General features: G+C 33.1%; 12 protein-coding genes across 18 annotated transcripts; 7 read left to right on the forward strand and 5 right to left on the reverse strand.

Moving 5' to 3' along the window:
• The first annotated feature begins 7647 nt into the window (after positions 1-7647).
• LOC108225320 (sm-like protein LSM5) lies at positions 7648-14837 on the forward strand. Its single transcript, XM_017400159.2, has 4 exons — positions 7648-7804; positions 7928-8051; positions 10993-11065; positions 14569-14837. The coding sequence occupies exons 1-4, from the start codon at positions 7771-7773 to the stop codon at positions 14599-14601; spliced, it is 264 nt and encodes an 87-aa protein (XP_017255648.1). The 5' UTR covers positions 7648-7770; the 3' UTR covers positions 14602-14837.
• A 2055-nt stretch (positions 14838-16892) lies between these two features.
• Positions 16893-21345, forward strand: LOC108225021 (uncharacterized). Its single transcript, XM_017399813.2, has 4 exons — positions 16893-17202; positions 17347-17434; positions 20535-20687; positions 21064-21345. The coding sequence occupies exons 1-4, from the start codon at positions 17070-17072 to the stop codon at positions 21095-21097; spliced, it is 408 nt and encodes a 135-aa protein (XP_017255302.1). The 5' UTR covers positions 16893-17069; the 3' UTR covers positions 21098-21345.
• A 1859-nt stretch (positions 21346-23204) lies between these two features.
• LOC108226751 (mitogen-activated protein kinase kinase kinase 1-like) lies at positions 23205-26972 on the forward strand. Of its 6 annotated transcripts, none has more exons than XM_064079005.1 (8): positions 23205-23707; positions 23783-23855; positions 23976-24038; positions 24177-24333; positions 25033-25105; positions 25206-25262; positions 26095-26199; positions 26431-26970. In XM_064079005.1, the coding sequence occupies exons 1-4, from the start codon at positions 23562-23564 to the stop codon at positions 24276-24278; spliced, it is 384 nt and encodes a 127-aa protein (XP_063935075.1). In that variant the 5' UTR covers positions 23205-23561; the 3' UTR covers positions 24279-24333; positions 25033-25105; positions 25206-25262; positions 26095-26199; positions 26431-26970. The 6 variants fall into 6 exon arrangements, with proteins under 6 accessions (XP_063935075.1, XP_063935073.1, XP_063935077.1 ...); XM_064079003.1 differs by having other exon boundaries at positions 26309-26968; XM_064079007.1 differs by having other exon boundaries at positions 24177-24209; positions 25203-25262; positions 26095-26972.
• Positions 26973-28517: 1545 nt separating this feature from the next.
• On the forward strand, positions 28518-32296 carry LOC108225711 (uncharacterized). Its single transcript, XM_017400640.2, has 2 exons — positions 28518-28665; positions 30965-32296. The coding sequence occupies exon 2, from the start codon at positions 30975-30977 to the stop codon at positions 31968-31970; it is 996 nt and encodes a 331-aa protein (XP_017256129.1). The 5' UTR covers positions 28518-28665; positions 30965-30974; the 3' UTR covers positions 31971-32296.
• Positions 32297-54290: 21994 nt separating this feature from the next.
• Positions 54291-56136, reverse strand: LOC108225648 (protein FAR1-RELATED SEQUENCE 5-like). The gene is made up of 2 exons (XM_064079555.1): positions 56126-56136; positions 54291-56037 (listed from the first exon to the last, which is right to left on the reverse strand). The coding sequence occupies exons 1-2, from the start codon at positions 56134-56136 to the stop codon at positions 54291-54293; spliced, it is 1758 nt and encodes a 585-aa protein (XP_063935625.1).
• A 2178-nt stretch (positions 56137-58314) lies between these two features.
• On the reverse strand, positions 58315-63535 carry LOC108228134 (beta-1,3-galactosyltransferase 7). The gene is made up of 11 exons (XM_017403623.2): positions 63226-63535; positions 62837-62933; positions 62538-62596; positions 62245-62447; positions 62073-62136; positions 60697-60769; positions 60484-60604; positions 60306-60393; positions 60074-60199; positions 59647-59756; positions 58315-58729 (listed from the first exon to the last, which is right to left on the reverse strand). Exons 1-11 carry the CDS (start codon positions 63312-63314, stop codon positions 58581-58583), a joined length of 1179 nt encoding a protein of 392 aa, XP_017259112.1. The 5' UTR covers positions 63315-63535; the 3' UTR covers positions 58315-58580.
• Positions 63536-70279: 6744 nt separating this feature from the next.
• On the forward strand, positions 70280-80703 carry LOC108228139 (vacuolar protein sorting-associated protein 45 homolog). Its single transcript, XM_017403629.2, has 13 exons — positions 70280-70592; positions 72031-72232; positions 72403-72482; positions 72768-72995; positions 73173-73298; positions 73408-73488; positions 73587-73728; positions 73833-74011; positions 74167-74322; positions 74895-75002; positions 75101-75222; positions 79856-79987; positions 80116-80703. Exons 1-13 carry the CDS (start codon positions 70503-70505, stop codon positions 80174-80176), a joined length of 1707 nt encoding a protein of 568 aa, XP_017259118.1. The 5' UTR covers positions 70280-70502; the 3' UTR covers positions 80177-80703.
• Positions 80704-81790: 1087 nt separating this feature from the next.
• On the forward strand, positions 81791-84796 carry LOC108227861 (eukaryotic translation initiation factor 5). Its single transcript, XM_017403226.2, has 2 exons — positions 81791-81973; positions 82958-84796. The coding sequence occupies exon 2, from the start codon at positions 83264-83266 to the stop codon at positions 84602-84604; it is 1341 nt and encodes a 446-aa protein (XP_017258715.1). The 5' UTR covers positions 81791-81973; positions 82958-83263; the 3' UTR covers positions 84605-84796.
• A 752-nt stretch (positions 84797-85548) lies between these two features.
• LOC108224703 (stemmadenine O-acetyltransferase) lies at positions 85549-87471 on the reverse strand. The gene has a single exon (XM_017399399.2). It carries the CDS (start codon positions 87262-87264, stop codon positions 86002-86004), a length of 1263 nt encoding a protein of 420 aa, XP_017254888.1. The 5' UTR covers positions 87265-87471; the 3' UTR covers positions 85549-86001.
• Positions 86903-90469, reverse strand: LOC108224702 (pentatricopeptide repeat-containing protein At1g19720). Of its 2 annotated transcripts, none has more exons than XM_017399398.2 (2): positions 88184-90469; positions 86903-87035 (listed from the first exon to the last, which is right to left on the reverse strand). In XM_017399398.2, the coding sequence occupies exon 1, from the start codon at positions 90286-90288 to the stop codon at positions 88195-88197; it is 2094 nt and encodes a 697-aa protein (XP_017254887.1). In that variant the 5' UTR covers positions 90289-90469; the 3' UTR covers positions 86903-87035; positions 88184-88194. The 2 variants fall into 2 exon arrangements, with proteins under 2 accessions (XP_017254887.1, XP_017254886.1); XM_017399397.2 differs by lacking the exon at positions 86903-87035 and adding an exon at positions 87605-87947.
• Positions 90470-100549: 10080 nt separating this feature from the next.
• Positions 100550-103943, reverse strand: LOC108225649 (sodium/calcium exchanger NCL2). Its single transcript, XM_017400576.2, has 8 exons — positions 103364-103943; positions 102536-102748; positions 102233-102423; positions 101997-102145; positions 101635-101914; positions 101405-101548; positions 101086-101331; positions 100550-100945 (listed from the first exon to the last, which is right to left on the reverse strand). Exons 1-8 carry the CDS (start codon positions 103773-103775, stop codon positions 100697-100699), a joined length of 1884 nt encoding a protein of 627 aa, XP_017256065.1. The 5' UTR covers positions 103776-103943; the 3' UTR covers positions 100550-100696.
• Positions 103944-115773: 11830 nt separating this feature from the next.
• LOC108226779 (glutamate receptor 2.8) lies at positions 115774-120102 on the forward strand. The gene is made up of 5 exons (XM_017401770.2): positions 115774-116377; positions 117265-118448; positions 118528-118843; positions 118949-119346; positions 119470-120102. The coding sequence occupies exons 1-5, from the start codon at positions 116086-116088 to the stop codon at positions 119926-119928; spliced, it is 2649 nt and encodes an 882-aa protein (XP_017257259.1). The 5' UTR covers positions 115774-116085; the 3' UTR covers positions 119929-120102.
• The last annotated feature ends 1794 nt before the right edge of the window (positions 120103-121896 follow it).

Raw genomic sequence — 121896 nt, forward strand, 5'->3', positions numbered from 1 at the left:
ACGGAAATGACATGAACTTGAACAAAGATGATATTATTTTGGCCGGACAGACTAAGGAACGCTTTGATCCATCCACACTTCACATCACCACTCATTCTGATCCAGAGAAGAGGCCGATGATCCATCAGCATGATGAAGACAAAAATATGATGATGCGGCGTCCATTTAGACAATACATAGCTAGACAAAAACTTAAAAAGAAAGTAGAAGAAGAAATCCAAAAGAGGAAGGAAATGGATGCAAGAAAGCAAGGTGGATTCATGAAAAGTTTCCGCAAATTTCTGAACCAATTTTAAATCTTCATATTCATCTACACCTGAGTATGTATATTATGTTCTTACTATATTTTTGGCTTGTGTAAATAATTTGCATCCAGCATCTACATGAGATGTTGAAGCGCACACAGTTTGTTCCATACAAATAACATATCAGAATATGTAATACCAGTATATGCTTGTATACAGAAAATGCCATTTGAATCTTCAACTTCACATGATATCTTATTATTTCATCTTTCCTGATATTTCCCTCACAAAGATCTAATTCATATTAAGCTCAAGCTTTTTTTAGTTCTAGGATGGCTTAAGAATATAGGTTTTACAACTACCATACTTTTATCTTTTCCGTCACAACCCGAGGTAAAAGTGAATCATCACACAAAACCTCTGATACAACAAAGTTCTCTTGTACAAATGTAGACAACTTAGCAATTTTTATTCCCTTCCTTACATTTTCCATATAAACACTGGATACAGTAATATTTTTTATGACCCTCCTCTTCCAAATTTCGTCTTAAAGTGTATGCGAACTCCCATGTTGAAGAGGCTTATGTGCTCAACTAACACATTTTCTACACCACCAGATGTTTCACTTCCAACTGTTATTCCCGCAAATGGGGAAGATCTTGTTAACCTCCTAATTGTGATGAACTTGCTATAGGGCGATCATAAGCAATTCCATACTCATCCCACCCACTTTTTATAGCTACAAGGTCATCGCCTGTAGAGATGTACGAGTCCTCAATGCAGACATGAGAACTAGAATCTGCATTGTAAGGGGAAAAAATCAATAATGAAAAAAAAAGAACTTGATATTTAATAAAACAAAAATCATCTTATTCGTGCATAAAAAGATGAGCATATACCGTGCATATGCCCTTCTGATTTTAAAATAAGAACTTAAAAATATTACGCATTTATTATGATATAATACTCTCAACTTTAAACCAAGAAATTGTCTGGACAAACAAATGTGTAGTACTCCAGGACCAAAATTCTAGAAAAGCCAAGACTTTGCAATTGTAAGTTCCTTCAACTTCAGTGAACTAAGAGAAACATCCACACCGACAAATGTTTGATGGAATGCAGCTTTACGTAAAGCTAGAGTTCATAGTTAAAAGTTGTTGTGCTGTGGAACTTCTATATACAAGAGTTAGAGTTTTCCTATGTTGTTGCATCTATGATCTATGTGACGAGATATCTACAAATAATATGCATTTCCTACCAACAGCACATGAACACATACTACATTTTAATAATATTGTGCATATCTATCATACTGCATTTTAATAATATTTGACAAAAGACTTTGTAAAATAATGATTTACAAAGTATTGTGCATCATACAGTTTAGGGTCGGTTGATGACCACATGCTTGTACTAATATCCTTTTATTATAATTTAACCTTAATTATTGTGTTTTATTCACATTTTTTCTGTATACAAAATCAATTTATGTATAGTGTATTATGATTACACAGTCATAAAAAATATAGCGTTCAATATCATCCATCATGGTCATGAAGTTACGTTTGTTTACTTGCGAGAATAATAGTAAATTCATCCTCAACGCATTAATACGTCATTTGATGATTCGAAAGATCACTAGTGTTACATATTGGTGAAATAATGGAGCATAATGAAACAATTCGATCTGAATAACTATATGAAAGTTATGTTACCTATACGTGATGAACCATAACGTAATCAAACGGTTATGAATACACATAGTTACTTTTGAATTTTTTTACTAGAGTTTGTCAATTTATTAAACGGATTATAGAGCCAGTTAACTATAATAACTTATTACAAATGTAATATTTGGTCCAAGCATAATTTTCGCAGATTCAGCATTGCAAGTTCTAAGTAGGCTTCAAGATAAAGTAAGAATATATTTGATTTCGACAAAACGACATAAAAAAAACTGAAACATCTTTGCTAGAAGAATTTATAACAAAGAATTTTTTTGTTGAGTCATTCAGATCGTATAACCCAAGGAAGGAAATGGCATAAAAAGGAAGAGTTAAAGGAGAAAAAAAATTATTTCAATGAAATATAACGGGTCAAAGACTTAGAGCAAGTCCAATAGACTAGCTATTTAGATTTTGAAGTTCAAATTTAAGTAATAAGAGTAAAAATATTGCTCCAAGTCTTAGTGACTCCATAAATAACTAATAATATTATTACATTCCTTATTTATAAAAGACGTCTTGCTCTTTTAAGGATTCCTTAACTAATATTTCACAATGTAATTATGAAAATTACTACCTTCCTCTCTATTGTATACGGTACTTAAGGGTGAAAACGAGTCGTATAGATGCAAATTGTAGTATAATCAGATTCGGGTTGAATTTATAAGAAGTCGTTCGAATTTGATCCAGATTTGAATTAAAAATTTTATACTTTGCTTAAGTTCGACTTGAATTCGTATTTAACTCGATTCGTCTCGATTAAGTATCGAATTACTCATTTTATATATCTGGATTCGAATGCGTCTAGAATAAGAATAAAAAATTAAAAAGATTCAAATAAATATTTATAAAACAAAATTGTGATCATTTTGATATATATATATATATATATATATATATATATATATATATATATATAGGGGTAGGATCCTGAGAGAACCCAAATAATTGAGAGAACCAGAGAACTCCTCCATCCACCGTTGATTACAAATCTTAATTTAATACTATTCAAAAATAATATCTTTATAATATCAATCAAATCTAGTGAGACTGAGGGTATTTCTGTACCATCAAAAAACAAGAAATAAATCACAATTTATTACCATATTTATTGAGATTGTTATTTAATGCTTTCATATCTTCCATATCTTTGATTTAATACTTCTATATCTTCTTCTTCTTTTTTTTTCAATTGAAATATGGAAGTTATATATAATGCTCTATATTTTTCATATTCTTCTCTTAAATGAAATATGGAAAAATACTTATTGATATTCATTGGTAAAATATTTCCATTACTTACTATTTCTAGATTCCATAAAAGCTTTAAAATATTAGGAGACTTTGTAAAAAATATTCGGAGATATTTTGTAATATATTTTCATTATTTATTATTTTACTAAGATTCTTTAAGTTTTTTATTCGTATTTATTGAGATTTTTTATTTAATGCTTTCATATCTTTCGTATCTTTGATTTAATGCTTCTATATCTTCTGTATTTTTTCTCAATTGAAATATGAAAGTTATATATAATGCTCCATATTTTTCATATTCTTCTTTTAATTAAAATATGAAAAAACACTTAACGGAATCTTAGTAAAATATCTTCATTACTATTTCCAAATTTCGTACAAGATTAAAAATATTAGAAGATTTTGTAAAAAAATATTCGGAGATGTTTTGTAAAATCTTTACATTATTTATTCTTTTACTAAGATTCTTATAAGCATTTTATCCATAATAAAATATATTTCATTAGGTGTTTCATTTAGCTGGTTATATATAATATATTATGTATATCTATATATAATATGATTTTCCTATGTGTTTTTTAAAGTAAATTTTAATTTAATAAAATTTAATTTAGTGATACATTACTTACGATTCAACTAATTGATGTATTAAATTTTCTATATACGATTCTGCTAATTGATACATTAAAAATACTTATTCTTTATTATAGAATACTTAATTAAGGTATATTCTACTAATTTTCTTATTCTTTACTAATTTTCTATATACGATTCTACTAATTGATGCATTATATACTTATTCTTTAATAACAATATTAAAATTATAATAAGGATTCCAATAACAATACAGAAATCATTATCATTTTTTAAATTATGTGATTAAATGTATTTTAAAAGGTACATTAAGATTCTACTAAAAAATTTATTAGATGAGTCGTTATTTGATCATATATATTATATAATTTTGTTATGTGATCTATTCAAAATTTTATTTAAATTAAAATCATTTAGAGATACATTAATGAATTTGGATTCCAGATTCTGTAATAATCTATAAATGGTAATATTTGATTGGCAGATAAAAAGATGCAAGATGCCATATTTAAAAGATTTCGAAATAATAACATTTTTGTTGTGTTCCAAAATGCCCTTGATCAATAGATTTTTTAAGATATTCTGATTGAAATAATAAAAGGCAGTATACAAATGTTATCCAAAAATCAATGGCTCTAAGGAGAGTTCTCTCGGTTCTCTTGATAGTGAGGTTCTCTCTCGAACCTTACTATATATATATATATATATATATATATATATATATATATATATATATATATATATATATGCAATTACTCAAATACAAACCACCGAAATAAAAACTAAAATACAAACCAAGAGAAGCCATACCTAAATGACATCATCCCCCCTATATGTCATCACCCACCGCTATATGTCATCACCCACCTAGGGTCCACCCTCGCCTTCAGTCATTCCACTCGGGGCCCGCTAGGGGCTTGCCAAGGCTCCTCACAAGCCCTGGACAGGCTCTAAACAACCTTAAGAGCCAAAACTTGGCCCTACCATGGTCCCGCTAGGCCCCGCCCCGACCCTGTGAGGTCCCACTTAGACCCCGTCTAAGCCCATCTCGGGGTCCATCCCCGACCCCAAAATCCTTACCATTCTAGTTAATCGCCTTGGTTTGTATTTAGTTTGTAGTTTAGTAGTTTGTATTGGAGTAGGACCCTACACACACACGCGCACACACGCGCGCGCGCACAGATACACACACATAGATATATTACATGTAATATATTTATCATGAACATAATTTAGAGTTTGAATCGAATATTTTTAATAAATACATTATTAAGTAATCCTAAATCTAGAAATATGATCAAACATCAGAGTAGTGAGTTTCGACTCAATATTCATCCAAATATGAAATAATATTTGAAATTGCTCATTTTTTATATACAAATTATATTTATTATTAGCGAGTCGAATCTGAATTGCTTGGATTCGTTTTCAGGCCTATTGGTACTTTAATCGAAGGAATGAAATTTCAGTAATAAAATATTGAATTAAGAGAGATTATAAATAATATTGTTGACGATAAAATTACTTATCAATATTTTAAATAATTAGAAACTAAATTTTTATTTTTTATTTATGGATATTTTTTGGAGAGTGTGTTAAGACAATATTGAATTTACTCTCAAACAAAAATTATCGAACAAATTATAAATTTTTTATTGAACTTCATTGAATTTACTATAATTCTTAAACAAGTATCGAACTAAAATTACTTATTTAATCCATAATTTCATAATTCACCATGTAACGGCCCCCTTTTAGTGTATTAAAAAAAATAAACCAAACCAAACAGACCCAGTATAAACCGCTTAGAGCGGTGTCTGGGGAGGGTAAGATATACGCAGTCCTGCCCCTATCCTAAAAACGAATAAGAAGACTCTTTCCGTAAAAACCCCTGACTTAGTGTATAACATATAAGATAGTGTGTGATATATTTGAGACGGTACCTTAACCCATGGTATTATTCACACGGGACTTACCCGAAAGACGTGACCTTGGCCGGAAGACAACGATTACCAATCTCGTAGGAAATCAAAAGTGATTGTCGGAAGTCACTTTTACCCGAAATAAAATTACCCCAGTATCAACGTGAGATCGCTGTATCAATGCTTAAACCACAAAAACCAACCAGTGCAAATGGCGCCAAAATAGTAACGCGCAAGAGAAATCAATTTCTGCCGCGCGATCCTCACGGAGCCATGGTTAAAAAGTACAAAATATTTGCAACAATTGCATACTAAATTGCGATGGACGAAATTTTGACAATTGTAAAAATTCTACTATTTTGAATATTGAAAATTGTGCACCAACTATATGTATGAAATAGCAACCCCGAGAAAGCCGAATAATCTTTTTGTATTTGATCAAATTATCTTGCCAGAGAAGACGATAGCGATTAGAAATCATTGGGATTGTACTGTGTGCATGTGTGTAATGTCTATATATATATATACACACACACACACGTGGAAAGAGGATAGAGAAACGAAGAAATGAGAGAGGGGACAAAAGTGATGTACTAATAAAGACAAAGTATATGTTGTTAAATTGTTAAACAAGAATATGCGATTGACAATTTGTACAGAAAACGACTGCATTTGCAGGTTTTCTACTGTTGTAAAACAGAGGAATTGAATTTACTCTATCTTCCACTAATTAAAAAAATATATTAGTCAATAATGGAGTTACATTTTTTATTTTGTTATTAAGATGTAAGATAATTAAGAGAGATTATAATTTAGCAAAAAGAAAAATAAAAAATTTAAGAGAGATTAGGGCCCTGTTTGGGAATTAGCGGTTAGCGGTTAGTTGTTCGCGGATCGAATTAGCTGTTTTGACTAACTGATTGAATTAGATGTTTTGACTAGCGGATTGAATTAGCTGTTTATCGTAAAACTGTTTGGTAAATAGCTGATTGATTAGCTTTTTCTGACACAAACCAAAACCGCTAATCCAAAAAGCTCCTCAAAGTAGCTTTTTTAAAATTAGTTTTTTTGGATATAAACTTCTATTTCAATCCGCTAACTACCAAACACTAATATCAGCTTATTTCAGTGGTCAAATCTCTAAAACACCTCAAACCTCTAATTTTGCCCCAAACCTCTAACTTCCAAATAGGGCCTAGGTGTAATTTAGTTAAAGGAAAACTAAATTAAAATTTTAAAGACACTCATATTGTGTTTGGTTGGGGAGAATAGAATGGAATGGAATGAGTAAAAATTCTTCAAACTAATAAATATATGAAGAAAGTTTTGAAATTTTTTTTGAGGAAGTGCAAAATTGTTATGATGAGATTTGAGAAGAAATTGAGGATGCGAGAGAATGGAGCATTCTATCTCAAATTGTAGGTGTGATATCTACCACATGATGTAAGGAATGAAATGGAGGAAAGAATGACATTTCTTAAAAATTGTCCATAAGATAGTTCATTTTTCATTCCATTCTTTCCGGAATCATTCATCCCAACCAAACACAACATCAAGACTTCGGAAGTGACTCATTTAGGGTTTGTTTGGGATTGCTGTTACAAATTGTTGTGCTGTCAGAAAAAGTGCTGGTAAAAAAAATGTTGTTGTAGAAATCAGATAATTGTTTGATAATTTTTTTGATATGTGCTTATTTTGAGTCATACTATAAAAAAATTAATGTTTTTGGTGAGATTTGATATTGAAATCTATAACAGCTTTCTACAAAAGCTGAAAAGCAGCTTTTTTTCAAAAGTATGGGAAGACCTACTTTTTCTAAAAGCAGTTTTTCAGTCAAAAGCTGCTATTCAGAAAAGTTACTTTTAGATTTACCAAACAGGTTTCCACCTGCTTTTCAGCAAAAAGCTGCTGTTAATGTCTACAACAGCAACGCCAAACAATACCTTAAAACTTTACGCATAGCCAACAAAAAAACAGCAGAAAGATCGATTTTTTACATACAATATACACACAAAACTAATTGTCAGAGCTATGGCTAACAACCCTTCACAGCTTCTCCCTTCAGGTTACTTGTATACACGCCTCTTATTATTTACATATATGTTTTGTATCTCTAAATTTATTTTCAAGAAAGTTGTATTTTAATTTGTGTTTTCTTCAATTGGGGTTTGTAATCAATGGAGAACAGAGCTAATAGATCGATGTATTGGGTCAAAGATTTGGGTGATAATGAAAGGAGACAAGGAACTTGTTGGAACTCTCAGAGGTTTTGATGTTTATGTCAACATGGTTCTTGAAGATGTTACTGAATAGTAAGTACTATAAGCCCTTTTTTGTATTTTTATGAAAGGGTTTCAAGAATTTTGTTTTTGTTGATTATGTCTTGCTTTGATTGTAAAGTTTGGGACTTTAAGGTAAGTAAGAATTTGGGCTTGTTTCGGTTTTTCTATTAGTTGGATGAAAGTGTTTAGTACTGATAAGTGTTGAAATTGGTTTGCTAGAGGAGCATTGAATATGTTATTGCGATTTTGATTAGTTAATTAAGAGGCTGATAAATGAACTATCCGTTAGTTACTTCATTGGTTTTATGCTTGTTCTGATATATTGTGGATGAGGGAAATTCTTAATCTAGTGTCCCTGTTTTTTAGTTCTAGAAACTGTGTTATTAATATAATAAATAATCTATAGTGGATTAAGCACTCAGAGTCTCTTACAATTTGGCAATTGGATGTTGCATATGAGGGTGTTTACTTGGATAGTTGATTTTGCGAACTAGCAGTAATTGAGCCCTTCATATTCCTCGCTATATTTTCAAGACCTTAAATTGAAAGACTTAGTTTGAGAAGTAGTGCGGGCAAGTTCTAGTTACTCTTGTGCCATTTTGATAAAGTTGGTTTCTTCTAATTTGTGTAATCATCTGGTAGTTTACTTGTTATTTTATTAGTTTTCTCGGGAGTTGTGAAATTGTGGTATGTTTTCTATAATGGTAAATGAGTATGCTACCCTGAAATTTTTGTTACGAACCAACTGAAATCATAAAATACACACTTAAAGAGATATGCTTTGTGACTTAAAAGTCTATGACCCTACAACACATAACCATCCCTCCCCAGTTCACACTCTAGTAGAAACAGAATCTGCTAGAGCAGCAGGTAGCAAAAACCCAACACAAAGCACAAAATGTTACAACACACTGCATAAACTTCTAGCAGCTGTATCTCTTTAGCTTATTGAGCTGTGTAGCTGCTCATTAAAAGATGTCCTTTTGATTGTACAACTAATTTTATCACATATATAAATTAGTTTTTCCAGATATGTAACAGTTGTGAGGAACATAACTGGCTAATCTTCATCCTCTTCGACCTATATATTGTTAGAGGTGACAGGCTAATCTTCACATATTGGTTTTATATTGCATCTTGATCTGGGAAAAGTCACTATTGATCTCTGTATGTTGATTTCTATAGAATATAGATTAACTGAAAGTCTGAGATACCGGTGTCGAACAGTAAGCATGTTCAACTTTAGCTTTAGGCGTTCCCACATTTGGTTAACTCTATATCTGAACAGAATTATAACTAATCTGATCTTCAGTTAATAAAATTATGACCGGATCCAATTCCTATAGTAAAGCTCTCTTGACTTCTAGGTGAAAGTGGCTGTTGACAATCTGAATTTCACTTGTAGATAGAGACAAAGGACCAAAGTGGTTAAAACATGTGTATTTACATTCTATTTAGCTGGTGTGCAACAGAAACTGCTTGCTAAGTGGCTCAGAAGTACTAAGCCTAATCCACATACAGATTCACTCCTACAATTATTATAGGCAAAACATTAGGCGGTCACAATCTGTGTCGCTTGGTGTTCAAACAAGAACAAAAACTGCTGCCCAAGTGGCTATAAGCACAAAAACTGTAGCATTTAACCTCATATAAAGAGATAGGGCAGAGCAAACGGTCGGTTCGGTCGAAAACCGAACCGAACCGAAAAAACCGAAAACCGAACTTTTATATTTTTGAAAACTGAACCGAAAACCGAACTTTTATATTTTTGAAAACCGAACTTTTATATTTTTGAAAACTTAGACTATGATCTTAAGCTCCCATGGTCAAGATGTACAGATCCATCTCATTAACAGAAACACTACAAGCATGACCACATACCTTACTCATGTATATATAACAACAATGATGTGGTTTAAAATTGGGTCGTTTTAAAAAAATAGCAAATGTTTAAACCAGTCCATACCTCGTGGTCTCTTGAGTAGTCAAGCAATTTGATAAGCGTTCTTAGTTTTTCTCTAGGTACCTGGGGTTCTACTAAGCTTGTCTTGGTTGTCGGTTACATTATTTCATTCTATATTAATTTAAGGATGTGCATTTGAAGTTTTGAACTAAACATTATTTAATCCAACTTTTTTCCAACCAAATACTCTTGTTCTCTCAGTTTGCTCTCAAGAGCACCTTTTAAAGATGTTTTATTTATTATCAAAAGAAATAAAGTTTTTAGATAAGAAATTTGCAAGGAATTCAAGTGAGCCATCAACATTGTTGACTTTTTAACGGAAGGGCAAAACTGGAAATAAGGGTTAGAAGTATGTGGGGGGGGGGGGGGGTATTTAAGAGAAAAGGAGAGGGTTAGAAGGGTATCAAACAGTTTAGTAAGTAATATTCTCTTTTATTTTGGAGGCCACCTCTCCGGCCCACTTGAATTCCTTGCAAATATCATATTACATCATGGGAGTAACATATAGAGCAGTTGGCTTTTGATGTTACTTGCGATGTATATGCCCCTAATCGAGGCCTCAAGCTTTTAAAACATAAAAACATCTGGACTGATACGTTAAATTTGGACGAACATACTTTTTTTGATACATGACTGGTTGTTACAGTTCTATGGATAGTTCTTAGAGGAATAAATTTCAGTTTCAGTACTTATTGGCCTTTTGCTGTTTTAGTGGAGTAAGTGGGAAAGCGATTTTTCTAGAAACCCTACCTTACTAGCTCTGTTTTCTTTGCTGTTGTCGAGAGTAAAAGGGGATGACTTTCATATGCAATTACTATACATTTATTTCAATCTTTATGATTCGTTTTGTGATTGTTTCAAAAGCAGTTATGTTCTGTATAGTTTTCTCCTATTGTTTTACCTTTTTGATTGATTCACTGAAAATGTGATTTAGTACATTTGTTTCGCTGTACTGCTTTGTATTGTTTGTGGTCTTTCCATTTCCTTACTACTATTTCCTGGATACAGTGAATTCACTGCTGAAGGGCGTAGAGTGACAAAGCTCGACCAGATCTTGCTTAATGGAAACAACATTGCGATTGTAAGTGTTTGAATAACTGATTGTTCATTTTCACGAGCGTGAGCAATTATCTTTGAGACTAGCATTTAGTTTTTTAAATATAAAAATAATTTGTTAACATATATATTCAAGTATAAATTATTTATACATCATTTATATAATTTTATAACAAATATATAGGTATAATTTTAAGAAAATAATATTGTTTCTTAAGTTTTCTAGATATAATAAACTATAAATGAACCACTTATTATGATAAATAAAATATATAATAAATCATATTTTTTTCAATCAAATCAAATGTCAAGAGTATACATGTTATTGGATCAGAAATCATATCCTCAATCTTAATTTCGGAATCCAAAATTTTTATAATATGTATTCAGTATCCTCGACTTTCGTTCGAACAGAATTAAAGTTCCTTGCACAGATTTGCAGAAAAATCTAAATATATTCAATTAATCAATTATACAATATAATAAATTTTAATATTATGCATCTCCTGATATTACTTCTTATTATTCTATTATATTCAGACAATTTTATTAACATTTATACATAATATTATGAACATTTTTTAAAATACCTATATTAAATAATCATATTACTTTTCAATGAAATCACATGCTAAGATTATATATATATATGTGTGTATATATATTATATTTAGGGATCAGGTTATTCGATTAGGATTGAGATCTCGGTTCGCAATTTCAAGTAGTCAAAATTTTTGCACTATATATTCAGTATTCTTTGATTTTCGAATCTGTCCCAATATTAATTAAGTATAAATTTTCTTCTCCATCTCCGTTCGAACAGAATTAAAATCCCCGAAGAGATTTGAGAAATTTTTAAATATTTTACAATTAATCATTATATGGTTGAATACATTTTTAAATTAATTAATTAATTAATCAAATATAAATTAACATTTAATTATTCTATGACTAAGAAATAAACATAAAATTATCATTAATAAATCATATTACAATATGAAATAATAAAAATTAAAAAAATAATATTAATAATTGATATAAAATTATATTGATTTTAATTATTTATATGATATTTGTATATAATTTTTTTATAATATAAATAATGATTGGGAAGGGAGACAAAGAATGAATAAAGCATCATGAAATTATAGAATGCACCCCCAAATATCAGTATTCATTATTTTATTATAATTTTAGTTATAATTACGCATAATTTTATGTGTATATACATGATTAGCCTTTGTAGCCATATTTTAGATAATTTGTACGCAGTTAACTTATATATAAAATAATATAAATTATTAGATTTAACAGAGCACAACCGTAAAAGTATAAATTTTTAAAAGTTCATTTATGAATATAATGAAAATTTTATCTTAGTAGATTAAAAAAAAAATCATTGTGAGATTTTCGAAAATAGTCATTATAAATATTACCTTATGCTGATTTTATATTATTCATCTCATAAAATTATAGGTTTACACTTATAAAAATGTTGATTAAATTAGATGAAATACAAATATTTTAGTTTTTAAATTTATATATTTTACAACTATACGTAACATTTCAGATTTGATATTCAATTTTGCTTTTAAATCGTATCATATACAGTACTAAGTTTTAGGTAGCTTAAAATACACACTAATTTCTACATACTCCTTTCATTCATGTGGTTGGGTTTCGGAAGAAAATATCAAAATTGTGAATTTATTTGAATATTAACTTTAAATATGAATTTATATTATATATAGATTAGTGTATTAATAATAATTAGGTAGTTATTAAGTCACATTTAACTTAATTCTATTTAAAATATAAAAAAGAGAAGAATATAATAAAATTAAATAATAATGATATATGATAAAATTGTATTCATAATTAATCCAAATTCATATTTAATAAAGTATATATTAATTTTTGTCCAACTCATCATTCACTCATAATCTTATGTATTCGAAAATATTTAATTTCTATATGGCTAACACTTGAGAATTAACTTAGGAAATTGATTATGATTGGTATAAAATTTAGGTTCAAGGTAATAAATAAAATTAGATTTAAAATTTAGTTATAATTTGCGATTAGCTAAAAATAAATAAAAATTGATTAAAAATAAATCAAAACTGAATAAAAACAAATCAAAAATTATTGATTGGTTAAATAAATATTAAATATTGTTGACATTTAATTTGCATAATGTTAAGATTTTATGTGTTGGTTAAAATTTATATAAAATGATAGACGAAGAATACATTGATGGTTGAAAATAAAATTTTGACAGAATAAATATAATTGGTCTAAAATTCAGTTGTTACCTCTAAATATGATTTTTATAAAATTTAGTTTCGAAAAAACTAATATAACTCGTGTAAAATTTAGATGTCAAGGAATTGATAGGGTTGGTTTAAAATTCAGGTGCTAAAACAAAAATTCAGAGAATGAATATGATTGGTATAAAATTTTGTTGTACTATCTAAATTTTTGTGTGATTTTGTTGCGTGATTGATTTATAGTGTTAGTTTTTATTGATTGGTGTTTTGGTGAATCTTGATTTTAGATTTTTATATTCAGGGCTTTTTCGTAGGATGAAGATAGAACTTTAGTTGAGCAGTGGTTGGAAAGCCTAAAGAAAAGAAAAATTGTCGATCGATGCTTCAAAAATTGGATTGATTAATTTATAATTAACTTATATATGGTTAATATTTTGATTAAAATTTAATTAATAAAGTTAAAGAAATAATATTATTGGTATAAAATTTAGGAGCAGTTTTTGATTGGTCCTAAAATATTTTTCTTTGATTGATTAACTAAGACCTTGGTTAAAATTTAATAGAAAGATAGTTGGAGAAGGAATATAATGTTCTAAAATTTAGGAGTGACTTTTTTTTGATTGGTTAACGGGAGACCCTGGTTATGAAAGGAAAGTCGGAGGAGAAATATTATTGGTTATGAAAGGAAAGTCGGAGGAGAAATATTATTGGTCTAAAATTTAGGAGTGATTTCTGATTGGTGCTAAAATAATTCCTTTTTTCTGATTGGTCAACTGGGTGCCTGGTTAAAATTTAATAGAAGGAAAGTTGGAGGAGGAATATCATTGGTCTAAAATTTAGAAATGGCTTCTTATTGGTTCTAAAATAATTCCTCTTTTCTGATTGGTTAACTGAAGACTGTGGTAGACTCAGGTATTATAATATAGGATATTCATATATTCTTCCATATTGTCAAGTACATTCTATTCATGCATATAGCTTTATAAATTCTCATTAAGCCAGCGATCAGAATTTATAGACCATAATACTTTATTGAACTATTGGATTAATAGAACAATGGATCTAGGTTTCTAGCTCCATAATGCCCTTGACCTTAGGCAAATTGAATTTTCCTTTTCCCAGCAGTCAGTTATGTAAATTAATTTTAAATGGTAACAACTGCTTTGTTATTGATTGGTAATGCAATATATAGTTCACAACAAAATACATTACAATTTAGACACCTCAAGTTGCTACTAATATGTTCCTTATCATACAGCTGGTCCCTGGTGGTTCCCCTGATCCAGAATGAGTGGTGGCTCGTGCGCACATTTATCTTCCAGAATAGCCCGTGTTATTTTCAGGGCAGCAATTTTAGGGAATGTGGTTTACCTTAACTTGGTATGCTTGCTTGCTTGTAGAAGATGGATGAATTAGTAAACACATTTTTTAAGCTTATTTTATTCTACACATCTTAAATCAAACACTTAGAATCCTCCCCTGTAATATGAGTTCTTTCTTGAATTTAGACACTTGTTATTTTCCCTCGCTTTCTATTTTAATTTTGCTTATATAAGAAATTGTACGACTTGTTGCTCTTCTTCTGGAGATCAGTAAGAAGAGTTACTTAGCACCTTTAGCCAATGGAAGCTCCCCCAACGAGATTGGTGAAAGGTTAGGGGGGTTGTCAATCACATTAAGGAACTACTTTGATTGGATCAAGTAGGATCTCATCCCATGAAGTCTCTATATGAGATTGGTGAAAGGTTAGGGTTGAGGATCTCACTAAGTCGACTGTTCGACGCCCGGGGAAGGCCCCCGAAAGAACCATTCCCAGTCTGTTCTCCAGCCGGCACGCGACAACTTGCTTTCGCCGCGGGAGCAGCTAAAGCCATCCATCGGCAGTCGACGGGTTTGGGACTGGGACCCCTGTGCTCAGCCCTGAGAGCCAATCCTTTTCCCAAAATTTACAGATCTATTTTGCCGACTTCCCTTGCCTACGTGTAACCAGGACCCAGAAACAATCGACCATATGACTTAAACTGCTTATTTTCCAAAGATTGTTAGAGTTGCTGGGAGGGAAGTAATGTCAATTTGGATTCCTTCATAGACTGGCTCTCATCCACGGACGACAGTTGGGACATGAACTTGAGACAGGGAGCAGTCATGCTTTGTTGGGCTATATGGAAGTGCGGGAATGATTTAGCCTAGTACAGGAGTTGTAGAAGTGGTGGCATTATCGAAAGTGGTCCTCAATTAATGGAAATATGCTCAAGACAAAACCTTTGATCCTTTCCTAGGTCATTTGACCAATGAGGATGGCGACGAGAAATGAACTGTACCAGGTAATAATATGATTAAGGTGAATTGTAATGCCGTAATTTTTGGAGCAACTAACTGCTACAGCTATGCTTTTGCGCAAGAAACCATAAAAGGGAGGTAGTGGAAGCCAGATCAAGATTTTGTTAGGTAACATAGCTCCGGAGAATGCAGAAGCTATAGTAGTAAAGGAATCTCTTAGCTGAATCAAAGAACAACGCGTCAACAATATGCTGGTGGAAACAGATTGCCTTGTAGTAGTGCAAGCAATCAGGAGCTCTGTTGTTCCTCTTTTATACTTCGGCAGACTCTTAAATGAATGTAAATCTCTATTGGCCGAGTTGAATAAAGAAATGTTCTTGTTAAGTTTGTTAAACGGTTTGGGAATATGGTAGCACACTTCTTGGCTAAGGTTACCAATTCTGTAACTAATCATATTTGGCGTGTGAATGATAATCTCTCAGAGTTCATTGATGTATTGCTGAATAATTTGACTTATGCATAAAATCATCATTCGTTTGACAAAAAAAATTAAAAATGTATTATTAAAATTTTCATAATAAATATAAAAATACTTCTCACAAAATATGTTGATACTAAAAAAATGAAATTATTTAATCCCAAAAATTATTTGAAACTCTTAATAATTTAAAGTAAAGTTAAATCAAAAAATATATATGTGGAGTTCATTCAACAATTTTTGTTCACATATTAAATTTTATAGCTAAACGTTCGGGAAACATTACATTAGGATTTTATTATAAATTTTATTGCATAAAGGTCTCGTATTATTCTCTCTGTCACGATTTCTTCTTTGGTTTACCATCCAATTCTTTATTTTTTAAATCTTATCAAAAATAGTCAATAAATTCACCATGCATCTAATTTTCTTCTCTTTTCACACTACTTTTACTTTACATCTTATTATTATATACTTAAAAGTCAATAAATCCCACTATTTCATCCATTTTTTTTCTATTTTTCATTATTTTATATTACGTCCATCCCAAATTAGATGAGCTAGTTGATTTTGGGCACGTAATTTAATATGCATTAACCGACTAGTTCCGAAATTTATTTTTAAAATTTTTCTTTTGTAAACGAAAATTTTATATTTAAATTTTTATTTGCAAAAATAAAATTCTAAAAATAAATAATGTAGCTATGCGGTCAATAGACCTTAAAGTGCGTGTCCGAAATCAACGAGTTCATCCAATTTGAGATGGAGGGAGTATAATTTTTTTAATCTACGTGCCATTTCATTCGAGAAGAAATGAGATGGAGGGGGGATAAATATTGTGCGAGTAAATCCGGTAAAAGAGAAAACAAAGTAAAGTTAGCTGGTTCTCACTTCTCAGACAAAACATAAACCAAATCCTCAAACAATCTTCTTCATCTAATTGATTGAAAATTTACACACGCACACACACTAATTTCGTCGTTTTTTTATCAATCTGAGCCATGGACGTAGGTGAATTGTGGGCCATCTTCGGCCCCGGCCTCGCCGGAGCCGTCTTCGGCGCCGGCTGGTGGTTCTGGGTGGACGCCGTCGTCTGCAGCGCCGTCGCCGTCTCTTTCCTCCACTACCTTCCCGGTACACACCCTCTCCTCCCTCTTTATCCCCATCACTTTTTGTACTCTAAACTCAATAAATAAATAATTGAATAATATTTCCCGGTCTTGGGGTATTATAATTTATAATAGAGGTTTGACTATGCATTTTTCCTGTTATGCGCAGGTATTTTTGCATCATTGGCAGCTTTGATGTTTAATTGTGTTAGGAGAGAGGATATCGATTACTCTCCGTATGATGATGGTGAATGGAGGTACATTATTTGTCGAGTTTTGGCGTTTCTTGGTCTTGTTTTTGTATGTTTAGAGTGCATCTGGTTTTAATCGGGGTATGATCTTGTTAAGTATTTGTGCTTCGTGTGATGTAGAGTAGATTATTTCTTTGTGAAATTTAGTACCTTTTGAAAATACAAGATTACAGTTTGTTAATATGAACTTAGTCTGGTCTACTGGAGTTGATGTTCAGTTAGACAAATAGTGACAAAGTATTTATAGTGAATTTTGGGGATTTGTGTAAGAAGGGTATGATCCAGTTTAAGTTCTTGCGAGTTTTAAGTGGTATGATCTTGTTAAGTACTTGTGGTTTCTGCGCAGATGTAGAGTAGATTATTACTGTGTGAAATTTAATGGTTACTAAAATACAAGATTATGAGTTGTTTGCTAATGTGAACTTAGTCTGGTCCAGTGGGGTTGAGGTTCACAAATAGTACCAATGTATTTATAGTGAATTTTGGGAATTCGTGTAAGAAGGGTATGATCTTGTTTTAGTTTTCGCCAGTTATTTTTACAGTAACCATTTCGATGTAAAAGTTGGTACCTCTTGGGAAGTAAAAGTTACATGCTTTTCGATCTGGTCTAGAGTTAACAGTCTGTTACACGTATGTTATTTTCTATGTCAAATTTAGTACCTTCAGAAAATACAAGATTACAATTTGTTAATGTGAACTTAGTCTGGTCTACTGGAGCTAATGTTCTGTTAGACAAATAGTAGCAATGTATTTATAGCAATTTTTTTGGGGATTTGGGTAAGAAGGGTATCATCATATTTAGCTTTTTGCGAGATTATTTGTTTATTGGTATAGAAGGGGGTATGATCTTGTTCAGTACTTCTAGTTTGTGCAGAGAGGTAGAATATTTTATTTCTATGTGAAGCTTAGTACCTTCTTAGATATAAGAGTACGAGTTATCTGCTAATGTGAACTTAGTGTGGTCTACTGGAGTTGATGTTCTATCACACAATTTATACCAATCTAATTATAGTGAATTATGGGAATTTGCTAACGAGAAGTGTATGATCTTGTTTAAGTTATATAAAAGTTGGTACCTCTTAGGAAATAGAAGTTACATACTTTTTTAAGATTAGTCTGGTCTAGACTTGACAATCTGTTACACGTATGTTAATTATGTATGTGTATATAACTATATATACTAGGAAAGTTGTATCTTTGATGTTAGTTCAGCATGTTATGAGATTCATTTTCTGCAACTTCATCTTCATACTTAATGGAAAACGTGCTTTCTGTTCATTTGAATCACGCGGCTGGCGGCTCTGCATTTGATAATTATCAATTCGTAATTCTTTTAAGTTGGGATTTGAGTAGGGAAAGACATATATCTTACTTATGGTTGCCTCTCACTTCCTGAGTTAAAAGAACTTCAGGGACTCCTGTTTACTGAGTTTTAGCCTGCACAGTCCTCTTTTAGACCCGTTAGTCTTGTTAATAAAAAATTTTATAGTTCAGCGTTGTATCGGGGGAATAGTAAATGCACACAGCAAATGAAGTAGAGGAACTAGAGAAGCTGCTACCTGAAATTTGTTTTCATTGTTATAGCTTCAAAATTTTGTACTGTATGGTATAATTATATAATTATAATTATTTTTATATTGGGTGTATTTATTTTGAAATACGTAAAGGACTCTGATACTTCTGGGCAGTTTACAACTCAAATTTTTCATATTGGTGTTGCTAATATGACTCTGTTGGTTACATTTATTTAATTTTGACCTGCTTATGGTGTTAAAAATGCTAATCAAACTGAACCCAATCATTCTTCTCTGTGTTTGAGGCTGACATTCCAGTGAGGTTTGAGTCCAGTTCAGGTTGAATTTAATGAGCCTGTATTTTCCTCAAATTAGATGTTTAGGGCACTAGTTGAAAATATATGCTATATCTATAGACATGTATCCACCTCATTACCATCTAAGAGAAAATCCAAGAACGTTTGATCATTAACACTATGCTAAGAGAAGCTTCTCATTTAAAATGTTGATCATTATTGCCCTTGGCTTCTGTCACTCTACCTTCCTCTATTAGTGCAATGTTTTTGTCAGACCTATCTAGGTATTAAACCCGTATCTGCCACTCAGAAATGCGGCCCAGGGGGTTGTTTTCATAAGACCGATTAAAATTTTTGAATGAATTCCAAGAGGATAAAATTCCTGATCTTTTAGTTTTTTTTAAAATATATTTGAGCAGCTACAGAAAGACATTAAAAAAATGCTTGTGCGAATGGTAGGATAGTATTAATCTGTTTGGGAAAGAAGGGCATGCAATCACATAGGAGGAAACAATATAAAATGACATTACAATTATGTGTAAGTATGCAAAGTACTAATGATAGCCGGTAGGATAGTATTAATCTGTTTGGGAAGGAAGGGCATGCAGTCACATAGGAGGAAACAATATAAAATGACATTACAATTATGTGCAAGTATGCAAAGTACTAATAATCGCCCACAAAGCACAATTATACTACCAGGACATAATACCGGTACCCCTACTCTGTCAATAAACACCAGTATCCTAAACGCTCAATCTTCATTACCTGTTCTTGATGTTGCCTTGCTTTAGTGTCTCGGATTACCCATGAATTCCTATTAGGGATCAAGTCTCAGAGAGTTCCAATTGTTCAGCCTAGGCTGTTGCTGTTCTTTGAATGTCCGTCACGACCTGTCTTTTCTCCTACACATCCCCTCAAACGATTTGCTCTTCACCCTTTCCAGCGCTTGTACTCATGAAGATACATATTAATGTTGGCTACTTATTCTGACTCTTTAGGTGCATTAGTTCCCCTGCGTGCTCTTGCTCGTGTACACACATAGTTCTTTATGACAAATCTAAACCTTCGAAAAAGTCGTAAAAATATATTAGCCCTTTGCATGTGTTGTATTTTGCAATTATTCATTGTCTTTGATTATTACTTTATGATCTTAGATGATAAAGTCTGCAGGCCTAGGTGTGTTTACATGCTTTCTGACATGAAGTCAGTTTCGTTAATATGCAGTAGATTTTTTAGCTTGTTCTTCACTGAAGAAGACCACTGCTCTCACTAGTGCAAATTCTTGGAATGCAGATTAAAGCTTTGGCTTTTCATTGCATACGTTGTTGCATTTGTTTCTTTGGCGGCTTCAGTGGGACTATTGATACAAGATGCACTTGAGGAATCAGGCCCGTCATCGTGGACAGGGACTGCTGGTGTATTCCAATGTGTGTTCGTTCTGATTAGGTAAGTTATTGTGTTTTTACAGATTGATTGGGTACCACGGGTAATGTGATACTTATAAAGTACTAGTTTCGAAACTATTAAGCTAACCTTTAGCCATTTCACCCAATGAATGTACATCAACTAAAAAAAATCTTTTAGACTGGTGTTGTGAAGAGAATTTTGTGTTCATTTCAGAAAACTGGACATCTGCATCTAAGATTATACTTGAACAAAGTAAAGCAAAGCATATATGAAACCAAAGATCATTCATATGGACGATTCTGATCATGTCTCCCATATCCTTAAACCCCCTTGAATTATTTATTTCAATTACGAATGTATAGCCACTCTACATTTGTTTATGTTGCTGTATTAACGAAATTTCACTCTGCTGCAGCGGGCTGATTTATTGGACTTCTCACTCAGAGTGATACGAAGCTGACAAATTGTTTTAGAAGTCTACTATATTATGTACAATTCTCCCTGTTTAAATTGTGAGATGTCAAAATGTCATGCTTTGTAAATGTCTTTGTTAAATATAACACTAAAAGTACTCCTGAGTAATGCAATCGTTATATATTGAATTTTCATGCTTTGTAAATGTCTTGTTAAGTATAACACTAAAAGTACTCCTGTATAGTGCAACCATTATATATTAAATTTTGGTCTTTGATTGAAAGGGGCAGGTTTGTTATAGTGCAGACCTATCGATATGTGTTTGTAGCCATTTTTGGTGGATAAATCAGTTCATTTCGATGCTTGACTAATTTTTACCATTAACATCCTTCCACGATCTTGTCTAATTGAAAATGGATTTGGCTCATTTAAACTGACTTCTGCAAAGAGCATGGAGTAGACTAATACAGCATTCCAAGCATCACCAGCTGATGCTTTTAAGAGACTTGCAGTAGTTTCCAAGTAAATTTGACTCCATTGTTCCTAGTCCAGACATATATACGGTGGATGTCTGCATGACCCTTGTTTATTGAAAGTTTTAGGAGCCTCACGATCTGGTTAGGTTACCTTCTTCTTTATATATATGCAAATTAGTATTTATTTTATTAAATTTCGGACGATCCGGTTAAAAAGGTACCTTCTTTATATATAAGCAAATCAGTATATGTTTTTATAGTAGTGCTAGGTACACAATTACACATAATTATGCACACCAATCATTTTTCATGTTTTAAATAAACTAGTTGAGAAGCCGCGCGTTGCGGCGGCCTATAAAAATTATATTAACGATCTAATATTAATATTTGTAGAATGCAATAATTTTGTGGCTGTATATAAAAAATATATTAATATATTTTGTGGCCTATAATTCATGTTGAAAATATGAAAATAAATTTCTACACGTAATTAACAATTTAAAGCACGACAAATCTTAATTTTATTTGTGTTTTTTTTTTAAAAGTAATCATGTTCTTACATTATCACCTTCCTCCAATTTTTTTGGATTGATTGTGCACAAAAACATCTAACTTAAATCCGTGCGATAGCGGTCTATAACTACCCTTACTTGCAACAACCTTTAGTTTTTAATACTGTATGAACAGTCTTCACTTAAAAGTTGTTTGAACTGAGCAAACAGATAATGCATGAATAATATTTTCTTGTATGCAAAGTAAATCATATAAAAAATTAACAACAACAAACATGTCCGATAAACAAAACAAATTTTATAAAAGAATAACAAACAAACATACATCACTAATAGTTAATTTATTGATATCATCCATCAATATCATGTCAAGACTATATTCTTCTCCCGTGTTTGGATTTGTCGACTCCCACGTAGCGGTCTATAACTACCTTTGCTTACAACAACCTTTAAGAAGAACGGCAACACCGAGTTAGAAATCGAGCAATAGAACTATCACCAGAGAGAGTTAGGGTTGTGATACCGAGAGAGAAGGTTGTGTTAAGATGATCCAAAGCCCTACAACCTACAGAGGTATTTATAGGTGCAGAGAGAGACTTGTGTGCTACTCTTTCCCATAATTAAATAATCTGAAACAAAATCAGATTAAAACTTTCAAGCAGCTATATTCCATAAATAATTTGAAACAAAATCAGATTCTGAAACTTGCTTCTAATATATCCGAAACTAAAAAAAGCAGTTCTAATTTTTGATATTTTTCATCTGAAAATTTCAGAAAATTAGAAAAATAAAACGGAGCGATGTGAGAGGCGACACCTACACACCCCTCGCTCCTCCTTTATATAGAAACAAAATCAAATTAAAACTTTCAAGCTACTATATTCCATAAATAATCTGAAACAAAATCAGATTATATAGAAATAAAATCAAATTAAAACTTTCAAACAACTATATTCCATAAATAATCTGAAAATCTGAAACAAAATCAGATTCTGAAACTTGCTTCTAATAAATCCGAAACTAAAAAAGGTAGTTCTAATTTTTGGTATTTTTCATCTAAAAATTGCAGAAAATTAGAAAAATAGAACGGAACGATATGAGATGCGCCACCTACACGCGCCTCGCTTCTCCTTTATATAAGTATATTGATTTCATGATGAGAATCATTCTGGTCAGTTTTCGGGTCTTGAACTGACGACATGTGATAAAGCCTTAGGGTACTGAGTCGTACGAAAGCCTGTGATAGTATACTCTTAAATAAATACCAAAATTTTGAGTTTATATTCCTGAAAATCACCAAAAAGAATTTAAAAAATTAAATAAAACATGAAATAATAATATGACAATAGCAACCGAACTTTGAACGCCAAGAACCAGAAGTCTGAAAATGCCGTATAATTCAAGCAAGTCACCTTGTGCACCGTTTACCCCAAGTCTTCCCTCTCTGCTTACTATATAATCATCTGTACATGCTTTCTCTACACACACTCACACAAGAACTCAAAGACTAGATGGATCCACATGATGGTGATTCGTCGAGGGTTACTACTGACAATGTATCTCCAGTCGGAACTAACAGACGTATTGCCTCGAACTGGACAAAGAGAAGGCTGCTGGGACGTAAATCATGTGGATCAGTTTACGAAGGATGCACAGAGTAAGTGATTCCATGCACTTTGATGTGAATGTTTACCATATAATTTTTTTAACAAAAACAGCTGATGTTTTGCAGTGTTGGATTCTTTTTCACGGTGAAGGAACTTTCTTTTCTTGATCACGAAGTTCAGGGAAGTCGACTTGAAGAGGTGAGTGACCAAGTCCGAAAGATGACTTTCAGTTTTGCACTTGTTGTGTTGCTGTTAAAGGAATCTTTATTATGTCCTGTGCTGGAAATACCACTTTCTGATCACTTCTTTTTCTTGCAGGCGATTTCTCTTCTCAGTACGTTTGAGCATGAGAACATAGTACAATATATCGGTACATCTAAGGTATATTTCTTATTTAATCCTGCTTTTCTTATATGCTTTTTTTCTTTCTTCTTGCAGCAACACTTACATTTTGATGTATTATGTTAGCATTATTGTTCATTTGTATCACTTGGACTGACTTTTTTATGATCTTTGCAGAATGACTCGACTCTCCATATCTTTCTTGAATTGGTAAGCAAAGGATCACTTTTGAACCTTTATCAGCAGTATCAACTTAACAATGCTCAAGCCTCAGCATAAACATGAGATATTTTGCTTGGTTTGAAGTATCTGTATGACCGACATGTTAACACAGGTTGGCACATTCAAACGCAAACAATGTGCTTGTTACAGATCTACCTGTAGATTAAAGATTGCTTTCGTAATCTTGTTTCTATTGTTTGATATTTAACCCTTTCCAGTAATCATGATATTACTTCTTTCTGCAATTGAATTTTGTGTGGAACACACGCTGTATGTTGAGACTGTGTTCTCCTGTGTGCATTTTGTGTTAATTGATGCATTCTCCTGTGTGCATTTTGCGTTAATTGAAATTCTTATAAGTGAATTTAGTGTTGGCTTAAAAGATGAAATTACTTTTTAAGACACATTTAATTTCAAAAAGATGTCGAGAGTGTCAGGATCTTGTTGACACACAACTTAAAAAACACAGAAATTAGCGCCACTACACTGTTAGCAGATTAACATATCATTATGATTCTGGAACCTCAGTGATTTAAATTACAATGATTTGGTCAGTGGATTTGCTTTGTAGCAAATGTTGATAATATTCATTCTGGAACCTCTGGGAACTCAGAGTTGAACTTTTCTAAGACATATATATTACGCTCCTTTTCTTATAATTATATCTTTGCTTTGATCAAGGTGTCTAGTTCTTACTAATTATTCCTATGCAAGGATGAAACATGTTCTTATCACTAGTGCAGTTATTATCTATTTTTAACACATCACCTGTTGTTATATATCAAATGATGTTTCCTTGCTTGGGTTGCAGGGATATCAAATGTGCCAATATCTTGATTGATACAAATGGAACTGCAAAACTTGCAGATTTTGGATTCATTGAGGTTTTAAATCTGATATTACATATCTTATCCTAATTACGTCTACGTATAGTATGACTTATACATTCATATCCCCAAGATCAATATCTAACTTCATCAGCAGGCAACTGAGTTGTACGAAGTATTTCGGAAGGGTATTGCTTAGTGGATTGCTCCTGAGGTTTTCCTTAAACTTGTCTTCTGTATCTGGCACGAACACAGTTTTCTTTTTCTGAAATAACTTAATTATCTGAAAATAAAAACATATAGTATAGAGCGTAATAGGTCCAGAGTAGGCTACTGTCAATTCACAACAATTGAGAAAACATCCTCTAAACTTGACAATCACAAGAAACTACAATTTCAGTAGTAAATGCAAAACAAAATAAAAATAAAAATAAAGAAACGGATGAACAATGATATTTTCTTGAGGAGGCAAAGTCAATAAACTTCAACAGGTCATTATTTGTTCAAATTTCTAGGTATACTAAGTGTGCACTCTAAGATTCGCTTCCATAATTTTCTCAACACTGATCTTGTTTTAGACAACAAAATGATTCTCAGAAATATCTCTTAGTCGCATGTATTTACGTTTCTACACTTTACCGTGTTGCCTTCAATTTTATTAGTTGGTTTCAGTAAATCCTTTCATAATGAAAAGCAGGTCTTTATTAGTCAATATCCCTCCTCCCCCTACACAAAAAATGACAACCTTTACATTGGTGCTGTCTCGCGTTGTACACTTCTGGTCCTTTTGGATGGCGGTGGTTAGAAATTGAAATTTCTATTTTGTAATAATGACGCTAATACTTTAGTTATAATGATCAACTGATTCTCTGATTCCTCTGTCTTTTACTTGAGATGGGGGTAGCAGGGAGGGCCATATAACTTGGAACTGATACATTATGTAAATTTGTCTGTTCTGTAGATGAATAAGTCTATGTTGCTAAGAAAATTATCTGTTCTGTAAACGAATGAGACTTGGTTGCTAAATATAGAGCTTTTTTGTTCAGGTTGTTACGGGAAGTGGCTATGGGCTTGCAGCAGATATCTGGAGCCTCGGTTGCACAAGTCTAGAGATGATGACCGGTCAAATCCTATATTATTGATTTGAAATTGTATGTAGAATTATTAACCCCTTCTCCATTGTTTTCCTTCTACTTTTCAGATGAAGTATGCAGTTTAAGAAATCTATTTTAATGTGTGAAGTAATTATGATGTCGTTAGGAGGCACCTAAATTGCTACAGACCAACCTAAATTGTTAATCCCTCGATTGTCATGCATAGAATATATCAGCAGTCTGCAAATAGCTAGGATTTGGACAATCTCATCCTTAAATCACTTGCAGATGCAGGAACTTTTTTAGATCGGGAAATCTGATCCCCCACATATCCAAGGATGCACGAGATTTCATTCTTCAGTGTCTACAAGGATGCACGAGATCAACATCAGAGAACCCTCTCTGACATGTGTTGCTTCAAAAAGTCTTCAAATTTCCGTACATCACCATTTATCACCTTAAGGCCGAAACTTGTTCGAAACCTTGTAGTGTTCATCAGGTTCAAAATTTTCTTTACAGCTATCATACATTTGCAAGTGTTATTGTATTATTGTGTTCATTAGTTCACTCAATTTGCAATTAGAAATCATGTTTTTGCCAGAGCCCGAAGTTTGGATCTGCTGAACATTTAACCTGTTAGGCTGACTATAACACAAGTTATCATACTTGGATGCAGAAGCCAGTTCACTGTTAATTAATTGTCTAGATTCTAGAGTCTTCACCATAACTGAAATGAGTTATACTAGTTCCTTTCTGCAATGCTTGTAATAAGAAGTAGCAAGAGGTTGTTTAGCAAATTTGATATTGTTATAAAATATAAGTGTTGTCAGTTTTTTCATCATGATTGTAAGTTGAGTGCCATGTTATTTAGATTCAGATTCAGGTGGTATGGTAAAATTGGTCAACTGACATTGCACATATCATGTGCAATCAGAAATAGGCGGTCTTCTCGGAATCGGTTAATTCATCCGAATACTCGTTTTTAACCCTTGTCCTAATTTTACAACCTTGGAAATAGCACAAGTATTGAGCACGGAATAACTAAGTGATCAAGGTTTATCATCTATTGCGTCGGGTCATGGTTCAACTTTTTTTTACAATTCTTTCTTAGTTTAAAAAAAACTCTTAATGTGATTTTTGAGAAAAAAAATTAATTTATTTCGTTCAGTGTGTAGATCACTATCATTTTCAAAAAAATTAAATAATAATTTGAATATCTAACATTATAGTTTTATAATTGATATATTAGTTTTGCCTATAAGTTCATCCTAATAAAAAAGATCATGAAAAACATATGTGAATATATATTATATTATGAGTGAAATTTGTTAAAAAATAAAATATAGCTTTTGAGTTACTTTCTCCGCTTCTCATTTATAATTATACACGTGGGGTCTTGATATAAATAGTAGAAAAGTTATATCTCCCGGATTTATTACTAAATGTAAAAATTTAAAAATTACGAAAGACAATAAATATTATCTTTTTAAGAAAAAAACAAAAATTTGCCCTAATTTCATTGATGTACGTTTGGTGTGGTATAATTTATGATTTTATTAAATTAAATTTAATAAAGTCTGTTTTTCTCAAATTAAATTATATATCATTTTGTATGTAATAGAATTCGGATTCCAACACTCTTAATTATTAAAAAAAAGATAAACACATCATGACTTTTATCATTTTGCAAGAATTTCACCTTTCAAATTAATGATGAAATATATTATTTTATTATCTTTTTAGAAAATTGATGGCCCAATTTATCTATAATTGTTATCCGTAATTTTTTCATAGAATAATTGATGATGAGATGACGACAATTATGATATATGTTGTTAAATAAACAATAAAATAAAATATATATAGATGCAGTTATGATTTTGTATGTAACAAATATTTCAAGATAATGAAAAATAGGTTATTCATTGAGAGAATGCCTATTAGCTACATATCTAAAAAGTTAGGAAAAAACTGATTTACATGTGATATATATATATATTTCAAATACTTGTTTTAAAATTGCATGTTGAAATACACTTTTGTCACACTAATGTTGTCAAAAATGATTTTTTTTAAATCTTTTATTCACTTTAAAAATTATATTACCACAATTTTTATTTAATTTATCAGATTTATTTAAAATATTCTACATGAAAAATTATTCTAATCCGAAAAATATAAAAACTTGGTAATTTTGTCATGTACGGCTGTACATGACCACTCACATAATTTACTTACAAAATTTATTTTGACTCAATATTTCCATAAATTAAATTTCAATTAATCAGAATTACCATTATTTCCATAAATGTGTAATAATTTTTTTTCAAAATAAACCTATACATACAAAAGAGCTCCTAGACACTCACGATACATACAATATAATTTGGTACCCAGACACGAAAACATCTCCGAATTTTTTGCCACTCCCTCCTTGAACCCCTTCACAAATTTAAGTTTTATTTTTATCAACCCATTTTTCTTCTCTTTCTCCCACCTATTCAACAATTCAATACTTGCCAGGTACATTTTTTGGTTGGGTCTGATTTTTTTATATTTTTTGACATGGGTTCTTGAAAATTTTTCACTTTCATGATTTTTTTGATATAAAAGTTGAAATTTGGATGATTTGTCACATGGGTTTGGTGTTTCTTGATTAATGTTTGAATCTTTTTGCATAATTCTTGGTTTTTTACTTTTTTGTATGTGGGTAGTTTTTGTATTTGATGGTTTGAATGAATCTTGTTGATTTGAATTGTGTTGTATGAAATTTTGAATCACTTATTATTTTAGTTGTGGTTATGTATAATTTGTACAGGAAAAAAGAAATAAAATGTCGGAGTAGTGTTTGAGTTCGGAGAATTAAATTGACCATTTAGGATTTGGTTACTTGAATTTGCATCATGTATTGTCTTTTGGATGTCTTGCATTTGTGTTTGCATGGTTTTTTAAGGTGTTTAATCTTATCTTCATTGAAAATTTTATTCGGTTATATGAATTTTCTTGCATTGTTTGTTTGATTAGATTAACTGAAAATTTAGAGTAATTGAATTTGAATGTAATTACACTGATTCACAGGAATGTTTTATTTTTCCTATTATGGTCAATAATGTTGATGATTGCATAATTGAAGTAAGATGTCGTTCTTCGGAAAAGTCACCTTGAATGAGTGAAGTTAAGGACTTAAGGTATGCCAGGAGCATGTAAATATATACTCCCTCCGTCCCTTTGAATTCTATACACTTTCCTTTTCGGGATGTCCCATTCAATTCTATACATTTCAAAACTTTCCCAAAATAGTAAACTTTTATAATATAAAAATCCCACCCACCCACTACTTCCATCTACTTTTTCAAATCTATCAATTAAATATTTATGGGTCCCACCACTTTACCTACTTTTCTTTCTCTTTCTTATTACTTTACACTACTTTATACACTTTTCTTAATCTCCGTGTCCATTCCAAACGTATACTTCTCAGAGGGACGGAGGGAACGGAGGGAGTAATAGACTCTCAATGTGCTTGCTTTTAGAAAGAGCATAACTTCATTGCTTATGTGTTTAGTGAGTTAATAATGGTGGAATTATATAGTTGCGTGAATTGATCCAGTTCTTATTTGTTTAACTTACTTCTGCGACAAGTAGTTTTTTATGATCCTGAATAACTTATAAAACAAGATTGGTTCTCTTAGTTATATTAAAAAGTTTGAATCCCAATTGATTTGTGGATATTGATTGGACTTTGCTAATCACCTCTGTTCTAAAATTAAATGGCAATAGCATCTAACTTTTATTGTAAAACCGTTTTTTCTTTCTTTTGGCAACATTTTGTGATTTAGGCCTGCATCAATGATCTTTTGGGCCGTGTTGCATATGCTTGGAGTTATCTACTCTAATTTTCTGACCTATGCTGTTTATTTTCAATGTGAAGTACTGAAGTGCATCAAATGTTTAATAATGTTACAGTTATTTGATGCACTGAGGTGAATAGTAGGTTTTTACCAGAAAATAGAAACAGAGGAATGTGGAAATGCAGTGAGATTTAGTGTTGGTGTGATCTGGAGACAGAAAAAACTCGATAAAATAAACTGAACACATATTTATACGATCTGACATATGTGATAACCTATACAATTTCTTGTAGAGAGCACACATTGTTCTTTGTAAATGGTTGCCATAAAGTGTTGATATTCAGGTATACCCATGCCAGAGCATGTGAAAGACTCTTAAGATTGCTGTTAAAGGAGACTTACCTGGTTACCTATGTTTGTGCTTTTTTAAAGGAGTGGATTACACTATAGAATATTAAGTTGGGTGAATGGGTGCACATTTTTTCGCTCATATTTCCTAGTTAAGCAATGTATTACTACAATATGTTTATCTAATAATTGTGTGCTAATTTCCTCACTTCTGTAGTTGGTGAACTCCTTGGTTATTTTTCATCTATCTTATTGTAACATCATAAGAAATTGGCTTCTGACGGATACATTATGATTCTTTTACGTATTGTTGCAGGCTACCAATGGTTGTATGTTATCTGTAATCAGTTTAGAGTTCTTTTATAGGCTTCTGGTTCTTTCATGTAGTGTTATGTTGTCTTGTAAGACTTTAGAAAGGAAATCTGTCATGCATCTTGAACTATGAACGTAACGTAATGATACTATGTTACGTTGCGTTGTGACTACATCCAGTAACCCTAATGCTATTTACTTAATTTTGGGGACACAATTTGTTTAATATGTATGGAATTTTCTTATATCTAGTTTAAAGTATAAACACTTCCCTAATTGTGCTTGCTTTATTTGTATAATATGCGTGCCAGGTGTTATATAATGGCAAAAGTTAACAGTGTTGGCAGAAATTCTGGCTCCCGGCGTAATAGAAGCACCTCGAGTCCATTAGGGTCATGCTGTCCGAATGGTTTGAAAGACATCAACAAGAAGGAGCAAATTACTGCATCAGAGAAGATAGAATGGGGCGATGCTGTTTGTTCAGTTTGTCTGGAATATCCTCACAATGCAGTTCTTCTCCTTTGTTCCTCCTACCACAAAGGTTGTCGCCCTTATATGTGCTCAACTAGCTGCAGATATTCCAACTGTCTTGACCAATACAAGAAGGCGTATACTAAAGTGAACCTCACTGAGCGTTCATTTTCAATGCACGGGTCAATAGATGAATCAAACTTAACCGTAGGGCTGGATTGGTCTGATGAGAAGAGGGAAATATCTGAACTTTTATGCCCGCTTTGTCGGGGGCAGGTAAAAGGTTGGACTGTTGTTGAACCAGCTCGCAAGTATCTGAACAAGAAGAAAAGGGCCTGCATGGAAGATAAGTGCTCATTTGTTGGAAGTTACAAGGAACTGAGGAAGCACGTAAAGGCAGAGCATCCGTCGGCACGGCCCCGAGAAGTGGACCCTTCACTTGCAGAAAATTGGAAAAAGCTAGAGAACGAGAGAGATCAAAATGATGTGATGAGCACAATCAGGTCATCCATGCCTGGTGCAATTATAAGGGGTGACTATGTAATTGAAGGTAACCATCATGGCTATATTGATCCAAGCGATGTTTACTTTAGCTTGGGATCATTTAGTAATGACGAGGATGATGATTCTGATCTTGAAGAAAATCTTGTGCGTGAGGGTTATTATTCTTCATTTGACGATGAGAGATTTTATACCCGTTCCGTGGCTTCATCTGGACGCATCAACAATTCTAGCAGGCGCGTTGGTCGCCGCCCCAGCAGAATGTTGTTGGGGGTTTCAAGGAGGCAACGAAGGCGTGGACCAAGTGATGAAAGAGTTACCTACAGAGAGCGAGAAATTGACTAGTAGGTACGCAACAAACCAGTAGTTGTGCATTGGTTTTCTTTGATGGCACATTATCAAAAACCATCTGTTTTCTTTGTAGTCTAGTTCCACGATTGCATAACAGGGTCGTTATAGTTGTAATTTGTCAAAATGCAGCTTTGCCACTTAGCCAGCAAATTTATAGGTTAAGCTAAGCAATATTGAAAGTTTTTCCCTTGTGCCTTACCATTAGCTATATGAAAGAAGATAATTTAGTGTCGGTACACTCATTGCTTCTTTTCCTTCAAGAGATCATTGTTGAAACAGTAGATGCATATTTGTATATTAACTCTTGAATCTTGGATCTATCCTTTGCTCTGTCTAAAATAAAACTATTTCTATATACAAGTCTTATGTAGATATTTTCATGTACAGAATCACGGTCATATTAATCACAATTAATCATTGATTATGTGTGTTGTGTAGTTCACCGAACTGATAAAATATTTAGTTATTCAATTAATCATCCGATTAATCTCCGATTAATTCAATTAAACTCTGATTAATTCTTATTCCGTGATTTCACCAATTAATCCTTATTCCGTGATTTCAACGATTAAGTTTGATTATCGCTTTTTATAACACTGTGACAAGGTCCTGGTTGGCCATAGCTTATTTATAATAAGTAAGTCAATTATTTTTGTAAATAAGAAATGTTAAATGTGTTTTATATATTTTATCTGAAAAAATAATATATAAATATGAAATTTTTTGTTGAAAATAATCTTTGAGTCCGGACAAACATACACGCACGTGGTTAACCATTATGCGGTCTAGGGGTGAGAAAAAAACGAATAAATCCGAAACCGAAACTGTTAAAAACCGGTAAAAACCGAACCGTATAAAATCGAAACCAAAAATTTGAAAACCGAATTCGAAACCGATAATTAGCCAGGAACCGATCTGAAAAAACCGAACCGATCCGGTTTTTAAATAAATATTATATAATATAAATAAGACGACCTTTTCGATGGTCATTATCTTATTATGTCATAGTCAGGCTGCTCAATCTTACATCCATATAAACTGCTGCTGGGCATTTTTTTTTTTTTTTAGGGATTTTGCTTGTCCAGAAATGTATTTGCAGATTGTCTTTGCATATTAGTATCAGAACTTTGCAACGAGAATTGAAAATTTGGCAAGTACTTCAATAAAAAATGGGTGTTGCATGCATTTGAAATTTGACCCAATAAATAGCACCTGAATCAGAGTCAGAAACAGAAACTATTACTCCCACCGTCCGAGCCAATTCTTTACGTTTGGTTTGGGCATGGAGATTAAGAAATATATACTCCTTATGTTTGCTGATAATTGTCGTTTTAGAATTTGAATGTTGTTATTATATAGTTGACATTCTCACATCACAAGGTGTAATAAATGATTGTGTTTACTTAAAATACTCTCTCATTTTTTTTTCACTTTCTTCGTTTTACACCATTCAACCAAGGAGAGAAATGGAATTAAGTATAAATCATAAATGCATCCGAGGATAACTTGATTTCTTAATAGCCGTGCATTAACCTTAAACGTCAGCAGAGGAAGTAAAAAGTAGTGAAAAAGAAAAAAAAAAGTGTGTGAAGTGGTAGGAGACCCAATGATTTTTAATGTTTAAAAGGAAGCTAGTGGAGTAAAAATAGTGTGAAAAGAAAGTAAAAGTAGTGTGAAAATAGAGGAAAAGTTGGGAGGTGGTGGGACCCATTAACTATTTTTGGTAAGTTTTGAAACGTAAAGAATTGGAGGGGGCATCAAAAAGAAACCGTAAAGAATCTGGTGGGACGGAGAGAGTATACTACCTGCTAATTTGTAATACAACTACTTATTTAGACTTAATATTTATGCATAGTTGAGACTTTTATTTTCCGGATTATTTAAACTTTTGAAGGATTTACAATCTTTAATCATCCAATCAATTTTCAATCAATCCAATCAATTTCCGATCAATTCAATTAAACTTCAATCAGTAGTTGTGCAAGGATGACTACTGGTAATCGTTTTATACAGTTGTGACTATTTAGTAAACTCATCAATTGGCCCATCGGGCTTACAAACATCCAACCCAACTTTCCATTGCAATCACTAGCATCAAACCCAACAAAACAGCTGGCAAATTTAACCAACTTCTATCAAAAACCGATCCATTAAACCCAGTTCATCACCATCGTATATTCCTATCAGAGTAGCAGTTGGGTTTAGTCCATCACCATCCTATTAGAGTTAGAGCAAGTCCAGCCATAATTACAAGGAAAGAGGTACGCTGCTGCGTACCTCGATCTAAATCGTTCGTACCCGATACAGGAGCAAACGTGAACAGAAACGTTTGGGGTCGCGATCCAAATCGCCGGAAGTGACAACCCGCAAGAACACACTTCTTCTTGTTGTGAACAATAAATCCATGTCTATGTCATATGATAAGTAGTTTATTTTATCAATAAATTTGTGCTTTTATTTGTTATTCAATATCTTTTTTTTTGAAAAAAATTATAAATGCATAAATTATCAACTAAAATTGTATATTATAATGTGTTGATGGAGGAATTTAGTAATCAACAAAGATGAGGTTCATGGCCGGAATCAAGATCTACGACGGTGGTTTTGGCTGCCGGAGTGCGGTGGTTGTGTGTTTTAGGGGTGGCTGAGATTAGGGTTTTGAGTTGGTCTCACGTGCTCGCAACTCATGATCCCCTAATGTGCCTACGTACCCCTATATTTACAGGGGATCAAGCCGTATGTAGTTCTATTGAACCAAGACTCCTAGTTTGATCAGGACTAGAACTCTTGGGGATAAGACCAACCCTGAGGTGTTAATTTATCTCTTAGACGTCCAACGCCTTCAGAGTCCTACTCCAGTTAGAATTAAGCCTTGAGGCCAACTACCTCAGACTCCTAGTCCAAGTACATCACGGATATGGCATCATCCCCACTACGAGAGATGACACTAACCGCTACTTTTCGTAGCATGGAGGAGACGTCTGGTAGAGCCGTCTGGTAGAGCCGTGACCAATTCCTTGAGGTGTAGGGACGCGCCCTTCCCCCTTAGTGGAGGTTCTCACTAAGAGGTAAGACAAGTAAGGAGCCAAATTACACGATCGTCTCAATCCCCCAATGAGGGCTAACTCACCAGAATACAGGATCCAAACATATGATCGGCCTTCGTGTCACCCCTGAGGGCCTTCAACAATCATGATCACCTCAAGCCCCCGCACAAGGGTAACCCGGAAGATAGCAGGATTGAGGATTATAGATCACGCTCGGATGAGCCCGAGAACTATCAGATGAGCCTGATAACTACCAAATGAGCTTAGTAACTAGTCTTCATATCCCTCGGAAGGGTTGTCATATCCCCCGGAGAGGTAGGTCTTCATATCCCTCGGAAGGGTGGTCTTCGTCTCCCTCGGAAGGGTAAGTCTTCATATCCCTCGGAAGGATCGTCATCGAGACTCACTCATCGTTACACACAATGATTTTACTTGTGGGCGCGACCACTGAGGGCGCGCCCTTGCCTTCGCCATCTTGTCCCATCGATCATTCCAGCAACACATCAGACAGGTCTTTCTTCAACATGAGGTCGCGCCCTCGGGGACACCCCGTTAAAGGCACGCCCTTGGTCTTCATCTCATGGTCAACTTCTTACAAGGGTCGCGCCCCTCGGTCACCTCCGAAGAGGGCGCGCCCTCCTCCAACACCATGGCCAATCTTGGTCATAACAGGGTGGACGGAGGGTCGGTCGCGTCCTTCCATCAACATTCTCAAGTAAGGCGTCCCTTCTTGTGACTCGGAGGACGCGTCATCTTCATAGGACACGCAACATTGGCGGATCAGTCACGCCATGGAGGGCCGCGCCCTTCCGTTCAGATTGGAGCCTTCAAGGGTTGGTCGCGTCCTTCCTTTGTAAGCAGGAGGGCGCGTCCCGATACCTCATATAGGACTCTTAGCCCAATTCATGTCTTACTTAGTTAAAGTAAGTACATACCCGGCCCAATCAAGGACCTAGCCAAATTTGGCTATAACATAATGAAATTTATATATATGATTATATAATTCTTTTTAAAAGGAACAATCGTATACATATGTTCCATCGTACTGAAGATTCATTAAAACTAATGTTCCGCGTATCTAATTTCGTTCCCCATTTTGAATCGAACCCCATCTTATGAATTATGAGTTCAGCAATGTCCTAACAAGTGTCTCAGATTAATAATTTATTTTTTCTTAAATTGAATTGAATTAAATTAAATTACTTAAAGTATATCTCAAATTCTATTATTATCTAATTAGATAATTTTTAATTAGATAATGAAAAGGAGTCTAATTAGTTAAGTTATAATCAGATAATGCAAAGGAGTTAATTAATTATATTGTATAATAAAAAATTATATCGATTGACTTGTATGTATTTAATATTTTGGATAGAATTTAATGGAAGAAAAGTTGGATAATGAATATTATTAGTGCTAAAATAATTTTTTTCTGATTGGTTAACTAAAAAAAGGTGGTTGAAGGCAAATTGAAGAATAAATATAATTGGTCTAAAATTTAGAAATGGCTTCTCATTGCTCCTAAAATAATTCCTATTTTCTGAATGGTTAACTGCATACAATGGTGGAAGGAAAGCTGGAGAATGAATATAATTGATCTAAAATTTAGAAATGACTTTTGATTGGTCCTAAGATAATTCTTATTTTTTAATTGATTAACTGCATAGTCTTTTCGTTATAATTCCTGCTAGGTTTTACTATTTGCTTTAATCATCAACACCAGCCTAAACCCATTCCATCAACAAAAACAAAAAGACCCCCGATAAAGCCTAGAACGTGGCTATATAAGAGAATAAATTGTGAGATAATTAATCACATAATCACTTGCCTTCACTCCCGTTACATAGATTTTGATTCGTAAAATTGCGAAATTTCGAACAAATTTAAAAAAAGGATTTTAGGATGATCATATTATGTTTTACCACTTCATGTCAGGAGAAGGGTACTTTTCTAATAGGATCTAATCATATTTTAACATTCTTTTTCACACGAATATCTATTTGAAAATTTATTTTTCGAACGGAGATGGAACACAAACGCCTATCTACCCACATAATTTTGTCTTTCATATTTATAATATGTAAAAGTGAATTTTTTTCCTCAATTTTAAGAATGTTAGAATGAGGGTTTATCGGAATCATGTTATATTCCACAATTAGCATGTTTGACCATAGTTTTTAATAATAATAAAGATTTATTTTTGGGCAAAAACCCATATTTTCATAATATTTTAAAAAATTATATATTCAATAGATAGAAAAATGACCTATTTCAGAAAAACAAACATGATTAAATTACATTCTCACTCTTTGGCATGTTTTAAAATCATAAATATAAAAATGAATTTTTTAGTGTGTGCTCATGCAATCACTTTTCATTGAGATGGTGAGTTTTTATTGATTCCGGCCTCATTAATAATCGTAATAATAATTTTTTATATATACAAAAGATAATCATTAATTTTTGTTAATTTATGGATATGCCCTAGAAAAACCTAGGGAATAGTGTAAACTTCAGCATGAAACTGTCGTTGCTCAAACAGCTTTATTACTGTCTAGTGTTTTCTGAATCGAATGAAGCTGTCCCGGCCGCAATTAAGAGAGACAACCCTGTGGTAACCGTACACAACTCCAGTAATATTTTTTTAAAAAAATTTGTTACATTTTCTCGAGATCCATAATCTCATTTACTTCAAAATGACGACACGTGCAAATGTTCCTTGCGACAGAACGGAGCAGCTCATGAGGTACAAAGTCGAAACAACTTTTAACCGACACTTTTCATAAATCTAATCGAATTGTTAGTATTGCTACTCCCTCCGTCCCACCAGGAAGTTTACGTGCACTGTTTGCACGCATTTTGAGGCTCTCGTAAAGTATAGTTCTATAATGTATTTTTTATTTTTTATTTTTTTGAATTAAAGTTTAAACGTCAAACTGTTTTTGGAGATTTTTTTTAAAAATAAATATATAATATAAGTATACTTTATAGGAGCATTAAAATGCGTGCCAAAAAGTAACGTAAATAACCTGGTAGGACGGAGGGAGTATTAAGTTTTCTCTCCTCTTTAACCGCTCCCTCTCTTTTTTACATGACACTTTTGACTTGACTTGGACACGTACTTTTAGTTGAGTTGATCGGATAGTAAAAATTATTATTTTTAAGTGGTTTTTTCTGTGAATTAAAATTTTGATTATATATTTTTATTTAAAAAAAAATTTGAAAATAATAATTTTAACTACCCGATCAAAACACTTAAAATTATGTGCTAAAAAGTTAAACGTCATATATTAAAAAACAGAGGGAGTACGATGTTTACCTTTTGTCCCTCACATCTTTGTCCAGTTCCTGACTCTTTCCTCCTTGCACTTGATTTCTTATTATCAGAACTAAATTTTTTAACAGTTAGGATGAAAATAAAAAAAAAACTCACTCAGTACGGAGAAGCATATGAGCATGAATAATCGACACGCATTTAACATTCTCATCAATTATAATTTCAAAATTGATTTTTTTAGTTTTGGTATTTAAATTTTTACTCAAAAATAAAAAATAAATTATTGAATAATATTTTGTAAAAAGTTTAAAAAAAGTGGTAATACAAAAACTAAGGATATGAATAGGACAGGAAGAGTAAATTGACCGTAACCGACTCGCTTAGCTTTCCGATTCCGTCCATGCTTCTTATGTGAAATCTGAATGTACATCGGGACCATTCGTATAATTATTTAATAAAATTGACTTTTTGCATCAAAAAGTGGAGTCGAAGTGAGGAGTATATTTGTAAAAAAAAGTAAAAAATAAAAAAATTAATATTCTCAATTTTTTAAAAATGTTTCCATCTTTTTATACAAACGGATAAAAAAAATGTAAGTTAATTTTAAACTCGAGTCAAGAAAAGTACTCCCTCCGTCCCGTTGGATTGTTAACATCACTTTTTGGCACGCTTTTTAAGACCCCTATAAAATATAGTTGCATGAGGTTTTTTTTTATAAAAAAAATTCTGAATAAAAGTTTGATGTTTAAACTTTTATTCAGAAAAAAAATAAATTAAAAAAACATTATAGAACTATACTTTATAAGAGCCTCAAAATGCGTGCAAACAGTGAACGTTAACAACCCGGTGGGACGGAGGGAGTATAAGTTAAGTTACTTTTAAACTCATGCATCCCGTAAACAAACAGACAATTATGCCGCTAAATTGTGTATCTCAAATTTTCGATTATTCATAAAATGAAAATCTCAGTTGTATTCGTTGTGAAGATTAAATATATATCATATAAATCATATAACTGATCGAAACTTACTCTATATATATACATGTCAGGAAACAGACGGAGGAGTAATAAGCAAGCAACTACTATTGTTTACAGGCAACTGAATCTGTTGAATCTGCAAGCCTCCAAGTGGGCCCCCGCCACCTCTTCTCTTCCACAAGCTGCCGCCTTCCCGGCCGCAACACGGCGACTTCACCACCGGCAACGGTGGGTCCAGCTCAGCCAAGTTCAAAGGGACCACCAGTACGCCATAGTTATCAGACTTGGTCCTTCTATGATGCTTCTCACCACCTTCTATTCTGTAGCTTTTGTTGGCTTTACAATAATTAGTGGTACTAGGGTTAGTTATAGTGGTGGTTGTGATGAGTATGTTTCTTCCGGAGAATATTTTCTTGAGCTGACTGTACCGAACTTTTCGTGTCGTGTTCGTGTCAGTGCTGTTCTTGTTGGTGATGTTGTGGCGTTTGATTTGGCCCATGCAGCTGACTTTGGGTGAGGAAGGGTCATTCTTTTTGGGACGACGGATGTCTGCAACATCTTTTGCAGAGATTCTGCAGAGTAAGGGTAAGAAAGTAGTGGTTGGGTTATTTGTAGTGGTGGTTGAAGATGTGCTGAGGTTTCTGTGGTGGTGGATTTGATTGTATGATCCAGTCCTTCCCATTTGTGTGTTGTTTTTAATTGCAGCTGTGGTTCTTGAGTGATGAGTTGGTATTGGAGATATATGCAGAGAGAGATTGTGCAGGAGAGAGATGGGGGAGAGGTTGGTGTGTTGGGGAAGTGAACGTGGGGTTAAAAAGAGGTAGAGAATGAGTTGGACAAGTCAACTGCACAAATAGTAGTAGTACTATGGAAATTTGTTGATAAATTCCGTGAGCTCGTGGGTTTATGTTGTGCCCACTCAGCCGCTGCGGATTTCTACATTAATAAAAGAAATTGTTGATGTAAATTAGCAAAAAAAAAGAAAAAGAAAATCGTTGATATAATATTAATTTCTGTCGAGAATTCAAATAAGCAGACTACGAGTGTAGTTAATTATTAAAAGTAATTGATTATATGTTATTCAGAAAAAAGTAATAGAATAGATTAATTATCTTATTAAATTTAGAGACGGGGGAGAGGTTGGTTTGTTGGGGAAGTGAACGTGGGGTTAAAAAGAGGTAGAGAATGAGTTGGACAAGTCAACTGCACAAATAGTACTCCCTCCATTCCAAAATAATACTCAGTCGCTTTGATTTTTTGCACGTATTTTGAGATGCATAAAAAACATATTTTTAAATATTATTTTTCAAATTTTCTTTTTTTAATAAAAATAGGGATGTTAAACTTTTATTCAGAAAAAAAAATTTCAAAAATAATGTATAGAAATATGTTTTTTTTACACCTCAAACTACGTGCACAAAGTCAAAGTGACTATTATTTTGAAATGGAGGGAGTACTATGGAAATTTGTTGATATAAAACTCGTCAGTTTACCCGTGTTCATTCAAAAAGTAGCGGCTACGGATTTCTACGTTAATAAAAAAAAATTGTTGATATAAATTAGCAAAAAAAGAAAAGAAAATTGTTGATATAATATATATTTCTGTTGAGAAATTAAATAAGCAGAATACGAGTGTAGTTAATTATTAAAAGTAATTGAATATATGTTATTCAAAAAAAAAAGTAATTGAATATATTAATTATCTTATTTAATGATGAATATATAATTCTATAAATCAATAATAATATAAAATTCGACAATAAGTGAGCGGTTAGCGGATTGAAGTTGTTTTATCCGGTTATTCAAAATAATGTATTTTTCTTTACTTGCAGACTCATAATTAGTTGTCTAGAACGAAACTTTTTAAAAAATAAATATTAATTAATTTTTATATTTTAGTTGGATATAATAATTCTTCAATACATCTTCAAACAAATTAGAACTAGCTCATCAAGCGTAAATCATTATTTCAATCAACAACTACCTATTAATCATTTACATTCGATGAATAATTTAATCAAATTTCTACTTCAAAATCAAAATAAATTAATCTCCAACTTTCAAACACGCGCCGAGAGAGCAACTGTGAAATTAATCCCATACTACCTAGCTACTCCCTCCGTCCCATTTTAACTGCTTTTGATTTTTTTACACGTATTTTAAAGTGTTAAAAAAATCACATCTAAATATAATTATTCTTTATAAAATTTATATCAAATAAAAGTTTACAATCGAAACTTTTATTTGATATAAGAATTGAATTTTTTTATTAAGCGTAGACATTATCGTTTTACACCTCAATATACGTGTTAAAAAGTCAAACATCAGTTAAAATGGGACAGGGAGTATTTGAATTGGACCAGTCAATAGTACTCCTATACCCTGGACTTGGTTTGAGAGACTCCTCCTTGTTCTTCCCTACACTTTACCATAAAATATTACGAGGATCAGTTCTTGGAATTAAAATTGATTATGTTGAAGACTATTTCCTCGAACTACTGATAATAAACAGTCAACAATTTTGTATTTTATGAAAACGTGAAATTTGAATTTTTTATTTCGTGCAACAAGTAATAATTGTTTAAGGCTACTTGACCTTTTCTCAGTAGATTGAGCATTTGTTTCATGAGGAGATCAATGACTATTAAAAGATTTTATATCATACTCCTCCACTGTGATTTTTTTTAACACCATTTTTAAGAAATAAATACTTTGGTTTAAAAAAAAATGAATACGTGATTTAATCTTAACTGTATAAAAAAGATAATATAATAAATATTAAAAGAATTGTTTATGTGTGATTATAATAACTTTAAATATATATTATAAGTAAAAGGTTATTTTTTTTATACGTCCAGAAAAGAAAAGTGACTCATATAAAATGGGATAGATGAAATAATATATAATTTTGAAATTATTGATTTTCTTATTTTGATTTGGACATAATTAAAAAAAATTATCACATAATGTATTTATATAAAAGGTGACTATATAATAAAAAAGAAGTACAAATTTAAAACTTTAAAACAATTGTAAGCAACTCTATATGTTTTGAGTTTTCAGAAATAGCAAAAATCAAACCTTAGGGCCGCCAGGGATTTTAATTTAGATTTATGAAACTAAAAACAACTTGGAGGTTTGGGGCGGACTTACTTGACCTTTAAATATTCGAAATATACTGTAACACTTTTTACTAAAAAGGTTCTGTTTTAATTCAATATATGCACGAGTACAAATACGTTATATTTTAACTTTAACTAAGGTCCAGTTTCAAACATATTGATGCTTAAATAATACAGTATTACTTTTCATTGATAAGTAATCTTATGTACAAATTTTAGAAATTTGTTTAAATTGTTTGGACTTTCTGAACTCGATTCGAATTAAGTAATTTTAAAGTAAGATTAATTAGAATAAGATATGTTCTTTATTGTATTAGAAAATTGATGTACTAATTAATTTTCTTAAGAATCTCCAACCACAAAATCCTTAGCTAAATGTGAGTTGGCATATCAAATTAAAAAAAATATAGTCAACTTCTCAAAACTCACACTCCGACTATATTTATCTGCTGTGTATAATTTTAGCCAACCTCGATAGTTATATATGTCGAACCTCTATAGGTCTTTCAGAGACCAATAAGAAATTTGCACATCATTTATTACCATATTGAACCGATATATTCTATTTTAACAATTTAAAATATTAATAACATATGATTTTTAAATTTCGGCCAACCAATATAACCAATACCATTGAAGCACAATGTCTTACGGTCAGCAAATTTTGCACTTATTTATATATATTATAAGCAAAATCAGGTATATGTAAAATTGAAAAAGTACATTAGTACATTATATACCTTTATATGTGTATGTGCGTGTGTTGGATTTGTTTTGAGATTTCGGGTTCAAATTGGGTTTGGATTGGATATTAGATTTCGGTCGGTTTAATTTCAGTTCAAAATATCTCATATCCAAATTCAAATCCAAACTCTTTCGGGTTTAAAATATGAATCCAAATCCAAAAATCGATTTTGATAAAATTCATTCGGGTTGAAATGGATCGGATATTCATCGGGTCAATTTTTTTTCCATTCCTACTCAAATCAGAAATTCGTTTATCTCTTTCCAACAGAAAACGAAGATCTCCATGCAAAATCAAAATTTTCTACCCTTCTAAATAGTATATAAAATAAACAGAGTATATAAAACATAAGAAAATTAGGATTTGCACTTTTGAGAGTTGACTTCTATACTTGAGATCCCAGTCACCACTTCTCCATTTTTCAATCTTCATCTCCTCACAGATTAAATGCTTTTGCTCTTCCATCTTCTTTCTTATTTACCAGTTTTTCAATAAAATCAAGATCCGATCATTTTTATGTAAGTTATTGTTGTGTATCTTGTTATTAAGTTTGTTAGTTACGTCTATTTTTTTTTTTGGGGATGTTAGTATTTTATGTTTTGTGTGATTTGTTATGAATTTAGGTAATTCTCAGAAGGACTTATATGATATTTTGGGTGATCCATAAGGCTTGTATCAAATATGACACGGTTGTGAATATTCAAAAAGCTCATCTTTCACGAGAAATTGTTGTACATATTTTGAGGGCTACAATATCACTTGTAACTGATAATTTTGAACATTCAATTACAGATGATGTCTTCATGTGAAGATCTATTGCGATGCTACTATGTTGACATTTGATGTAGGTCAGATTGCTCGAGATACGATTGTAATATTTTTAGACTAAAGAATATAGATAATATAGATCTGAAAACAAAACCGATATCTTTTTAGCTCATTTTTTGTTTCACAATCAGGTTGTAATTGACCGTTAGGGGTTTTTGTCCCGGTTGGAGTTCAGTATTTCTTTTTAAGTTCTACATACTCGTACATGAATTGTATCGAAATACAATAAACCGCATCCGAGATTTATTTCTTTAAAGAAAGTTTATCATCTAACTGAAAATCATGCAAGCATAACTCCAGACGTTTAGACAATAAAACTTAAATGAATGAGAAAAGAATACCCATAAGTCACGTAACAGCTCACTTCCAAAGTATTCTGAGAAAAGAAACAAACCAAACAAAACATAAATCAATATACAAGAAAATCATATATATATATAGGCAAGTGCTCAAATACAAACTCTATACGGTACAAACGTACAAACAATCACTAAATGTGTTGAACAGAATCACTAAATGTTGGAACAGAATCACTAAACCTACCAGGTGGTCTGACGAAGAGATAAAGGCTGGGGAGCACTTACGGGGCGGCATAGCAGCGCAGCCGGCGGCAGCCGCGACGCCGGCGCGGCCTGCAGTGTTTCTAGCACGATTGATGGAGAGAGACACGATTGAGGGAGAGGAGAAAAGCAGTGGTGATATTGTGCGCGTGTGTATAGCACTGGTCGGAGAAGATGAATAACCACCGATGGTGGCAGCGGCGAGGGACAGGGGAGGGAGAGAGAGAGGAGGGGAGAGGGAGAGAGAGATGGTGTTCGGCAGTGGCGAGAGAGATGGTGTTCGACAGTGACGCTGCTCTGTGGCGCTCGTGGGTGGCGGACTGGCGGTGGTGGTTGGTGGTAGGTGGGGTGGTGGTTGGTGGTGAGTGGGGTGGTGGTGGTAGTGATTGGAGGTGATTGTGGTGGTGGTGGTGATGGATCTATGTATGTGTTTGTTAAGTTAAAAACTGTCAATCACTAAATATTATTGTCATAATCACTGGTTTGTATGTTTGTACCATAAAGAGTTTGTACTGGAGTAGAACCCTATATATATATATATATATATAGGTCGAGTTCCAGGGAGACTCTCAGTATTGAGAGACCCAGGAGACTCCATCTAGACCATCCGTTAGTAGTATTTTTATACAATCTTGAATACATCTGACAATGGCAATATAGTAATTATTCCTATTAATGGAGGAAATTTTTATATTCTCAAATCTCTATAATCTGTGTATTTATGGAATATATTAATATGTCTTTTATGTAGAGATTTAATGATCTTTTCAGATTCGGAAAGGATATATTATGCATTTATGTAGAGATTGAATAATCTTTTTATATTTGGAAATGAGATACTGTGTTCTTATTTTTGAGATTGAATTAAATTTTCAGATTTGGAAAGAATATATTTACGCAATACTATATCTTCGATCAGTTTATGTACCAAACATGATAATGATTAAATTACGTTGATCTCTTATTAAATCACTAAAATTAGTAGAACACTTACCAGAATAATATTAAAACCATGGCACATTGAAATTTTTGTTAGGTCATTTAAAATGTACATTATAACACTTAATAGAATAATATTTTTTAGAGAACTCACATCAATTTTTTTGTTGAACTATTAATTACATATTTTTGCGGAATTTTTTGTATTCTCATATTTTAACCAAATCTATTTTAGTAAATATCGTAATATGTAATAGAGCACTTTTATAAACACTTAGTAGAACATTTAGTTGACTAAAAAATTATAGTAAATTTTTGTAGAACAGTTGTTAAAACAAAAATAAATATATTAAATTTTAATAAAACACCTTGCGAATCTCTGTAACAAAATATGTTAGCGATCTTAATAAATTTTATTATATGATCTTTTAAATTCGAATTGAGATTCTTTAAAAATATTATATACAATAAATTATATTTGACACTTAGTAAAGAAAAGAGTAAACTAAATTCACTAAAAAAACTTAGCAGAACATTTAGTATATAAAAATTTCTCATTAAAATTTTTATTAGGTGTTTCGTTAGCCAGTCATATATATATTATGATTTTATTATATGTTATTTTTAAATAAAGTAAAATATATTCGATATAATTTATTTAAGTCATGTATTTATTAAGATTCTTCTAATTGATGCATTAAGTGTTTCATATAATGATAATTAAAAAATAATAATTTAAACTAATAAACACTTAGGAGAATATCAAAATTATATTAGGTTCTTCTAATTGATACATTAAGTGTTTCATACAATAATAATTTTATTTAATTTTTTAAAGCGAATAATAATAGTAAATTTATTTGATATAATTTATTTAAGTCATATATTTATTAAGATTCTTCTAATTGATGCATTAGTGCAAAATCTAAATCAAAAAATTTAGTATAAATTTTATTGTAATCTTAAGTGTTTTTTGCTAATAAACACTTAAGAGAATCTTTTTTTTTGAAAAAAAGAAATCAATTCAATAATGAAAAGCCATACGGCATCTACAAGAACAATCGAGTCGAACAAACATAAAACAGATCATATCGCTGATTAATCTAGTCTTTATAAAGACACAATCAATCGATTTGTTGAAATTGATATATACACATATAGCCTTCATCAAAACTTCATCAAAATCCGTTTGAGCTATCGATCGTAATTGCAATCCCATATAAATCTTTACCACTGAATCAATCCCTTGAAAATCTGACAGATCTAACGTCCTAGACATTGAATCACACCAAAACACACCAAGAAACACACCAAGCTCTCACAAGGAGTAAATAAACAAAACCCAAATAAATTGGGAACAAAACTCACCCAAAAAAGATTTTATCAAACAAAGATACAATCTTGAAAGATAAAAATCCTTATCTGGGGAGGAGTATTATTGAAAAACAAGAACAAAACAAAGAAAACAAACTGATTTGGGGCTTTCCACCGGTGAAAACCGATGGAAGCCCCTCACGACGGCTAGGGAAAAAGAATAAGTTTGAGAGGATTTTTTAATAAAACAACACTTAAGAGAATCTTAATAAAACATTCGCTACTACATAGTTGGCAAAACATGATTAAATATGTTGGACCATGTTTAATAGAATTTATTTATGATGAGATTAAACATATGAGAACACTTAAAAATGATTGATATATAATATTAAGATTCTGGAGAGTAATTTAATAAATATATTCTATTACTGAGTCTCATAAGTTCTTAAAAATGTTTGATATAGAGTTTGTAAACATCCAAAAAAAAATTGTAAATTTTACATCAAAATATTTAGTATAAATTTATTGGAATCTTATTTTAGTTTAATAAAAAAAATATTTTTATAATATTTGGTGAAATTATATTTAAAAATTATCCGATAAACACATATTATATATGAAGAATTATAATGATTATTTTGAATTAAAATATATCAGAATTGTATTTAAGGTGTCTAAGGAACACCTTAAAGATTCTTGTGAAAAATAAGATTCACGATATTAAAGAATCCGATATGTACATTTTAATAATATCACGATCATCTTAAAGAATCTTGTAAAAATTATCCGATATGTACATTTTAATAATACCACGATCATCTTAAAGAATCTTTATCATTATCTTTACTTTGATCTTTAAAATAATTTTTAATACGATCTTTAAAATAATTTTTATTACGATCTTTATAAAGATTCTCTTAAGTAATCTTTTTAAATGATTTTGTAAGATTTCATAAAATATTTACTAGAATCTGTTAATTTTTGTAAAAATATCCATAACATATTCCAACGAATTTGTGATAAATTGCATAATGTAATTTATAGTAATATATTAATTGTAAATTTTTTAATTTATGTTAATAGTGCACCCAAATCTTCATACAATCTATTTAAAAAAGGTATGATTAATGAAATATGTATCATTAATGGTAGTTATTCTAAGATCTTTACATACATGGAAACAATTTAAATAGTATATTATAAAGAACTGTAACTGTGATTTTGATGGTAATTAATCCGCATAATTATGGAAGTACAATTAACAAAATCGTATGATTAATGTATGCATAATGCGTATTTTTAAAATATAATATACTACCCCTAGAGTTTAAACAAGGAAGAATACCAGTATAGCATATAGACCACAAGATCAAAAGAGAATCAATGGTAGAGATCATGGTCTCTCAGGTCTCCTGCTACTCCCCGGTCTCTTTTGAACCTCCCCCTATATATATATATATATATATATATATATATATATATATATATATATATATATATATATATATATATATATATATATATATATATATATATATATATATATATATATATATATATAATTAATGTAAACACACACACAAACAGAGATATCTAATTAGTATCAAAACGATAGTAAATCTAATGAAAAACAAACAGAGTATATATATCAAAAATAGATATGAATTAAAACAATGGAGAAGTTTTAATCAATTTCTAACAAAAGGAAAATCGTTTGGTTAAACACATATAAATTTAATAATTTAATTGAGGAATCAAAAATAAAATTTAAAACATAATTAAATATATTATATATAATGACCACAAAATGGTAATACAAACCATAAAATGGCATTCAACAAAGGGACTAAGAGCATCTTCAAGGGCAAAATGTATAATGGTTGGCTATATTGATTGGCTATATGGATTATGTAAATTTTTTGCTAAGGGGACATGTATATGCTCCAACGGGATTATCTATAATTTTGCTTGTGTAAAATTATACCTAAAGGCTTACTTGGTTCGACAAATATAGCCAACCAAACATGGTTGGCTATATTTTTTTGCTAAGGGGTGGAGGGTTGGAGTGGTACAATTTTTACATAATCTCTATAAATGCCATCTAGATGCCACCTAGATGCCACATATACAATTTTTGCTAAGGGTTTTTGGGGTTGGAGATGCTCTAAAAGCCATTAAAAGCACTAATAACGTCATCAATAATGACCCTCATAAATGAACTAAATATTCATAAAGAATATTTATTCAATCATAATCACAATCACAATTTAAAACGTAACTATTATAATTAAAGTTGATAGAGACAAATAATGAATAGTCATTAAAAGCGATCCCGTAATTAAAGCCAATTCGATTTAAAATAAATTATTGCCTAAAAATCAAACAATCATCATAAATTATGGATTCAAAAACATAACGGATTTAGCCACCATTACATCCATGATAACCACGGCTACACCACTAGCACCACCACCGACAAAGATGTCAAAGAGTTCTTACCGGTTATGATTTATAAGAATTAGATAGTATCTCTAAATCAAAATAATATATAAAAAGCACATAAATCAAAACGTAAAACACATCTGACAAATCAAAATCCTAATTCTAATTCATAACACTCAAATTACATAATTATCAACTTTCTACCAAATCAATCTCGTATTACTAGAATCAGAAAAATCATCAAAACTTATAAGATAAAATGACGAAATAGAACAGACATATCAAACAGAAATAGTGAGCGAATTTGCTTAAAAAGAGATTTTATTTGTACCTTTAGTTTGTTATAACGCATGGAAAATCATACCTGATCATGAGATTTTTTTCACTTTTTGTAGAAAAAATGAATATAAAATTACATATTAATTGATATTAAAATTTAACCAAAATTAATTTAATAAGGCATATTATATATTATTCAACTTTTATATCATATTTCAGGCCTTAATAAGAATTTTTATTTATTTATAATAAAAATTAGAAATAAAATTATATAATTAAAATTACTATAATTAAACTAGACTTCATATAGTTATATATACTCTGTTATGTATTTCTAAAAACGATAATTATATAATAAAAAATATCATTTTAACAAGTAAAAATTATATTTCAATTATGTGATCAAATTAGACGATATCCGATAAACATGACTGTACAAGTAATCCGTACACATCGAATTGCAGTTTGAGATGACAGTAATTCGATTGCATTGTGAAAATAAACAGTGTTAGCAAGCCCCCAAAACTTTCATATGATTCAGTCAAAGTAAACCGCACAATTAGATATTGAGATTGATGTGAAAACCTTTATCGAGATTGAAATTATCAAGCCAGGTCGTTTTCGATTAAACAATGATTAACAGATAATATTTGAAAATATTCTATTACAAAAATGAAAATTCAACTTCTTATTATTAGGCACTACTTATTTGTTTGTATACCTATTCTGGCTGTTTGGATTACCTTAAAATAAGTGCTACTTGCTTAAGGTAAAATAAGTGAAATAAAAGTAAGGTAAAATAAGTGAAATAAAAGTTAGAAGTTATTTAAGACTTATAAAAGATTAAAATGTTTGGGAAAAAATAGAAATCATAAAACAAAAGTTAAACAAAAGTTAGGAATGTTGGTTTTTTATAAATGCTTCTCGACTTTTTACACAGACGGTGATTCTAATTTAAAACTCCAAAAACGGGGTTTTGAGTCCGCCCCAAACACCCACATTATCAATGATTAATGATACCTGCTGCAACTCGTGCGCTTGTGCAATGTCTTTGCCATGAGATACAACAGGAAGAAGACAACCTTAGTTGCACCCACACCTCACGATGTGCTCACATTGGCTTTAACATTGCGTTAACATTGGCTTTGGATGAAAATGAATAAGCGGATCATGTAGTTAAAAAAAGTAGAATGGATAAATTTGTACGAAGAAGATTATGAAAATGGTGATAAAAATAGGAAGGATTATCGATTCTAATTTCTAATTTAAATAGCGTAAAGAAAATTGAAAAATTATAAACATTTCACCAACATCCAGAGTATAAATTTTATTACATTCGCTCAACATTTCATTATTCATGTGAGAGCAGCCTCAGGGTAATTATATGATATTTTAAACTATAATTTTATAAATATGTTACAAAACGTCACGTCAACAGAGCCCAAACCGTTCCTAAAAAATTATGATTTTTCATTCGATCCTCATTTATAGATAATGTTTCCTCATTTTATTTTTTATAATTAAATATTCACTCTACACATTTTCTATACTCTTTCCCACTTTTTTAATATCATTTCTTTACCTATAGGTTTTGAAAATAACACTATAACAATAATAAAGAAAATTATTGGATTTGTCTTTGAGTATAATATCATGATTAACTAAAGGGTCCTGTTCCCTGACAATTGTGTGTCAGGGAACAGTTATCCAACACATCACTCCCCAGCCGTTGGATCGTTGATCCAACGGCTGGGGTAAAAGAAAAAGTTTTTAGCGTTCCGCGGTTTTTTTCGCGGAAGGGCTGTTTCATGAAGACGTTCCGTGTATATTTTCCGCGGAACAGCGAGACTTTTACACGCGTTCCGCGGTAAATATCCGCGGAACTATCAGACGAGTTTTAAAAAAAACAAACCGCTCAAACACACATATCAGTTACAACTCTTAGCAATTACAGACTATATCAAACACAAACACCCCTCCTGCGATCATCTGGCGATTCTCCGTTACAAAACACAAACATCTGTCTCTGCGTGTGTGGCTGCGATCGTGATCATCAACTAGGTGCGTGAGTGTTTTGATATCCCTCAATCGTTGTTTGTGCTTAAGTGCGTGTGTTTGGTGCTTGAATCTTTAGTTTTAACCATACATGATTAGCAAATTGGATGTGTAATTGATTGTTACTTGATTTGGGGTTGATACTAGTGTCATTTTTGTATTCTAAGTCAATTTATTTTGTTGAGTGCAAAGTGTTTGGTAAAATGTCTCAATGAAAATTTTGGTTTTTTTTGTTAGTTTTTGGTATATATGTCATGTATGTACATGGTTGTGTGGATAAAGTGTATATATGTAGGGATGGCAAAATTTTCCGAACCGATGGATATCCGACCGAACCGACCCGAATGGTTTTTACCGAACCCGATTTTTATGGTTTGGTTTCGGGTTTGGTTTTTATTTTTAAAAACCGATTGAATTTGGTTTCTAGGCCAACCGAACCGATACCGACCCGAATATCCGAAACCCGATTCGAATCCGAACCAAACCGAAACCCGACCGAACCCGATATACAATATATATATATATATATATATATATATGTGTGTGTGTATGTGTGTGTGTGTGTGTGTGTGTGTGTGTGTGTGTGTGTGTGTGTGTATCATATTTATATAAAAATAGTCATTATCACTAGATGAAAAGATATGTGTAAAAAAGAATAATTATATTGTTATCTTTTTTGTAAATAATTTTTCATCACTTATTCAAATATTGAATATAATAATACAAATTTATTTATAAATACTAAATACATATTCTGATAAAAAAAATAAACATAATCTAGTATTAAATAATATTTGAACAAAAGAAAAGTATCATCAAAAAATTTGTTCAACTAAATAAATAAAATAAAATCCATACAATCTTATATTAGAATATAATGTTTTATTTTCTTGTGTATAGCAATTAACTTACATTGAGGATATGTGTAATAAATTGAGGATATGTTAAATTTTGAAAAAGACTTGTTTATGAACCTATATTTTAGATATATTTTTTTAGAATTTTTTATATAGTTTTCGGATTCGGTTAAAACCGAACCGAACCGAAAACCGGTGGTTCGGGTTTGGTTTTTGAACTTCGGGTTTCGATTCGGTTCGGGTTCGGTTTTGAAAAACAGTATTCGGTTCGGTTTCGGTTTTCGTTAAAACTGAACCATACCGACCGATTGCCATCCCTATATATATGTCATGTAAGTTTTGGTTTTTTTGTTAGTTTTTGGTATATATGTCATGTAAATTTTGGTTTTTATTTGAATTAGTGGTAATTCTTCTAAATTCTATGATATAAATTTATCATATAAATTCTTCTGAATTAGTGGTAATTCTATGATCATATAAATTGTATGATATAAATTTGAATGAATATGATCACTGCAAGTTTGTTTGTTATGGCATATTGTGAGTTATTGGTGTCGTAAGTATTATATTTATAATTTCTTATGTAATCAAAGAGTTTCCGCTTTTATGTTATTAGGTGGTTCAGTGGCTTTCAATTTAGTTATCTGCAATGAGACACCATCAGAATTCTTTTAGTTCTTTTAGACATTGTAGCTTTAAATATATTCAGTCTAATGTTCACGTAAATGTTCATGTAAATGGTTGTCTAATGTTGATTTCATGTTCAATTTTCAGGATGGAAGATATTCTACCAGGGCCAGTTAGTCAGGAAGTTATCTTAGACAACTCGTATCATGTGAGTGCTGATGTTTGGGATGGTGTTGATCGGGGTCCATTGGAGTGTATATGTGGCAACCGTTCTATGAGGAGCTGGTTTCTTTCTGATGCTCAGAAGGAAATTCTACATGCTTCACTCCAACATCTTGACCGGTAGGCCTCTTCGTCAGCTGGGTACAACGCATTGTCTTCTTCTTCCGCTTGGGGAGGTGGTTCGTACATTTCTGCTAATTCGTCAAGATGACGCCATGCTTCCTCCAACTCACTGAAGGTAGGTGAATCTACCATTTCTTCCGAGTCCGAGAATGAATTGCTTACGTGTGACACTGAGTCATTATCCGAAGCGTCGGTCATTTTACCTACAAATTCAACAACGAACAAGTTAGTTACTACGAAGAACATATAAACCACAAATAAAACATAAGGGATTTGTAATTACAATTGGGCAGTTGAAGCTTTTGTTAAATGATCTTGCTTTTTTTTCGGACACGTTCTAACATGATGTCCTAACATAGTGCAATAGCGGCATTTTCTTTTTGCTTTTGTAAGTTCCTCAAGTGGACTTTTATGACGGTGCTCTTTTTTCCGCCCTTTCGTTTTCGACACCAAGGGGTCAAGGATACTCTCATGCAACTTTTCACCGCTTCCTTGTGTTGTTTGTGTATTGAATTTACCTCCTTCACGTTCTACCCCGTCAACGGGCATTTTCTCAATAATCTCCGTTTCTCGATTAATGACCCCAACGGCATATTCATACCGCTCTTTCGACGCGGAGCAGCTATGACTAAAAGCCATGGTAAGTAAGGTCATGTGGTTAAATCTTTTCGTGGGAGTCAACTCATGAGATGGTGATTCAACTTCGGATGTTTGATATGGCAACACGCCATCAACTCTATTGGCATCCCTTGTCCAACGCCGTTTCACAAAATGTTCCGGTAGTTCCGCCACACACCTCTTCGTCAACACGGCAATAATGTGACGGCATGGCATGCCAACATGGTCATACATTCTACAAATGCATGAACCCCGTAATGACGCCTTGTTGAATGATTTATCTCTGAGATGCACCCGTCAACGGTCTATAACATTTGTAGAATGTGTCTTCAACATCTTCCAAAGACCGATCTCTATCTTTCTCCACGAAGTACTTATTTGCTTCAACCAATTGTTCTTGAAATCTTCGAAACATTTCTTTGGTATAAATGGAAGCCGCGTGGTGCTCCAAGGCGGTTTTCATTTGCATGCAACGACTTCTATGATACGTATTGTAATCCTCATCTTTCTCACGCATAAATTGCCTCTCCAAAGCTTTTTGTGCACCCTCAACAAAATCCTTCAAACCGGTGCAAGAACCAACATAGGCATCAAAATAGGCATTCATTCCTTCACTTCTTGATGTGGTTTTCTGACCCGCAGAAAAAGTGTTTCTTGTGTAAGCCTCCACCCACTTATGCTTCAAAGCATATAACCCTTGAAGCCATGTATTGCCTTCCAAATTGTATTTCAAAATCAAAGCCTTCCACCGATCCTCAAACACAACTTCAGTCAAAGAGTGATAGATGCAATTGTTGAAATCAAATTTAAACCCTTCCTTTGAGTAATATGTTGCAAGTTTCTCGGGGAATTTGTTGCTAATGTGCCATGAGCATAACAAATGTGAGGTATTCGGTAGTTGTGATTCAATAGCCGCGGCCATGGCTTGATCTTGATCAGTTATGATAGCTAGGGGTTCTTTGCCTTCCATCGCCTCTAGCCAAGTACTCAAAACCCACTCAAAAGTTGTCTTCAATTCATCCCGCACGAGTGCAAAACCAAAAACTATTGATTGATAGTGATGGTTGACTCCGGTGAAAGGCACAAACGACATAGCATATCTATTAGTTCGATATGTTGTGTCAAACGCAACCACATCACCAAAATTTCGATAGGCCATCATAGAGCGGGGATCGACCCATACAAGACACTTCAATCTTTGTTCGTCATCAAGGAGAGTCTTGATAAAAAACTTACCGCCACTCTCTTCTTTCAAACGATACAACAAATCCAAACCGGCTTGAGCATCGTTTACTCCCATGTTGTCCTTTCTAAAATCGCGCACGACATTTCTTAAATGTTGGCTATTAAAACCTACTTGTTCCGCTCCCCCGTGCATTTGACCAAAAATATTCATTTGTTGTCTTGGTGGGACACCCGAAGCATGTAAGGTCTTGATTAAATTTCTTTGAGCCGCGCTCACATGTCTCTCCCGTCTTATCAAACTCATCTTGGAAGGAGTAACGACTTCGTGATTGTGTTCTAATTCCAAAGAGGTTATCTCCCAATGAGTTGATTTTTTCTTATTAACCACGTACATTCTAACTTTGCAACCACTTCTAGGCAGCACATCTCTACGCCGTTTGCCCTTAACACTCCCAACACTACCAATCAATATTTCTTCTTCCTCAACGGGGTTTTTCCCACGATTTTTACCCGCTAAATTACAGACGTACATTCGACCATATATGGATTTATCATTGACTCGCCTCTGCGTGTTTTGTATCTTAATTGCAAAACCATGGTTTAAAGCATACGCCCTAAATAAATTTTCCGCCCTTTGTAAATTAGCAAATTTTTTATTCAAGCAAGGGATACTAATAGGCTCATCTTCGTCTACAATATTATCACTACTATCATGCAAATTATCACTACTTTCATGCATACTACCTCTATTCTCATGCAAAATTTCTTCTTCATCTAATTGCTCACTACAAAAAAACTCCTCACCATCACTATCAACATTAACATAATCAATATTATCTCTATCATTACCACATTTACCATCATCATCATGTACATCAACATAATCATTTTTTTTTTAAACTTTTTCTACCTTCAAATCTTGCAAACATCTTATCCATTACAACACAACAAAATAAGAACAACACACCACTACAAATGGAGCTTACCCAAGGGAAAGATGGATCTTGGAAGAGAGAAATGAAGAAATTCTGCTGCTCAAAATGCTGAAATGAAGATATTTTTGGAATTGAAGTGTTGAATGATCACATCTAGGTTATAAATCATCAACTGCACCCGTCTGATAGTTCCGCGGATATTTACCGCGGAACGCGTGTAAAAGTCCCGCTGTTCCGCGGAAAATATACACGGAACGTCTTCAGGAAACAGCCCTTCCGCGGAAAAAAACCGCGGAACGCTAAAAACTTTTTCTTTTACCCCAGCCGTTGGATCAACGATCCAACGGCTGGAGAGTGATGTGTTGAATAACTGTTCCCTGACCCACAGTTGTTAGGGAACAGGACCCTTAACTAAATTTGAGTTATCTGTTATATATTTAGAACCAATTGGATAGTCGTGAAGATGGTCTAAATTTTCTATTTTTTATTAAATTACTAGATTGATTACTAATGTGTTCTTAGTGAGATTGATTAAAGTAATTATTACAGGCTAAAATTTACTTAAACATGGTGTTTGAGCTCTCAATTATTCCCTCAGTTTTTTCTATTTGACCTTTTGACATTGAACATACATTTTTAAGTGTTTTGATTAGTTAGTTAAAAAAAGTATTATTTTCTGAATTTTCATTTTCTGAATAAAAATATATAACTAAAATTCTTATTCAAAAAAATCAATAAAAAATAATAATTTTTACTATCAGATCAATCAACTTAAAAATATGTGTCAAAGGTAAAAAAAAAACAAAACCAAGAATACATGTAATCAGGTTCATAAAGATTACGAAAAAGTGAAATTATTTTTCTGAATTCGTAAGAACATGGGCAACATTATTTTGAAAAAGAAATAAAAACAATAACATGGGGAACAGCTAACGTGCATGGCGCATATGAGTTTTTCTTCTTTATTGACCAAGAACAAGACAACAGACTCTCATCACTTGTGTTCCACATCAAGGAAAATAAAGACTAAAGAGTATCAATTTTATATATTTTGTTGTCACCTTAATCTCCTTGCATGTGTGTTACTTTTAACACTACTGGTGTCTTTCAGTAAATAATAAATATGAAGTGAAGTTTACATCTCTACCAGTTCAAGGAGATCATCCTGCTTTTACGGGTTATTGTTACAACATATTTTCCGGTAAAGCGAGCTCGGCTTTCGCGGGTTATTGTTGTGAGATTCTTTTTACGGATAATAAAGATTAAATATTAATAATGCCAAAGTAATGGAACACAAATTATGAAACAAGTAATGGAAGAGAATGTGCATTGTAGATCTGATATGGTGAGAAATTATAATGCAAGCTTGTTATTTCTTCTTCATAGACAGACAGACTAACCAATCATAGCTAGGAATCTTTGTTTTATAATTCTTTAACAGCTCACAAACTTTTGTATCCATATATTGTACCTTTAATAATGTAAAATTGTCTCCATTATGTCTTGTTTTTATTTATTCTCTAGACTATACAAATATGAGTAATAGTTTATAAAGGGGAGGGGAAGAAATTTGAGGCTATGGAGATTGGAGAATGCATTTTTGTCACTAGCTTATCAATACTCAGTTTTATTTAGTTTTGTATTAATTGAAGTGATTAGCTTAACTAAGCAAGGTAATTAGCTTAAATTAACAAGGGAATTCTATTGTGGTTAGGGGTGTAATTCGGGCCGAGCGAGCCGAGTTTCGAGCCGGGCGTAATTCAAGCCAAGCCGGCTCGTTTAACTAATCGAGCCTAAATCCTTGCCCGAACTCGACTCGTTTAATTTCACGAGTCGAGTCGAGCCGGCTCGGTTAGCTAAACGAGCCGGTTTTATCAAGTCGGGCGAGCGGCTCGTTTAATTTTACATTTAATCGAGCCTAAACCTCTACCCGAACTCGGCCGTTTAATTTCACGAGTCGAGTCGAGCCGGCTCGTTAAATAAACGAGCCGAGTCGAGCCTACTTAAACGAGTTCGAGCCGGGCGAGCTCGCGAGCCACCCGACTCGAATTACAGCTCTAATTGTGGCTATCATAAATTAGGACCACAGGTAAAAGCTAGTACACACTTGTTCAAGTTGATCATACATCACTACATCAGAGATCAGACTTGCGTATACATAAATAAAGAAGTTCAAGGGCATGAAATGAAGCACAAAATTTCATTTTCTGATTAAAATTTCTACAACCACCAATCATAATGTCAAGCAGAGCAACTACCTGTAATCTGGAATTACAGTTACATAATTTATACAATTTTCCGTGCTAAATGTGGTTTATGAGTCTATAAAACCACGGCATCGATTTTAGAACTTCCTACCAGGGTAGCTTAGAAGGGCTGGATTCTTGTGTGCAAAAGATCATGCGCAAATATCAGAAAGAAGATCATGCGCAGATATCAGCAAGAATTTACAAAAGAGCACTCCATAGAGCTTCATCCCCTTCACCACACCTTTCGTGAACAAATTTTAGCTTCTCCACAGATTTGCAGATTCCGCTACAACTCCAGTCGAAAGATGCAACACATACGTTACCTGCCTGAGCTTTCCACTCGCAATCTGCCATGTCGTCATCACATAAAGATATACATGAGCAATCCTTTATTGTCCAATTTTAAGATTAAAAAAGCAAGAAGAAACTTTAAGAAACATAGTGATTGCACAACTTGACAAGTACCAGATAGTAAAGATCAGGAATATAATTTCTATATGTATTATTATTTGTGAACTTGACAATTCTAGTAGAAAATTTAAGTTGTGAAATTCTAAGTTAAGCAGATCAGGATGAATAGGATCAAAATAGTTTGCCTATAATAATTCTCTTTCATAGAATGTCTAATTATTATCTAAATCAGAGTGTTATAAGAAAGCTTTGAAATCATTGTTGCCATCATATAATCATCAGCCATAAGTTATTTAGCTATGGCAAGCACTTTAACATGAATTACAGTACCAGTTAAAATAGGGCAATTGTCGCGTCTTTCCTTTAACCAGAACAACAATTAAAATAGGGCAGTCAATGTAGAATTAGCTGGGGCAACCTAAACCACCCCTTTCCATTGTAAGCTAAAAGAAACACACCTATAATACCATGGATATGAATAGGATTCAGTAGCATATATGGAAACTACTTGAAAGGAAACAGTAGAAACCGTCACTTCTTTTCTTTGGGTTGATAGAAATAATTAAAAAAAAAATCCCAAGGGGAGTTGATAATCCTGGTCTGAGTATTTCGTATACTTTATTGTCACTGAAAAGTGAAAACCTTGAATTTTAAGAATAAACACTTTCATGAGGCTAGTATTAAGAAACCCAATGACTTCTGGAAGCCTCTCTTATTTAGTCATGAAGAATACCTAGTCAAGTGTTGGACTAAAATAAATTATAAGTGTCAGGCAAACCATCCCTCGTCTATCGGAGACTTAAATAAATTTTAACAATTGTTCGATTGAAATTTATATCCATAATGTTAGTACCTGGTGGAGTTCCGCAGCACATATTGCGGTCATCAATGTGCTCAACTTCAAGACCAATAAACCATGAACCAAGAGACACGTCTTCATTGGCATATTTGTGCAATATTGGCCTGCATCAAAATTACCATCTCCAACAGTTTAGGAACATCCATGAAATTGAAATACCATGTTATGTTATGTGCAAAATAGATCAACTAGTGTCACACTCTGAAAGATTACAACATTCTGGACATACAACCAGAATATAATAAAAAAAATTCAGGGTATCTATCTTTTTCATTAACGCAGTATAGATATTGCTGGCTAAGAACAAAGCCACGGTATTCCTATTTAGATAACCGAGCAGAAGAATAGTAACTTGTTATGCAGTATGCACATTTCAGCATCTATATTGCACTACACTGACTGGCACCAAAAATGTACTTACTGATTGATTGAGATGTATGTAGCCAAATCCTTTGAGATAGCATAGATCTGTCCGGTTGCATGTCTGAAGTATTTACTTCCATCTTCTCCAAACTTCCAGAATTCTGGTTCATGGTACTTGACATTTCTAAGTAACAAATAGAATGCCAGTTAGAATAGATATGAATTTTAACTACTAGTATTAATTTAAGTGAAATATAACTTGCCACCAGTATACACATTCTCAAAATTACTTTTGAGCAAGAACAGGTCCAGATTTCATACACCCCATGTATACTCTAGGCTTCGACCGATGACGGGCAAGAGTTGCAGCAAAAACACCTAAGGATTGAGCATATAACAAAGAGAAGTTAGACGAAACTGATTAAATCATCAAACAAAAAAGTCAGGGTTAAAGAGAGGTAGTTGTACCTAAATTGACATGGACATCATCGTCAACTTTGACATAGAAATCAGCATCCCATTTCGAAACAGCAGTGGAGAAAAATATCTTTGTTTTTGCAGATAATTCATGATATCCTTCAACATGCTCCTACAAGTTGCAACATGTACCAAAGTTCAGTAAGTTGCCAGTTTTAAATTATAACAATAAGAAAACATATTATGCTTCTTCTGCTGTATTACCAGCCTGAGAAAGTCCTTGTGCTGGGATTCTTCAGAATCAATAGCTCTATCTAAAATGCTGTTTGATGTTGCACTGAACCATTTGACAAAGATAAGTGTCAAGCTGAATGTTTTTACTAAATAAAAAAATTCGGCCATTTAATAACATCAACGAATTAAAAATATCAATGAATAAAGATTATATGAGACAGAGAGTAGACATGAAAGGAATATCTAAGCCGGAAGGTTACAGATCCTTTGTTTAAAACATATAAATGTATAGAAAATGAACTAAAAAAACACTCTTGGGAATCAGAAAATGGTAGCGATGAGAAACTTTCTGATGCACATAAGGTTTGAATGGGTGTTCCTGTCTAAATTTATAATCCTGTTGTGAAACAAATAATATCATGCCAGCTGATTTTCCATCAAGCTACCATATCAGTGACAAGTATAGTAGATTTACTGAATGACAAAATACTTCATAAGAAAAAACAAAAGAATGCTCCAAAAAATTAAAGCTTTATATTCAAATTTTGTGCATTCTTATGATGCTCCAACACATCACTACTATGTAAGGATAGAGAAAACAATTGTTTTGTCATGCTACGTCTGTAGCTAATTTATACTGAAAACAATAATAGTAATCTGTGCTCACTCATGCATGGGCTTGTTTTAAGTTTTACTAAAATAGTGAATGAAACAAGTAGTGTTCAGTAGCTGACGGATTCACACACTTCTTAAATGGATGGGTAATTAGCTGGTCTAAACTAGAGTAAAAGTGGATGTGCTCGATTGAATAAAAATTAACATATGCTCTTGTTTTGATTTGTATTCTGGGAATGGGGGTCCTTAACAAGACTCGCAAGTGTTTATAAGAATGATTGAAACATAATTATGAGCAGTTTCTAGAGTAAAAAATTCCCTAAATCACTTTAGTTCAAAATCTGATCACTTCTTTAAATTAATTTTAAAATTTATTTTCATTTCAAAAAAGAAAAATGTGAAAGTGATTTACCATTACAGACAATTGTCCAGTGTAGCCTTCTCCATAGAATCTAGAGGAATCTACTCTACATGGTGAATAATTAGAAATCGTGCCCGTCTGAGTTGTTTATTAAATGGAAATAGATCAAAATTGTATAATGTATGACAGTCTTAACTTAAGAAATTGAGATAAATACCCCCCAGGTTTTATTCTACTTCAAAGAAAAACTGCTAGCTGTCAAGTACTCATGGGAAATCTATCTTCAACAAGGACTTGCGGCACAGTTTTTTACCCGTATACCTCGTATATCGAGTTAAAATTAAATACCCATATCACAAAATATATTCCAAAAAAAAAAAAAACTACTTGGAAGCTGGAGTTCATTTTTTCCAAACCACAAGTAGTTTACCTATGTCCAATCATGAACCGGATGATGATTCCCTTCTCCTTCTCCAATTGGATAAGCTTATCCCCTAAACAAATTTAATGAACTCGTCAGATTTTTTCTAGAGCACAGAGTACCATATAACTATGATTTCACATTAACGAAGCAATTTAAAAATGCTGTAATTCGTTAATACCTTGAGGCATCCAAGTCTGTCTTACTGAATCACGCCTCTTTCTGCTACTAAAGGCAGTATTAATTCCAATGACTACAAAAGCTTTCTTCTTTGGCGGCTCCCCATGCGAATTATCCGACATTCCATCAGATTTGACTACCTCTTGAGCACTCCTACTCGCTGCCAACTCCATTTGAAGCATAGAAATTGACTTATCTAATGATCTATAAGATCACCCAAATATACCCAAACAAGTTACTCACACACTACATATCTCAGTCATACGAATCCTAACAAAAGGATTGAAAACTCACTGTATTGCATCATGGGTTTTATGAACTTCTCCCATCACATCCTTTTCTTCTTCGGGTTTCTAATAAAAGTACAATTAAGATTCAGCACTTACGCTTGTTCATACACAACCCGCAGAACATATCTTTAACATATAGATGCACATTTGGTCCAAACCAAGCTATAAATCTAAGGGTGAATTATAAGTAAACCTTATTATGAGCCGCTATTTTCGCAGAGACTCCACAGATTCGATAGCAATAAACAGTAATAAATACATGCATTCAATACAAAAATTTAACAAACAAGCTGCAACACACACCTTCTTAGTAGTACAGTCCTCAGAAATGATCTGCAGCTCTTGTTCCTGTCTCTGCCTTGACATCAGCTGACCATTAGATTCAGGTGGAGCCCACAACCTTAAAAACCCAGATCAAAAACATAAAATTAGACATCAATATCCAAAAACCCTTAAACATGGAGCTCAAATTTTGGCAAATTAAACACCTTTTTCATAAATAAAACAATGAAGCTCAAACCTTTACCCTCTAATCACAAACAGATCAAACAATACAGCGCAAACAAATCAAAATTTGCATTAAAAACACAAAAAGATTCAAACTTTACCAAGATTTGCATTAAAAACACAAAAAGATTCAAACTTTGCCATGATTTGCATCAAAAACACAAAAAGATTCAAACTTTACATACCTATTAGTAAAAAGCATCCCAAAGAAGAAGAAAGAAACAGAGAAAATGGGTATCCATTTTGCAGAGATTTTGCCACTGTTTCTCCTCATACTGTGTTTTTTTTTTTTAATCTTATCTCTTCTTCTACTTGGACACAAGAACCAAGGACATATATATATAGATGCAGAAGTATAGAATTTTGTGTGTATTGATGGGGTAGAGAGGAGGTGGAAACAAGAATCCTAGTAGTCTAGTTTAAGAGTGAAATTTCCAAAATGAAGAGCGTTTGTTGTCTTCTTGTAAGAGAATTATTAGTGCTCGGTTTTGTCTGCTCGGGTCAGATGTCTTAATCTCATCATCTTTTTACTTTCAAATTTCAAAATTGTAGATACTATGAAAATAACAGTATTCATATTTAAAATAATATTACCTAATTAAAAAAACCGGTTCACAGCATTGAATTATGTGCTACTCTTAGTACTCCCGGGTCCCTCCGTTTCTATATACTTTTCTCGTTTCAAATATCGGGATTGTTCATAACATTAGATAAATTACTAATTTACGTCTAATCTATAAGAGTAAACATAATCATGAGTGATATTGTTGGATTCGTATTCATTAGAGCATCTCCAACCATCTAAAACCCTTGGCTAAAACGTGAGTTGACATACTTAAAATAAAAAAATTTAGCCAACAGCTCCAAAAACTCAACTCCAACCATGCTCACCTGTTGTCTATAAATTTAGCCAACCTCCTATGGATGGCTAAATTTGTCGAACCTCTACAGGTCTGTAAGAAAATCTGTAGGAAGATTGTACATCATTTATTACCATATTGAACTGATATATTCTATTTTAACAATTTAAAATATTAATAACATATTATTTTTAAATTATAGCCAACCAATATAGCCAGTATCATTGAAGCAAAATGTCTTACAGGTTCAGCAAATTTTACATAATGTCTTACAGGTCCAATTTAGCCAATGATTATTGCCAACGCCGTTGAAGATGCTCTGAGTAGAAGTTTTTATATTTAATACTAATATAAAATTAAAGATATTAACGTTCAAAAATGCGTGTTGACTAAAGTAATAAAGAGAAACAGGAAAGGTATTAAGAGACGGAGGTAATTGTAAAAATTAGGGAAAAGAAAAACTCTAAAATATGTGATTTTTACGCCGGATCATTTTGAGAAGTTAATATATATTTTTTTTTGACAAATATGGCTTATAGCCTTACAAATGAGTATCTGTTCTAAGATATTCTCGAGATGAGCCAGGGTCGAACCCAAGACCTGGGACGACAGAGGATAAGCCATATCTGAATTTAATATGTTAGTTCGAAAAATCTGACATTTCATATAGATTACTACTCCCTCCGTCCCACCCATTTGTTTACATTGGGTTTGGGCACGGAGGTTAAGAAATATGTATAAAGTAGTGAAAAAGAGGAAGAAAAGTGGGTGAAGTGGTGGGACCCATCGATTTTTAATATATAAAAGAGAGATAGTGGAGTAAAAGTGGTGTGAAAAGGAAGAAAAAGTGATAAAGTGGTGGGACCCATTAACTATTTTGGGAAAGTTTTGTAAAGTAAAGAATTGGGTGGGACGTCCAAAAAAGGAAACTGTAAAGAACCTGGTGGGACGGAGGGAGTAAATTAATTAACTAAATGTCCTAAAATGAAATATATCCTAATTTCACGTGATAATAAGTCCACCATATTTGTCATACTCCTACTCCCACTACTTCTAGTACCCAAAAAAGCTGCTCAGTCAAATGTGTTGATCCATTTCCAATACTCCCTCATACGAAAATGAAGTATTAAGCTATATAATATCCCTAGACCAAAGAAAATTGAACAATTGGGGCCACTGAATAGTGTATATATAGCAAAGTAAATGCATATTTCACGAGGGAACTGAGATAAGCAATTTTTTGCTGATAAATGAGTTAAATATTGATTATATTAAGTAAATTGGGAAAAGATATTAAAATATGAAAATGTTCAACCAATATAAACAGCTTTTAGTACAGCATGTGATAGAAAATGTGGATAGTGTTATAAATATATTCTTCTATTATAATATATTAGACCATTAGAAAGAGAGTAATAGGTAACTACGTGAAGATTACAAGTACCTGAAAGACCAAAGGTCCATAGTTACAAGAATGTGAAAGATCAAAAGTTTATCCTTGAAAGGTCAAGGACATCCACACATATTATATTTATAACGCTTCCACTTGGATGTCCGTCAAATGAAATAATGTCTTGTTACAGCCTTCCTGGAAAAAACCCTCTGGGAGAAAAACCAAGCAAAGGAAAAAAAACATTTATTTCATAATGTGCACGTGATGCTGCTTCGTTTGCTTCGTTATAAACCTTTCTAGCAAAATCCAGTGGGAAAAATCATGGATAAGGGAAAAAGAGTGCAGCGTGCATTTGCTCCCCCTCATAATAATATCAAATAATATCTTTGAATTGATGAGCTCATATAGTCCAAAACTTTTCAAAGAGAGATGTTAAAAGTGTTTTAATGAATGCCTTATTTTATTATTTTTGTTCATGATTATTCGAGAAAAAATGAGGACTAAAATTTAATATTTTATTCAAGTTTGATAATTTTCAAAAATACATGTTTTAAATTACTCCCTCCATCCCACAATACATGTCACTTTGATTTTTTTCACGTAATTTGAGGTGCAAATAAAACATATGTCTGTATATTATTTTTCAAATTTTCTTTTTCTGAATAAAAATATGGATGTTATATTTTTATTCTGAAAAAGAAAATTTAAAAAAATGTATAAAAATACGTTTTATTTGCACATCAAATTACGTGCAAAAAGTCAAAGCGACATGTATTTTGGGACGGAGGGAGTATTTTTATTTACACGTGGCACCAGATCCAGACCCCCAGATCTGAGGGATGTCACAGTTGGTATCAGAGCTATAAGTTATAAGTATTGAAATCAGAGTGTAGGTTATAATAATAGGTCTAATAAAAAGGATCACGTAGTGTGACCTCATATAGAGGTATAATAAGACTATTTGGGGATAGTCTTTCTAAGCAGAATAAATGAAGCTAGATGATTAAGTTTAAGTGTTTATAGTTATAGACATTAGAATTTCTAATTCTTGTTCTTCCAGTCCCTGGTATATTGACCTATTTAGAGTAATTTCATATTAAGAGGGTCAAAATTAGATTATCAGAAGAACCTTAAAATTAGAACCAATTGAGATAGGACTAGTAGAGATTCTCACACATTCTAATGTATCATTTATAGTATATGTCAAGTGTTGAATACTATATGGAGAATCACCTTTTGATTCTTGTCAGAGATATATAGAATTGGTGAAAGAATATAAGTGTTAACAGGTCCGAGTTTAAAGCTTTGTATATAGTTAAGTAGCGAGCATTAGAGCTATGTAGAATTCGTGTTAGATTACTCGATCTATTACCTGTGAGTGAGTTTAGACGTCAACGCTCTAAGGTGATGCTTGTATAAAGTTGGATAAGACTTCTGACCGATAATGATATCAATGATGGGATCTTCGGAGGTTATTACGAGTCAACGATAATATACATTATTGATCACTTTAAACACCGAAAAGAAATATATAGAATCAAACAACGATCCATCAGAAGAGCAAATCGAGAAGAATCTTGTCAATACCTTCTGTATGTATTGATTTCTTTCCTCGTCAATGATTTGTTTAGACATCACCTTCATAAAGACATTCGATAAAGAATATATTTTTTCCTCTCACTTGAGTTCTCGGATGATACTTGTGCTTACTGTAACACCTTTAGAAGCTATCCAGTTTTAATAATTTTGATCTCTTTCATATTCCCTACTCTAACTGAGGTGAACAACCCTATTTATGGGGGACACAAGGATTACCTGTCTGTGTGATAGGAATAGGATGGGACGCCATCACTTGTGTGTGTTGTATATTACAAGAAGGTTAACAATTATTAGTAGTGTCGTAATCAAGACACGCAACACCAGTTCTTTAGATCATATTGATTTCTCAGTTACTCTTTTGTTTCAATCACACAACATTTGTTCCAATAGATGTAATCTTTCATCTTTGTATCTTCAAAATTTTTGTTATCTCTAATAGTTTGGAGGTATGCCAACCAAATTGCCAACATGAATTAAGACTTCGTAGTAGGAAGCACCAGGGGTGAAAGCGGATGACAATGCGGGTATACGGAAGCGATCAAGAAAAATTTTATATCAAAAATAAAAAAGCATTACAGATTATAGAGATCTTACGCTCCAGTTTGCTTTTCGCCGATTCCGAGGACGGAATCTTTTTAAGGGGGATAGATTGTGACGACCCGGATTTTCAGAAATTATTTTATTATGTTTGTTCATGATTATTCGAGAAAAAACGAGGACTAAAATTTAATATTTTATTCGAGTTTGATAATTTTCAAAAATACAGGTTTTAAATTATTTTTATTTACACGTGGCACCAGATCCAGACCCCCGGATCTGAGGGATGTCACATCTGATTGAGAAGTTATAACGGGGATAGTGTTGATCATACCGTCATTGAAAAACAAACAACCTTCAAAATTTGTTATATTTCATTTATTTGATAAGTACTACCACTTTTTTGCAACATATGCAGGTTCAATCCAACCACCTACTTTGACGACTGTGGTTTTCCTCAGTATCGCAGAAGAAGTCAGAAAAACGTTGTGAAGCGGAAAGGTGTTAACTTGGACACTTAGTATGTAGTGCCTTACAACAGAGACTTGCTCATCCGGTTCCACTGCCACATCAATTTAGAAGCATGTAATAGCAGCAGGTCACTGAAGTATTTATTCAAATACTGTTTGAAGGGACATGACACAGCAACCATGGTATTGAAGAAGAAGAAGTAGTCCAATGTGGCAGGATCTTCAGCCACTGTTAAGCAGAAGAGCACTAACGAGATCAGACAGTACCTTGATGGTAGGTATGTTTGTGCTGTTGAGGCAGCCTGGAGATTATTTGCCTTTGACATTCATTCTTGGTTTCAGCCTGGAGATTATTTGCCTTTGACATTCATTCTTGGTTTCCCGCTGTTGAGCGCTTACCGGTATATTGTCCAGGTGAGAAGACAGTGACTTTCAGTAGCAAGGATAGCCTACGGGACATTATTGACAAGGCAAGCTCAAAGAACAGCAAATTGGAAGGATGGTTTGTAGCGAACAAAACCCTGCCTGGGGCAAAAGATGTATCCTATATGGATTTCCCGCAACATTTCACATGGAAGCCGGATCAAGGGAAATGGAAATTGAGGGAGAAAGGACAGGTAGTGGGCAGACTTATTGATATTCACACGTCTGCCGGTGAGACTTATTTCTTGAGGATGCTTCTAATGCAATGCAAAGGTGCCACTTCATACGCAGATTTGCGCACTATTAATGGAAAGGTTCATACCAGCTTCTTTATTGTCCTAATTAGGCTTCTATGTCTATTTTAGTGTAATTCGATCCATGTGACTTGTCAGAATTAAGCTCTAGTCACTTTCAATGGATGTTTGCCTCATCCGTTGAAAATGTCTTCATCCATCAAACAAATTAAAGACTTTATCGATCGAGCGCTGTCCTAGTCTCATCAGTTGAATACTTCAGCTTCATCAGTTGAACACTTTGTCTTCATCAGTTGAATGCTTGGTCTTCATCAGTTGAAACACAGTGCAATCTTCATCAGTTGAATTGTTACAACTTATCAATTGAATATCCTTCACTTAGACAAAATTACATGGCATTGGATATTTACAATTGGTCATCCAATTCTATCCATCCGTTGACAATTCCAATGACAAGAAATACAACAATTACAACTGAATTTTGATAAAGATTCTAAATAAACATGTTACAAGGTGTTTATGTTATCATCAAAATTATTAATTCCTAATATATTGAATGATGATTTGGATTCAATTTTTATTCATAATTCATGGATTTGAGTTTGGATGAAGTATTCTGAAATTGGCTACTTATCAGTCCAGACAAGAGTGTTGCACATGCTTGAAAATAAGATGATCCTCTGTGTTGCCGTTAATAAGCTAAGGAAACTTCAATGCTAGCCTGTTCTTTTTTTGCTTATGATGGTCAACCCCAGTACCCATCACAGTTTTAAATAATATGATCTTCTGATATGCAAAACTCAGACAAATGAATACCACCTCATGACATTACAAAACAGCAGTGGAAAATAAGACATTGGTTTTTTGCTTTTTCTGGAATTTAGAATTTGTTCAGCTTCACTGCTGATTCAACTCTATATTCAACCTGGAGGATTTGAACAACCAGGCTGCCCTCGTATGCTGTTGGCTCAAGATACTATTATCAACTCACCATAATTGGACAATAACCTTCTTGAATGTGCCATGTTGTCTGTAGATCCAGGACTATGATGCCATATCGAACATAGAAGAATCCAGTGCAAATGGAAAACAAAAGGATGGGGTATGATGAAGTTGGTTTTGCTGTGGAGAATCCACCTCCCGGAACAGTTAATCAGCCAGATGTCGCACCTCATTACCAAGTACCATGACTACCTCTGTGTTGCGGGACCTATTCCTTTTTTTTTCTGCACTTGCACCTTTCTGTTGTCTTTGTATCATATTAATGTTTGCATTTGGTTTTAAAATTTTTTAATATTTTGTCTTTATGTCTTCCAGATGGGCTCAATGATATTCATAGTATGGAAAATTCACTTGCTACATTTCCAATGAAACCTCTACAGGCCCTCAATGAATCTTTAATTTCTGTTGGGCTTTATACTCTTTATTTTGCGGTTGCTTTTAGTCATTTTAATTTCATTTTGTTTTAACAACTCTTAAAGGAGAGAATCAGTTTTGTTCTAACAAGTTACAAATGAGTGCGTTAAGGTCTGGATGTATAATAACTATGCTCCGAGTGACAAAATTAATAATATGTAACAATTGATCATTTAAATATTAAAATAACAAGCATAGATTATTTAAATATTAGAAAGACTAGCATAATCTTTGTGCGGGACACGGGCAAAATAGCTAATTTCTCTACAAACAAATAAAAAATACCGATTTCCAAAAGTTAAACCGCATGCAATTACTTGAATGGGCCGGGACGATTCCCATACCATACCAAGCCCATCTCCACCACAAATCTTCACTGCGATCCGACCCACCCGAATCACAACTGCTCATCAACAACCACTGTAATCACAATTATACTTACACCTATACACACAGATCGCACGAACGAACAAGCAAATCGAACATTATTTCGATCACAAGTCTGAAGAAATGGTGTTAGTTTCAGCTGTAAAGGATTATATTAACCGAATGCTACAAGATATCTCTGGAATGAAAGTTCTCATCCTCGATTCTGACACGGTACCTTCTGCATCTCATTTGATATTCGTTTATTTTTAAATTCCTCTTAAATGTTGTCACGCTAGCTGATCCAGAGTAATTGCGTTGTTTTAGTGCTGTTTGATGTTGTGATTGTGGTTTTGATGTTGTGGTGAATGTTTAGTAAGCGAAATTGTGGCTCGAAACTATTAAAATCAGTGAATGTGAGAAATTAGGGCTCTTGACACTGTTAGGTTTCTGATGATCGTAATTCTGTTGTTATATCACTGTGTAATGTTGTAATCGTGTTTTCGATGTTGTGGTGAAGGTTTATCAAGCTATAATTGTGGCTTGAAACTACGTAACCTCTTGAAATCAGTGAATATGATGAAGTAGGTCTCTCGACACTGTTAGACTGCTGATATCACTGAGTAATGTTATGATTGTGATTTTGATGTTGTGCTAAATGTTTAGTAAGCGATAGTTGTGGCTTGCAATGATGTAACCTGTTGAAATTAGTGAATATGAGAAATTAGGTATGTCGACACTGTTAGGTTGCTGATCCATCGGAATTCTGCTGTTATATTGCTGTGTAATGTTGTAATTGTGATTTTGGTGTTGTGGTGAATGTTTAGTAAGTAATAGTTGTGGCTCAAAATTATGCAACCTATTGAAATTTAGTGAATTTGAGAATTTAGGGCTCTTGACACTGTTGGGTTGCTGATCCATCGTAATTCTGTTGTTATATGGCTGTGATGTTGTAAATGTGATTTTGATGTTGTGCTGATTGTTTAGTATAAGAAATTAGGTCTCGCGACACTGTTACATTGTTTGTCTGTAAACTCAAGCTAGGATGGAGAGGAATCTAATGATTTGTCAGCTACAAACCACGACGTCTGTACTTTGTTATAGCTTAAGTTGTCTCATTATTTTACTCACATTTTAGTTCGTCTCTATGAGATTAAATGAAGTAGATGTTTTAATTGTGAATAATTAATTACGGCATTGATTGCAGGAAAGATGACTTAGGATTCTAAATCCTTTAAACAAGCGTGGCCTATAATTAAGTACGACAAAATGACTGCATAATTAGTAAAGTGGTTATCCATTTGGTTTGTATGAGGGAATTCATTTAGTGGTGAATTTGAATAGGCACAGCGGCAAACGATGACTGTGGAAAATTTGTGTCATCTGTATAATACTTTGCAGGGAGTAATTTATAGGAAAAAATGCCACAGCTCACAGATTCCGCGAGGGTGTGGATCAATTAAATTTGAATATGTTGAATAGTAGATTCTGTTTCCTGTTTTTTATTTATTATAATGTCACAATTATTACGGAAACTGCTAAAGTGTAAGTATAATGGATAATAGTTTAGATTATGCATAGAAGAAGATTCTGTCTGAATATTCCAGTAAAATATTTTGAGGTGCCCTTTTTACTTTTTCTGGAGGGTAATTATGTCTTTAATGATTTACAGGTTAGTATCGTAAGTGTAGTGTATTCTCAGTCGGAGCTTTTACAGAAAGAGGTATTTTTGGTAGAGCTAGTAGATTCTATAGCCAAGTCAATAGAACCGATGTCACATCTTAAAGCAATTTACTTCGTCCGGCCTACATCGAGGAATATTCAACATATAAAGAGACAGCTGGCTAATCCTCGATTTGGAGAGTATCATCTTTGTAAGTTTATATTATATAGCTGTCTCTGTTTCTTTCCAAAAACTGCATCGTACAAAAGCTGTTTTCAACTTATCATTGCACATTAAAGTGATCAACAAATTTCTCAGTAAAAGCTAGTTACTTGCTAACACTTATATGCTATATTGATTAAAGCTTATTTCTTATGACAGTCTTTTCCAACATGTTGAATAATACCCAGTTACACATTCTAGCTGATTCTGATGAACATGAAGCTGTCCATCAAGTTCAGGTAAATGCCTTGTTTCAGTCACATATTAGTTAACAACTTATTTTGTTTGAATCAACTGTTGTTGAATTTTTGCAACAAACCCTTTTTTGATCTGGCATTTTGTTGCAACTCGTGTGGCTGGTGACTATCTGCCTAAACATTTCTAGATGATAAATTATTCTTTGCTCAGACTGAAGCTAGAAGCAATTGTTGATAGTTACTGAGATATCTCTGGTTATGCTGAATTAAGCTAAAATAATTATGTTGCAATATTTTAATTGGTTTTCATTATAATAAATTTTGCAGGAATTCTATGCTGACTTTGTTGCAGGTGACCCTTACCATTTCACTCTAAACATTCCAGCAAACCACATGTATATGCTTCCGGCAGTGGTCGATCATTCAAATTTGCAGCACTTTTGTGATCGGGTGGTTGATGGGCTTGCTGCTATATGCTTGGCATTAAAACGAAGACCTGTTATTCGATACTCAAGGACATCTGATGTTGCAAAAAGGATTGCTCAGGAAGCAGGGGTGAGGAAAAAATGATCAAAATAGATGTAACTTGTAAAGTGCAATTATTTTATTGTGTTACACTCCACATGATTATTATTGTTCTTATTGGATCATATTGGGTAGATGGATTTGCGTAGTGGATTTAACATCTATGAATATTAGATGTTAATATGTTCAATATTCTTAAATATGCAGAAGCTGATGTACCAGCAGGAAAGTGGTCTATTCGATTTCAGACGCACAGAAATTTCCCCAATGTTGCTAGTTATAGATAGACGAGACGACCCCGTCACTCCACTACTGAATCAGTGGACCTACCAGGTGATCTGGGTTAGGACTGTCGATTTGCTAACATAGGTCACTGGTATTATGGCTTTTATTATGATTCAAATTGAGATAAATTCAGCTTATCTTCTTTAACTGAATATAGGCAATGGTTCACGAGTTGGTAGGCATTCAAGACAATAAAGTGGATTTAGGAAATATTGGCAAATTTTCAAAGGATCAACAGGTTATATTCTAAATTAATTTCCTTATATTTACCACAACAGAAAGGGAAATTTCTATTGTTTAAAGTATAGCTGATGTATCCTTCTATTCTTAAATCAGGAAGTTGTATTGTCATCTGAACAAGATACCTTTTTTAAAGCTAATATGTATGAAAATTTCGGAGATATTGGTATGAGTATAAAACGGATGGTGGATGACTTTCAACAAGTTGCAAAAAGTAACCAGAATATTCAGACGATAGGTGCGTCAATATTTCCAATTGGTTACTGGTTCCTAACTTGTCACACCATGCTGAGTATTCTAATTTGGTATATTTATTGACTGTTAACTCTTCGAGTTCTGCAGAGGACATGGCGAAATTTGTTGACAACTATCCAGAATATAGAAAAATGCATGGCAATGTTTCAAAACACGTAACCTTGGTTACAGAAATGAGCAAGATAGTCGAAGAGCGAAAACTCATGGTGGTTTCACAAACAGAACAAGAATTGGCTTGCAATGGTGGCCAAGGAGCAGCTTTTGAGGTTTTCTGGTTTTCCAAGTTGCTAAAACCATTTTTCAGTTCTGAATTATGTCTGTATATAATGATTTTTGTTCATACGCGTTTCTCTATCTACATACACATTGTAGTTTGAATAGACTGAAATTCTGCATGATCACATACTTTTATATCGTACAGGCAGTGACAAATCTTTTGAACAATGAAAGTGTCTCTGATATCGACCGTCTACGACTTGTCATGTTGTATGCTTTGCGTTACGAGAAGGACAGCCCTGTTCAACTGATGCAGCTGTTCAACAAACTGGCTTCTCGATCTCCCAAGTACAAGCCTGGGGTAATGAAATTGAGATCAAATTTACAAAATTTGTTTCTGTACTTTACTGTCTAGGCGCATATTTTTTTGTGTTTTGTTCTCTGTTCGAATTCAATGAATTTATTACTTTACGAGAAAAAAGAAAATATTTTTGATCAGTCAGCATTATTTCTCTGTGTACAGCTGATATGGAAACTTTATTCCGATAGGAAAAAATCCATCTTTCTGAGGATTAATGATCCGAGTTCTCTTTCTCTATTAACATTGTGCCTATCAAGGGTTTTACTTATGTCTCTATGCTGTTGTTGTTAATAATGGTACACCCTTTATATTCATCTCTCACAATAAAGTACTCCCCAGGCATGCCATTAAGTCAGCTCACCTAGAGTTTTATTAATGATGAGGTTAAGTACCGACTGAACTTAGATTTTGATGCTCGATGCAAGCACTTACTCTGAAATGCTAATTATAAGGATTTTCAATATATTAGAGGTCCAGTTGGAACCAAAGCTCAGTAAATGATTAAAATATTAATGTTACAAACTGTAAGAAATCTTATTTCTTTTACTAAATTGACCATGGTGAATTGGCAGCTTGTACAGTTCCTATTAAAGCAAGCTGGTACTGACAAGCGGACTGGGGATCTTTATGGAAACCGGGATCTCTTGAATATTGCTCGTAACATGGCTCGTGGGCTTAAGGTTTGTCCCCCCCCCCCCCCCCCCCCCCCCCCCCCCCCCCCCGCGCATCTCTTATCATACTGTTACTAGATGTTTGCTAATTTAATTGCTGTTGGCAGGGGGTTGAAAATGTTTACACACAACACCAGCCTCTATTGTTCCAAATCATGGAAAGCATCACAAAGGGTAGATTGAGAGATGTGGACTATCCTTTTGTTGGAAATCATTTCCAGCAGGCCAGGTTTGTCTTGTTTCTTTGTTAAATTTCTGGTCGAGCTCACATATGATCTAATCTCGCTTTGTGCTTCCCTAGAACTGAAAATATCTCAATATCATTTATGCGATTTCTATGTTTGGATAGTTCTTTTAGAATGCAAGTGAGTTAAACTTGTTTTAAATAATAGTAATATTTCAGATGAAGAAACTGGCAACAATAAAAAATGCATGTTACGTAATTTAAGAAGTTACCAGAGAATCGGGTCATAGCTACATAAATTATGCATTATTATTACTTGGGCCTCTCTAGGTGCCTTGTGAATGGTATGGATAGGTTGTTTGACATGGTTTACACCATGCTCTCGAGCTTTAAACCAGGATGAGAGCAAGTAAATAAATTCTAACTCATTACCTAGCTGATAAATCTTTTTAAGAAGGGAAAGGGAAGCAAGGACATTATTTACATTTCAAAAGTGTGATGAAGGCACAGTCAATGAACAGTTTTTAAATAATTTCTAATTCCAAATATGTGTTATGGCAATGGATCGGGTTTCATGATATCCACTATCTGCACCGCTCATAAATTAAGTTATCCTTGCTGTACCCATTATACTACTAAGTATTGATCTAAGATATCTTTGTCCTCTGTGCGAATGCGGGGAGGAGCTGGTATTGTCCATTATCCATGAATTTTGAGATTTATGTATTTATTATTTCTTTATTTATATAAAAAAATAATTTTTTTAATATAACAAATAAGTTTCTTATGATATATGTATTAAATTCTTATCATTTTGTATAGGGGTGATCACAAAACCGCCCAAATTGCATAAACGGCCCGCACAATAAAACACGGTTTTTAAATTTCATGATGTGGCTGCGGGTTGAATTTTTCACAAATCACGCGGTGGTTGCTATATGACATATTACCAGTGTGGTTCAAACCCGCACCGCACCGTGATGTTATAACATATATAAATATACTAGTAATTGTTAAGTAAATTATATTTTATACATATGAATTATTATTGATAATCATGTTATGTATTATTTGTTAAATCTTTTCAAAAAATAGTTATTTATAATTTATAAATCTAGCATTACTATTATACCAAATTCTTATAAAACGATTATATATTTATAATATGTCTCTTAGTACTCATTATTGTTATATTTACACTTTTGTTTTATTATATTAGTAGTTGTAGCTTTGAAATGATAAATATCATATAAGTTCATTGTAAAAAAATGTTCTAATTATTATATATTTAAATTTTATTCATTATTTCAACTAATTTTTTTTTTGCCTATGTTAAAAAAAATATATATTTTTCTCTAAACGTACAAACTGCACCGCACCGCATATTTGGGGTGTGGTTTCACGCGGTGTTTATGCTAACATGGTGTGGTTGCCATTCGAATATTCAACCAAACCGCATATGCGGTTAGGTTTGCGGTTTTAAAGAAAACCCGCACCGCCCGCACCCCAATCACCCCTAGTTTTGTATATTTAAAATTTGGTTTGTTAGTTTTACCTGAAAATAAAATATATTTTATAATTTTGTGATGAACTTAGTAAGTGTCTATATATATATATATATATATATATATATATATAGCTGAGAATAAAAACTTAAAAACCAAAATAAAAAACTTATAAATCACATCGAAATATATCAAATATGGTATAGAAATTGATAGTTGGGAGATGAAGAAAAAAACAGTGAATTTGGATTTCAAAAAAAAAATGAACTGATTGACAGGAAAAATCAAATTAAAAACGGAGGAATTTTGTGTAATCATGTATGGGATGGTACAGGTCCATGGTGTGTGGCGAGTTCTAGGGGGCCATTAGATTAGATTGATCTGATGGCTTAGATTAGTTTGTAGTTTGTATTTTTTGCTTTTGGTTTGTATTTGATCACTAGCCTATAGATATATATATATATATATATATATATGTATATGTACACACACACAGATATATATATAGAGTTATACTCCACTAGAAACCTCCTTATCCTAAAAACTAAAAACCCAGCTGGATTATCACTAAACTCTAAGAAAAATATCACTAAATTCTGCTACAACCCTACCTTCTCCTCCAACCCAACCTGCTTCCACCTTCACTTCCAGCAACTTCATGCCGCCACCCAATCCATGTCCGCCGCCTCTCCATGTCCGCCTCCACCGTATCTATAACCAACGAATTCAACCCACCTCCACCTTCTCCATCATCTTCTCCTCCTCCACCACCTCTAGTTGCGTCACCTCCACCTCCGTCGTCCTCACCTTCATATCCACCGCCACCTCCACCACCACCACCACCAGAATCAAATACAAAAACAGATCTGCAGATTTCCCCAATTTCTGGGAGTTTTCACTAAGTTTTGCAACACAAATCACTAAATTCTAAAGAGAATATCACTAATTTCTGAAGCGTATATCACTAATTTGTATGCAAAAATCATCAATTTTTGTAAATATTTTAACGAGTATATCAAAACTTTAACAATATTATAATATATGACAGAGTCTAGTCGTTCACGAAATTGAGTAAGAGAGATTGTCGAAAAATGATCGGGGAAGGACGGAGGTGGTGATGACGGAGAGAAGACGGAGTTGGTGATGGTGGAGAGAGAGAGAGAGGATAGTGATGACGGTGAGAGGGAGAGACAAAGCTGTTACTGCAGATGATGGCGGTGAGGTGAGGGTAGTGTTGTTGGCGTGGGTAAGATTTGATCGGGGCAGATCTGGGTGGCGGTGGATGTGGTGTGTTTTACTGATTTTAGATTTGTTATGGTTGAGTGCACTTAGTAATTACAAAAGTGTAAATAGTGATATTTAGTTTTTATTTTAAAAGTGGTTTCTATTTGATCATGAACACACACACACACATATAGGGTCTTTGGGCACACACAAACAACCAACTACTTTTTATTTAGATGACCGATTTTTATTGGTGGTGATTCTTGGGCGTGAGGGGGGCATCATTATTAATGAGATTATGATGAGATTGGAGCAAATAAAATTCTGTCACCTAATCTATACTATACTATAATAAGCCAACATGAGTATAATTTGTAATCCAACATTTTAGTTATTTTTTTTGGTTTGGTACTCTCCTAATGTAAGTACAAGTCTATAACATGTGGAGGTCTATTACTCTTACATTGTTAAACAGTTTCAAATACTAATTAAAACATTTATGACAATACATTATCCTATAATAATTTATAAGAGAAATTATAATGATGTTAAAAATAAAATTATAAATATAAAATTTTGAATATCTTCTTTTTGACAAGAGCCTTCATATAACTCTTTTTGACTCTAATGTATTCTATTTCAATACAAACACGAATCATTACGTAACCCTTTCGAACTCTAATATGTTACACGACAGATTTCTTTTTTTCATTGAAAAATTTGAATTAAAATTAATTGAATAATAAATTACCACATATTAACAACTTAAAAATATTTATAAATGGATAATAAATTATAAAAGATAAATTTTATTGAGAAAATATAGTCAGTTGCTTAATATAATTTAATTAAAATTCAATTCATTAATACTAAAATACTAAAATAGTAATAAAATGCTGTTAAAATTAAAATTATAAATAATAAATTACGAACTATATACTCGCTTGTGCTTGGCACGGGTTAAAGGCTAGTCATAATCAAAAAGTGGTTGCTAATCTGTGCCCATGTGCACACACTAGAAAAACCGATATATATTTATATTTATATAAATGATAATATATGTATGGTACACAATATCTGTATCTGCATTTTTTATATCGGGTATTATCCGCTCTGCACTGTTATCCGGTCAAGCTGGTTAATTATCCACGTTGATATGTGCCTATACGGTTCGGTATCCGCGAGGTGGATGGAGATTGCCATCCATTTCTAATATGTTTTTGCTAATTACCCTCTATTATTCATCGTATCAATGTTCTTGTGCCCTCTACTTTGACTCATTAAACCCAGGAGCACATGACCAAGCCTTCCTCTCCACTTATTTTCTTTCCTTTGCTTCCCTTCTCTTAGCTTTCGCTACCAATCTACTATAAAAGCTCGGGAGCAGGGAGTAGGTGTACTTGTTCTTCAGTTTTCTACACTTTAAGAATTTGGAATTTCATTGCATAGAATATAAAGCACCAGGACAAGGTTTGGACGGCTTAAATTTGTATTGATTTTGTATGAGTGTATCAATTTTTTTTTTGTTTCCTGTACTAAGTCCTGGCATTGTTGTTTTTGACATCTAGTTGTCCATCCTAAATGTTTTTATAAATCAAGTGTAAGAATGATTGTATTTAGTCCCTTCGATATCACTTTTTGTAGATAGGACCTATTAGTTATACAAGTTTAGCTTTCGGTTCAGTTTCTAGCGGGTTAGACTTGAATGTGTAAGAAGCACCTGGGGCTTACAACCTTGTCTGTCTTTGCTTGACCCAGGAATTATATTTTCTGGTCTGTACTCTTTGTTTACTCGTCCTTTCCTATATTTGTTTGGCCAACTTGTTCTGGTTTATGCATTAGTTGCTAGGCATCGTCTAGGTTATGTAAATTTGTCTATTCTGGATAAGATACCTGTGAGATAGTACTTGACTTTCTTGTTATATGAGGGACAATTTCATTGCTGTCAGGCCGCAGGAGGTTGTGATTTTCATTGTTGGTGGAACAACATTTGAGGAATCACGTTCAGTTGCTTTACAGAACGCCACCAATTCTGGGATTCGCTTCATACTTGGCGGTTCCATGGTTCTTAATTCTAAGAGGTCTGTAATTATGTCATAAAGTTGTGGAAATATCACACCCTTGATATTGATGTGACTTTAAGTATCCTTTGTTGTACTTTCACCTATTAACCAAGTAATGCCATATGTATGTTGGTTTGTGTGTGTAGGTTTCTGAAGGACCTTGAAGAAGCTCAAAGAATCACTCGAGCGGGGACCAGTGTGATATAAACTTCAAATCCTACCTCACCATGCTCCTCTTGCCAAGGCATGTACATATGTGCTCAATGCCAATTATATGGTTTTTTTTATCAATCTTTTCCCATCTATAAAATCATATATGCCTGATGAGAAAGTACTGCTAAGCTCATGCTTCACTTTCTAAATTGAGCATGAGCACGGATAAAGACTTACAGGGAGCTCAAAACCATATTAATGCTAACTTGATGTTTTGGATAATGCACAAAGAGTAAATATGCTTTAGTTACGCGGTCAAGTATAGTTTTCTTTTGCCATTCCCATCAGGAATCTGGTTGTATTGATATATCAAAAAGTAATTTTGTATGCCTGATGTATTTCACACTTGCAATTATACCTTCCTGATAAACATGCAAAAATACCACACTGTAAGCAATCTTCAGAAGTTTCAAGTCTTATGTCTGTAGATGGTAACCTCTCCGTGAGAACTCGAATTTCTGTTGACGATTGATGCTGTCTTTTCCCGAATGTCATTATTTGAGTCCTTTGGATAATGTTTATTCATGATTAATTCTAGAGTTTTTGGAAACATGACTGTTCTTCCTCAAATTTCTTTTCGCAAGCAAGATTTTGCGGCGGTTTAGGAAATGGGATTTCAATAAAAAAATGTTTTGGATTACATGAAAGTAATGTCATCAATCTTGCCTCCCCCAAGTTCTTGTCCACACAAACTTGACTTTTCCAAGTTTTTCCAACTATAATCACCATTTTGGAAAACTTGGTTTACTTAATATCTACCAGGAAATGTGCAAAATCAATAAAATTGTATCCCTTTTTTTTACTAATGTCGCAAACTAAATTTTGACTTTAATTTAGTGTCCGACTTATTTATGACTTAAACTGACTTCTGACGCTAACTTCTGATATATTACACAAACAGATATTTTTCAACTTAAATTCAAAAATGACTTAAAGTCTGGGCTTAAATTTGAAAATATTTTAAAATCCGGCTTAAATTTGAAAATGACTTCAAGTCTAGGCTTAAATACGAAAACGCTTTAAAGTCCAGATTTTAAATCAAGACAAACCGGCTCCATGCCTCAGGTATAATTCACTTACACATTTTCGAGAGTAACCAAATTTTTAAAAGTTCGCTTACAAGCATGTCATAGTGCAATCAAATAGACCAAACATTTGTAAATTGTAAGTGCACCAAAATCAATAAATCATAACTCTTTAATAATCCATCAGTTCTTTTAACAATTTATGTTGGTCGACTCATCTATTCCCTTAATAATTTATGTTGGCATTTTGATATATTTATAAGACATAATTTTATAAATTATATTAATTTTTTCTTCTTATAATTAAAAGCTTAATATTTTAATTTTAAAAAAAATTAAAAAATTGTGTTATTATATTTATATACATTTAAACATACATATGAAATAGGTAAAGAATCTGTAAAAATTTAAGAGGGAACGGATTTGTATTTTGTAGCGAGAAAAAAAAGGCTAAGGAATATACTCATCACCCTTTTTCACATTTATTATTAAAATAAAAAACAAAAAAGACAACTAAGAAATCGAATAATAAGATAATTCTAGAAATGAAGTAGGTCAATAATTATTAAAAATTATTAAAGATAAAACAGGAGAAGAAAAAACAGGTAGGCGGTGAGTTAACCCTAGAAAGATACGTACAGGCCGTGTATATCTATATATAAATACCTATCCCTACTCCCCTCTCGTCCTTCATCTTCTCATCTTTGCCGCATCGATTCTCTCTCTCTCGACATCTCTCTCTCTCTCGTCTCTCTCTTTCGCTCAGGTATTTCTCAAACCCTAGCTTATGTATATTAATATATCTCCTAATTTCATCGTTATGTTTGTATGTTACATATATGTGTAAGTCGAATAGTGATAGATTCAGTGTCCGAGTTCTGATTTGTGCGATACGACGCTGTTTCCATAGATCTGTGTGTTTTGTATTGTCGTTTTTGATCGATCGACTTTGGGATGTATTAATTTGTGGATTAGATGAACTTATTTATGTTTTTGTATGTCAGTTCTGTTTAATCGCATCTGAGTGATGCGTTATTGCTGATTTTCTAGGTTTTCGTATTGAGTTGATGTTTCGATGTTGAGTTATAACTCATCTGTATATAGATTTTTATTCAGTGTGTTAGATTTTGATGTAATTGATTTTTAGTTTTTTTGTTGAGGTTTTGATACTCTATACAGAGAGTAAACTCTCTGTTTTTTTTATATTGACTGGATGCACGTATTTGTACTTCTATCAGTTTTTTAAATTATAGAAAAATAATTTTAGTTATGTTATGCATAGATGATTATTTGTGGAAATCAAAATATTAAAATCGTTTGGGATATTAGTTGATAGAATGAACTATATAATTATGTATTCTATATTGATTTGTAAAGTTCAAATATAATGATTGTGAAGTTGTGGTGGTTAGTTGTAGTTATGTTTTGTTCATAAGGTTGAACTATTTATGTTTTTCTGTTTGAAACTTCTTTTGTGCAATCTATGTGGAGCTGCAGTACTAGGATGCAAATTGTTTGTTTGTTTATTGACTTTATCAATCTTTATGCACAAATTGACCTGTGTGAATGCAATATACACAACCAACCACACACTTCCTATATGCTTTTGTTTTGCTAGGTCACTTTGTTAAATTTCCTCTGATTTTGAGATTTATCTTTTGCAAAACTTGAGATGCTTATATTATTACTTTATGAGGTTTTCTTTTATGCAATGGTATGACAGTCAATTCTCTTTTTCATGGTTTTACAGGGTGCATTCAGTTTAATCTGCAACCTTGTTAGCCAAAGTGTAGGTTTGTACGTCAGAAGCTTCTTTTATGTCTGAGCAGGCCACCCTGTTTTTGTCATCATTTGGGTTGCTAGGTGAATATTCTCCGTCACCAAGGATTAAGGACAAAGTTGGCTGTATGCATTTTGAGGCATATCAGGGAAATAACAGAAACTTTGCAGGTTGCCAATTTATGCGACCTTGTCCAACTATTGAAGATAATACCATATTTAAAACAGTTACCTTTTACCTTCTCTAATATTTTATTTCGGGAGGCTACTTTAAATCATGGCTTTGCAGAACATTGGGGCTGGAAACAAAGATGATGCCTTCTATAGGTATAAGATGCCAAGAATGATCACAAAGATTGAAGGTCGAGGAAATGGCATTAAGACTAATGTTGTCAACATGGTTGATATTGCCAAGGCCCTGGGCAGGCCTGCTGCTTATACAACCAAGTATTTTGGTTGTGAGCTTGGAGCTCAGTCCAAATTCGACGAGAAAACTGCAACTTCACATGTTAATGGGGCTCATGACACTGCAAAACTTGCTGGCCTATTGGAGAACTTCATTAAGAAATATGTTCAGTGTTATGGATGTGGGAACCCTGAAACTGAGATCATTATTACAAAAACACAAATGGTTACCTTGAAGTGCGCTGCATGTGGTCATTTGTCTGATGTTGATATGAGGGACAAACTCACAACCTTCATCATCAAGAATCCTCCTGAGAAGAAGGGGGGTAAAGACAAGAAGGCAATGAGGAGAGCTGAGAAAGAGCGAATAAAAGCAGGGGAGGCTTTGGATGAAGAGCAGAAGAAGCTGAAAAAGGAAGGTGTAAAGCAGAAAGGAAGCACTAAAGATGTCTCCTCTAAAGCAGTTAGCAAGAAGAAAGCAAATGTATCTGATGAGGATAACTCTCCTGCTGGAAGCCAGGTTGATGAGGTAGACACAGTGGTAAGCAACGACGATGATGATATCCAATGGCAGACTGATACTTCGGCTGAGGCTGCTAAACAGAGGATCCAGGAGCAGCTGAGTGCTGTGACTGCTGGCATGGTTATGCTAAATACCACTGATGACAAGCCAAAATCGGGAAAAAACTCACCAGTGCGTGAAGAGAAACCTAAAGGCAATGGCCAGTCAAATGGGGCATCTGCTAATTCTAGCACCCCCCATGAGAAGCTTGTGCTTGAGATCAAGGACTATCTCAAAAAGGGTTCATCGGCAAGCAAGTTGAAGCCCTTCCTGGATACCCTCTCTGGCACATCTCAGCAAATTGTTGATGCCTTTTTTGAAGCTATGTTTGATGGTGCTGGAAAAGGATTTTCAAAGGAAGTAACTAAGAAGAAGAACTATTTAGCAGCTGTGACTCAGAATGAAGGATCACAACTAGTTTTACTTAATGCCCTCGAGGCATTCTGTGCGAAAGCCAGTTCTGAGGCTGTGAAGGAGGTGGCTTTGGCTCTGAAAGTTCTGTATGACAGCGATGTTCTCGAGGAGGAGTTTATTGTGGAGTGGTACGAGAAGGGCCTTAAAGGCGGTAATAAAAGCTCCCTGGTGTGGAAGAATGTCAAACCATTTGTTGAGTGGCTTCAGAGTGCTGAATCTGAAACCGAAGACGAATGAGTCCTGGTTCTAGCCATATGGGGAGATGTTTTCCATCTTTGCTTTAGTTGTGTCCTTGTGTGTCTGAATTCGTTCTTTTCTGTTGTGTCTGGGTCTTTGATGTGTGAGAATAAGTCCTGCCTGGACCAGTCCTTGTGACTTATGATCGTCTCTGTAATTGTGTTTTAATATTATTATGGTCTTGAACCTGTACTGATGTTTTAATATTATTATGGTCTTGAACCTGTACATATACTTTCTATAATTGCATTATGCATCTCTTTACTATTTTTGACGCATCACTTTGCACATTTTTCGTTAAAAGTTCAGAGTAGTTTGGGCAATCTTAAAAAATTAATTATAGATAGACTTTTATTTAATTCTTTTGATACTCTAAACGATATTTTTTGAAAATTCTTAAAGAATGAAAGTTATAGAGAACGAAAAGATCCTTTTAAAACAATAAAATACAAAATTATTGAAATCTTTTTTGTAATTTTAATAGATTACAATAATTAGAGATCTTGTAAAAATTCGTAATAAATTCAATTAATTTCGGATTTCGATGATTTTGGATGATTTGGAAAACACTTTCAATCGCTTATAACTTCCGTTCACGTGGTCTCCTCATATCATGTCTCGAAATATTTTCGAAATAATAAAATATATTTATAATTAATTTTTTTTATTTTAAAATTCAATTTTTCAAAAACATTTCGAATCATGATATGAGGACACAACATGAACGAAAGTATTAACCTTCGTTCGTAGAGCTATTTACAATTAATGTTTCAATTTTATCATTGCATTGCATGTAGTATTAACCTTTTTCCTTCATAGATATATATATTTATATACATATATCACAACATGCGGATTACTATTTACTAATTGACATTTGACAGCATGCAAAATTATGTGTTTTTGTTGATTATTTTGGCATTTATTTAAGAACCAAAGATAAAGAAAGTGATTCTTGTTGAAGCTAGCCTTGTAACCTACTTTTGAAAGAAATGGTATCGTAAAACACTACTATTATATAGAATTTTCACCAATGGCCAAACCTGTGTCTACTTTAAATATCGGTAGTTCGCAGATAGAAAACTTATTAACTGATAGTCAGAGCAGCGTGCATTTCTTTGGCAATGAGCAAGTTGGAAAACGGAGGGTCTGCAATTTTTTACCCAAAACTGCTGCAACTATTTTTTACTAGTTATGTGTATTGCTTCACTTTACACTTAACTCGAGTTATGGATTTTTCGCCCGATGGTTTAATTACATATGTATAGGTCCTTTTTTTCTTCTTCTTCTTCTTCTTCTTCTCAGTTTCGAGGAATTCAGGAGTAGATTATAGAAGTAATATTTGGATTATGATTTTAGAACATTTAGAACTTCCATGATTATAACCAGAGGCCGCTTCAGATCCCAGAAACATGAGCAAGGAAATCAGAATTTTGCTCCAGCATCTTCATACATTTTGCGGGCAAACTCATCCATGCTTCAATACCTTTACCATCAATAGTATCCATTAAGAAGACACAATTAGTTGGTATCCTAGTAGTCCCCAACTGAACAGGTTTTCCCCACCCAAAATCAACTTCATACATAGGAAAGCCACACCAACTACTAGTACTAAACAAGCCTATTCCATCTGAATTCTTGGAAAATTCTTTAACTGCCTTCTTGTACTCACTATAATAGTTTTTATCCTTGTACAAATTCTTTAAAAACTCTGTAGTCACTTCTCGTATCGAATTAAGAACTTCTCTGACCAAAGATCTGTATTCAGTTCCCGAGCCAGCACTAGTCACCACAGCATGTGTAATGTTTCCGAGGCTGTTTTGCAGGACTTCGGGATTGCCCATCTTGTTTCTCAAGTTCATTTGCGTTGTCATGAACCATATTTTTTCTGGAGTTGTTGTGATGATTGCAGCCCATATGAAGGTTGAGACAACAACTACACGACTTGGACGTTGCTCCAGATCTTCTCCCAATTTTTCTTGGAGGGAAGATATACTAGAGCCACTGAAGATAAATCTCTTAGCTATCGATTTTGTTCCTTTTTCAACCTCGAGTTGGTTGAAGCCACTGACGTCTTGTGGAGGAAACAACGTCGTGCAGTCTCTGACAAAAGTCCCTTCAATTTTTTCTCCCTGGGTGATGGCAGCCCAGGTTTTGAAGAAATTGTGTATCACCGCAAAGTCTATAACAAGGTGATTAATGCAGATTGCAATAGCAGTGCCACCACATCTGAAGTAGTTTACTTGGACACCTAAAAGACACTGCTGATTTTCGGGTGTTGGGACTCCTTCTGGATCAAAAGGAACTAGTTGCCTCAATTGGTCGACTTCCAGGTTGTTAAGCACACTGGATATGCTGACAGCAACATGAGATTCGACAAATTCAACGCCTTGATCTTTGCATTCGATGGAATATACATCTTTAATCCGTCCTGCCAGTGGATACATGTAACTTAGGGTGTGGGATAACGAGTGTTTCAGAAGGTTCAGATTCTTTTTCTGCTCAACATTGGGGTTAGATGCATAAAATAGAATGACGGGTACATAAAACTTCGGAGATAATTGGTCTTTCAGAGAGAGATTAAAGGTTGAAAGGCTTTTCGGTGTTGGAGAGGCAGGTTTAATAATTTCTCTAGACTCAACTTGTACCTTGAAACTCATTCTCCTAATATTTCAACTCATACAAGAAAATGTCACAAGTATATACAGAACACCATACTTGCAAGGATTTTATAACCATTTGCATATGAGTGATAAGCATATAGGATCCAAAAGATTTAATATTGATGACAATGCAGATATGATATCAATGAGAAACTGATGCAGATATGATATCAATGAGAAACTGATGCAAACATAATATTAATGCGATATATGTAATATTTGGATTTTGTGTGGATGTTACATATATCTAAACAGAAAGAAACAACAGCATTTGAGAGTAAAGATATTGTAACGTAGATATGTTGGCACACAAATTTCACTATCTACAACCAATATGTTAAAAAAGATTAATTTTACACATCTTATACCAAGATTTCACAATATCCAACAAGTGTCTAAATTTACCTGCTTTGCGTGTCTTATTATACCAAAAACCAGACAATCCTCAAGAGATATTTTATGATTTCACTTGAGTTGTGCAAGTTAGAAAATAAAGGAAAATGTTAAAGGTCCCCAATTGGATACAAAACGTCACGTGTCATGTTTTTGTTGGTTCTAGCTCAGATAATAACAAAGGCCGCCTGTATGTACACCAATATCACCAACTAAAACACTCCATAGTGCCACGTCATCGACATTATATCGTTTGGGAACAGATGTTGGTACACAATTTTTTTTACCTATAGCATAAATCAAGAATTAAATAAAACATAAATTATCAATTTAAGACAGATAAGTTACGATATTCTGAAGCAGTATATCAAAAATTAAGCAAGGTTGGAATTCTTGGTGCCATTGCAATATATTCAGTCAAATATAAGAGGCAACTCTAAGTATCTACCTTAGAAACAACAAAGAGACACATCAGAAGACACAAATGATATTCAAAATAATATAATAAGCCAAGAACTCTTACCGTCATATTGATTAGCAGACCAATCTAGCATAATCTGTGCAGTTACATTTCTCATACATGTTTCTTAGAGCACTAGAAAGAGCGTTCCTGTGTTCAGAAAAAAGACTCTTCAAAATATAACAATGAAATTGTTTCCCCACACTTAAAGCTTCCATTTCACTGCATGCCGGAACTACTATCATAAAGGTTATGGGGGTTGGTTCAACACTCTCATAAAGCATTTTGGTAAAGTACTTGAGAGCCTCTTCTGGTTGTGAATTTTTAATGAAGCCAGAAATCATAGTATTCCATGTTACGGTGTTTCTATCCTTAATGGTCCAGAAGACCTTAGTTGCTGAACCAATTTCATGACATTTCGCATACACGTCAACCAATGCACATTGTACAAAGATGTTGTCTTCAAATCTGTTCTTTACAATATATCCATGAATTTCCTTCCCTTGCTGCAGTAGAAGCAGATCCGCACAAGCTGCAAGAGAACCAGTTGTTGTAACAACATTTGGCCTTACCGACAAATTTGGCCTTCCATCAAAAAGCCAACCTATACTAGGTGACAGCATGTTACGGAACAATTTAAGAGCTTCACGACTAAGCCCCGCTTGCTGAAACCCATTTATCAGTACATTAAATGATACGACATCTAGCTCTAAATTCGTAGATACCATCTCTGATAGAAGGGTATATGCCTCGTTCTTGTATCCATTTCTTGCAAGTCCAGCAAGCAATGTGTTATAGGTAAATTCATCTGGTTGCATACCATCATTTTGCATAGATTTAAGAAGTTGCAGTGAGTTGCCTAAATTTCCTTCATTTACGCAAGCAGCAATCATCTCATTCCACATGACAATGTTCTTGGTTCCCACAGATAGAAATACTTTCTCGGCACAATCGTTATTTGTACATTTAGAATACATATCAACTAGCGAGCCCACCACATGTTCATTCCGATGAAGTTCACGTTTCAGGGTATAACCATGTATTGCTTTGCCAATTTTCAAATCTTTTAATCTTGCACAAGATGTAATGGAGCTTGCTATTGTCACAGCATTAGGTTTCTCAGGAAGCCATAACATTTTACAGAAAACAACTAGAGCATCTTCATAACATCCATTTTGGACACATCCTGAAATGACAGCATTCCATGAAGTAACCTCCGGCATCACCCCATTTACTTGCATCTCTTTCAAACAACTAACAGACTTATGAACTTCTCCGTTCCTTGCATAGCCTGAAACAAGTGCATTCCATGATATTAAATCAGGCTTCACTCCACTTAATTCCATCGACTGAAAAGTATTTTCTGCCTCACATATGAGGCCTTCATCCATATAAGCCGAAACAAGTGCAGTCCAAGAAACCACGTCCCTATCCTGCATTGCATCAAAAACCATTCTAGCATACCTCAAATTCCCGCAATTCGCATACACATCAATAAGTGCATTACTCACAAAAACATCACTCCCCGAATCCCTCCTCACAACATATCCATGAATCATTTTACCCCTCCTCTCCAGTTTAACTGCCGAACAAGCCTTGAGAATTCTTGGTACAAGATACCTATCTGGCAGTACCCCATCCAAAACCATCAAACCTAACACCGAAAACAACTCAACCCATTTCTCACACCGACAATACGATCCTATCAACGACGCATAAAGCTGCACACTTCTCTCAGTCAGTTCATCAAACAACTTCCGTGCATCATCCAATGACCCACCACTCCTCAAATACATCACCGCAATCATACTCCCAATCAAACTATTCCAACCAACCCCACCTAATTTCACAAAATACCCATGAACTTGCTTGCAATCATAACACCGCATGAACGAACTCGAGTCGAAAATGTTCAAAAAAGAGACTCTCTGAGAAGTTTCAATATTAAAATCTCTCCTCTTGATATCAGCTACTAAAGCCAAATGGGGATGTGGGTTTCTCTTTGTTAACAATGCTGTGCGTTTAATATGAAGATTTCTAGCCGTTGAGGCTTCATTGTTGAAATTTTTGGGAAAAAACTTGGATTTTTGGGGAGTAAAATTTAGGAAAACATAGTCTATAGAAACAAGATGATTATAGGGAAAGAACCCAGTATGTAGAATTGCCATAGAATCATTCAGTTTTGTATATAGTTTCTGGATAAATTGGTTTCCCTGTAAACTGATAAATTCGATGTAGACGATTTTACTGCATGTGCTTCTCTCTTGTCAGGACTACGTAGTACGTATGGTTTTTGAAAATGAGTTATTTTTGGGTACAAACTTAAATTATGACTACTTCGTCATAAGCTGCAAGTTTAAGAGGTTTGAATGTTTGATCGAGTAATTTTAAATCGTTCTTTCCGACGTGTGCCCAAGAGCACACAATAAGCATCGAACTCTCATAAAAATGGTTTCTTCTGATTGGTGGAATTGGTGTAAATGCAGGGGGCCATCAACATTTATTATTCATCCACCAATCAGAAGGTAGTATTCTCATGGAAGTTAGTGACTATTGTATGCCCATGGGCACACCATAGAAAATTCGATTTTAAATTATTAATAATTTATAAGATATTAAAAAAGTAATAAATGGAATGAAAGTGATTTATGAGATAATTATCATTTATGGACAATTTTTATCAAAAATAAAAATTCAAAAAATTAAGTCGCTCAAAAAATAACTCAAACTAAATTCTGAGTTGAAGTCAATTTCTGACTTGTTCCCGACTTTTAAGTCAATTTTCTAAATTATTACACAAAATGTGATCGAATAACGTGATCCTTGATTAATATAAAAGAACTCTTAACATGTGTGATTTTTTTTGAAAAGAAAAATATTATTTAGTTGTAATTTTATTTTATATAATAATTGGTCCATTTATAGCTTATTAAATCTAGAAAATTTAAGCAACAATATTATTTTCTTAAATTTATACCCATATATTTGTGATAAAATTGAACAAATAATGTCTAAATAATTTATATTTGAATTTATATATTAACAAAATTATTTTCATATATAAAAAATAACGGTTCGGTGCGTAGCACGGGTAAAAACGCTAGTTGATCCAATAATGTCCCGGCGATATCTTATATCACTTGGACAACCTCTCCAAATCTTATCTTAAGTCAACTTTTTCCTTGCCTAATCAGATATTATAATAAAAACTACTCCTTCCGTTTCAAATTAGATGTCCACTTTAAAAAAATCAAACAGTTTAAGAAAAGTAGATGTTCACTAATCAATTGCATTAAATGATCAAATTATGTGGACATCGTATTCTCGATACTTTTGTCCTTGTAGTCTTACCCTTGTCACCTGCACCCAACTCTATCAATCATTCTGCGAATATGTCCAAATTATTTAACCCATGAAGAGAAGAGTATCATTCTTGCAAGTGATTTCAAGAATCTGCACATATATGGGTCGTAGATTTTACTAGAAGAAATCATGTATTTAAGATAGAACTGAATATGCAAAATCAGGAACATAATCAAGGCCTAAATAGTAGGGGTGAGTATTCGGAAATTTGGTTACCGAACCGAAATTATTTTGGATATCCAAATTTTCAAAAATGTGAAATTTCATTTCCGAATACCGAACCGAATTAATTTCGGATGGAAACCAAACCATTAATATTAATCCGGATCGGATTTCAAACTTTCCAAAAAACCAAACAACAAAAAGTATCATATAACACAACATTAATTGTGCATATAACATAAACTGCATGTATATAACAAAATTAAAAAGAAAATAAAATTCTTAAAATGAAATTATAATATTCATTCTAGACCATATTAACTAGTCAAACTACAGGAACATAAGGCATCATTTATTTAAATAAAACAAAGTGCAAATCATAATTTATCTTAGAGAAATAAATTGATAAATCATAGCTTATTAGAGACAACCAAATGATAAACATACACATAGATAATGTTTGAAATTTGATATTGTTTATTATGTTTCAAAAAAACATAAAGGATAAGTTACAACATAATAACTATATAAATTAGTAGATGAAAATAGTATAAAAGATATTTATTACAAAATTTTGGATTTTTGATTAATTCGGATAAATCCAAAAGTCCGTTTTAAAAAACCGAAATTCCGAAATTATCTAAAAACATTCCATATACCGAATTATATTTTATCGGTTCGATATCCGAACCAAAATATTTCGGATATATCCATTCGGTATATGGATACCCGAACCGAATGCTCACCCCTACTAAATAGGAGGGTTTTTTCACAACTTAATTTTCGTTCTTTTCGGGAAATTGACCATTTTTATACCGAAAATGCTATGAAATCATGCTATACACATGCATAAATCCGTTACTGTCATGTTTTGTGATAAATCAAATCTGTATTCCAAGGAAATCAATAAAGATTGAAAATCATGTATACTTGATGATGAGATCTTTTCCTTTAATCTAAGATTGATGTAATAATGCAAATAAAATGTAGTGTCGATTTTGCTTTAAAAAAAATATATAAATAACCTCCAAATCACTGCACATCCATTTCTGTTCAGTATGGCAACCGACGAAACTATAACCTCCAAATCACTTGCATAGCCATTTTTGTGTAGTATGGCAACCGATGAAACTCAAGTATTGGGAGAAGATGATGATAATTGCATTGAGGAAGATAGTACTATTCTATCTATCGTGTTAGTATATCACCAAAGTTTTAAAGGTATTACTCTATTACTTTTTCTCCTATTTTATCTAATTACTCCCTCCGTCCCGGCCATTTCTTTACGTTTGGTTTGGGCACGGAGGTTAAGAAATATGTATAAAGTAGTGGAAAAGAGAAAGAAAAGTGGATGAAGTGGTGGGACCCATTAATTTTTAAATTATAAAAGAGAGATAGTGGAGTAAAAGTAGTGTGAAAAGGAAGGAAAAGTAGTGTGAAAAAGAAAGAAAAGTTGGGAAGTGGTGGGACCCATTGACTATTTTTGGTAAGTTTTGGAATGTAAAGAATTGGATAGCACATCCCAAAAAGAAAACCGTAAAGAATCTGTTGGGACGGAGGGAGTACACGACTAACTCATACGCACATAATCGGTGCCATAAACCATTTTTTTGGTGGAGGTAAACACCCTCATACAACTTTCATTTCTCTTGATATTTTTAGGTTCATTGGGATTCAAAGGTTTCCAAGGATCATCATCTTGGATATCTTTTTAGTTCAAGTACGCATTGTAAATTTATAGTTATAGCCTGGTCGCCGAGAGTGTCTAAACTTTGCAATTATATTATATATGTCTGTACTATTCACTTATAACTCACATATGTTATCAGATCTATTATATATATTAAAGTCGAAATATTAAAAATGTCTAAACTTTGCAATTATATTATATATGTCTATACTATTCACTTATAACTCACATATGTTACCAGATCTATTATATATATTAAAGTCGAAATATTAAAAATGTGATAGATTAATTAGAAATGTGGTGGGGTCAGTTATAGTAGTCAGATTTTCAAAGTAATCGAATCATGTCAACACTTGTTTTCATGTAGATTGTACACACATGCACTCGCATATTGAGTTTAAGGTGGAATACCTTGTTGATCATCGGTGTGACAACACTTTCCTTAAAAATAAGTTATCAAATGAGGACTCGAACTTAGATATGGGAAATGGGTTATCTTCTTTCTTTACATGCAGAACCTTTGTTCTCATTGTAGAGCAAAGGTTAAGTTGTTGGTCTCAAATGTAATTAGTTGCTTTTAGATGTTGATTTTCACGTGTTTAATGCTGTCACTAGACATGGATCCCAAGATCGTTGAGCCAATTTTGGAGTAACAAAAGTGTCAAGTTAACCAATATACTCCCTCCATCCCTATTTATCTGTCCACTTTGGAAGTAAAAATTTGTCCCTAGATATCTGTCCATTTATACTTTCAAAACTAATTTAATGATAGTTTTTCAAATATATCTCCATAATTTCAATTTTCAAGGCTTGACTTATTTAAAACTTGGTTGAATTCATGTTTTCAAGACATAAAGTAGGGGTATTCCACCATTTTCAAGATATTAATTAGAGTTATTTAATGGAAAAGTTTACACAATCAAGTATTCCTTGGTATGTGTTTTTTTTCTTACAAAATGGATAGATAAAAAGGGACGGAGGGAGTATAAATTTGGGTTTTTTACAAAATAATGAGATTGCATATTTTTCCGAAAATGCTGAGCAACATTATAAGCTACCCAGCATGAAAAGAAGTGCTTTGGACTACTGTTGGAACCGCATATCCAATTTTAACGGTGCCATTAAAAAGGGTTTGAAAAATATAATTATATTTGCAAATTTCCCTAGAATTTAATATTGATATAATACTAACTTTTAATACACATATATATATACATATATATACACATACATACATACATAAATACATATATATATAATTATTAAATTATGAAATTGTTAAGCAATCGTTATTCGAATTTTAAAGAAAAATATAGGTTATATATAGGTCAACCACAACGATGAACACTAACTTTTTAAACTAAATGATAAGTAGTATTATGTCTCCTGGACCAGAGCCTGTCGCTTAAGTGCGGTTTATCTTGATTCATGTGGTTTGCAGGCTATTGCGTGAGCTCGTGGGTTTACCCAGTGCACACCCGAAGGATAGCGGCTGCGGGTTCCCACGTTAAAAAAATATATATTATTTATTTTTATAAATTCAAGTTAGAGAATATTTTCAGTTGGTTTGAAAAATTCGAATTTATTTCGATTTTAAAACTAGAGAGAGTGCACCAATATATTTTGGAAAACTATGTAAACTTTTTGTAATAAAATAATTCAGTTATTAAAGTGATGTTGAATTTTTTGAAATATTGCTATGACTAATTTGCAATATATGATAATAATATAATTGGCATTCTTATAGATCTAATCCGTGTTTGTTTTAAATTTTTTTAGAAAAAGTGTCGGCGCCAAGAAACACCTAGCTACAACCTATAGCTTCGGGTCGAAGAAGTGAAATGATGTAAATATTTTATACTATATAATAATTCAGTTATTGATATAATGTTTGGTTCTCTAAAATATTGTAATTACAAACTTTTATAATATTATAATAATTAAAATGTTATAAATATAAACAAAAATTTAGTTTCGTAAAAAGTTCACTAAGAGCATAGAGCATCTCCAATGAGATTGGCTATAAGAGCATCTCCAACCATGAGAAGATATTAGCTAAAAGTTTAGTTAGCTTATCAAAAATAAAAATTATAGCCAATGCCTTCAAAAAACGGCACTCCAACCAAATCCACCATTGTCTATAGTTATAGTCAGCCTCCTATGGATGACTAAATTTGTCGAACTTTTATAGGTCTGCATGAAATATGTAGGAAGATTACAGATATATTCTATTTATAACAATATAAATATTAATAACATACTATTTTTAAATTATAGCCAACCAATATAGCCAATACCATCGAAGCACAATGTCTTACAAATTCAACAACTTGTACATAATATTTTACAGGTCCAATTTAGCCAATGATTATAGCCAACGCCGTTGGAGATGCTCTAATGATCGGCTAAATTGGACTTGTAGCACATTATGTAAAATTTGCTGAACATGTAAGACATATTGTTTCAATAGTATTGACTATATTGGTTGACTACAATTTAAAAATAGTATGTTATTAATATTTTAGATTGTTATAAATAGAATCTATCACTTTAATATGGTAATAAATGATGTGTAATATTCTTACTGATTTCTTAGAGCATCTCCAACCATCGAAAACCCTTAGCTAAAATGTGAGTTAGCATACTAAAAATATAATATATAGCCAACCTCTCGAAAAACTCACACTCCAACCGCACTTATATGTTGTTTATAATTTTAGCCAACCTCATATAAATGGCTAGATTTGTCGAACCTCTACAGGTTTGCGAGAAATCTGTAATAAGATTGCGCATCATTTATTAATGTATTGAACTGATATATTATATTTCAATATAAAATAATAACATACTACTTTTAAATTATAACTAACCAATATAGCCAATACCATTGAAGTACAATGCCTTACAGGTTCAGCAAATTTTACATAATATCTTTCAGGTCCAATTTAGCTAACGATTATACCTAACCCCATTCGAAATACTCTTACAGACCTGTAGTCGATCGACAAATATAATCATCCATAGAATGCTGGCTACAATTATAAATAAAGGGTAGGTATAGTTGGAGTGTTGTTTTTTAAGGCGTTGACTATAATTTTTGTTTTGATATGCCAACTAAACTTATAAACAAGAGGTAGGTATATTTGTTTCTCATGGTTGGATATGTCGTAAAAGGCCGGGAAAAGAAGGAACGGGTCTCTATCGTTGCGGATGCTGTTAGGTTCCCATAATTTGTACACTCTCATGTCATTATTGCGAGGTCACTACTCACCAGCATGATGCATGTATCGAAGAATAACCATATATGTGAAGCTATTTTCAAATGATAAATTTTTTTAACACAAAACCGTTTCATATTTCCATAGTAATTAAACGAAATTACAAAATTATATTTGTCTCCATGATATATTTTAAACTGACCGAGAATCATTAATTTAGAATGATAAGACTATGAGATATTGGAATTTTTAAATGAAAACAAATAATTAAAACCTCAATTAAATACAGTTGCGTGATATGGATCATCGCTGGAACCAAATTCCAATGGAAGTCCTTTCTATAAGGGGTTTAGTACAAAACATATCGGTACATGCAAAGGCAGCCTAGACATACCCGTAAATTCAGGTTTAAAACATGCTAAGATTACACTCGTGTTCTGTCTCTTCCTGCTCTAAGGTTTCAAGTACGACATCCTCTTCTTTGTTTTCATTATTCTATTCGATCATTAGATATATTTCTGTTGTTATGTTGCTCGATCATTCATCGGTTTTTTCCACACATGTACGTAATATTCTCGATTAATATACTTTTTATCAATGTTAGGATTTATGGGTGATAGACAGCAGTCAACTTAACATTTTCACTCACTTATTTTTATCTAAGGAGAACATACTATCATAGCCAGAGTATGTCTTTGTAGTGTCCGTTTTATTACTGTCAATTATAATACATGTAACACTTGGAAGAAGTTCAATTCACATTGTTCATGCCCTAAGACGCAAAGATGAATGACAGCAAGAATAAAGGACTGCTACTGTCAAGATGGTTGACAACAGTACTACACAAGGCAGACGGTTGCAAGGTCATGACAACTTTGTAATTTACAACAACATTGGCTGAATCTCCACAGACAGCAATGGCCATGACAACACTGCTGCACTTAGAAGCTTATAAGTACCCGTCAAAATATGATCAAAAAGCTGTAGATACTTTAGCTCTTGCTTTTGGAATCAATGGACCGTATAGGGCTGTTGCTCCGGGCCCAAATGATAGGGCCTGTTACCCAAAGCCCGGAGCAATTAGGGTTTATAAGGAAACCTTTTATTCGGGTTTTAGGCTTCCACAACCCATGTTTGTATGTAGAATGTTAGCCGAGGCATGTGTTTGTCCGACCCAACTCCAGCCCAATGGCTGGAGGTTTATTTACTGTTATATGGTCCGGTGTAAAAAACACAATTTAGAGCCTAGCGTAGCTGTTTTTCGATATTTGTTCAAGTTTGTAAATGCCCTCCACGATGAGGGTTGGGTCAAGATCCAATATAGGAACTTGGCTCGTAGCATCTTTGTCTCAGACTCGGCCCCTGACTCGCTTTCTGCATGGAAAAAACAATGATTTTATGTCTATATGGATGGGGCCGACTGGGACGATTGCTTTAAGCCCAATTTTAGCAGGGCCAAAGATGCGCCTGTTAGGTCCTTAAAACTGGACGTGGAGGAGGAAGCCGCTATCAGATACCAAACTGGGGACAACCTTCACCACAGCTCGATCCTAATTTCTGAGGCCTCGCTCCAACAGCATGGCCTGAGCGATATGGGCCCCACTAGTATATTCTTTTCTTTGCTTTTTCTTATTTTTGTGACTTGCAATTGGGCCTTAACCCTTTTCTCGTGTTTTACTTGCGGCCCTTGCTACTCTGGGGAATATCTTCAAGAAAAGGGAGGCCCACGCTTCCCAGGTAGTTGCCACGGAGGTGCCCCGTGTCAAGCGGGCCAAAAAGGGTGGCGACGGCCCATCAGTCGAGAAAGTCCCGGCCTTTCTCAGCCCACGCTCTCCAGCTGTTGACGAGGACCCAAATCCTTTCATGGTCCAATGGTGCATTCTGAATAAAGACACCATTGTTGGGGACTCTCGGGCCGCAGCCGAGTGGTCCAAGAATGTGATTACCCCGAGGGACAAGGCCCACGTGGTCGAGTCCTCGGACGACTTGCAAACTGAGCTACTCAGAGCTCAAGACATCGCGTCGGTAAAAATCTTAACTTTTCTCTTACTTAACGTTTTTTTTGGCTTCTTTTTCTTGACTTTTTCTTTATTTCTTTCTTAACTTTGTTTTGCAGGTGAATACTTATCTCCAAGCCGCTCTTCATAACCTGAAGACGGTTAGGACTGAGAAGACGGTCGCCGAACGCGACCGTGACAGATACTTCGAGTCCTCGACCGCCAACTTTGAGAGATTCAGGGCTGTGGAGAAGGAGTTGGCCGAGGAGAAGGAGAGGGTTCGGACCCTGAAGACGGAGCTGGCCCGAACTCGCGCGGAGGTGATTGCGGAGTACAAAAACTCCCAAGAGTTCGAGGATCTCTTAGCGGCGGAGTACGACGCCAGTTTCCCAGAGACATTCAAGATGTGCTGGGAGTCGATTATCGAGGAGTTAGGCTCGAAGATTGAGGGGGTCTCTCTAGAGAATTTCCCTGTTCCTCCGATCCCGGGGAAGACAACTTCCTCCACAGTCGATCTCGAGGAGATGGGGTTCGGGGACTCTCACCCCATCGACTCTCAGGACATGGTCAACTCCATTATGGCCGAGGACGCGGCGGAGGAGGCTGAGAAAGAGGAAGAGGTCCTGGAGAAGGTGGTGGAGTCCAAGGAGGGGGAAGGCGTCTTTGATGACGGTCTAGACAATTCGATGCCGTACGTGGCTTATATTCTGTAATATATTTATCCAGACTTTTGTTTCAACTCTTCGAGGTGTAACTTTTAACTTATTTAATTAAGTTATCTTTTATTTCTGTCACATATCTTGCCTTTAATTTAGCTTTGAGCTTACTTTCACTTAGTGTTTTTCAGCTTCAAGCCTGTATTTTGTTCGTCCTTTACTTAGGATTTCATATACTGACTTTAAAAGGAACATAAAGCAAAATCAACTTAGTACTCGAGTTAGAAGAATAATCATCGGGACTTTCATTAATATCATAGTAAAAGAGATAAACTATCTTCGAAAATTAACTAAATGGCAGTCGTCAACATGACCTTCATTCTGTGATAACTACTAACTTCTACTATCATTGAATAGATATCAAATATAATATATCTTTAAGTTGGTCGCATGCCAACTCCTGGGAACTTCAACTCCTTCCAGGGTCTGGAGTTTAAAAGAGCCATGACCTGTAACACTCTTGACTTGGTAAGGTCTTTCCCAATTTGGGGACATCTTTCCCTTAGGACCAACACCGGAAGCCTCAATCTTTCTAAGTACCAGGTCTCCTTCTCGAAAGAACCGTTCATTAACCCGAAGGTTATAATATTAAGAAGCTCATATTGCATTTCGAGATGCATTAATTGAGCATTTGTGGGAACAATGTATTAATTCGGAGTAGTATTGAATCTTTGTAAAATTTATTTTAGTTAATTAAATAAAATGTTAAATTTTCTATTATTTTCTTTGTTTAAATGTAATGTTTTTCTAATTTAATGAATTTATTGAGTTTAATATTTATATGAAATCTTATATTATTGTTAAAAGATTAGAATAATAATATAAAAATTGTTAGAAGAATAAAATATTGATATATGAATTTGGACCAAAATTTAGGCCAAACTGTTAGAATGAAAAGATGGTTTGATCTAAATTTAGATAAAGATTTAGGCCAAAAACTGGTTTCACTGTTGGAGATGGCCTAAATATACCCCCTCCGTCCCATTTAATTCTATACACTTTCCTTTTTTGGATGTCCCACTCAATTCTATACATTTTAAAACTTTCCCAAAATAGTCAAAGTTTTATAATATAAAAACCCCACCCACCCACTACTTTCAACTAACTTTCCAAATCCATCAATTATATATTGATGGGTCCCACTACTTTACCCACTTTTCTTTCTCTTTCTTTCAACTTTACATTACTTTATACATTTTTTTTAGTCTCCGTGCCCAATCCATACGTATACAATTCCGAGGGACGGAGGGAGTAGTAATCGACCGTTTAAACTCGACTGACACTGCAGAAAATAAAGTGACTGCTATATATAAAAAAACCACGTTACAATGTTTATTTTGAAGGCATAACAAGAAATAATCCTAGCATGATTGAATAAAAATGCAGCAGGAGCTCAAACACAGAGACACTTGCTTCCGGTAAAAGAATAGTCAGGGCAACCAAAAGTAATCATCTACCAAGTACACGAAGATCAAAGATAATGGATATAGCAAGATGGCGACGAACATCATCCAAACTGGGAATCTGGATTTGAATGATGCAATAAGGCCCATTGTAGAGCAGACGATAACAACAATCATCACTTCAGCAGAAAAATGCCAGATCAGACCACGGAAGTAAACTACAGACAGAAGAACAGAAAATCCCAGAACATTGTTCATGAACACAGCATCATAAATCTGCAAAGTAAATTTAGGTTACCAATCAAATAATGTTCGAGAAAAGGTAAAAACAGCATAATGTGGCAGTGCTAATAGCGTGACAATAATATCAGTTACTAATAGAAATACTGTTGAATAAGATTGAGAATTCAACGAACCTCAGAAAATGTCAAGAGGGTATTTTTTGGTATCTTTTCCCTGACAGCTCCGAGTGCTGAAATGGCTGTTCGAGCACTGGTAGCCACAGGAACTAAAACAAAAGCAACATAAAATGACGGTATATTTGCAGCAGATGCAAAGTTCTGAACAGTGTGTATAAGAGGCTCTGCTAAAACTGCTAACATGAGTATTCCAATAAATAGTAGCCATATAGCTTTCAACCAAGCCCCTGCAGAGCTGTTAACCTGCACATTATAAAACCATAAGCAAATTTCAAATTTAAAGAATATTTAAAATCTAAATTCATGTTTTTCATACTTTGTTTTGGTTGTTGTTGGCCGCAAGTAACTTGATCCAGTCGTTATTCTCATCGGATCCTCCATCTTTCATATTTTGAACCTCTTCAAGGAGTTCCTTTTTCACATTGTTCCGTTTTTCTTGCTCCACTAGAGGAGTAACAACCTGGAAACATATAGGATGAGCTTCACACGCATATAATCTTAGAGAGATGATATATCTAAACAGAAATTCAAACGCGGAGATGATACCTCAATAAAATGCTTGAGTTGAGGTCCAGGGACCGGAGAATGCCTTTTGGATTCAGCCACTGCACAGACCGTGTTAAGCCAATCTTTAAATGTATCCATGAACTCTTGGAAGCTGATTTTTTTATCTCCATCGTGATCGAACTCCTTTATAAAACTCTCAATAATCTTAGCCCTGCCCAAAACTTTTGTTTTACTAGTCAGTCTGATTCTGTGGAAGAGTTCCATGATCTCAGTGACAGACAACTCTCCGTCACCATCAGTATCCAAATTTTTGAACAACCTGCAATGTAATGTTACACTTCAGATAACAAACATATGAAAATATACCACATAAGCAACACAAAGCTAGGAAATAGTTCAACTTTGCAATTGCAGCTTCATCAGGCCTGCCATGCTTATCCACGAGTTCGGGTATAAGCTCTTGAACATGTTGTATCACGGCTAGGACATGCGTCTGATGTACAGCTTTCAAATAATCTAACCTTCTATCTTGTATTGAACGGTGAGAAAACTACAAGAGAAATAAGAATTTATAGATTATTTAAGAGAACTTACAAATTAGGCTTGGTAACTCGTAATCTTTAGAGAATGTACATACCTGATAGATGAAGTATGCAACTAAGGTCACAACCAGAGCAAAGAGTGTAACTAGGATATCGATATTATATTCCCTCGAATTATATGGTACATCAAAAATCTTTGGTAGTACTAATATTATCAATGGTAATAGTGATGCAAGCATAACTTTTGCAGTGAAACTAGTCTCTTCGTCTGACCCTACGCCATAACCTGTAAAAGAGACAGGAAAAATAGTTCAAATGCAAAACACCGGAAATTAGCGTATACTAAGCCAAAAAGATAGTTCAATGCAAGATTAATCAAGAATCGTGCCAAAACACACCAGTCCATATAGTTGGAGTTCTTTTTTTCTCAGTTTCCGCAGAACTCTCATTGCCAGAGTTGGCATCAGCTTCTTGTACAAAAACTTGGCGGCCGAATAATAGACAAGCTGCCCATAATAATGTGAGGTTCAAAATTGTCGATCCTGCTACCATACCTACTCCAGTCAAGACGTTCTCTTGAGCTCCTTCATCGCTACTAAACAGCCCAGTTACTGCATAAAGGCAACAACTTAAGTACAGAGTAGTAGTAGTAGCAGTAGTATATTCAAAAACAGTTCAGTCAAGAAACTCTTACATTAAGATCAATAAGTTGCATTAACAACTACGTACTTAAGAACTACAGCTACTAAAATTATGCTAATGGTACTACATTGATCAAACATAAGTCTTGTATACCGGCATTGTTTGGAAATTACATGTTCAAAAAAAAATGACATTGAGCCGAATTAAAGATTTGTTGACGAAGTGAATCCACTAATATTTTTATTTAGAATACAACGCGCTAATTTTGAAAAAGCTCCTCAGAGGATTATCATGTTTCTAGTTAAAATATAAACTACTATTTACAAAAGAGTTTCATTTAGAAGAGGCAATTCAATTTGTTTGTCAAAATAACTAATTTAATCTTCTGGTCAGAACAACTAATTCAATCCGTTAACCACTAGTTACTGATTACGACCAATATTAAACGAACTTGATAAGCCAAGTATCATAGTTCTATAAGGTTGATAACATGATATAATAAGCAGTATGATTTAAGCTTAAATATATGTAATTTGACTAGTGCATACTTCAATATATTATCAAAATGTTGAAAACAAGCATACCAAGAAGTATCAAGGACTCAGGAAGCTGAGCAATGACTGGAAAACCACTTGCACCAAAAAATCCAGTCCCAAGAATCTCAAAAATCCGGGAACCTCCAGACAGAAGATAACTTTCGCCATGAAACAATATAAACTCATAGACCGCAATGAGAAAAAGATGGCCTAATAGACTCTCTGCGCATGGCAGAAAACCATACATATGCTCACATTGCGCCTCAGCTGAATGATCCATTCCCTTTAGCCGCAGAACAGAGGATTCGATTGCTTCCTCAGCAGCATTCCTAGTAACCTGACCATCTGAGACCACCTGATCCGCGGCCTTAAAATTCAAAAATCGACCACTCACTTCAGCATTGAAGAAAATTAGAAGCAGAACTGCAGAGATTACAGTTGTTGCAATGAACTTAGCCATTTCAAAAGGCCTGGCTTATCAAATGCATGTTTAGATTAATCAGAATGTGGATTATATATAATGCAAAGAGTTTCTCTAGTTAATGGTCTGAAACAGCTACTAAAATATGTTCGATATGAGCCCTGCAACAACCAAATATTGTAATTAAATTTACTTAAGACCTAATCAACCATGTTACATTAAACACAGCCAGTGTGTTCTGTTTTTGTAATGAACTCATTTCTTATCTTTCGCCAAGGACCTTTAGAACACATGTACAACTGTAAGAGGTAGATATGACCATTTAAAATTTTCCATCAACGTCACTGATGACAATGGGACTGTGTGATGACTATTATTAAATTTAAGATGTTGTAAAAAAATATACTAACAAAAGTTATAAAAAAATTACTTACCACACTAATAAGATATGAAACCACATTTATATTTTAATTTATTATTATCAAATTCCATATTAATAAGTCATGTGCTAAATAATCTCGAGTCAAGTTTGAATAAAATAAATATGAACTTCATTTCTCGTTAAATCAAGTCGAATCAGGTTTATCAAATTCAATCTCGAATTATTTAACCAATAGCTTGATTGATTGATTTTTACTTTATAGTCCTGTAGATTACCACATATCTGGCCTGAAAGAGTATAGTATTTCATTTTATATATTTATTGCATAAGCAGCAAGACGTCATATACATTGTGAACGCATACGATCATCGTTAATGTGAATCTGATAAGGTTCTAGAGACCATTGACCTTGTAAAAAGAAAAATATAAAATAACATGCAGGTCGCTGGAAACAAGATTATCACATGGATTAATTGTTTAGGTTTATTTATAAAAAATAATTACCCAATATATAGCTTGATTAGGTTATGGGCTGGGTCAACCATTGAGGGCATACATTAGGAAATATAGGCTTGCATTGGAGGCATAACGGAGGCTGCCATTAGAATGGGTTGCACCTGAAAGTGTTTTATAGGTTACCTCTGCTAGAGGTTACCGCCAAGTGCATCCCGGGTTGTAGCTGTAGGGCTGCAGTTGGGGGACATAGCTGGCAGGGCTTCCGCCGCTTGGGCAGGATGACAGGCAGACTCCAAGCAGGACTCTCCTTCCTTGTTTTTAGGAGGACGAATTGGAGGTGGGTTGGGAGTGTATTAGCTGGTTATTATCCACGAATTAAAAGATAATTACACCTATTTTGGGGATAATTACAATATATATATAGGGGTGGGTTCTGATACAAATTTACAAACTTACAAACTTTATACGTTCAACATATATATAATTTGAGTTCAACATTTTTTTAACATATTTTGTTGAACATCGACTAAAATTGTGTTGGAGAAGTACATAAACTAATTTTTTAACGTAAAAACTAAGTTAAACGTATTATATAACTAATATTTATGTTTCTAGACCCTACCCAAACCCCAGAGGTATACTTTCCTTTACAGATATATTCAACACAATGCTAATTAGTGTTCAACACCCGAGGTTGAACCCCAGTTACAAATGTGTTGAATGCATGATTTATTTATGCGTTTTTTTTAAAAATTGTATGTTTTTTCAAGAATTTTTAACATGGATACTTTCTATAACTAAGGATTAACACGATGGGAGGATAAAAAAAAGTTCGTAAGTTTGTAACTTAAAAAAGTTTTTATTTGATCATATCCCTATATATATATATATATATATATATATATATATATATACACACACACACACACACACACACACACACACACATATATACATATATACATATCTTATGCATATACTCGGATATATATTGAAGATGAAGGCTTCAAGTGACCTACTTGGAGCGGGATTCCGCTGGATAACTACAAAAGAAGGGTGATTTATCCTAAACTAGAGGGTATAAGAGCTTATCTTTTCACAATTCTTATCAAGAACTACATGGGCTTGATCCTATAAATAGGGTATGTAGGCACCTTGCAAAGGGATTCAGATTCACAAGTTCTACACTCTAAAGAGAGGCACGTGTAACCTTCGTGACATATTTAACGGGCGACTACAGGACTGAATTTTCACATTCCGACCTCTTTGTTCGGATCTTTGCAAGCTTAGCCCATAAACACACTTGTTTCTATATATTTTATGTGAACGGTAGCCCCTATAAGCTAGCCGTGATTCTCGTAGTTATAACAAATATCCCTATTATTATTCTATATAGTTTTGGGGGTGTTGTATCAATTTCTCTCACAACATCGAGATATAATTTCATAGAGATCCACCATCGGCCTCAGGCCGAGCAGTCCATGACGAAGTGTGTGGACCGAAGATTGGGTCTTGGAGTTCAGCTTAGTCTTGAAAGGTCCACGACTCTGCATTGGCTAGAAATTAGATTCCCAACATTCATAAGGCCACCTCCGCGTATCTCTCGGCTACAATCAACCGAGTCGAGAGGAATTCAAATAAAAGGAATCTATACATGTTCATTCAGATCATCTCAACACACACACAAATATACTTGCAGTTTCCGATTACTTGCTCAAATAACTTATTTTCTGGTTAAATGCAGTTTGATGACCCGATTGCAAGTTTGTAGTCAGTTGAGTGGCCAAAATGCCGCTTCAGTTGACTGTACATGCCACGGTGGATTTATTTAAGCCAAGTCAAGACGCTTAGTCAGCTTTCCGTCAAATTTTTAACAGAATATAACGACAAGTGACTTGAATGAAAATTTTTAAGAATATAATGACGTGACTGAAAGTTTTTTAAGTTGGATTACCTAATTGCAAGTTTCCGATCAGTTAAGTGACCAAAACGACATTTAACCCACTTATTTTCACACTGATCGAGGTGATCAGGGTTCAATCTCTCTCATTTTTCTTCTTACAAATCATATACTCCCTCTGTCCCTCTCATTTGTTTACAGTTACCATTTTGGGATGTCCCTCTCATTTTTTTACATTACCATAAATAGTAAGTTTTTCTCATCATTACACCCACTATCTTCCCCACTATCGCATATTTAACAATAGAAACTACTATTACACCCACTACTTTCCTCCACTATCTCAAATCTATTATTAAATATTGATAGGTCCCACCACTTTACCCACATTTCATCTAACTTTACTCATTTTTCATAAATTGTCTTTACTATTAAACAATTGAGGGGGACGGAGGAGGGAGTACGATCATTATCCGGCAAAAATCTGGTTCTAACGATGATATACCTCACATACCTAGCTAGGTGTTATTTTTGGGCATACATCGGGTGCGAATTGTGCGAATAAACGGCGTTACATGGATTCTTATTCCATCATACCGTGTCTGCACGGTCTGAATACGTTTGACTTTTTAAATTAATCGATAATAAACATCAAAATATATGGAGTACGCAACTTAAGAAAAATAGAAAATTCTACGTTGAGTTTGTGATCATTGACCAATTAAGTTCTTTTACATACTGTTTACAAGTATTTATTATCTTGCATCGTTCCGTTTTATATTTTTTAACAATAAATATTCCTTCGAGTTCTTATAATCACTGATCTTCGCATAGAAGGATCATACTTCCTGGTCTTAGTACATGAATCCTTGTTCTCAGCTATAATAGTTCTATACCTATTGACCGTTTCTTATTATCTTGGATTGAAATGTTATTATTACTAGCCTTTTTGGCCCGTGCTACGCATACGGGTATTGATTCTTTGATTTTTTATCAACTTAACTTATACATTCTGTCGTGAATAACCCCAAATCTCACGGTTAATAGGCGCAGTCAAACTACTTATTTATGAGTTTTAAGTTATAAAATTTAACGTGTTTATTACTCCCTCCGTCCCCCTGAGTAGTATACATTGGGGGACGGGGACGCGGCACGAACTTTAATGCTCTTGAAAAGTGTAGTTGTGTAATTTATTTTTAAAATTTTCTTTTTCTGAATTAAAGTTTGGATGTTAAATTTTTATTCAGAAAAAAAAAATCTTAAAAATAAGTTACGGAATTATATTTTATAAGAGCATTGAAATGCGTGTCGAACAGTCAAAAAGAAACGTATAGAATTGAATGGGACAGAGGGAGTAGCATTTTGGCCCGTGCTACGCACACGGGTATGATTTTTTGTTTTTTTTTTATCTAATTAACCTATACATTTTTTATTAACAAACAGTATGATATGAGATATAAGTTATGAAAGGTACGTATGTAAGAGTTAAAATAATCAAGTTATGTTATTGGCGATCAGTACGTTGTAGATGTTAAAGATAATATATATGAATGTCGATTGAAAAAAAAATAAAATCACGCAACAAATTTTATAACGACGCGGACTATAAAAATCTTTGTATTTAAAAACATAAATAATTATAAACTTAACCTGATTATCCAAATTATAAATCTTCCATCCATTCCTTATTTATTAAACAAAGGTGAATATGTTGATGATAGAGTTTCCACCCGTCCTTAATAAAAATTGATAAATAGGTTAAGAAATAATTAACCTTAAACATCAATAAATGAATACATATGTAGTCATAATTCAGTTACATTACTATAATTATATGCTACAATTATTGTCTATACTGAAAATTGATACTAAGAAGATATACGTGATAAATATCTATGGAATAGATACTGTATTGATTTTATAACAGAATAGATTTTTCATTAGTATCATTGATATAACCAAATATTTAATATAATAATAATATTTCAAGTTCAGAATAAAAATTTATAAGTTTATGGATCAATATCAAATCATTGTTTGTATAGTTAAAAAAAAAAAAATAGGTAATTGTTTCTAAAATATTTAAAAATTATGAAAATAGTAATGACTATATAATTAAGATTTAGGCGACCCCTCGTATCTTAAATAAAATAACGAAAAATTATAATAAACTATATGCAAGAAATTTTATTGTTAAGTTATTTAAATGAAAATATGCTCATTTATCAAATTTTTATTTATAGAAAAATATGCTCATAGCATTTCGTCCCGTGCTACGCACATAGGTATGATTTGTTTTTATCTAGTTAACCTATAAATTTTTTATTAACAAACAATATAATATGAGATATAAGTTATGAAAGGCAACGTATGTAATAGTCAAAATACTCGAGTTATGTTATTGACGATCAGTACGTTGTAGATGTTAAAGATAAAATATATACGAATTTTGATTGAAAAATTAAAATCACGCAACAGAAATTATAACGACGCGGACTATATAAATCTTTGTATTTAGAAACATAAATAATTCTTAATTTAACCTGATTATACAGATTATAAAGCTTCCATTCATTTTTTAATTATAAAATTAAGGTGAACATGCTGAAGGTAGAGTCTCTTCCTTCCTTAATTAATATTAATAAATTGATTAAGAAATAATTAACCTTAAACGAATACATGAATAAAGAAATACATATGTAGTCATAATTCAGTTACATTACTAAAATTATATGCTACAATTATTGACTATATTTCAAATTGATAATAAGCAGATATACGTGATAAATATTTTTAATAAAACAGTTTCAGTATTGTTTGTATAACGGAATAGATTTTCATTAGTATCATTAATATAACCAAATATTTAATATAATGATAATTTATAATATTTTGAATTAAAGTTTATAAGTTTATAGATCTATTATTAAATCATTATCTGTATAGATAAAATAATAAAAAAATATTAAGTAATTTTTTCTAAAATATTTATAAAAGAACTGAAAATAGTAATGACTATATAATTAAAATTTCTCTGACGGCGACCCCTCGTATCTTAAATAAAATAACAAAAAATTATAATTAATTGTATGTAAAAAAAATTATTATTAAGTTATTTAAATGAAAATATGCTCATAGCATTTTGGCCCCTCCTATGCACATGGGTATGATTTTTTGTTTTTTTATCTAGGTAAGTTATACATTTTTTTTATTAACAAATAATATGATATGAGATATAAGTTATGAAAGGCAACGCATATAAGAATCATAATAATCGTGTTATGTTATTGGTGATAAGTACGCTGTAAATGTTAAAGATAATATATATGATTCGATTGAAAAACAATAAAATCACGCAACAGAAATTATAAAGACGCAGACTATATTAATCTATGTATTTAGAAACAGAAATAATTTTAAACTTAACCCTATTATGCAGATTATAAAGCTTCCAGCCATTCCTTAATTATAAAATTAAGGTGAATATGCTGATAAAAGAGTTTCCTACTTTCCTTAAAAAAAAATGATAAATAAGTTAAGGAATAACTAACCTTGAAGGAATACATCAATAAGGGAATACTACGCTACAATTATTGCCTATATTTAAAATTTATAATAAGAAGATATACGTGATAAATATTTATAATGAAATAGATTCTATATTGTTTTTATAACGGAATATACTTTGCATTAGTATCATTAATATAACCAAATATTTAATATAATAATAATTTTTTGATGTTTGGAATAGAAATTTATAAGTTTATAGATCTATTATTAAATTATTATTTATATAGTTAAAATAATCAAAATATTTGGTAATTTTTACTAAAATATTTATAAAAGACATGAAAATAGTAATGACTATATAATTAAAATTTCTCGAGGTCGGCTAACGGCGACCCCTCATATCTTAAATAAAATAACAAAAAATCATAATTAATTGTATGTAAAAAATTTTATTGTTAGGTTATTTAAATGAAAATATCCTCATAGCATTTTGGCCCGTACTACGCAAATAGGTATGATTTTTTGTTTTTTTATATAGTTAAGCTATACATTTTTTTATTAACAAACAATATGATATGAGATATAAGTTATGAAAGACATTTTATGTAAGAGTCAAAATAATCGTTTTATATTATTGGCGATCAGTACGCTGTAAATGTTAAAGATAATATATATGATTCGATTGAAAAAAAATAAAATCACGCAACATAAATTATAATGACGCAGACTATATAAATCTTTGTATTTAGAAACAGAAATAATTTTAAACTTAACCTGATTATGCAGATTATAAAGCTTCCATCCATTCCTTAATTATAAAATTAAGGTGAATATGCTGATAAAAGAGTTTCCTCCCTTCCTTGATAAAATTTGATAAATAAGTTAAGGATTAACTTACCTTGAATAAATACATCAATAAAGGAATACATATGTGATCATAATTCAATTACATTACTGAAATTATATGCTAAAATTATTGTCTATATTTAAAATTTATAATAAGAAGATATACGTGATAAATATTTATAATGTAATAGATTCTGTATTGTTTTTATAACGGAATATACTTTTCATTACTATCATTAATATAACCAAATATTTAATATAATAATAATTTTTTATGTTTGGAAAAAATTTATAAGTTTATAGATTTATTATTAAATCATTATTTGTATAGTTAAAAATTTATAAGTTTATAGATCTATTATTAAATAATAATTTGTATAATTTATTGTATGTAAAATTTTTTATTGTTAAGTTATTTAAACTTCTAATATGCTCATTTATCAGATTTTTATTTAAATAAATATATACTCATAGCATTTTGGCCCGTGCTACGCACACGAGTATGATTTTTGTTTTTTATCTAATATATAAAAACTTCCTAATTAAAAGTTAAAATTGTTGAATGAAAAAATTCTTTATTATTCGAAAACCATAACTGAAAGTCTTAATTTGAAAATTGAATGTGGTGAAATAGAAACTGCACAAACTATACGAAAAAACATTGTAGTAATATATGCTAAAATTAGTGAAAATTAAATTAAGTTTGATTACATTTTCTTATTTGCATATGAATTATAGCTTGCTAGATCCATATATTTGAAAATTTTAAAAATATAATATATAAACACTTCATCATCAAGAACTAAAATTGTGGAGTTAAAAAGTGTTGCATTGATATGAAATTATATATAAAAAAAAGAGTCTAGATTTGAAAATTGAATGTGGTAAATATGGAAACCAGTACATATATTAGAAAAAAGGATTGTAATAATAAATGTCAAAATCAGCGAAAAGCAAATAAACATTGACTACCTTTTTTTATTTACATATGAGTTATAGCAGGCTAGACCTATTTATCCGAAAATTTAAAAAGTCAAATATATAATAACTTAATTATCAAAAGCTAAAATTGTGGAGTGAAAAGACACTCTATTAATAATGCAATAATAACAAAAAAATCTTGATTTTAAAATTGAATATAATGAACATGGACACCGCATAAATAAAACGAAAACGTATTGTAATAATAAATGTCATATCCGTGGAAATCAAATGAAGTTTGACTTCTCTATTCGAATATAAGCTATAGCAATCCAGATCCATGTATCGAAAGTTTGAAAAATCTTGTATATGAAAACTTCCTTATCAAGAGCTGAAATTATGGAGTGAGAAAAGACTCAATTAATTTGAAATTATAACAAAAAGTATTGATTTGCTTATTGAATATAATGTATATGGAAGCCACTATATTTTATACAAAAATGGATTGTAATAATAAATGCCAAAATCATTGAAAATCTAATAAATTTTGATTATGTTTCCTCATTTACATATAAGTTATAGCAGGCTAGAATCCTGTATCTGAAAATTTTGAAAAGTCTAATATATAGAAACTTCCTTATCAAGAGTTAAAATTGTGGAGTGAAGAAATACTTCGTTAATCGGAAATTATAACAAAAAAGTCGATTTGAAAATTGAATATAGTGAAAATAGAATCTGCACAAACTATATGAAAAAATTTGTAGTAATAAATGCTAAAATAAGTGGAAATCAAATTATATTTGACTATGTTTTCTTACTTGCTATGAGTTATAGCAGTGTATACGCATGTATTGGAAAATATAAAAAAATTAATACATAAAACTTTATTATCAAGAGCTAAAATTGTGGTGTTAAAAAGTGTTCCATTGATTAAGAATTAAATCTAAAAGTATTGATTTGGAAATTGAATGTATTGAATATGGAAACCAGTATATATTATATGAAAAAGGAGTGTAATAATAACGGCCAAAATCAGTTAAATCAGATAAACTTTGACTATTTTTTTTTATTTAAATATGGGTTATAGCAAGCTAGACCCATGTATCCGAACATTAAAAATTCGAATATATAAAAACTTCCTTATCAAGAGCTAAAATTATGGAATGAAAACAATACTCTATTAATTTGATTTATGACAAAAAGTCTTGATTTGAAAATTTGTATATAATGAACATGGAAACCACAAAAATTAAATGAAAAAGCTTTTTAGTAATTAATGTCAAAATCAGTGGAAATCCAAATAAAGCTTGACTTTCCTGTTTGCACATGAGCTATAACAGTCTAGATCCATGTATCCGAATATTTAAAAATCTAATATATAAAAACTTCGTTATTAAGAGCTAAAATTGTGGAGTGAAAAAAGACTCCATTAATTCGAAATTATAACAAAAAGTCAAGATTTGAAAATTGAATATACTGAATATCGAAACCACTACATATCATACAAAAAAAAGATTGTAATAATAAATGCCAAAATCATTGAAAATCAAATATATTTTGACTACTTTTTCATATTTACATATGAGTTGTAGCAGGCTAGATTCATGTATCTGGACGGAAATTGCGTCATATTCATTCTCGGTGTCTCTTGTCAAAAAACAATGGCTCACGATAAAAAGTTAACAAAAAGTCTAGATCAATAAAGCAGATGTTGAGGAAAAGTGAATACAAATCTTCACACGATGAGCATCCGATGGTGGCCAGGACGAATCATCTCTGTTCAACAGTTGTAAGGAAAAATCAATAACAAAAAGAGGCTCAATAAATACAGTGGAGGACATATATGCATCATCATAATCACTATCAATACGAAAGGAAATTATGCAAAAAAAAATTAAAAAAATTAATTACAAATTATCATGTCATCTATACAAAATCAAAATAAATTGAATCCAGAAGAATTAAAAAACAAAACACTAAGATTACTTTTTGCACAACACAAATCCCAACACGAAGTGTTAAAAAAGATGTTCAAAAAATAATTCCAATTTCTATATCACAACACAAATCTTTCATTTGCGCTAAAGTGTTCGAACCTTTTCTCAAATTCCTGGAACATGAAGTCAATAGAAATCATGAGGACGGATCTCTCAGCTTTTCTTTGTAGCAAATTATCAAACACGTTAAATACAAAATCATGTACTGATTATGATACCTGCAGCGTTCAAACAAAAAACTTTAGAAGCCGTTCAAAAATAATAGAATGAACAAATATACACAATGTAGCAAATATTGTAAATTAAGATGGAAATAGTGCAGACTTATTTCACGGCCAATGGTGTTATTCTCTTTTTGACTTCGAAACATCATCCTTTGTCGAAGCATCGTCGCAAGAGGACTTTGACGGATACTACCTGAGCATACACGGATCAACGCGATTTGTGCAAGATAAGTACAATTTGATTATACAATATAGTAAATAAGTGCAAAGCAAAGTCCGTGGATAGAGAAATTAATGTGTAAAGAAAGCCAAGATCAGTAGTACTGCACCAAAATCCGACCGAGAACACAAATCAGTTCGAAAGCCAAGCAAGAAAACATACTCGTCGCGATTAGAGGCGTGGAAGAAAGAATGATTTCAAATGTGAAATCCAACTTATCTGCTTTGATCTAATAAGAATATCATATGCAAATAAGTAGCAAAGCTTAAATCTAAACTGACGTTGTGATTAGTGGCACGATTCAAGGATGTGTGATTAATGCTATTTTTAAATTCTGATCTTAATATGATGATCCTGATATGATTTGAATGAGCTCGTAATGAGTGGCTTGATCGAAAGGATTGCATTCAATGCTGCGCTACTGATATGGTAGGAACATGGTGCATATCTAGTATTATCCGGGTCGGGTCACATAAAAATCCGAAATATTTTTTCATAGTGTTAATTTGAATGAGGAAGATGCTGGGTCGATCCAGAGCTTAATGGGTTGATCCAAGAGTATGTGAAATTACCATATCAGCCTTAAAAAATGACTCATGCTTTAAGAAGTATATAGATATAGATAATACTATTAAATAATGAATTTGAAGACAACGTCTGATTAGTGAAATAATATCCGTAAATCTAAAATTTTAATTTTTGAGTTATTTTCTGGGCGAGATGGATGTAACCATATATGAAGGATAAATAATTTAAGCGTTTGAGGAATTTAGAAAATTCAGGATACTACTTCATCATATAGCGACTGACAAGATTAATGTGAACTATAGAACAAACTTGAAATCATAGTAGAAAAGTCAGACGGGATTATATGGAGTAAATCTAATCTCGTCGTATCAATATGATTATCCAAGACTTGTTATACGTCAACTGATTAGAGCATTTTAGGCGCTCAAAAATTCTTAATTAAAATTTAATAAATTATATTCCCTCCTTCGTTCTAAGTTGTTTACATTCATTGTTTGCACGTATTTTGAGACTCTTATAAAGTATAATTCTATAATCTTTTTTCAAAATTTTCTTTTTTCGAATAAAAGTTTAAATATCAAAATTTTTATTCAGAACAAAAAAATTTTAAGAATATATTATGGAACTATACTTTAAATGAGGGTTGAAAAGCGTGTCAAAAAGTAACATAAAGAAATGAGGGAGACGGAGAGAGTATTATAATTAAAAATTATGAATTATGTATAAAATTATTTCAACCACACATTATTCTAATCTAAAAGTATAACAAATCTACTCATGTCAGCTCACCTCAATAAAATTTCACATTACTTATTATCATATTAAAATTAAAATGATATATTTTATTTATAATAACTTCATATTATTATGACATACCATTTTTAAATATAGTCGATCAATATAATTGGTATCCAAAATGTCTTACGATTTCAAAAAATTTCCACAATATTTTACAACTGCTGATTTAGCCAACTATTTTTAAACAACTCGCTCCAATAACATTGTAATATTGTCTAAAATAATGTAGGTTGCCTTGAGAATGAAGCAAACAAAATTTCTAGATTCCGGTCATCACAACACAGAGATGGTGAGGTGAGTTGATGAAAGCAACATAAGAAGACTGCAGTGAATTTCTAGCCTCCAAATCGTTCTCCAACTAGCCGGCCAATGTTAAGAAAATTATTTTCCAGTCGCGCAATAGACTTTTATGTAACTCGCAAACTTGTTACTGCAGATCTCTCATCTCTGCAAGTTTGAAAAGGTCCTTTCTGCAACTTATTATATAACAAAGCCCCATTCTCCCGGCACAATAATTTTTACAAGTCTCGCAAATTATACAAAGTTGGTCAATATTCGAAAACACTTATGAACATAGCTTGTTACTTCATTTTGCTTATAGTTATTTCTTTGGTGTCGCCATCGCGGTGTGGACAAGTTATTGTAGACAATGGCAGCCTGAATAGTCCTCCGGTGGTGAGGCATGAAAGGGCCGGAGCGATTAGAATTGGTGCAATTTTCGACGAAAGTTCTAGACGGGGCAGAGAGGCTAAGGTGGCCATAGAGATGGTGGTGCATGATTTTAATTTAGCTGGAGATCAGAATCTGCAGATTCACTATGGAAACTCTCAAGGGAAGCCTGTTCGTGCAGCCTTGGCAGGTAAGTTTATTTGTCCAGTTTAATTTTTGCGCAAATCCATTACCTGGTTTTCAGATAGCTTTGTTTAGGCATTCCATTAAAGACACATTGGATGCTACAATTGATTAATTTTAGCATCAAGAAATGGAGCCGGGTCGAATGCTTGCATGCTCGAGTTCAAGCTCGAACTCGACTAGACAGTTCAGGTTTGAGCTTGACGAAGTGATAATTTCAAGTTCGAAGCTTGGTTCAACAAATATTTGATATATTGAAGTTCGGCTTGAAACCTCAAATTGATTTTATGATAACCCAGAAATACTCAAATGTTATAAGTTCGGCATGAGTTCGAGGTGTATATTGAAAATTCAAACAAAGATGTATAATAATAATAATAATAATAATAATAATAATAAAATCTCGATTAGACTCGCGAGTCTCACCATCGTATTGATCTCAAACTCAAATGCCAATAGATAAATCATTTGAATTACTATAGCTCAGCTTAATTATTATCGACCCGAACTCAAATATTTTACGAGCTGAATTCAAATCGTTTACGAACCGTTTAATTTACTCGCGACCTTAGCGAAAGTCAAATACTTGCACACCAGTCTGTATCGACTCCGCTAAGGCAGGAATCTTTGACCTTCTTCGCACGTATTCACAATACAACAATACTACTAGAATCAATTTTTTTTTCATGCTAAATAAGCCGAGTGTTAGAATATAATATGATCCTCGTAAACTCTCCTCCTAATACCTTGATGTTTTAGGAGAATTAGTCGTTTAACATGGTATCAGAGCTTAAGGACACATGTAGAGAACCATTCCATCTACAACCTTAAGGTGTTAGGAGGAAGGCTTACCATGATCATATATTAACACTGAGATTTTGCACGTTAATGCAGCGAAAGAGCTCATGTCAACATATTCTGTAGAAGCTATTTTGGGTGGTCATACATGGGATGAAGCATCAGCCATTGCTGAGGCTGCTAGAGCAGAAGCTCATAATCTACCTGTACTGTCTTTTGCTGATTCAACTCCAACAATTTCGACATCGTCTCCTGTTTTTCGAGCCACACCAAGCCAGGAAGTGCAGATGAATGCAATTGCAGCTATTTTACAGTCTTGGGGACTAAACCAAGTGACTCTAATATATGAGAACTCCCCCACCTTGTCATCATCCGAGCTAATAATTTCTCAACTCTCCAAAGTACTTGATCAATCCGGGGCTGAACTATCGCACATCTTTGCTCTTACTACATTTTCTTTGAGTTCGTTAGAGAGAGAGCTTATTAAGCTCAAGAAACAGAAACACAGAGTTTTTGTAGTCCATGCAACTCTTGAATCTGGATGTCTTTTGTACCAAAATGCGAAGACATTGAATATGACAGGTGATGGCTATGCATGGATCGCGACAAATAGTATCACTGATCTCTTCCATTCTGTGAGTCCCAAAAAATTGTCATCCATGCAGGGCATTGTTGGTACCAAAACTTATTTTCCCGAAAACTCAGAGGAATTTCAAGATTTTAGGAAAAGATTCCGCTCCAAGTTCAGGAATATTTATCCTGATGAAGAATTTGATGAGCCTGGTGTCTTTGCTTCACAGGCCTACGATGCCATTAGAGATATAACCAATGTGTTCCAAAGAATTTCAGCTGCGGATTTTGCTAAATGGAAAATAGCTCCAGCTCAAGTAGTTGAAATTGTGAATGTAATTGGAAGGAGTTATCAAAATGGTTATTGGACACAAGGACTTGGATTTTCCGAAACTGTTGATGATAATGCTCTTCACCACACTTCTATGGAGATACTGAAAGAAGTCCTATGGCCGGCACAACCTTGGCATGCTGAGAGTCAGAGACGTATTCTTGCAGGCAGATCAGAGCCTCTTAGGGTGGGTGTGCCTGCAGAGGCGCTGTTCCGACAGTTTGTGCTGCAAATAAATGAAACTTCCTACGATGGATTTTCAATTAAAGTGTTTGAAGAAACAATGAGAGTTGCATATGCTGACAAAGACTTAACATACAGTTATACTCCTTTTTATGGAGAAGACTATGGTCATATGGTTGCGAAAATTAAATCAGGGGTAAGGCTAAAACTTATTGTAGATATAGGACCTCCTTGTTAATTTGTAGGTCAGTATCTAATTACATATAACTTGACAGGAATATGATCTCGTAGCTGGTGACGTAACAATTTTAGAAGAAAGACACGATGATGCAGATTTCTCACAGCCTTACAGTGAATCAGGAATGGTGTTAATAGTACCCCTTCGATCCACTTTACCTAATGGAATGTGGCTCTTCCTTAAGCCCTTCACAACGGAGATGTGGGGTGTACTAGTAGCCATCACTGTTTATAATGGCTTCGCAGTTTGGTTGATAGAGAGAAATTACAATGAGGAATTTCGATCAGGGACTGTCTGGAATCAAACTGGAATACTCATTTGGCTAGCATTCAGCACACTCTTTACATTGCGTGGTAAGTCCTATGCTGTAACTTTGCTGATTTAGTTTCCAGAGACAACATTATGACTGGTATAGTACATATTTAACAGATACTTGTCTTGTTGAACAAATTATACAGGAGACAAGCTGCATAGTAATTTGTCAAGGATGGCAATGGTGGTGTGGCTTTTCGTGGCACTCATAATCACACAGAGTTACACGGCTAGCCTTGCTAGTATGCTAACCGCGCAAAGGCTTGAGCCATCTATAAAGAATGTCGAAACACTTGTGGAGATGAATGCAACAGTTGGGCATTGCCAAGGGACATTTCTTGGATCATTCATTAATAAAGTCTTGAGAATCGAAGAAGGAAAAATTAGAAAGTACAATACCACACATGAATACGCAGAAGCCCTTAACTCTGGAGAAATAGCTGGCATCTTTCTGGAAGTTCCGTATGCTAAAGTCTTCCTTGCTCAATACTGTAAAAGCTTCATAAAAACTGAGAAAACATTTAAAATGGGAGGTCTCGGCTTTGTAAGTTCTCTTCATCTTGCTACAGATTCTATATAAGCAACTTATTCTAGTGATTGTAGCCTTAATTGTAAAAATATCTTTCTTCTCTATGTACAATGACAGTTTCTCTGGATAAAATTACAGGCATTTCAGAAGAACTTTTCGATGCTTCCAGAAATAAACAAGGCAATCATGAGCATTACTGAAAATGGGAACCTTTCTAGGCTTGAGGATGAATACATTAACAACCAGGAGTGTGTGGATGAAGATTCTGTCCAAAATGATGATGGTAGTATCGGCCTAAATAGCTTCTCAGTACTTTTTGGCATTTCGGGAGGCATCTCAACCATTGCTTTGGCCATATATGTCCTTAGTTCCTCTTTAAGTTCTAAGCCAGACCACGGAAATCTTGTCAAAGAAAATATCATCAAGAGATGGCTACATCACGGAAGACAATTATCCGCTAGAATTAGTAATATAGAACTCCCTAGAAGTCCCCCTAATGCTAACTACATAGAAGCCAGACAATCCTTCAGTACAGTAAGCAGTGTAGAAACCCTCGAAGATCATCCCTATGCTCCTGACCCTCATAACCGGGTTTAAAGACGACACAACAGTAATCAATTGGAGTCGAGCACAATGTATGTAGGATTATTTATAAATGTATATACAGAATCGTTATTAATTTCTATTTTTTTGTTTGTTAATCAGGAAATACATGGCTATTAGTACATGTCTTTACCAGTGTATATACTTCAAATGATCTGACTTCTCTTTACACACATTTCTTCGCTTACATTCACCAACTGTGATGTTCATACTTCATTACTTGTAGGACGAGTGATAGTAACCAGCGGCAGCCTTGATAGTCCGGTGGTGAAGCATGAAAGGGCCGGAGCAATCAGAATTGGTGCAATTTTTGACAAAAGTTATAGACCAGGCAAAGAGGCTAAAGTGGTCATAGAGATTGGTGGTTCATGATTTTAATTCAGCTGAAGATCGGAATCTGCAGATTCATTATGGATACTGTGATGTTCATACTTCATTACACAGAATCAGGAATGGTTGAAATGACAATGACGAATTCAGAACAGGCACTGTCTGGAATGATAAGCATTGGACTTAACTATGATACTCTGAGGGTCGAAAGGTACGTTTTTAAACTTCGAGGCCGCATCGGAACTTCCACCCAAACTTCAAGGGCTAAAAGGTCATTAAGCCTATATTTAGAAGGGCTTATTCTTCTTGTTTTTGCACTGTGCAACAGGCATTTACAAAGTGCTTTCCAATGCTTTCAGATGTAAACAAGGCAATAATGAACATGACTGAAAGTGGGAGGCTTAAATAGCTAGATGATGGTAGTATTGGCTTAAATAGCTTCTCAGTGCTTTTTGGCATTTCCAGAGGCATATCAACAATAGCTCTGACCATTTATGTCCTTAATTAGTTTCTATGTTCTAAGCCAGATGATCGAAATCTTGTCGCATCTAATTTTTTCACAAGATGGCTACATTATGGAAGACAAGTATCCACTAGAGTTATCAATGTAGAACCCCCAAGAAATCTCCTGATGCTAGCTACATAGAAGCCAGACAATCCTTAAGTGCAGTAACTGATATAGAAAGCTTCGAAGATCATCCCTATGCTCGTGACCCTCATAACCAGGTACAAAGACAATACAATAGTAATCACTTGGAGTTGAGCACAATGTCAGATTATCTATAAATGTATGTGCAGTATCATTTATAAATTTCAATTCTTTTGTTTCTTAATCTAGACATAAACAACTATTAATACATCAAATTTTTATGTAGCATTTTAAGTTCTTGATTTGCATCTGAAACAAATTTACTTCATATTTTAAAGTTCCTTTTACACAGCAGTTTAATAGATCTAACTTCTCTTTACAGACAGTTCTACGCTTACATTCACAAACGGTCATGTTCGTGCCTGTACTAAAACAACATTTTTTATCGATCAGCTGGAAGATCATTTTGTAATTCTACTAAAACCGGCTAATATCATGTTTAACGATAAAAGATTTCTTATTTAATGCTCCCTAAGTCCCATTTTAACTGAGTTTGTTTGAATAGCACGCTTTTGAAGAAAAGAATGTTTAACTCAATTTCAACCACATAAAATGGATAGTGGAGGTTAAATAATTGTAGTATATGTATGTGTGGTTGTAGTAATCCTAAATAGATGCTAAAAATAGAAAGTTCATTCGTTATGGGACATCCGAAGAAGAAAAGTGGCTTACATAAAATGGGACGGAGGGAGTACCATTTTATTTGATCAGAGTCATCTGACCTTTTCACACATCTATAATCTTGCATTATTCACTAACTATTATGTTCATACTTCATACGTTGTTGGTCGGTAGATCTATATGGTCAGTGTGTAAAATAAATTAGAAGTCATAAGAATGTTCAAATCAGCCTATACTTAAACGACATTCAATGTCGATCAGCTGTGAAGATTGTTCTGAAAATCTGCTAAAATAGGCTGATATTATGTTTGACAGTAGAAGATTGCTTAGTGTTTCCATCCAGGCTTCAATTGCTTAAAAAG

This window comes from Daucus carota, chromosome 6 (genome assembly GCF_001625215.2).
Source record: "Daucus carota subsp. sativus chromosome 6, DH1 v3.0, whole genome shotgun sequence".
Taxonomy (NCBI): Eukaryota; Viridiplantae; Streptophyta; class Magnoliopsida; order Apiales; family Apiaceae; genus Daucus; species Daucus carota.

Coding starts and splice junctions, on each gene's coding strand:
- LOC108225649 (XM_017400576.2), bottom strand. CDS start 103,775: ATGGCTAAGTTCATTGCAACAACTGTAATCTCTGCAGTTCTGCTTCTA. Junction 102,146..102,232: donor TTGCATACTTCATCTATCAG/GTATGTACATTC, acceptor TTTCTCTTGTAG/TTTTCTCACCGTTCAATACA. Junction 101,549..101,634: donor AACTCAAGCATTTTATTGAG/GTATCATCTCCG, acceptor ATATGTTTCCAG/GTTGTTACTCCTCTAGTGGA.
- LOC108225711 (XM_017400640.2), top strand. CDS start 30,975: ATGGCAAAAGTTAACAGTGTTGGCAGAAATTCTGGCTCCCGGCGTAAT.
- LOC108227861 (XM_017403226.2), top strand. CDS start 83,264: ATGGCTTTGCAGAACATTGGGGCTGGAAACAAAGATGATGCCTTCTAT.
- LOC108226751 (XM_064079005.1), top strand. CDS start 23,562: ATGGATCCACATGATGGTGATTCGTCGAGGGTTACTACTGACAATGTA. Junction 23,708..23,782: donor GTTTACGAAGGATGCACAGA/GTAAGTGATTCC, acceptor GATGTTTTGCAG/TGTTGGATTCTTTTTCACGG. Junction 24,039..24,176: donor AATATATCGGTACATCTAAG/GTATATTTCTTA, acceptor TGATCTTTGCAG/AATGACTCGACTCTCCATAT.
- LOC108225320 (XM_017400159.2), top strand. CDS start 7,771: ATGGCTAACAACCCTTCACAGCTTCTCCCTTCAG. Junction 7,805..7,927: donor TTCACAGCTTCTCCCTTCAG/GTTACTTGTATA, acceptor AATGGAGAACAG/AGCTAATAGATCGATGTATT. Junction 11,066..14,568: donor ATGGAAACAACATTGCGATT/GTAAGTGTTTGA, acceptor CTTATCATACAG/CTGGTCCCTGGTGGTTCCCC.
- LOC108224702 (XM_017399398.2), bottom strand. CDS start 90,288: ATGGCAATTCTACATACTGGGTTCTTTCCCTATAATCATCTTGTTTCT.
- LOC108225021 (XM_017399813.2), top strand. CDS start 17,070: ATGGACGTAGGTGAATTGTGGGCCATCTTCGGCCCCGGCCTCGCCGGA. Junction 17,435..20,534: donor TATGATGATGGTGAATGGAG/GTACATTATTTG, acceptor CTTGGAATGCAG/ATTAAAGCTTTGGCTTTTCA. Junction 20,688..21,063: donor TGTGTGTTCGTTCTGATTAG/GTAAGTTATTGT, acceptor ACTCTGCTGCAG/CGGGCTGATTTATTGGACTT.
- LOC108228134 (XM_017403623.2), bottom strand. CDS start 63,314: ATGAGGAGAAACAGTGGCAAAATCTCTGCAAAATGGATACCCATTTTC. Junction 62,597..62,836: donor AGGACTGTACTACTAAGAAG/GTGTGTGTTGCA, acceptor TACTTTTATTAG/AAACCCGAAGAAGAAAAGGA. Junction 60,200..60,305: donor GGACCTGTTCTTGCTCAAAA/GTAATTTTGAGA, acceptor TTTGTTACTTAG/AAATGTCAAGTACCATGAAC.
- LOC108226779 (XM_017401770.2), top strand. CDS start 116,086: ATGAACATAGCTTGTTACTTCATTTTGCTTATAGTTATTTCTTTGGTG. Junction 118,449..118,527: donor TTGCGAAAATTAAATCAGGG/GTAAGGCTAAAA, acceptor ATAACTTGACAG/GAATATGATCTCGTAGCTGG. Junction 118,844..118,948: donor CACACTCTTTACATTGCGTG/GTAAGTCCTATG, acceptor CAAATTATACAG/GAGACAAGCTGCATAGTAAT.
- LOC108228139 (XM_017403629.2), top strand. CDS start 70,503: ATGGTGTTAGTTTCAGCTGTAAAGGATTATATTAACCGAATGCTACAA. Junction 70,593..72,030: donor TCATCCTCGATTCTGACACG/GTACCTTCTGCA, acceptor AATGATTTACAG/GTTAGTATCGTAAGTGTAGT. Junction 75,223..79,855: donor AATCATTTCCAGCAGGCCAG/GTTTGTCTTGTT, acceptor CATTGCTGTCAG/GCCGCAGGAGGTTGTGATTT.
- LOC108224703 (XM_017399399.2), bottom strand. CDS start 87,264: ATGAGTTTCAAGGTACAAGTTGAGTCTAGAGAAATTATTAAACCTGCC.